Source organism: Medicago sativa, chromosome 7 (assembly GCF_051527215.1).
Source record: "Medicago sativa cultivar Bolivia chromosome 7, Bolivia_mono, whole genome shotgun sequence".
NCBI lineage: Eukaryota > Viridiplantae > Streptophyta > Magnoliopsida > Fabales > Fabaceae > Medicago > Medicago sativa.
Window position 1 is genome coordinate 102,678,438 of NC_140755.1, and position 103,954 is coordinate 102,782,391.

The following is a 103,954-nucleotide window of genomic DNA, read 5'->3' on the forward strand; positions in this document are numbered from 1 at the left end:
TAAAAAAAAAAAAAAAGGTTAAATATGTTTTTTGTCCCTATAAATATGTCAACTTTTCGTTTTAGTCCCTCTAACAAATTTCTTCATCTTTTAGTCCCTCAAAAATTAGGCAACTTCACTTTTGGTCCCTCCTTTAAAGTAAACTCATACGTAGAATTCATATTTTTGAATAAAATTTTGCAGAAAAATTCATAATATTACAAGAACATCTCCCAAAAAAAAATTAGAACTTTTTAACAAAACATGAATTTAATATGAATTTTTATATTTTTTACGGTTAAAAATTCATATTTAATTTGTGTTTGTTTAAAAATTTTAATTTTTTTTGAGAATTTTTTTTACAATATTCTACACATTTTTCCACAATTTCATTAAAAAATACAAAAAATAACTTAAAAATAGGGACTAAAAGTAGTGATTGAAAATTTTATAGGGACTAAAAGTTGAAAGAAAATTTTAAAGGGACGAAAACGAAAAGTTGGTATATCTATAGAGACCAAAAATATATTTAACAACAAAAATACATATCTTCTATTAATCATCTGCATAGAACTATGAGCAAATATCATTTCCTTAAGATTCACCGAAGTAAAAATAGTGTAGTCATTATTTTATGATCCAAATAATTTTTGGGTTACGCTAACAAGTGTTCTAAGGAAACTAAAAATAAAATATTTGCATTGAATTCAACAATATTTTAACTTTTAAAAACTTAAATTTATCATTTTTCACCATTTTTCCAATACAATATTTCTACATTTATCCTCTTAAGCAATGTTCAAAGGACACTCTTTAGCATTTTCCATAATTTTTTTATATTGTATGTGGCATTTACGGATCAGGTTTCTCTGCTGTAAAGTTTTAACACGGTTTCACGTTGTAATAAATAATATCCGCTGATTTGAGATCGTACGACTCATATTTCATCTCGGTTTCACACAATAAAATAATCTCGGCCATTAACTTGATCGGACGATTGCCATTTGAGTCGTATTCCAACATTTACATACATGTTTTTGACCAAACTGTCACATATTATTCGGGCTGGTGATAGATTAGAACTCCTCTGTTTTATTTATGAAAAATGTTAAAGAGTGTCTTTAGGGCATTGATTAAAGTAACAAAAATAAAAATATTGTAACGAAAAAATGGTAAAAAGTGGTCTTGTTAACTTTTCAAAAGTTTAAAAATTGTTAGGGATGGGAATTAGACCCAGGCCCGATGGATACCCGCAAAAAAATACCCACAATGGATAGGGTAAAACCTCGCTTTCATGGGTCCGGCTTGGGTCTGGTTACTACCCGCTAATTTAAATGGGTATGGGTACGGGTACTATACTGCCCAGCCCCGCAACCCGCATATACATATTTATATAATATGATAAATAATTTATTTATTTTTGGTGTATAATTAATTAATTATTTAGCTATTTAAGCCTAAGCCTAAACCTAAAAACTACTTAATATAATAACCGATTCCTCCTGTTGGTATATAATATTTGAAAGATATTTTGGATGCTTTTTATTTTGTTAAATACTACGATTCGTACTATTTTATGAGTTAATTTAAAAAAAATTGAACCATAATTTTATTTCAATTTTTATATTTTTATTGTCTTTTTATAGTTAAAGTGCGGGTAATGGGTACGGGTATGGGCATTAAAGTACCCATAGGGGTATGGGGAAGGGCACTAAAGTTGTTGCCCACGAGGGTATGAGCTCGGGTATGGGTATTTTTTCCAAATGCGGGTATAGGGAAAGGCATTGTAGTATCTTATTCTTACCCATAAGGTACCCATTGTCATCCCTAAAAATTGTTGTTTCCAATGCAAAGCTACTAATTTTAATTACCTTAACAAATGGTTCAATTAGTTTCAAAAGTTTAAAAATCTATTCACCATTTATATATTTTCCACAAATTTCTTAGCAATTAGTTTCATTAAAAAACAATGGTTCAATAAGTTATATAATATTACAAACGTTTTTTTCAACTACGATGACATCAAAAATTTGTCTCGTTAACATAACTAAGTTGACAGGGATAATATATTGTTATATACAGTGAATGAGGTTCGAACCTTAGATATTTCACTTATTAACTTTAAAATGTGAATTCTAACAACTAGGAGTGCAGGTATGCTCCATTTGCCATCAGCTCCATTTACCCCATTTAGGGTATTGAATGAGTGACACGTGGAAAAAATGGTTTCAATGGTTCAGATTAAAAATAACCAAAACATTATTATTTTTAATTAAAAAACAAAAGAAAGATGTAACAGAACTCATGCACTTTCTTTCAACTTCTCTCTAGTGAGAGAAACTCCAACTTATCTCTAAACTTTCTTTCTCATTCGTTCATTGAGGAGGGGTGGTTTTAGGTCATTTTTTGACCTAGAATCACTCCTCTACATCTCTTTCCCTTTTTCTTTCCATCTAAATAAGTGGTTTTCACATATATCAAGTTTTTCCTTTTGTGTTTTTGTGATTTCGTCGTTTAAGTGCGGCGTTGTGTTGTTCGTCGTCTTGTGTGGCGTTTGATTTCGCGTCTTGTCGCGGTGTTCGTTTATTTCCTATTGAAAGATCGACATCAGTCAATTACAAATTCAACCAATGTTTTGGGCATCAACGTTGCAGATCCGGAAGCATGAATATTTCGGTGAATTTGGTTTTATCATATTATTTGTAGGCATTTTGTCGTTGTATGCTATTAAATTGGGTGTTGTGAGTTTGTTCGCTGATTCACCCTTTACGTTTTTAGCGATGTTTGTATCTGATGTACTCTATCAATTTGAATGAATGAATATCGTTTTGTTTTTGTCAAAAAAAAAAAAAAAGATGTAACACGTGCTTCTCTCTTCTTCTCTTCCTCAATCCATAACCACTCTTTCTCAATCGCTCACCGCCATGCCTTCCGCTGTCGCCGCCGCAGCCATGCCTCCCGGCGATGCCGTCGATCAAACACAGCATCTCTTCTCTTCCTCTCACCTCTCCCTCTCACCTCTTCACCGACCATCAGATGGAGATTCAACAATTTGCATCCTGACTTTGTGAATAGATTTCAAAACGCAAAAATTGAGTTTGAGTCAATTTAGTGATTGGTTGGAGAATGTTCAAGGCATGAGATTTCACAGAGATAATTTTTTCATATAGTTTTGATGATTTAAATGATGATAAAATTCATCTCTTGATCATGATAAAATTCTGCTCTTGAAACAATTTAAATGACAAATCTTTGATTTAACCCCTGAGAATGCTTTACTAATACCTGCATTGTTTTTAAAATTGTAAGAAATGGTGATGTATCGATCAAACACAACAATAGTTCAGTGAAACCTTAGTCTCAGATCATGAACTTATTTATTTTGGAAAGACAAACTATTATTTTTTATGCCAAATATCATGAACTTTTAAAAGACTCATTGTAGCAGAAAACTCACAAAAGAAACATTGGTCTTAAAATAAGAACTACATCTTTAGTTGTAAAGTAACAAACAAATTGGTCTGATATTTAAATTTTTTGGTAAAATGATGCATTAAAAAATAAATAGGTTCGGTTGTCGCAGCAATTAGGATAAAAAAAAGAAAGTCTGCAGAGGAAGCAAATACTGCAGCGTTACAGAAGAAGGATCTCGGTGTTCGAAGCTGTAGTTGGATGCAAAAGATAGCTGATATGTGTTGTTGATACTTAGCTGAAGTGATATGGAGGAACAGACTCCAAATTCTCCAAGTCACAAGGACATCAGAAATTTCCGCAAGCACTTGTTTGATTGAGCATGCTTTAAATTTGGGTTTGAACCCGAGGTGGTTGGTAGCTATTAGCCAATAGCCATGGATTTTGATATATGGTATGGCCTATAACACTACACCAACTATTCTTCACTAACTTGGATTAGAAGATAGCAAAAGTCAGTTAATTCTTAGCAGATGAGGAAAGAGTATATTCAACCTAAACACTCATGCACCTAGACACTGCAGGCACCTAGACACTGCAGGCCCATAGCAGAAACACGCCACCAGCCACAAACAGAACTAGCATAACAGGTTCTGCATCTGATAATTCTTGATAACACATTGCAGACAAGATAAAAGTACTTGAACATAAGCCCAGATAATTCAAAACACATGCATTTTACCACATGTCACTGTCATAATTCAAAAAACCAGTATCAAATTGTTAAACCAGTATCTCACTGTCACTGTCATAACAGACAAATTTGTGATATTTTACATCAAAATTATTAACACACACATCAAAGTACTTGGACATTACAAGTCTCCTAACACACACATCAAAACTGTGAAATTACAATGAGTTAACTTGGCTTGACTGTGTTGCTTGGATTGTATATCTTGATGTTGAGTTCCATTGCTTACTTGGCTTGATTGTGTCGCTTGAATTGTGTTGCTTGATTGCTGCATAATACAAGAAAAGTTAACAACTCGTTGTGCATCCTGTTCTGGTTTCTGCTCTAGACTCCGTCGTCGGTTGACGTCTTTTGTCAACAACTCGCGTACCCTCTTTGAAGCATGTGAATCTTCTCGAAGTCAAAACTCCATCCATTCTGCTTTTATTTCCATATTCTCGACGAATACCAAATCCAATTCTTTTCCTGTAATCATTATAAAATTCATATGCCGCCGTCTCAGATTCAAACTTCATTCCCAAGTGAGGTCCACTATTGGCAATACCTTCTTTTTCGTGATGAACATTTTTGAATAATTCTCAGATTTAATAAAGAAATTGGGACTTATAACAGGACGTCTGAACTGTTTGTTTTCTTGATTTGGTGTATTTGCATGTGTTTCTGAAAATTACTCTTCTACCTTTCGAAATTATTCATTCCCTTAACTCAGCTAGAGTTAACTCCCGTAGAGAAAAGTATTTCATAGATCATAACACTGAATTGAAACCAAACTGTATAAAAGCTAGACTAAAAAAGTAAGCCAGACGTAAATGCTTAAAAGTTGAATAGCCCATATAAATTCATAATTACGGTGGGGATATATTGAACAAAAGAAAATTGAAGCAAAACAAGGAAATCATCTCAATTTGATTTTGTCATGAAACATGATAACGATTAACGAGGAACATTGCCACAGCAACAAAAAAAATTAGCAATATACTAAATTTTGATGAAGTGCAAACAATATAAATGCGTGGAATTACATTCATCACTGATCATCCCCTAAAGTTGCATCATAATGTTTTGATATAACAATCTTATTTTTCTATTAACCATAAAACATAATCTGATTACTGAAAGCCTTATGTGGGAGCAAAACAAGGATTAACCCTTGTACCAAAATATCTCATTCTATAGACCTAGCATGAGATGAAATAGGTATTAAAAAACTCTGAAAGCATAATAGTAATCATGAAACAAAAACAGGAAGTCTCAAAACTCATTTCTTTTTTCCAGCCTTAGCAGCATCAGAAGCCTTGGTCTGCAGAGACAGCACAAACAAAATTTTATGATTTAATAAAACAAGGATTGCATACGGTGTAAGCAATCATAAACCTACAACAATTACTAGCTGTAAAATTACCTTCTTTACACCACGAATCTTCTTAGCTCTATTCTTTCTCTCCTTCATTTGCTTCCTTGACTTCTCTATTTTCGTGTCAAGGCCATTCTGAAATAGATTTATATTTTGGTTCAGTCCACAAAACAATGTAATCACGGATATTAATACGAGGTTATTGAAGGGAAAAAATGTGTTTTAATTCACAAATATTAATATGACAAAAACACAAATGGTAAATGATGGTAAAAACAAGCTGAAACCAACAAGATACCAAAGAAACACATTATTTAAATAGACACAGCAATGACAGTGAAAATACACAACCGGTGCTAAATAAATTTAAGACCACACCTGACTCGAGAGTTGTATTGCCCTGCTTTCAGACAGTTTTATGTGTTTCCTCCCTTTATACTTTTGTGATTTAGATAGAACAACAGTAACATAGATGTAACCTTTGTGCACACTGACTTATATATAAGTGTAACCACGTTGATTTAGATGTAACATTTGTGCACACACCTAGACTAATGTTTCAAGACGACTTTGAGAGCATGTCTAATAACAAACATATTAAATATGCGGTTTGACAACTAGCAACTGTACTATTAGAGACAAGTTTGTTTAGAGGTAGACTATTGTACCCAAGCGGCTTTGGGGCGGATATTGGGGATCCATCCGCCCCCGATAGGAAATGAGACGGGGAGGCATCACCCTGCCTCATTGCATCAATTATGTCCAAAGGAAATGGTTGAAATCTAATCTTTTATATATTTAACAAATTAAGATAACTTGTCCTCCTATTTACTATATACTATTATAATAATATTTGCTACTATTTAAATTATATTAATATTTTCCAACAATAAGTTATTATAAAAGTTATTGGAAAGCATTGAAATATCTTCCTCTTTGATCAAACATCCTTCATTCATCTTTCGGCTGCAATGAAAGAAAAGCTCATGCCAAGACATAATAGCATCATCATCTTTGTTCATAATGACATCAACATCTTCTTTGTTCATCATAAGATCACCGTCACCTTCTTTGGTAAATGTGCACTCTGTTTAATTGGTAGTTTTAACCACTTTAGTCTTGTTAATCCAATTGTCAAGTTGATTTCTTGTTTTTATTTTAAACTATCAAATATATGATATTTTCTCTACAATCCTCCTATAAGTAGGTAATGTTTTGCTTAATTTTCAGTCATTTCGATATTTAAGTGAAAATAATAATAATATAAAAAGATTCCAATTTCATCTCAATAATAATAATTCTGTCAAAAAAAAATCTCAATAATTATAAAACTTCCCTAAATAAATTTTCTCTCTTCAAAAAACTTTTATATGATTAAGGTAGTACTGTTATCTCTTTCTTGGAGGTTACTCTTCTTGCCACCTTGCATCTGTGTAATCTTGGGGAAAAAAATATTTGTGTATGAAATGTAATCTTGAAAATTGATATAAGAAACTAATTTTTTTTTTTTGTTATATACAACTCATTGCCTAAAAAAGCTATCAACAGACTATGACAAATGAAATTACTAAAGAAAAAAATGACTTAATTGTTCCATTCCCTCACAAAAGTGATAATATAATCAAACATAATATGAGGCCTACTCAATTATGGAACACGGCATGCTTAACCAACTCTAGGATATTTCATATACCTCAAATTTCATAATCATTGTTTGTTACATTTTGTGACATAGCACGCTTAACCAACTCCTTGCTCATTGTATTGATCCAAATTCCTACACGGTTTTGGAAAGATTGTCCTGATTACCCGACCATCCACAAAAGCACACCGAATGATATGCTTGTTTTTGTAGGTTATCCCAACATTCATATCCTCAAAAGTCACATTTCTGACTGGAATCTCTTTACTACTTTGAATGCTTACAGGTACACGAACTCCCTTGCCACGAATATTGGTGAAGCTTATGTCTCTAAGAATTGGAAGCATTGTCGGGACATATATCTAGCGTTATGGTGTTCGTTCTAATCGGTTTTGATAACAATTCCAACAAAAACGTTGTTGAAATTTAGATTGCGGTAAGTTATTTGACGAACATATCCACCTCTTCCAGTTGCAGTCTTGATCCTGATGGCACGTCTATAATTCCATACAAGAATGTTTTCAATGGTGATTGCTTATGGAAAACCTTCTAAGAATATAGTAATCGGAAACCACGTCGTTCGTTCTGAGCTGAATTTCTAACTCAACTCAATGTACTTATTGAGTACCTTTGACCATTTTGTTCTTTACGTGATGTCAAAAAAATGTTAATAAGCATTAAGAAACATTTAAGATTATGAAACACGTAAAATGTTAGGCATTTGAATATTCTAAAGCTCAATGTTATTCTTGTGTGAAATGCAACAGTGCTAGCATCTCAATAGGAAGTGAGGTGTCAGGTGGGGTATCTAATATCACCCTCGAGAACATTCTTGTATGGAATTCTAGATGTGCCATCAGGATCAAGACCGCGCCCGGAAGAGGTGGATATGTTGGCCAAATAACTTATCGCAATCTAACTTTCAACAATGTTCGTGTTGGAATTGTTATCATAACCGATTACAACGAACACCCTGATGTTGGATATGTTCCTACAGCGCATTCCAACTCTCAGAGACATAAGCTTCACCAATATTTGCGACAAGGGAGTTCATGTACTTGTGAGCATTCAAGGTAGTAAAGAGATTCCGGTCAGAAATGTGACTTTCAAGGATATGAATGTTGGGATAACCTACAAAAACAAACGTATCTTTCGGTGTGCTTTTGTGGAGGTAATCGGGACAATATTTCCAAAACCGTGTAGGAATTTGGATCAATACAATGAACAAGGAGAATAGGTTAAGCGTGTTGTGTCACAGAATGTAACAGACAATGATTATGAAATTTGAGGTATATCAAATATCATAGAGTTGGTTAAGCATGATGTGTTCCATAATTAAGTAGGTATCAGTTTATGTCTGATTATTTTTGTGAGGAGATGGAACAATCAAGTCATTTATTCATCTTTTTGTTTAGTAATTTTATTTGTCATAGTCTATTGATAGCTTTAGGCGATGAGTTGTATATAACAAAAAAAAAAAAAATTAGTTGCCTATATAAATTTTCCAAGATTACATTTCAATCACATAACTTTAAGCAAGATTACACAAATGCTCAGGTTGCTTTACTGAGATTGTATTTTCCAAGATTTACAAGATTTACAAGATTTACACAAATGCACAGGTTGCCTGCTAAATTTTTGAGATTTATTGAAATTGTAATCTTAAATATCAAAATGATAGAAACTTAAACGAAAAATTACCTAATTATAAAAGGATATTAGAGAAAAGCTCATATTCGGTGGTTTAATTTATACACAAAAAATCAACTTAACAATTGGAATAACAAGACTAAAGTGGTTAAAACTACCAATCAAATAGAGTGCGCATTTACCAAAGAAAGAGATGGAAAATACATTATGAACAAAGAAGATGACGGTTATATCATTATGAACAAAGAAAAAGATGGTGATCTTATGAAGAACAAAGAAGATGGTGATGTCATTATGAACAAAGAAGACAGTGATGCTATTATATCTTGGCATGAACTTCTTTCATTGCAGCTGAGAAAGATGAGTGAAGGATGTTTGATCAAAGAGGAAGATGTTTCGATTGATGATGTTTGATCAAAGAGGAAGATGTTTCGAATGATGCTTTCCAATAAGTTCTATAAGGACTTATTGTATAAATTAAATAGAAGCAAATATTGCTATAATAATATATGATAACTCAGAGGACAAGTTATTTGTATTTCTTGAATATGAAAGATTGGATTGGATTTTAGATGGACTCATGTTCAACCATCAATTGTTTCCTTTTGAGTTTTACCTCTTCATAATTGATGCAATGAGGCAAGGCGGTGCCTCACACATCCCCATTTTGTTTCCTATCGGGGGTTCGGGAGTGGACGGAAAACTGCTTGGTAACAATATTCTAACAATGTTAACTAACATACCTAACTATAAAATAACTACCACTATCCCTTCTAAATAAGGAAAAGTGACAAAAGAAGGAACAAAGACAATGTAAGCACCGAGATTTTATAATGATATAAAAAAAAACATGAAACAACAACGATGTAAGCAATGAATACTAGAATGTATTATAATTGTATAGAAAATATAAGAGAATATTTCACAGCAAAAGATAGTCAACAACAATGATGCAAGGAGTAACTATCCACGAAGCACTAACATGGACATCTGGAAACCACACTACTTGACACCGGTGATAAATTGAAAAAGTGAATTATTTGAATGTAATCACATGTGTAGGTGTCGTGTTGGTGTCGGACAGTGCCATGTGCGGTGCTACAATGTAACTACAACAATGTATCGTAACTAACATAAGATACAGTAATTCAACTATGAAATGGTCTTATTTTTGACTCACCCTGATAAGTCTGTACTTGGGCTCGTACTTCTTTGCGCTGTCAACTGAATCATAAATCAAACCAAAACCAGTAGATTTGCCACCTCCAAAATTTGTTTGCAATCCAAAAACAAACACAGTGTTGTCCTTTGCTCCATACATTGTTGTCAGCTTTTCCTTAAGCTCAGACTTTATACCACACACAACAAAGCAATCAATAACTACTTAAAAATCTGAATATTCAGTTATACTGAAATCCTAAAATCCGTTAATATTATTTAAATTAAAAAACACTTTAAAAAGTACCTTGGAAACATTTGGTTTCCCTGGATGATTAGCCTCAACGACCTGCAATAACAATAATAATCGAAAAAAGGTTAAGCATCACGAAATAATATATTAAAGCGTCCTCGTGAGTTTAGCTCAGTTAGTTGGACAATGCATAAAAATATGCAAGGTCCGGGGTTCAAACCCCGGCCACTACCAAAAAAATAATATATTAAAGCGAGGAACCCAATTATTTTTTCTTTCTTTCTTTCAAACAGCATACATATATATATATATATATATACATATATATGTATATATATATATACAGATATATATGTATATATATATATACAGATATATATGTATATATATATATATACAGATGTATATGTATATATACATATACATATGTATATGTATATATACATATACATATAGATATGTATATATACATCTACATATAGATATACATATGTATATGTACATATACATATACATATCTATATGTACATATATATATGTATATAGATATATGTATACATATGTATATACATATATGTATATATATATATACATATGTATATGTGTATATATATATATACATATATATGTGTATATATATATATATATATCTATATATATGTATATATGTATATATATATATATATATATGTATATATGTATATGTATATTTCCACCAGATCATATAAGACGTATGATCGGGGAAAAAAGAACAAAAGCTACAAATAAATAATATATTAAAGCGAGGAACCCAATTATTTTTTTTCTTTCTTTCAAACATCATATATATACAGGGCCGTCCCTGAGGGGGTGCAAACAGCTCAAACGAGCTGGGCCTCCCTCAAGGATGGGCCTCAATTTTTTTTATACCCAGTAGTAATAGTATCCTCCAATAAAAAAATGAGTTTTGCTTTTTAGGCCCCCTTAATATCTCCATTCCAGCAACTTCCATTCCAATCATAGATGGCTGGAAAAGGACTTCTAGGCAACGGAACCTCTCAGTCCCAATTATGATAACTTGTCCATTAGGAAGTTCATAGTTTTTCTCAATTGAAGAACTTCTCTTTGCAGTCTCAAGCTCTTGTTCATAATCCAAGGCAACAAGAACAGAGGTGGTGAACAAGAAGCATTAGTGTTGCCACATTATCTACTCTAGATAATTATCACCAAATTGACCTCTTAATAATCTTACATGTCTAACCTCACCAAATATACAATACGAAGAGTTGATTGATGAATTTGCTTCAGTAAATACGCGTAGGAAGTCTCGTTTTGGTGCGAATGAAGACTCTTTTTTAAGGTATTCGCCTAAACTCGTTTTATATTATCTATTGCTCTTTTAAAAAAAAATACGTTTTGATTTTATCACTGGCCTCTTTTCATTCCCTGAGCCGAGCCTCCGAATTCTCAGGGACGGCCCTGTATATATATATATATATATATATATATATATATATATATATATATATATATATATATATATATATATTTCCACCAGATCATATAAGACGTATGATCGGGAAAAAAGAACAAAAGCTACAAGAGGCCCGGATATGATATGCAGTAACCCCACAACCAAATCAGAAACGCGTGACAGCAAAACAGAACCACCACTGCCCAAACCGGCAGACAGCAGAACAGCAGCTGAGGTACAGAAAAAAGTGTAACCTATTAACCTAATTCATTGCGCATCCCAGATTCATTGCACATTTGCATATCGAGAGGTTCTTATTAATAAATCGAAATCAGATAAAGTGAACCTATTAAACTAAAATTGATACAGAGGAAAAGGGATAGAAATTGAGAAACGCACGAATTGCTTTCGTGAAAGCAGGCGGTTGGTGAGGAACTTCCTGGTCCTGATTGTAACGGCTTTGTCCGCCATGGTTTCCAGTTTGAGTAATACGAGCGACGGTGGAGCAGGAGATGATCGAGTGAGAGAGACAGAGGCAGCTTCAAAATCGGTTATTGTGTTGTTTATATGTAATATACGACAAAGCCCTGCCGTTTTATAAAACTAGGGTTTTGGATAATTGGGTGGGCTAAAACCCCACTTAAACAAAATTTCCCTTAAACCCTCAAGTTGCACTTTTTGACAATTGCTTTTAAGTCCCTAAAATCGGGCCGTAATTTCCAATCAATTATTTGGGGTGCGTTTGTTTCAAGTTATATTCTTAGTTTCTTGGGAATAAAATGATAGGAATACACATGTTTGTTACAAGTTTATTAAATTTTATTCCCGGGTATAAAACATTTTTGGAATAGAAAAATTTTCCCAAAAAAAGGGTGGGAATAAAGTTCCCATATAGAGATGGGAATAAATTCATGAGTAATTTCCTATTATAATTCATATTTTTATGGTTCCTAAGAATATTATAATGTTAAGCAAACATCTTTTTTCTAAATACCTTGGAATAAAATTCTCATCTCTATGTTCTAAGGAATATTATTCCTAGGAATAAAATAGTTAAACTTGAAACAAACACACCCTTGTAGCAAGGTGAGGGGATATTGAGATGCCAAAAGAGCAATTGTATGTCCTTTTTGTTGAAATAAGTGTGGAAATTTAGTTAAAAGATTAAACACCAATTTTGACATTGGGTAGAATTAGTGTAGTGTGAACTAAAAAAATGAAAGTCTCATGTTTGATAGATTGCATACATTAATAGTGTTTATACAGTGAGGTGTACCTCTAAAGGGTGCATAAATATAATATATTTATATATTATATTTGAAAATGTTAAATTAAATCATTAAAAAGTGTTTTCTTAGTTTTAAGTTTTGCTAAAATACTCTTCAAAAAAAAGTTTTACTGAAATATTTTGGAATGCAATCTAATATATTTCAGAACGCAGTCTGAAATATTTTGATATGCAATCTAATATATTTTGGTACTTAATCTAAAATATATTAGTACATAATATAATATATTTTTGATATATTTTTGCATTCAATTTGAGATATTTTAGAACTAGATCTAACAAGTGATTTTTTTTTAGGAACATGTTAATTACTTATTTTCAAAATAATATGTGAATAGTTGTTCCCAAAATTCATGCATATTAGTTGCGAACTTTCTTTTATAAATAGAAAGATCACATAGTTTATTCTATACATCGAAAACTATTTTAAAATGCTCTAATCACCTTTTTTTTATGGAAAAATGCTTTAATCACCTTAATTTTGATATATGACCATGATATATAAATTTTATCATGTCAATAATAAAACCTAAGTTGGAAGAGATTCTTATAATATTATAAATTTTTCAACAAAATTTTATTCAAAAATATGAATTTTACATACGAGTTTACTTTAAAAGAGGAACCAAAAATGAAGATGAAAAACTTTTGAAGGACCAACAGTTGAAGAATTTTCTTAGAGAGAGTAAAACAAACAATTGATATATGGGAAATGTTAACCAGTGCCCCGGGGGCACTGGTTAAGGGAGCAAATATAGTAATATTTGCATTGAAAGTCGTGTAATCAATGCATTAAAAGTTTAAAAGTGTCTTTTTTGACTTACAATTTCTTCTTTTGTCTTCCTTAACCAGTTCCCCCGGGGCACGGGTTAACATGACCCTTAATATATTTATAGGAATCTAATCCTATTTTATTTGTGAATGTTTAACAAAAATACTCGTCTTACACTCTTGGAGTGGTGGCGGATTTTATTATTATTCCGGTAATTGTAAATGTTTTTGCCATCTCCGCATGTTTGGTTACGAGTAGAAGTTGAGAAGAGAGAAAAAAGTGAGAGAGATTTTGAGAAGAGAGAAGTTGAAAAATATAGGAAAGAGAAGTTTGTTTATTTTCTAATGGTAAAAAATACCCTTGAATTAAAGTACTAATAAATAATTGTATATAATATAATTTAATTAACCTGTAAATTAATTTAATTAACTACTTAAATATAATTTTTTTACCTACTTAAATATATAAATTAGTTTGGACGTTTTGTATTTTATGTTAAATTAATATTTTTTCTACAACATTTTATTAGTTTATTGAATTAAATATACTTTTTTTTAACAAACTAAAATGATACTTATATTAACAACAACATTGATTCACCCTGCACAAGACATGCAAAGAGTGAACCATCTTTCAAAAAAAAATGCAAAGAGTGAACCAACCAAGAATATTTACAAGATCAAGGTGCCGATGGAATAATAAGCACCCACCCTAAATCGAAGCAAATTACATGTGGACACCCATGCAAAGGAGAGGGTGTTGCCACCAACCATGATAACTATAGCTAAAATTCACCTATTTAGATTTCAGCCATAAGAAAGAATTCAGTTTAACTTTTTCAGCTAAAACAGACGGATCAGAAGCCGTATTTTGGAATATACAGTTGTTCATCTCTTTCCAAATAGCCCAAACAGTAGCAAACCAAATTGTTCTCAAATAGGAATAAGTAATTCTAGGCAAACCCACCATAGTAGTAAACCGATGGAAATGATGTCGAATGTCACCTGAGAAAACTGAAGAAATTCCCAGCTAATGCCACACATGATCCCAAAGAGAACCAATAGTGTCACATAACCACATCATCGTTTTAAAATTGGCAAATGTTAACTTGTGCCCTCAAAGGTACATGTTAAGGAATTCATTATAGAAATATATGCATCAAAAGTTATGCATTCATCGATATATGTTATTGTCTAGTTATTCTCATGGTCATCTTCTTCCTCAGTGCTTCATTTCTTTATTTCTTCTTTTTTATTTTTGTTGAAAGTTTTTTCTCTTTTATGTTGCAATAGGGGTACAATTTGTATATATCAACCGTACCCTCGTTGCAACATAAAATAGAAAGAACTGTAAATAAGACTTTCTTTGCTATTTCTTCGCACCTAAGCGGAGACTAAAAAAAGTATGGGCCCACACGTTTTAACTCTCTCTTGCCTATTTCTTTGATCTACCAAACTAGAGAAATGACCAACTTCTCTTCTATCTCTTGCCTCAACTTCTGTCTTCCCTAATTCTCTTCTACCAAACACAGAAGTGAGGATGAGGATTATGCAAAATGGATAGAGCCACGTGGCATAGCTGGAGAAAACTGACATGGCAATGAATGTGAAAATGAAAAGGACGGAGATTTGGAATTGAGATTATGAGATGAGGTTTCAAAACGATGGGCCGTCAAAGGCACACAGTATACGCACAAGTCTCCCATCAGGATTCATTTCTTCTTCACATATTCTTTTCCTCCAATTAATCAATATCCCCATTTTCAATTCAATTTAATTCCATTCCATTCCACCATATCTCCATCAATTCCATCATCATCATCGTCGCAACAAATATAATAATATCCAAAATTGAAAAACCATGACCATGTCCACCACTTTGTTACTAGAACCCTGTCTCTTCCATTTGAAATGGAACAACCAATCTTATTTTCCTCGCACTCACACCTTCACAACTTCAATATCAATACCCAACATAAAATCACATAATAACACCATCAAATTCAAATGTCACTTAAACCAAAATCACAAAACCCCCTCTTCAATAACTTCCAATTCCAATTCAAAATCCCTATTACAATCTCTCGCAACCACTATATGGAACACACTTCGAAAACCCGCGCTTGCCGCTATATTAATCGGAATTCTATTGACATACAATCCAAACACGTCCTTGGCAGCATCTGGAGGTAGAATGGGAGGAAGATCATCTTCGTCTTCATCTTCGTCGTCTAGGAGTTATTCAGTTCCATCACCGAGTCCTGGGTTTTCTTACTCTGCACCGTATTATGGGCCTTCTCCGTTTAGCGGCGGGGTTTACTTTGGACCTGCTGTTGGGGTTGGAGTTGGTGCTGGTTCCAGTTTATTTCTCATCTTAGCAGGTTTCGCTGCTTTTGTTTTGGTTTCTGGTTTTCTTTCTGATCGTGATGAGGGTAGTGTTCTTACTGCTGCTGGAAAAACCACTGTACTCAAGCTTCAGGTAATTTACTTATTATAACTGACTTAGATGAAAGAGAGAATAGTATCCATCATCATAATCATAAATGTAATGCAAATAATATTAATTAGATGATATATTATAACTAAGAAAAAGAAGTTAATATTATTGAAAATGGAAAATAGTTGGTCATTTTGGGACAATTTTTTTTTTTTTTTTTTTACAAATGAATTAGTTATTTTAGAACGGAGGGAGTAGTACACCAGTGTTTTCTTTATTCCTTGCTTCTTGTATTTGCCATGCTTCATGTTTTTGTGTTGGTATCGTTGCTTTTGCGTTTTGAAGTTTAAAGTATGCTTTTTCTTATTCTATTTTGTTTTTATGCAAGCAAAATCAAGGCATTTCATTAATTAAAATTTGGGTTATACAGACGGAAACATAATAAAAAAGTGTGAGGAGAATACGATAGGGATGCTTGCGCTAAGCATGAGCACTGCTATTTGTTGGTCACCTGGAAAAAACAACCCTATAGTTGTTATGGCATATACCATTAGACTATGTTTACTTTTCTGTCAATATTGCATACAACGATGGCTTAAATTTCTGACTAAAGGCTAATGCCCTAGGATTCTCTTTCTTAAGTGCTATATTATGTGACTTCTTCTTTTTGTGGGATTTACGTTGGTCCTGCTTTAGGGTTCAGTGAGGATTTAGACTCCAGTTTCTTTCTCACCTCAGTTGGCTTCGTCATATTTATTTAGGCTTCTAAGTTTCTTCCAGGTTGGTGTGAATAATGTACTCACTGCCATTGAGAGCCACCATGCATATGCTTTGCTTATGGTCTAGTTTTTCACATAAATAAACTATTCAAGACAATTATTTGCATTTGCATTTATAGTTAAGTGAAATGCTCAATCATGTGCTTTCAATAAATTGTGTTGGTATTTTTGCTTAGCCGAAGTTAAGGGTGGAAATAGTCTAGGTTGGCCGGGATTTGGTAGACCTGAGTTTGTTCAGGGTCGCAAACTTAATGCTTGAGTTTGGTGGTCTTGCCTAAATGCATATTTTGTAATAAGACAAATAAATAATTCATAAGGTAATCACTAAATATGTTTATAGCCTCAACTCCATATGTAGGCTAATATGCTTAAATCTTTCAAATAGATTATGTAGGCTAATATGCTTGCTTAAATCTTTCAAATAGATCAATAAGTATATGATTTCAACACTTTAAATAGTAACAACTAAATTAAATAGTAACAACTAAATGTTATATATTATTTACAACTAAATGTTATATATTATTTACATTTCTTAAATAGATTGTCCTGTTAATCCTGTAAGGATTTTTCTTAGAAATCGTGGTTGGGCCTAACATAAATCGTGGTTGGGCCTAACATAACCCCACAAAACCGGCTTGTGAGGTGAGGATTGCCCCCACTTTATAAACACGTTGTTAGACCATCACCTATAAATGTTATATATTATTTACATTTCTTAAATAGATTGTCCTGTTAATCCTGTAAGGATTTTTCTTAGAAATCGTGGTTGGGCCTAACATAAATCGTGGTTGGGCCTAACATAACCCCACAAAACCGGCTTGTGAGGTGAGGATTGCCCCCACTTTATAAACACGTTGTTAGACCATCACCTATCCGATGTGGGACTCTTTCCGATGTGGGACTCTTAACACACCCCCTCACGACCAGCACTATTGGGCTTGGTTCGTGGGCATAAATGGTGGGTGGCCCGATCCGATGTGGGACTCTTAACACACCCCCTCACGACCAGCACTATTGGGCTTGGTTCGTGGGCATAAATGGTGGGTGGCCCGATAACGGAAACCTGATAGCAGGTGGCCCAATGGATCATGGAGAGGCTCTGATACCATCTTAGAAATCGTGGTTGGGCCTAACATAACCCCACAAAACCGGCTTGTGAGGTGAGGATTGCCCCCACTTTATAAACACGTTGTCAGACCATAACCTATCCGATGTGGGACTCTTGACAATTTTGAATAACATAAAGTATGGTATGTTTTGCTAAATTGACTTTTTTAAAGGCTTACTCTAGTTTTTCTAGTAAATAAGTCTGGCTTAGCTTTGGTTTGAGGTAGACTAGGCTAAGGACCTTTGTTGGATTGCCTGACTTATTTCATCCTTACCTGAAATCATGTATTGCTACTTTTAATCTGACTAATGCATACATTGTTCATATAGATTTATGAATAAAAGGTTATTGGGTCCAAGATTTCTCAGCATCTTGTCAGCTACCACTGCACTACACATGACTGTCATTTCATTTTATTCACTATTTTGAATCTTTGGTGGAATTTCAAATTCTCAATGATAGTGTTGTTCTTGTAGGTTGGTTTGTTGGGGATGGGTCGTTCACTTCAAAGGGATCTCAATAGGATTGCAGAAGTTGCAGATACATCATCTCCAGAAGGTTTGAGTTACATATTGACAGGTGAAGTTCCTAAACATGTGATTTTTGGTCACTTGTCTTTAGTTGTTTCTTTTTTCCTAACCACATGATAATCATAATACTTTAAGGTTTACTGAAAATGTTTAGTGATTTTAGTATTTTGTGTAATGAAGGATTATTAATGAATAATGACATAAAATTAGTGCTTTGTGATGTTGTGTAAACTATTGTGGTTTTTATTGTCAATGTAGTGCAGATGCATGTAGAAAATGATGAGGGTCAAATCTGTTGTTAAAGAAATATGGAAAGTATTGAAAAGAAATAGTTGCGTTAAATATTAAATTACTTCTGAGTTGTATAAATTATAATGTAGTTGAAAGCAGCGTGGCTGTACGAACTACTTTCTGAATCTAATTTGACCTTCTGTTGCAGAGACCTCATTAGCTTTGCTTCGGCATCCGGATTACTGTATCTCGGGGTACTCTTCTGTAAGTGACTTTAATGCTTGTACCATTCCAATTGTATTGCTGGAATAGATGACGTCTTGTGGCACATCATCTCCACATAAATGTTCTAGATTTTTGCTCCAGATAAAAGAAAAAGTACTGAAGTGGCTATATAGAATTCAGTGCTGCTATATTTTTTGTGCCTTTTTGGTTTTGAGAAAATTCAAGTTTAATGTTATAAGAGTAGTATTTTGTGTCGTAAAAGATGATACTTCACTTTAATAACTCATTGTTGTAAGAGTTGTATTCTGTGTCCTAAATAATAATACTTAAAACTTCTATGTTTGCTGTTTATAAAGTTAACTGTATCTAATATCTACTATACAACATTATTTATTTATTAGAGGTCATCATTAGGGAATTTTTTTCTAAGCTCACTTGCAATTTAAATTATACTTACTTTATATTGTTGGCATAGAAATAAAGGAAACTGAGTTTATAGAAATTGGAAAGTTGAAAGCACTTATTTTCCAACATTTTTGTAGGTGGACATAAAACGGGGTATAGAAGAAGGGGAGAAACGTTTTAATCAACTTTCAATTGAAGAGCGAGGAAAATTTGATGAAGAGACGCTGGTCAACGTTAACAACATAAAGAGGCAAAGCACGAGAAGCCAGAGATCTAATGGGTTCAGCAATGAATACATAGTGGTATCATAACTATCTTGGCGTCTTTTCAACATGTTGTATTCCTTTATGCAATGTAGACTTAAAAGTTAAAAAAATAACTTTGGGATTAGAATGACATAAAAAAATCAGATATTAGCACAAGTTAACCTGTTCTAGGCATGAAACTAGACATACAATTAATCATTTTAGGCACCTCTTACCGTTCAACATCCAGGTTTATATCCCAATTGACATCAATATCTAAAGAAGAATGTTTTTCTATCCAAAAGAAAAATAATCTATAAAAGATATGGATAATGTTTGGTCTATGATGTCGTGATGTAAGCATTATGCTTCCAGCCTAATGCATTCCACTGAGAATGAACAGTTTTTTGGGTAGATTCCACCTTTCCACTAGCCACTTTTTCACATGCCATATAAGATCATTCATGTTAATGTTTTCAAAGACGATCCTTGTTGATATGCTTGATATATGTAAACAATGATTGTTCCATTGAGGAAGACAAAGTAGTACAAAGAAAACAAAGAAAAGGGAACAAGGAAGGAAAGCAATATGGAACCTCTCTCATCTGTGTTGCTCTTCAGAAAATTAGGATGCATTTGATTCATTAAAAAATGAAGGAATGAGTGACCCAAATATTTGTTTTGTGATTTATTTTAAAATAGTTGTAGTACGAAAAAAAGTTGATGCATAGAACAAAGTCAAATACTATATTACTCAGTCAACTATGAAACGACTTTTTGTTCCGCAACACAACATTCAAAAGTCAAAAAATAACCAACCATTTCTTTTTTGTCCTTGATAATCCTCTACCAAACAGAACAAAAAGTTGTTTCATTACTCAACTACTTAAATTGTGTTTTTCTGTTTGTGTTGTTACTTAACATGCATCAAATGTACCTCTGTAGTTCTATTTTACTGATTGATGGATCAGCTCAGTTGAGTCTGATTACATTTGTCTGGTTGAAGTCTTGAAGAAATAGACAGTTTGTTTTAATTTGTTCTTATATGGTAACAGATGCGTTCCGAGTGAATTTGCATTGTAACTTATTTTTGAATCTTTTTTTCCTTATTTTTCTCTCTTGATATTTGTCTGATGGTAATGATTTGTTTGCGTCGCCCCTAGTATTGGTGATTAACATAGTGGATTCCTGCCCGATTCATATCTATAGTGCGTCTTATTTTTTAATAACACAGGTCAACACCCATTAATCTGCATCTATGTCCAAACAGGCATATTACTAATCTTATAAATTCAATAGGCATGTAACTGAACTAAAACTACATGACCCTGTTTTTTGAATTTTTATTTGGCTTCAGAAATTTTGAATTTAAGCCCCGCAAATCTGTTTGCTGAAAATTGAATAGAGCATAGAATCGAGTATCGACAAACGATTTGGTTTAACTATTAAGATTTAGCTATTTTGACTTAAATATGTAATACAAGTATTCTTTAATTTCAACTTTGTTCCTAATCACTTGAAAAAGTGAAGTTCCATGAGGACGGTTCACCTTCTTCTAAACTTTGTTGTTCTTATATATCAGATAACAATCTTGGCTGCTGCCGAAGGAGAACATAAACTTCCTAGCATCAATGGAAGTGGAAACTTGAAGGAAGCTTTACAAAAACTTGGATCCATTCCTTCGAGCAAATTATTAGTAAGATCAATAATAGTTTGCAAGTCATTTTCGGATGTTGTTAGTACCTTTTTTTTTACACGATTTTTCTATAATTACTTGCAGGCAGTTGAGGTGTTATGGACCCCACAAAATGAAAATGATACTCTCTCGGAACGGGAGTTACTTGAAGATTACCCACTTTTGCGGCCTTTGTAAATTGTAATGGCATGCTTGTCTTCTGCTTCCAGTCTTCCACAGTTATTAGCTGAACTTGGGTTGTGATTGCGTAGTTGAGGATTATATACTAATGGTAATACTGAAACAATAACATTAAAACCATTGATATTATCCTGCTACTCAATCTGCAAGGTTATACAGCTGCGGCCAATATCAGTGTGACATTGTGTCACTATAAAGTTTCGAAATCATTGTTCGTATTAGTTGTACATATTACCCATTAGGATCTCATCTATAGAATATGTATCATGTTATAGACAATTATTTTATTGCCTTAATTTGACATAATTGTCCATTCTGTTTAAAAATTTATCTGCTGTTGAATCCGGTGGATTTTTAGAGTTTGGTGCATTATCGGTATACATTATATAAAAAAACCTTTTTTAAGTATTGGAAGTTGCACTTGCAAGATAAAATAGAATATCAGTGTTTTACATGTTTTGGTATGTGTTCATTGAAACCAATATCTAGCTGGTAGAATTAGCAGTTTGATTTCACTACCAGACTTAAGGTAAATTTCCTAGGGAAGTATTGACTAACGGAAAGTGAACCTTGTAAGTTGCTAACATACTCTTGTGCTGGAAAACTTTAGACCCACTGCTGTCGAAAGTCATTTCAAATGTCTGCTGTAGGGGTTGAGTAAATCACACTAGCAATAATGATTTTATTCTTGTGTGGCAAAAATGCTGTATGCTGGAAGTAGAGAAGCTGAAGAACGATAATCTAAAGGAGAGAGAGAGAGAGAGAGAGAGAGAGAGAGAGAGAGAGAGAGAGAGAGAACAAATCAAAACTTATGATGTCATGTTGAAAGTAGAGAATAGGAGATTAGGAGTTATAAAGTTTGTTTGATGGTTAGTGTGAGAGTAAAAGAGTGAAGTGATAGGGGGAGAGATAGTTAAAATACTCAATGCAAGGATTAAATATCGATCGGAAGAAAGAATTACAGAGTTAACTAGCTTAAAATTCTATGGAAAGAATCTGTACCAATGAAAAAAAAAACAACTTAGAATAGGATGAAGTAATTGTAATGATAGACCGTTTCAGCGTCTCTCTGTTTTCGTACCGTTCTACTAAAGCCACCCTAAGCGTTTTTTGACCATCAAATGAACCCTATATTGAGAGAAATTTTACTAGGAACTTAAAATATACTAATTAATATATCTTTTTTATGTCATCAAAGTTAGTTCAACCACTAATTTTTTCCAACATTATAAAAATTCAATCAGCTTACTTTTTTGTTATCGGTTATAATCTAACTTATCATTCATTTGTTATAAACTAATTTATCAATTATTTGTTATCTTTTTTACTATCAAATAGAACCGACGTGTACCTTTGAAGCGAATTAAATGTAAATATATTTATAAATGGTCTTTAACTTTAAGCATGAAGGTTTTCCTCATTTCCTGTTCGACTTAAACACCATCCTCTTACCTTAAATTTTTTATTAGAAAAAAAGTGTTTAGCCTATGTGGTTTTCCTAATAAGCACCGGGGCAAAAAAAAAAAAAAATCTAAAATATCAACGGAGGAAGGTCAGCTTGAATAATGTCACTAGACTAGAAGGCGGCAGGCAGAACGATTGATAATACTAGTGGTAATTAGGTATTTGTAGCACGTCTAGTTTTGCAAGCATAATCCATAAAGCACACATAGAAATTGAATACAATACCCTCTCACTGTCTTTTTTATGGGGTCCAATGAATTGATTACCTTTGAAAACAACACACATTCATTCATTCATCCATGATTGAGAAGGAATAATGCAATGAGAAAGCAAAAGAGTTCTCAAAGACCATCTCATTGACCAATGACCAGTCATAACTGACATACGTGAATGAACCATTGAACCAAACTAAAAAATAGGCAAATGTTAACTTGTGCCTTCAAAGACACATGTTAAGGAATTTAATATAGCAATATACGTATGAAAAGTCGTGCAATCAACTTCTTACAAGTTAATTAACTTGTGTTTTTCAATGCAAAATTGCTTATTTTGGGTTCCTTAACATATGCCCTTAGGGCAGAGGTTAACATGACAAAAAAAATAAGATACAATTTGATTGATTCATTGCTCTGTCATTTGTCAAAGATCCTTCAGCCACTTACTGATGCTTATAAAAAATCTAACACTTTTCTACCTATAAAGTGTAAACACTATTAAAATTTTAACAAATGAATATGAATATAATGCATCGAACCAGTGGAAAAAATACAATCAAACAAGTGGACTAGAGAATAAAAAATCTTATCCATGGACTGAAATTACATGTCTTTTTTTGGTAGAAGGAGAAAAAGAAAAGAAAAAGAAAAAGAAAAAAAAAACTAGGTTACAGCCTTAAGAACTGTACTCTAGAAGCATCAGCAAGAAGTAAATCTTCCAAGTTCGGGATGGGGTTCTCCAAGATGCACCAAGAAGAATCGTGAATGGCACCATGTTTAGCTAGAAAATCCGCACACGCATTAGCCTCTCGAAGGGTGTGAGTCAACTGCACATTCCAAGGGAGATTAAGGAGATCCTTAACATTTCTGATGATAGTGGCATAAACATGCCAAGCATTGAGGGGAGCTTGAATTAAGTTTATAGCGTGGAGGGAATCAGAATAACAAATCACATTTCGGTGCCCTTTCTCCCAAGTCAACTTCAAGCCGTGCATGATCGCAAGCAGTTCCACGTGCAAGTTATTCGAAATACCAAAAAAACCTGAGAATCCACAAAGCCAAGTCCCGTCCGAAGTACGAAGAACACCACCAAAGCCAGAACGGCCAGGGTTGCCGAAACTGCTTCCATCAACATTAAGAATTATAGCTTGCATACGGGAGGGGTGCCAAGAAGTCCAGCGTTGTTGCGATCGAGAAACAAGACCTTCACCCAAAGACGTTGAAAGAGAACTAAGATAGCTCCCAACATTGTGTCGCAATTGATGATAGCTAACATGTTCATTACCAAGACACATTGCATTCCGGGCTTTCCAAATACACCAGATGCCTGCCACAAAAATCAAAGGATCTGAGAGTCGGAGACCTTTTTTGAGCCACGCGTGAGTGTTTAACTCCTGGAAGAAAGCAATACCATTGTACCCCAAGGATCTCCAAATACAAGCAGAAAGAGGGCAATCCCTGAGGCAGTGTAAAACATCTTCAACATGATCATTACATCTATAACATATAGGAGACAAAACTATACCACGACGGTGCAAAAGTGATTTAGTGGGGAGTGAATCATGACTAGCGGTCCAAAAGAGAAGCTTGATCTTCTCCGGGGCTTTCATTTTCCAAATCCAATTCCAAGAAACATCTTCATCATGGTGGTCTTCAGAATGAGTATTTAGGAGCCAGGAGTATCCCGACCTAGCTGTATAAATACCATCCAGCCCAAGTGATGCGATCTGGAACATCATTATGCAAGCAGGGGGGCATGGATTTCACATGGTTTTGAATATTGTTGGGAAGAATAGTATACAACGGGTTAAAGTTCCAATTACCATCTATTATCAAGTCACGAATGCTCAAGGATATGTCATGAATATCAACCCACGGAACCATACTTGCAAAGTTCCCCAAGGTGGTCCTGGAGGAATACCAAAAGGAAGTGGTGCCGTTACCTAGCCGAAACACAAAGCCATCTCGCAAAACCGACCTCGCCTTCAAAATTGAGTTCCAAGTGGTGGAACCATTCTTCTTTGGAACATCGAGAACACTAGAATTTCCAAGATACTTGTTGGACAAGATGTGCACCCAAGATTTGTTAGCATTATTATGAATATCCCACACCAATTTTCCAAGTAAAGCGGTATTAGCATTGCGAGCCACACGAACACCAAGCCCCCCAAGAGATTTGGGTTGGGTGATTTTATCCCAACCCACCAAGTGAACTCCTTTACCATTAGTACCCTTCCAGATAAACTTCCTAGTCATTTTATCCAGTTGATTACAAATGCTTTGAGGGATCCAAGAGATTTGCATATAATAGGTAGGAATAGCATTAAGGACAGATTTGGCCAGAGTCAACCTGCCAGCTTTATTTAATAATTTATTTTTCCATGAAGCTAAACGGGATTGGACCTTGTCAATCAGAAACTCATAGTCGACCCTTTTCATTCTACCATGAAAAATGGGGAAACCTAAGTATTTATCAAGAGAAGAAGTGTTGCGAATCCCCCGTGACAGATACCATGGTATTGATTTTTGAGCGCGTGACAACACTTGAGAAAAAAGCCCTTGACTTAGAAATACTAACCTTCAACCCTGAAGCACCAGCAAATTTAGTAAAAATGTCTTCCATCACCCGAGCTTGGGAAACCGTTGCTTTGGAAAAAAGCAACACATCATCCGCGAAAAAGAGATGAGACAAGGGAGGACCATTTCTCGATAAGGTCACCGGTTTCCATCTAGAATCATCAACTGCTTCCAGAATCATATGAGACAATTTTTCCATGCACATCACAAAGAGGTAAGGTGAGAGAGGGTCGCCTTGGCGGAGACCTTTAGTAGGGATGAAAGATGGAAGTCGGTTCCCATTCCAAATTAGAGAAAGAGAAGACGAGGTCACACAGTGCATGATTAGATTAATAGTTAAAGTAGGAAATCCGAAGTCCTCCAAACAAGACTTGAGAAAATCCCAACTAACATTATCATAGGCTTTCTCCAGATCCAATTTATAAACAACATCTCCTTTCTTTCTTTTCGATTTTCGCATGGTGTGAACCACTTCTTGAAGGATAATGGCGTTGTCGCTAGTACTACGACCAGGGAGAAAACTACTTTGAAAGGGACCAATAATTTGATCTAGCATCGGTCTCAATCTATTAACAAGGACCTTAGTGATGAGCTTGTATATTGTATTACACAAGCTTATAGGGCGAAACTCTTTGAAATTAGATGGTTGCTCAACTTTAGGAATCAAGACAATTAGGGTGTGAGCAAGAGAGTAGGTCTCGATTCTGTCCCCAATTGGATACGCTTGCTAAAGAAACTCTTAGCCAAACTGTGACTTATGAGGAAATTACTGCTGCCTTGAATCATATGCACCCTTATAAAGCTCCGGGGCCAGATGGTTTTCAAGGTATTTTCTTCAAACAATATTGGCACCTGATTGGGAAAGATGTGTGTGATTTGATTACCCAAGCTTTTACATGTCTAGTTTTACTGTTTCTTTCTCATCTATTGAATAAATACCACATCATAATCATTTTTATAAAATAAATAAATAAATTTTCTGTTTTAAAACTTTAATTGAAAGAATATTATATTACCTTTATTTTTTTGAAAGAACGTAAATTTTTTTAGTGCCACATGGATGCAGAGTGTCACTTTCCAACTTATGCTCACACAATTAGTGTTTCGATTGTGAGATCGATTCGTAACAAAAGTGATTTAGTTTATAATTATTAGTTAAAATTTTGTTTTTTTTTTGTGGTGGCTGAGATTTGAACCTTAAAGGCTCAAACCTTATATATATTATGCATTGTCCATACCAACTGAGCTAAGCTCACGAAGACAATTAAAATTTTGTTCTAAACTTACATAAATCTCATTAAGTTGGGTTCCTTTGAGACTAGTACTTACAAAGTTACGAGTCTTGATGGCGACTTATTTAAATTTATCTAATAACATAAACATTTGTGAAAAATTATAAAAACAACTTATGAAATGTTCATAAATTGTTTTCAACTTAATTTCGTAAACTTTTTAGGATAACTTTTAAAAACAGCTTATAAGTTACATGCAAACAATTTTGACTTCACAGTAATAGTATATATGCTTGAGCACTTGTATGATAAACATTATCCTGTAAATGTTTAATTATTTTTTTTATCCGTATTGCACCGTAGCACTTGAATATGGTCGTTGTTTTGAAAGAATCACCAATGATATAATTGACTATAATAAAGAGACAGACACCCATATTATATGGTTGAATTGAATCTCCATGTGCATCAACTTGACCCAGTTGCCACTTGCTACAATTATTGTAGTGTTCTATTTGGATTTTTGGTAAGTAACAAACATATATGCAACTCCACAATCTACACACGACACGTTTTCTCATGCCTTGTTATTCCAAATTAGTCTGGGAAAATACTTTGCCAAATTTGCATAGAATTGCCCCATCATTATTATACACCATCATAGTACAAGCCTAATTCAAGATCCACAAAAAAGAATCTGATTTTTATCTAAATATAAACTGTACCATATATTCATACTCTTTCAGAAAATGATTTGGTTTCCTTGCAGGGAGAAATTTAAATTCCTAGAAGAAAGAAAAACCAAAAACAAAAGGTGGCATGCTGAATTTATATACACTCTAAGGGTGGTATGTATTGTATATACATATACATGATCTACAAAAGAATTCAATGAGTGCATCACATTGTATGTGTGTGTGTGTGTATATATATATTATACATCCACAGCATCAACAGGGAGGGAAACAGTCCTGTGTAGAGTGTCTGGAAGAAACAACCTTGTGTAAAAATTCTTTGCAGTAGCCATATCTTCTTCATTAGAACATATCACACCGCAATTTTGGGCCCTTCGGGTGTCAAGATTGGGATGGCTCTTCTGTTCTCGAGAACTATAACTGGAATCACAATCCTTGTAATTATGGAAATGAATCCCATTATCGAAACTGTTCACTGTTTCGGTTTCTGGTGGTGTTTTGTGCTCAATATGTGGAGATTTAGCTTCTACACCCAACTGTTTATCCTTAAGTTCCCACAACTCCATTTGATATTTTGCTTTCAGCCATCTCAACTCATGTTGGATCTCTTTCTCATAATCATTCTCAACTCCACAATATAGAGAACCAATAGTAGATAAAAAATGGTTTCCTGATAAATCTTTCAAGGAGTTTCCTGCGTTGGGTGCGAAACTGTTTTCCCGAATACCCTCTCTTTTATCTTCAATCAGCAATGATTTATCTAATAGTTCATATCGTTCATCAGAATGGCTTCGAGTAGACTCTACAGGACTCAGTTCACGGCTTTCGTGCTGATTCCATGATTCCTGATACTGCAAGAAATCTGATTTGCTTGATATGTTAGGTGCATCCTCGCTAACGTGGATGTCGTCATAGTCCTCAGATTGGAATGTAATCTCCTCAAACCGGCCGTGCATTGAAGCACATCCGTGCGTGCAGCATTGAAGAAGGTGCAAGTTTTTTGCACTTTGATTACGTAAAAGAGAATCTGTATTTGTAGTATGATTAGACACACAATTGTCACAGAAACTTTGATTTGAATAGTTGATGGTTTCATCAATTCCTGGTCCTGGCCTCCATTCAGGTACCAAAGAAGCAATTTCTCCATCTATCATACGGGCTATACTGGTAACATCCTGATCTGTAATGTCGAGTTCCGCAACCATTTCAGTTGCTACACTTAATGCCGTGTCCAAGTCTATGTCAAATGGGAAATAAATGTTTCGGATACGATCTGTGACATGAATAAGTCAAATTGTCAAGCTTAAATTCCATCTTAACATATACACAAATCATGAGAATAAAATAGCAAAATAATAGAGTTGCTGTTCTAACCTTCTTTGTCCGCAATTCTTAGTCTCAAAAAGATACTACCGTCGTCTTTCCTCTTGCCTTTGATGCTTATGTCAACATCTTTGGAGGGTTCATCGTCATGGCACTCAAAAAGTTCAATTCCATGTTCAATCTCGGTTGGCTGAGAATACCAATCTACTTCGTACCCAAAACCATTGGAGTATTCAGTACTTATGTTACTATAGCTGCGGTCAATTGAAAAGAATGACTGACTAACGAGAGGACCCAAGTCACCAAACTCTCCAACATCTACCGACCCCAAATCATATTCGTCATCATCAATTTGAAGAAAAGGATCATCTAGAAGCTCCCTTGCAGACAGCCTTAGAGACGCGGTTGCAAGGCATTTCTCAACGAACTCTCGCACTTCTGGATCCTTCACTTTATACAAAGCATCTGGTTTTTTCCCCTATAGATGTAAAATGTCAATGATATTTTGCCCCTCCAGAAAGAAACAACGCTTTAAATGGAAAGAGAAAGAAATTATTCTTACAGAAGAAACTTTCTTGTAGATCTGTGCTGGATGGCTGCATTCACTATAAGGATACTCAAATGTGACCATTTCTAATACGCACATACCAAAGGAATAAATGTCAACTAATTCATTATATTCCTCTTCATATACTTCTGGTGCCATGAATTCAGGCGTTCCTGCGGATATGTAAATAGCACAGATATAAAACTCTTAACTAAAATTACCGACCCTAGTTCAAATCAATCCTCTGACTCTAAGTGTCAAACCATTAACTAAGTGGACTAATTGCAATTGATGTTAAAGTATGCTAGAATTTTTCTTGTTTGGATAAATAACTTAATTAAGAGCTTATAGAATAAACATTTATCATGCAGGTACTTATGCATAAGTAATTTCTATAACAAAATGTAAAGTCAAACTGTTTTCATAACCTATCCTAGAGAGCTTATGGAAAATAAGGTGAAAACAGTTAATGGACACATCACAAGCTGTTTTCATAAGCTTTTTCAAAGAGTCTCGCAAGTGCTTATGCCAAATAAATAAGCTCAAATAAGCAAATCTAAACAAGCTCATATTATACATACTAACATGAAGAAAAAAAACATACCTACACAATGAGCAGCATGTGATTTCCGGAGAATCGCTGCCAAACCAAGATCCCCAATCTTCACCTCCCCTTGATTTCCATTAATGAAAATATTATCACATTTAAGATCTCTATGGATCACAGGTGGGTCGTGGCTATGAAGATATAGAAGTCCTTGCAGGATCTGTCTACACCAATGCTTCACTGCTCTAATATTAACCCTCTTGTGCTTTAGCCTATACCTATTTCATCAATTAAATCAAGTTAAATTTCATCCAACAGAAGATCTCAAAAGCACAAAAAAAAAAAAAAAATTAACGAATCTTATCATCATCATCATCATATAGTTAAAAACCATGAGAACTCACTGTCTAAGAGTGCCAGAAGTAAACAATTCAGTGACAAAGTTGATATTCCTATTTGCAGTATCAACCCAAGAAGTATAAAATTTCATAATGTTTTTGTGCTTCAACGTCTTGAGGAGATGAATTTCACAATAAAGCCTCTCGAGATCTTCGGGGTTTTGTAGGAAATCATGTAGTTTGATTTGATTCCAAGCAACTTCAATCCCTTGATACTCATCAAATGCTCTATATCTGCATCAATTCAAACCCAAAAATCAAAACCAAAACCTTCAAATGTTCATTTCTACAAACATAGAAAAACAAATAGTTGCTTCATAAAAGTAATCAGCTTGAAGAAACCCAAAACAAAACAAAAAACAGTCTTTTTGGAAAAATAAAAAATGGGTATGATGCAAAATTGAAAAAAAAAGATGGGTTTGTATTCATACACTGTTTTGGAAGCTCCTTTGCCAAGAATTTCATGGTACTGTAACAAACAAAACATGATTAAACAAAGTGAAAAACATGGTAAAATGGAAAAAAGACAAAACATGATTAATAACATACTCTGCCATATCTACCGGTTGGATCAACTTCAACAAAATCAGAGTCATCTGTTTCAAGCTGTGTCACACAATTCATGTTGTTCAACAAGAGAAGAAGAAGAAGAAGGAAATTATCTGTTTCTCCGTCGTGTATGAAATGTAAAATAAAATATTTATATATGGACTTCAACCATTCAAAGAGATATAAAGTATAATAAAATATTGCGAAATTATTGACGACAACCAGAACATGAGAGAGGGAGAAAAAGATATTAAAAAGTTTTTTTTTTTTGAAGGAATATTAAAAAATATTATTTATTGGATTAGTCCCTACTTAATTTTAATAGCATTTTTAGTCCCTAATTTTGTTTTTCTGCACTGAGTATTAGTCCCTACTCAATTCAAATTTGTTTAATTTATGCTTAAACTCTTAAATTTTTGAACAATTTTTTGCAGACATGTTTAGAACATTACTAAAAGTTCGTCCGCAAAAAATTATTGCAAAATTTGATTTCTACATCCAGATTTTATTACTTTTTATCTTTAACTTTTGTCGTTTTAAAAAATTCATATTTAATTCATTTCATGTCAGAAAATTCTAAATTTTAGTAAACGAACCTTTCATAGTGTTCTAATCTTGTCTCAAAAAAATCGTTCAAAAATTTAAGAGTTTAAGGATAATTAATCAAACTTTGTTTTAGCAGGGACTAAAATTATAAGTAAATTTTTTTTATAGGGACTAAAAATGCTATTAAAATTAAGTAGGGACTAAACTTACAAGGTCGCTATTTTATAGGGACTAGAAACATAATTAACCCTTTTTTCAATACCTACTTTTCTTTATAAATCAATGGTTGTTCCATAAGTTGTCATACAAATGGTTGTTCAAATAACATGTCTAAAAAAAATAGATATTGAACAAAAAATATATGTTTGAACAAAAATTTGCATGACAATTTATGAGACAATCATGGATTTATCAAAAAAAAAATAGATATTAACATGTAAATTCAAAACAATAGAGATAAAATGTAAAAACTTAACGTGGGTGTGAAATGGTGTGAAAGAGAAAGTTATCACAGAGTTGTCATAAAATGGTTGTACAAATATAAGTTATCTATCTATAATGGTATATAAAAGAAAAACAAGATTTTATTAGGCTGAATTTTTTCATTATTCCAGTTATACTCTTAGACAAATTTTCTTTTAAGGTTGATATACTATTGGTGTTTTTGAAAAAGATAAAAATATTATTTATATTGCTGGTAAAAGATAAATATAATCCTTAAGGGCACTTGTTATGGATTTTAAAATAAAAATAATTGGTAAATTTTATGTAGAGAAAATTACCTTTTCTAGTTTTAATATGTTGAATGCATCAATCCCAAAATAAAATTTCTTCTTTAAGCTTCTTAACAAGTGTTATAAGAACATTGTTAGCATTTCCCTAAAAGAAATAGTCACAAACATCTGCACATATAATTTTAATCAAAATTAAAATTTTATAAAAAATATTATTTATATTTACAGCAGCGTCAATGCAATATAAAAAACATAAATGCTAGTAATTAGATAGAACAACCGTCGATCTTTGTCAATTCAAAAGAAAAAAAAATTAAGATCCTATGATGACATATTAAGACATGCTAACATGAGCAATGAGTCATCAAAGGCTAGCAAGGAGCATGCCTCTTCATACTATTATTGTCACAGGTAAAGCAAATACCTAGGAAGCATCACAACTCCTTGTATCACTATCACCGATCAAAATTCATAAGGCAAGAAAGTATTTATTTTTTAAAAATGCTATCAAATGCCCTGAGTATATCAATTAAAGAAGAATGTTAATAAGTGTCTTTATTTTTTATAGTATTGGTTTAAGTATTAAAATAAGTTTACATCAAAAACAAAAAGTAGTGTGATTATGTTTAAGACTAAAGTAAAAACTTATATTTTAAAGACAAAATTTCTATTAAGAGATCATTAATCAATGATTTTAAGGCACTCATTATCAAAACCCTTGTTTAAAAATCAAAAGAAATAACTTTTAAAAAAAATGCAATTATGACTATAATCAATGTTTTACTTGTATTTTAAAATAAATTTTCTTTTTATGTATTCCTTAAACAATGCCCTTAAACACTTGTTAACGTGACCATTTATTCTTTTACAACTAAGTATTAATACTTAGAATTATATTATATCTTTTTAAAATATTTTCTTTTAAATTTTTTAACTAGTGTTTTTTTTTTGACAATTTAACTAGTGTTTTTAAAGGCATATAGTTTTTTTTTTTAATTGAAATAAAAGGCATATGGTTAAGACTCATATAACAAATACACGAGATAATGGCTCCATATGTTTACTAGTTATCTACAAATGTAAATTGGGCATGTGTCCCTGTTTGGAGGTTAGGGTGCATTGATTGCCAATTACAGCACACGTCCACATATAAAGTGGGCTCGTATGCAATTCTCAACCAAACTTCTCTGCATTGCTATGTCGATAATAATCGATGAACCAATAGTGTACAATAATAATATGGATTTCAATGGATGACTTTGCATTTAGATTTATAATAAAATAAATTTGATAACATGATATTTTACAACTGATAGATAGATAGTCAAGTTCAAGTTTAAATACGTAATCAGGATTTAATCCCGAACTATATATACACACACGTTTGAAAAGACATATATTGAAAAAAGACAAAATAGTTAAAATATCAGTCTTTGAACTCTACTTGTGCTACATTGGGTTTTTTAAAAAATTGAAACTAATAACTAGGTTGATTACTTATATTAAAAGTAATAGTTTTATTAAAATAATTACGATATATATTTATGCTTTAAAAACTAAAATATTATACATATACATGTGTGTGCACGTGCGTTCTATATGTTGCCTACACTACTCAAAGTTTCTATACATGTCGCTGTCCGACAATGTGTTTATAAGCGGGAGTAATCATCACCCTACAAATCCGTTTTTACGACGTTATGTCAAGTCTAAGCACGATTTCAAAGATCTACTGTTGGGGATAAAATGCATGATGATTGCTTTGATAAATGTATGAAAGATGTTTGTCCCTCCCTACATATTCGTCCTTGTTTATGAATCCTCCCACTTATATATACCGCATAAACTCAACTCATCCATCTAATGTAAGATATCAACCCACACTTAACATATCATAGCAAAACCATATGTAAATATGATGAACATGATCCGGTGTTTTAAACTCCCATTCATTGCCCAACACTTAGCTAGAGTTGAAAAAGCCACCACTTTTGGTCCGAACGCCATCGTTTTGGTTTTAAATATTTTACGTTTGGTATCATAATATTATATTTTCACGACGAAACAAGTAAAGTTCTGGTCAATGAATTCGTGCAAATTTGCAACATGCTACTAGTATATGATTAAGGATCATGTTAACTTGTGCCCTTAGGGCACATGTTAAGCATTAATTTCATTCCTTTAATGGTAAGAATTTATTGAAAAAAATTAATATTAAACATTTTGAGTAATAAATTAACACAATTTCCAATAAATAATTACTATTAGTAGAATACTTAACATGTGCCCTAAGGGCACAAGTTAACATTTTCCTATGATTAATTATAAAGTTGAAGAAAAAGCAGATGCAAATATTTATACTACGGAAAAGTGTAGATGATGATTTATACTACCTACCTCCGTTCCAATTTACAATTTTGTTTTTCACACATACTCCCTCCGTTTCAAAATGAGTGTCGTTTTAGGTGTTTACACACATATTAAGAAATGTAATGATTAAGAGAAAGAGAATGGTTATTTTACCAAATTATCCTTATTAACTATTAGTTAGTTTTAAAAGTAATATTTTGGAAGTAGTGTGCAGAGTATTAATTGGAGGGTACAATTGAAAAGAAAAAGTTATTATTGCATTGGAAACTGAAAGCGACACTCATTTTGAAACAAATTTTTTTGGCTAAAGCGACACTCATTTTGAAACGGAGGGAGTATTAAGAAAAATGTATAAATAAAGGGGAAAGTGGAATATATTGTATTGGGAATGATAAAAGTAGTATTATTTAGTGTTATATTGTATTGGAAATGATGAAAGTTGTATTGAAAATTGAAATGGGTTACTTATTTTGGGACACTTTTTTTTTAAAAATGGGTCAGTTGGGACGGAAAAAGTACAAAGCTTTACAAGTCAGGCAGACCCACCAGAGATGGCCTAAAAGGACAGTGATGAATGATAATTGGTATAATGATCCTACATGCATGCATGTTTATGTTTATCTATAATAACAAAACTTTATGGTACTCATCATGTAATGGTGCATCATCATCATCAACCACAATCACAAAGGCATGCATTAAAAACAATGTCTGCTTCTTCCCCTGCCGTGCACGCTGTACGTACGTCTTAATTGTTTGGGAAATGTTAACTTGTGCCCTTGATGCATAAGTTAAGGAACCAAATGTAGAAACTTTTTCTTAAAAGTTGTGCATTCAATGCTTTGAAAGTTTCAAAAGTTATCATTTAAATATAAAATTTATTTATTAATTCTATTTTAAGCTCCTTAACTTGTGCCCTTAGGGCACAAGTTAACAGGACCCTAATTGTTTTTATTTCTCCAATCCAAAAAGCAAACTCACCATTTCAAGTTTAAAGTTTGGTTCATGCTTAATTGTCTGTGCCCAATTGTCAATTCCCGTGTGGGGGACCTTATTAAATTATTTAGGGTGAACGCTTATATGACTTACATGTATATTTAGCTAAAACTACACTTAACATTTAATAGTTTCAATTTTTTTTTTTTAATACGGTGACTTTTACACACTCACCACTAATTCAAAGATACGCTGAAAGCATGTCCAATGCATTATTCTAAAAATTTGAAGAACAATTATGAACTCTCTCTATAGCTCTGACGTTGAGTGCATTGGCAAAAAATATATCACAGGAGTTCTCAATGTGCTATAGTTCTTAGATAAAAAAAAGTATAGTTAATTGTTGATCTTATATAAAGTAAGAACATTGTTGATCTTAGGGGTTCATAGTTGACTGGTATGTCTGCTTGCTTGTTTCAGTATTGCTTCTTTTGGTACGTCTTGTGCTGGAGATGCGACTTCATTGTTGTTAATATATATTCCATTTTTGTCTGTTAAAAAAAAACACAAATATAATCATCACATTGAAGTAAAAGGAGTGAGTATCAAGTGAATATTTTTTGTTCCTATGTGCCATCTCTTTAGACCCACCAAAGTAATGTTAAGAACCTAATTTTGGTTCTAGCATAGAAGACTCTAATTCCTAATTTAGATTAGAACTCATTCTCTCTCATATTTAACTTAAAAAATATAATATATACCTATATAAGGTGAATCCTATTTTTTTTATCTATATAATAAATAAAGATAATTAGTTTTGGTATTGGACTTTTTCTTCTAAGTATACCGTTTGGGTCATTTTACCACCGCTCCATGGAAAATTGAAGTCAACACTTTGATGTTACAATATTAAACTTTTATCACTGAATTAACAACTCAAGTGTTTTAAATTATACAATTTATTTAAACTGTTTTTTTAAGAGATTGTTTATTTAAACTATTGTAATTGCAATTTTACCTTTTTTTTTAATATTATTTAAATTGTTAATTGAAATAATAAGTTAAATCTCTTTACAATATAAACAATCTCAAATAGAAACAATATTGAACATCGTAAATAAAACTTATTTTGATTTTATTTACCGAATTTAATTGATTATATATATGTCAAAAAATTATAATCAATTATGATAAAATAGATATACAAGTAAGCGCAATGAAAAACAAATATAGTGTCTTTCGCCAGTATTATATGTTTTTTTTTGATTACAAAGCTAATGAAGAAAGAAAAACAAAACAGAAAAGAAGAAAAATCCTAAGCACTACTCCCTCCGTCCAGGAATAACTGACACATTTTCTAAAAAAAAGTGTCCCAAAATAACTGACCCATTTCAATTTTCAATACAACTTTTATCATTCCCAATACAATATAACACTAAATAATACTACTTTTATCATTCCCAATACAATATATTCCACTTTCCCCTTTATTTATACATTTTTCTTAATCTGTGTGAAACACCAAAGTAGGTCAATTATACCGGGACGGAGGTAGTATATCAAATAAGAACTTTACCAAATAGTTTGGGTATCCGGAATTGATTTAAGTTGAAGCACTATATCTTGACTTCTTCGTTTGAGAGAAATCGATTCTCTGACAAATCAATACTCCCTCCGGTCCTATTTATAAGAGAAAGTTGGGTCAATAAAAGTTGATGTATCTTGACTGAATTTTTAACCAGATACATCAACTTTTGTTGACCCAACTTTCTCTTATAAATAGGACCGGAGGGAGTATGCTTTATAAGCATTGTCCTTTCAAATAGTTATATACTCCAATTTTATATACACTTATTTTCGTAATTATACATCCAAAATCAATGTTAATCAATACTATTCAAACAACATAAACACATAAGAATCACTTTTACATTGATGTATCCTAACATAAATAAATTTACATTCAACTCTCTTGTAATTAAAATCAACTCTATTAAAATCAATTTTCTTTTGTACCAAAAAAAAATCAATTTTCTTAAACTCAATTCTCTCCACCACAAAATCAAACACATTATTGGTGGTCTATACCAGTTTCTTTTTAAATAATTAATATAATCACCATTTAGCAAGATAAGATGCGGATTTTCTCCCCGTGGATAGGACCGCACTTCAGTGACATAGCAAAACTAATGGTATGGTGACATTACCAATCATAAGCTGACACGTGGCATAGAGTTATTAAAATAAAACAAAAAACAAAAAAACCATTTTAAGTGAAAATGAACCAAACGTGTTATCAGCTTTTCTCCTTCTTTCTCCTCTCTTGCCTCTTCAACCCAAAAGACATTCTTCTTCTCACTGGATCCCTCCACGGTAGGTACCCAACATTCATTGCTTCCAAATTTTCATTCTTTTTTCAATCGGGTACTCATTTCTCTATTTATCTTTTGTTTTTGAATTAGGGATTAAGCTTGAGTTTCAAGAGAAGCTTTTGGGTGGTGCTGCACTTGATGCTACTGGTGTTCCTTTACCTGATGATACTCTTTCTGCTGCTAAACAATCTGATGTTGTTCTTCTTGGTGCTATTGGAGGGTACGTAACTTATTTTTCTTATCAATTTCAAAAAAAAAAATTTGTTTTTTTTATTTGGTTTGTGTAATTGTTTTGTTTAATATTTTTGCAGATATAAATGGGATAAAAATGAGAAACATTTGAAGCCAGAGACTGGATTGCTTCAGTTATGAGAAGGGCTTCAAGTTTTTGCTAATCTCAGACCAGCGACTGTGATGATACTGATATAAGTTAATTTATGCTTATACTCCAGACCTGTTTCGTCTTTGGCAGTGGTGGGATGAGTTGTCTAGGAATTAGAAGATTCGGAGGTGGGTGTTAAGTCGTTTGAACTTGCCGGTTTGTTTGTATTATGAATGGATGTGGAATCCGCAAGCGTGTTTGGTGCGGTAATGGTGTTTTTTGGGTCTGTTAGGTGGGCGACGAGGCTTTGGTATGCTGCTGCTTTGCTATTTTGGCTAGGAGTATATGATAGCCTCATTGTTGTTCTGTTTCTTTGCACCTGTTCGCTGCTGTCCTGCTGCTGGACTGCTTTCTGTGCCTGGTTTTTTCAGCTGCTAGGGGGTTTTTTGGTGCTGTTTTTTCCCTCCCTGCGTGGTGTGGCTGGGTGTTTTTCTGTTTTTAGCTGTGCTGTTATTGCGCTCCTTTTTGTATCTTTGTTTCACCCGCGAGTTTTTGTGTGTCTCGCACATTCTCGACGTGAATAAAATTTCGCTGTTTCAAAAAAAAAGAAGTTAATTTCTGCTTTCTCATGCTTTCTCATGGATCAGATTAATAAAACTGGATCAGATTAATTACTGTGATGATACTGATATACACATTCACTAAAATTGAAACATGCCTGATACACACATTCACTAAAATTGGAATCAATCAATGGTGCGATGGAAAACATAGCGAATATATTAATAAACACCAAAATCGTACAAGACGTACAAATGGTGCGATGGAAAACACAACGATACAACGAGCCCGCTATAACGGTAACCCAAAAAATCAGAAAAAACACACAGCCAAGCTGCTCCACTGTCAGCACCAGAAACATGAAAAATTGACTGCATAACCAGCAGCACTACTGACTGCATAACCAGAATTGCTGAAAGGCTTGAGCTGCTTCAATATTTGTTCATTGAATTCAATCAAACTTTTACCAAAAGCATTGTGGGTAAAATACAAAATCATTGTATATTCTATAGACATCAAATCTACTTGAGTTGATAATTACAAAAATTCATATCCAAAATATCAACATGAATATCCAAAATATCTACTTGAGTTGATAATTACAAAAATTCATATCCAAAATGTCAACATGAATATCCAAAATAATCAGCTCCATTTCTTTTGATTTAGATCAAAAGTCAATCAAAGTAATGCCTGAATATTTGTAACATCATCAAGAGGTGCCTACATTAATAATAAGAAATAATTAGTATCATGACTGTGTGATAAAAATAATAATTAATATCCAGGACAGTTCCTCATGAAAATGATATGAAATTACCATCATCATAGTTGTGTAACTAACAAACATGTCCTCACGTGCTAGCGGGGGCTCATAAGTTGGAGGCACGGAACAAGATACTCCATCAACCATTTGAGTTGTTAATTTTATAACCTAAAATGATTATGTAAAACTAAAATAAGTGCAAGTACATGTAAAACTAAAACAAGTAATCTACATAATGACTTATATACCTGTGAATTTCTTTGAGGTGGGGCGCGACTAGTTTGAGCATGTTTACTTGGAGGAGCACTTCTTTTCTTAGGCTGACGCCCAAGGAAACTTTTATGTCGCTTAGTTCCCTTTGGAGGAGCATGTTTCTTGAATCCCTTTGGTTGTATAGCATCAGAACTCACAAATGACGGATGATCACCATCATTTTCTATAGCTTGTGTGCGACATTCCATTGCTTTCTTGAACATTTCGTCTACACTATTATCAAGAAGCATGAGGCAATCTTCACTATACGATGCTACAGTTGCCGCTCTAATGAACTTAGAAACAACTTGCCTGAACATTCGATTTCTAGACAACTTAGGATCTTGTTCAACCTCCTTTCCCCTAAAATCTTGCACAATGCCATAACGGGCTTCTCTTGTCCACCTTCTTAAAATATACTTCTCAGGAATTGCCTTAACATCATTCAATTCAAACACTTTTAATGCATGTGAACAAAGTATGCCAAATGTATCATACATCTTACAACTACAAGTAATGGACGTTGAAACACGATTAAATGATACTCTCCAAGATCCTTCATGATTTTCCTTAGTGATGACATATTCACAAAGAGAGTCAGATTCATGTCTAGTTGGTACATATAAAGTTAAGAATAACTGAAACTCATATTGAAACAACTCAAATACAGTGTGTGTGTGTATACCTTTCCCATTTGGATTAGTATTGGTGAAGTTTCATACATTAACCTTGCAAGCTTATGTGAGGACTCATAATCACAACTCAATTCTTTTTCTCTCTTCTCTTCAACAATTCTTTCAAAATGTTTGAAGAATTGTAGGATACCCAAATTCGGTTTCAGACAAACTTTGAAGTGAGCATTCAAACTTTCACTAACTTGTGTACTTTGCATGCCAAGTGTCAATGCTTCCTTCATATAACATGCAGCCCATTTTTTTTTAATGGCATAAACTGACTTGATCCAATTATTATTGTGAAGATTATATTCATTTACCAAGTCAAACCAAGCTTTCTCAAAATCTGCTTCAATGTCAATATCATACATGCACTTACTGAAACCTCTTAGCAAAGAACCTCCTTTATTCATTCCATTTCCAAGATGTTTAATTCCATTCTGCAACAAGTGCCATGTGCATAAACCATGGTGAGTCTCAGGCATCACTTCTTCAATTGCCCTAGACATTGCTTGACTTTGGTCAGTGAAGATCGTCTTTGGTTTTTTGTTGTTGTTGTGTGCTTGTAAGAATGTTTCAAACAACCATTTAAATGATGGAATTGTCTCATCATACATTAGAGCTGCACCAAAAATGATCGTACCTCTATAATGGTTGAAACCAGAAAAAAAAGCAAGTGGTCTATTGGCATCGTTGGTACAATATGTGGTGTCCAATGAAACAACATCACCAAAATACCCGTAATCCAAAATCATTTTTGCATCACACCAGAACACGTTTGTAATTTGTTCATCTATATCCATCTGATATGCATGAAAGAAGGACGGATTCTCCAACAATTGCTGTTGGAAATACTGTGAAAGATATCCAGCGTCGCCATACACCATGCTTCTTTGTCTTTTTGTAGTGATGTAGTTTCTTACATCCACTTCTGTATATCCAACATTAGCTCTATGCCCTGCATGTGTGCTCATAAGTTGATAAGTTGCCTTCTGCCCTAATCCAGAGTCATCAGCCATATCAATCTCATTTGCTTGTACTTCAGTTATCTTTCTATGTGATCGAAGCATGTGGGTTGTCTCTCGTTTTAGTAGATCATGGTTATGTTTTCCTTCAAACTCATGGATGACCAGCTTTCCATTTTGACGTGAAAGTGTAATTCTTGCTAAGCAATCCGTTCTAGACTCGGCTCTCCGGATTTTTCCTTCATATGCATATTTTTTCTCTTTCTTCCGTAGTCCTTCCTTACAACAAACAAACCTACATGACGATACATCGCCGTGTTTGTTCTTGTTTGTAAAACGTATTCTAACTCCGAAGCCCTCACGAAAACCGTAAGCAAGCCAAAATTGTTCAGCCTCTTCCATAGTATCAAATTTCATTCCAAGTCTTGGCTTCCAATCAACATTTGAAGATGTCATGTTTGATTAAACTACCCAAATGAAGGAACCTAACAAGTAAATAAAAGAGGTAAGACATAAAAAAAACAGAAATTTATATCTCTTATAATCCTAATGTATTGCTATTAAACAGAGCATATGTATAAACACAGAGCATTGGTTCAAAAGATTAAACTACTTCAATCCTAAAATAAAACCCTAAATCTCCTAAAACCTAATCCTAATGAATTGAAAGTGGTTCAAAAGATTTGTTTTCTTTCCCTAATCAAGTGTAGTCATTCCCTATTTTAATCTTGATTTTGATTTTGATTTTGGTTTGTTCTCATTACCATAACCATTACAAAAGATGAAAAAAAAGATAAGAAAAAACAAACAAACCTTAAGAAGGCAGATTATGAGGTGACGGCATGGCGGAGGTGGTCATTGGTGGTGATCGGCGGCGTACAACGGCGAAAATTAGTGGTGGTTTTGCTTTGAAGTGGAAAGGGAGAAAGCAGAAGCGCGGTAACGTGTTTGTGTTTTGTGAGTCATGTTTGGTTCATTTTCACTTAAAATGGCCATTTTGTTTTTTTGTTTTATTTTAAGACTCTATGCCACATGTCAGCTTATTATTGGTAATGTCACCATACCATTAGTTTTGCTATGTCACTGAAGTGCCGTCCCCGTGGATATATCTTTTTGACTACATAGTGGCTTGATTTTTTTTATTTATTTTTTGGGTGAATCACATAGTGGCTTGATTCCACGTCATAAAAAGCACTCCCTTTTTGTTATATATATGGATATGGATTTAATCGATTCAAAGCCTTCAAAGGAAGTACTGCCATTAACAGTGTGTATATCATGGCTGCGAAGAAAGAAAGTTATTTAGTCTGTTGATTGATTTTAAAACCAATATTCTGATTAAGAAAAAATATATTTTCCTCCAATTAGTTGAGTCCTTGCACCCAGGGGCGGATCTCTTCAGAGACCCCCAGGTGCCACTGCACCCCTCAGTTTTTATATAAATTTGATATTATGCATGATATTTTGCTAATTCACTGTCGTTGCAGCGGTTAAGCGGTCCCCCCACTCTGTTAAAGGTCGTGCGTTCGATCCCTGACACACTTTTTTTTGCTTTTTAGTTTTTTCTAAGCGAGAATTTTTCTTATTTTATTCAAAAAAAACTGTCCAGGTGGGATTCGAACCAACCCCCCAATGCATAATTCAAAAAAACTGTCCAGGTGGGATTCGAACCAACCCCCCATGCATGAATCATGGCAATATTACCACCACACCAATTCACAATCATGTTAACTTTTTGAAACTCTTTAATATATACTCCATCCGTTTCAAAATATAAGCAAAATTCACTTTTTAGGTTCATTCATTTAATGATGTATGTGGTTCATAATATGGACCACATACATCATTAAATGAATTAACCTAAAAAGTAAATTTTGCTTATTTTTTGAAATGGAGGGAGTATTCTTCAAATATTTGGCACCCTCGGGAAAAAAATTCAAGATCCGCCACTGCTTGCACCGAAGTGAGGTGTGTGGAATACCATATATATAGGGGGAGGAAAAACAAAATGGACACACGGCTATTTTCATGTATATCGTATGCATCATTTTTCCTAAAAAAAAAAAGTATATCGTATGCATTTGAATTGCAAAAAAAAAAAAAATTAAAATTAAAATCAGAGAGAATATATCAGTTTTTTTTTTTGTGAGGAGGGGAGAATACACCAGTCTTTGATATTTTTGACAAAGTCATTTTTTTTAAGTTTATAAAATCATTATATTTCTCTTCTATTTCTATTATATACTACCTAACAACAACAACAATTTTTGTAAGTTTATTCTTAAGAAAAAAAACATTTTGTAAGTTTATAAAATCATTATATTTCTATTATACCACAATGAATCAAATCTACTCTATTTATTATATCTTTCTATCTTCCAAACCCAACATAACTTCTCTAAATAGAGTAGGAGCAGCGACGAAGCTAGAGAATTTTTTACGAGGGGGCCAAATACATATAATTTGTTTAGGCAAAGAAAACTTATATATTTTAAAATATTATATTAAATTTAAATGTTAAATATGTTTAATCTCTATAAAACTGAGCTTCGAGAAGTCAAATATTTCTTGTTCAACGTATCGTTAAAAAAAATATTCTTTTTCAACCTAGACAAATAAGTTATTTGCATTAAACCATTGTCTATTATGTTTGACTATTGATAATTTTTATTGCTAAAAATATTTTCTCTATAGTTGTTGTAGAGACCGAAATGTCAAAATAAGACAAATAAATTTATTAATCAAGTAATAATTTTTTAACCTTTTAATTTATGCTAATTTTTTACAAATGAATTTATTTGAGGTAGCTAAAAAAATATTATTGGGGTAGCTCACCATATTAATATACCTAATGATTCAATAAAAATAAAAATTTTGGGGTAGCCAAAGCTCACCCATCCTTTCAAAGGGATTCGCTCCCGAATAGGAGCACATTTGCAGACCAATTTTATTTGAGTTTAACTGAATTTGTTGTTCCAACCCATCAAGAGTATCCATATTGATCATGAATTTACATATTTTTTTTTGGATAAAATCCAAATTCCAAATCGAACCAAACAACATATTGTTTGAGCCGGATTGATCAGGTAAACTAAAATTCAAATGTTACCAAAATATTTGAAGGTTTGTCAAATATAAAAAATCCAAAACTTAAAACACTTAATATTAATGTCTCGCAGTTATTTAAAACAATGAGTGTGCACAGGGACGAAGCCAAAAATTTAGCTTAGGGAACCAAGTTTAAGAATATTACATAGTAAAAATAAACAATCTTTTATATGCATATATAATGTACGCAAGAAATTTAAGAAATTATGCAATATATCTAAAGTTAATATGCATCCAAAATCATAAGAAATTTCAAAGATACAAAAAAGATGAGTTCCTTGAGTATGACTGGACTACAATAGATTTCTTAATAGTTGAGAAAGAAAATAAGAAACAACAAGAATGGAAAGGAAGGAGGATAAATTTAAGATAATATCACGAGCAGTGAATCGTTTGGTAGTGATTGAGAGTGTGCAAACAACACTGCATGCAATAAGTAAAATTTTTGAGTGAAATTGCAACAAACACTCATAAATTGATGTTCTAGTTAAGTTTCTTGTGTAAATTGCAGAAAAAATTTGACTTTATTTTTCAATGCTATGTATTCTAATTAAGGATTCGTGCCATTACAATTTGAAAGTTATGTGTATAAGGCTAGATATATTTGAGCAAAAAAAAGTTTATTATACAAGAGTATAAGATTATATAAAGTTCACAGAAAATAACTATTGACATAAAAATATAATAGCATACTAGTATGAAATTTTTATAAAAATCTAGAGGGAGGGGGTGGACCGTGGCCTCTGTTGGTCCCCCTTCTAAATCCATCCCTGAATGTGCAAGTTTCACTTCCGTGAAAATCTTTGATAAAGTATCAAATATGGCTAAACATCATGTCGCTTGTACACTCACGAATTCAAGTGCATCAACCTGACCATGAAGCAATACAGTCATGACCGTTCCTAACTTTTTACGAGACTTAGGCATAGTATGAGAAATGACCCCTTACATAATACATCATGAACTTTTTTAGCTACTTGTTATGATTTTATTAGCTCTTGATTTCATTTTTTCGCTTTTCACTACTAGATAAATATTTTTTAGGCAACATCTTAAAATAAATCAAATACTCAATAGAAAGCAAAACAAAACGAAACAAAAACTCGTAGAAGTAGAGAACAATAGCACATGCAAAGTAGACTGAAATTTTAGCACCTAGAAAATAGAGACTGAGATTGTAGCACCAGAGAATAATATCACCAAAAAAATAAAAGAATATCAACACTTAATTAAATTTTAACCTTTTGGATGCAATATTCTCCTATATTAAACCCATAACAACAATAACAATACTTGATACAAAACAAACTTTAGACTTTTTAGATGAATCATAGATACATGCGCCCCCCCCCCCCCCCCCCCCCCCCCCCCCCCCCATCATCATTATCAACGCCAGTCTCTCTCAAGTAGGTTCCACTTAATTGATCTACCATGAAAGCATTGCAATCTCATTGAATTCTTACGATTTGTAAAAAAATAACACGGAAGAATTCTTACTAATTGCAGATTAAAAAAGAAAAAAGAACCTTTCAGATTATCTAGGATTAATTAATAACCTTTGTATATTTGTTCAACCAAAAACATAGAATTCTTACCATTTCTATTCATTGATAAGCTTTGTAGGTTTGGACAAGTAAACAATAAATAAGATTGGGAATTTCCTTTTAAAAAAAGATTGGGAATTCTCACGTAAAATCAGTGTCTGTTTGGTTACCCGGTGAAAGTCATCAAACGCGCTTCCAACATCATAAAACGTGATTTAGACATGTTTGGCTCTCCACCCAAACTCTACAGCTGCCGTGCTTTTCATCTCCAGAATCAATTCCTCCTGAAGCTGCTCTTTTTAGCTTTTTGAAATCAATTCTCCTACCGTGAAAATACATAACATCCATTTGTCCCGTTTGCCCTTGAATCCCATCCATTCCTTTCACAAACCTTTTTATATTTGAAAAATACCTTCACCAATCTGAGAAATTAGTTACTCTATGTTTATGTTGATTGACGCCTGTATATTTTTTTGTTGCTGTGATTTTTTTTTTGTATGTTGCAGAAATCCAAGGTTGAAGAAGACGAAAGCTGTTGTGGAAAGAAATTTTTTTCTTCTTGGCTTTCTCTATACAGGCCCCTCATAAAGCCTTTCTTACTAACCATGTCCCTGCCTGAGCCCATTAATTTTCATGTTTTATAAAATAATAATATGAATTTTTTTTGAAGGAATGATAATATGAATTTTTGTTACCAATCGTTTCTTTTTAATTTAGTAAAACAATATGTTTTTTTTAATGATCCGTATACAATTGTATTAAATTTAATATTGCAACATAAAATGATATGATTAAAAATGGGAATTAAATTTGTAGCAAAAAAAAAAAATTCTAGTTTAAAATCCACATAAGAAAACCCATTTTGGTCATTTACACATCCAAAAGCAATTTCAACACAAAATATCCAAACAAGATTTTTCATACAAATCACTTCTATTGTAAAGGTATCCAAACATAAATCACTTTACATTCAACTCACTTTTAACTAAATCAATTCTGTAAAATCAATTCAACCAAAATCAATTTTCTTCACCGCACAACCAAACACACACTCAATCTCTATGAACCAAAAATAATTATTAATTAATAAATTTGAATCCCAAGAATTTATTTCAATCAATTAGAACATGGTGGTTTATTGATAGATTCAATCTAGTCAACATACAATTTTGCAGAATATGGTGAATCAGAGAAAGATGAAAAGGTTTATGAGAATTGATATAATAAGGTGAGGTATATGTGTGACTTTTTAATCTCAACCATATATTTTTGATCTAATGGTTGATGATCATTCTCATATAAGTTAGTTATTCTCATAGTAAACACCCTCTAGAGATAGATATAGATAGTCTAGCAACATCGTTTGCTATGGATATTGCTATCAACTTGGTTGACGAGACATACATTTTTTAATAAATACATATAAAAACCAAGTTAAAATTCCTAATAGAGTTACAACAAGGAAAACAGCAAATACAATCAAATATAAGGGGGTATTGTTCATATCTTCATATGGAGAAAATATTTGGTCATGGTCCATTTCCTGCAGTAAAACAATAAGAGCATCCACAATGGAGACACCCATTTTTAGGTTCTTAAATGAGTCCCACGTGTACACATCATTCATTTATAATTTTTTAATAGTAGTACCTAATAAGCACTCAATCACTCTAACCCAGATCTCACAGAAAGTTCTTAAATGGGACCCACTAATCAACTATCAATAACTTTATATCATTGTATTTCAATTTTTTAATATTAAAAAAATGCGGGTCCCGCTTAAAAGTGGGGGTCTGAAGTAAGACCCGGGTCTTATAAGACCCTGAAAAAGATTATCCCCATTGGGGGTACCTAATAGGTACCGAGTTTTAAATAGTTAAGACCCTTCCAATGGAGATGGTTTAAGGGTTTTGTCAGTCCTATTTATGGTAAATTATAATTTTAATTTTTTATTTTATAGGGAAAATTACATTAACCTCCCTTAAAGTTTATGTAAATGTAATGCACACCCCCTCTATTTTATAACTCAACAAAGACCTCCCTTATTTATTTGATAAATGGCTCCTAAGACCATTTGACTGACGTCCATTTAACTTGGGCAAACGTCTGGTTTTTGACTGCTCATCTCTCAGTTCCCACGTATGCTGAGACAAGAGAGATTGAACAATTTCAAAAGGCAAAAAGAGTTTTTATTTCGTAAACCATAAATGGTACAAGAGGTGCCAATAAAGTGTTACAAATGATTGTCAAATACCAGGATAATCCGTGAGTTTAATGGTTTTACACCCATGATCTATTTTGTATGTTTGCGTGGCCAGTGTATCATTCATTCACACCAGGATAATTCACCACATCCATCCATCTAATAGATATCGTATCGGCACCATTTCATGTAATTTATTTGATTTCAATATCAGTTTTATGTTGTTTCAGCAACAAGCTTTTGACCCCTTATTTCAGAATCACCATACACATATTTACATGGAGAGATTGAACAAAATTAATCAAATTGACATGGAAAAACGACATGAGAATATTTCAGGTGGGTCCAAATTTGGCTTTGAATGAGGATTCAAAAGTTTTAATATAGATGGATCACTCAACATGTTTGCTTTTTCCTTAGGATGGTTAAGTATTCCTTCAATTTTCCAAGAGGTGAGGCGGCAGAATGCAATGATGGAGTTACAGAGGGTCTAATCGTTTGACACTAAGGAAAATGGGTGTTTAGTTGCTTATATCTAAGACCGACAAATTTTTCTCCTTTTATTTTTTACATTTTGCTGGCAATGTGATGGGAAACTAATTGTGGAGTGCGTGATTCCTGGACATTGATATATACGTTTTTTGTTGGAGCTTGATGCGTGTGATGGAAAAAGAGTAGGTTTTAGAAATAGATCACGGAAGTGGATGGAGTTTATAACGGCAGGGGTTGTTGTTATCAATTATTAAAATAGAGGGGGTGTTGCTTACATTTACACGAACCTCAGGGGAGGTTAGTTTAATTTTCCCTATTTTATATTGTTTCTTACAGACAAAACCAAAATTTCATACACAACCCATTTAATCCAAAATATCTTCAAACCAAAATAATAGCCATCAATACATTGCTAAAAAAACATAGAGAAACTATGATAAGCATTTATGTTTCTTCTCTAAAACAAGAATTTTTTGAAAATAAATACGAGGCACCTGTCTCATCTCTTTTAGACCATCGACAATGGTTTTTGAAGGTGAGAAAAACACAAGAAGGGGGGGTTGAATTGTGTTTTAAAAAAAATTCTTCGTTTCTCCTAAAAACTGAACACACTGATCAGAAGCTAAGTGAGACAGCTTCTGAAGTGATAATCAGAATCTAAATGCAGCGGAATAAAACAGAGAGAGAGAGAAGAAGAACGACACAAAGCAATTATACTGGTTCCTTCCACAATTCGGAAGTAGTCCAGTCCCCCTTGCACTTCCAAGGAGATTTCACTAAGAGTAATATCTGATTACAATTGCTCAAGCACACAAGCAAGAGACTTCCTTTACTCAAGCACACAAGCTAGAGACTTCCTTTGCTCAAGAACACAAGCTAGAGACTTCCTTTGCTCAAGAACACAATCAAGAGACTTCCTAACTAAACAAAATTACAGAGAAAATTGTTTAAGGTTGAACACTTGATATACAATCAGAGGTGCTCACAATACAAATCAGATACAGACTCAATGGACTTAAGAATTTCTAAGAAATGACTTTGAGACACATAAATTCTAAGTGAATGCAGAACAATTTCAGCAGAGGTTTGACACTTGTAAAAATATTGAGAGTCTGTCGTTCAGCATTACCAAATCTCTAGGTCTTCACTCCTTTATATAGAGGTGTGAAAGAGACGTTGTGAAATTGCCAGCACACCAAAGAGTCGTTGTTGAAGCTTGATCTTTCACCTTTGATCTTTTGCCTGATTTGGTTGTTGTCCTACGAAGAACTAATTTGAAATTCATTCCTTATCCAAAGGAACATCTATGCAGGCGAAGCCGTATTCTGGAGCTGTTTTCTTGTCTTGTAGCGTGGACACAAAACAGAGTAGTGGAGAACGTGGTTGTACAATTCGTACAAATGTCAACGCTTTCGTCCAAATTGCAAGCACATGCCTTCAAACACCTTTGAAATGACCGTTGCAAAATTCCACTAATCCTTTGTTGCATTTTCGAATCCAATAGACAGCTTTTGCAGTGATAATTCTTCAATTCTTGAATCTTTGCAAATCCAGTTGATATTCAACTTCTGGTGAAATGGCTTCTGATGAGGCAGCTTCTGATGATACAGCTTCTGATGATATGACTTCTGGACCTCTTGTCTTCAGGAGCACTATTCTTACTTCAGAAGCGACTTAACTTCAGGAGCGCTTTTTCTCTTCAGTAGCAAGTTGCCTTCAGGAGCGTCCAAGCTTCAAATTTTGTTGTTTTCCTTTGCTCTTTATTTGCTCATTCAGAACCAATGATGATGTAACTTTTTAATTATGGTCCTGTATACTTGAACAAATATTAGCTAGTCCAATTTACAATTTTTAATACCTTGTTATCATCAAAACTCTTTAAGGTTCATTGTTAAACACATTTTGTTCCAACAGTTTTTTCTTTCAACACCATTTAACACTCACTTTTTCAATTTCCAACACTCCACATCATTTTCTCTCTCTTATTCAACACTCATTCAACTTTTACCCTCTCCAATGGTTTTTCATTCAACACTCTACCCCACCACTTTTTATTTCTTATTCTTAATTAATTATATATTTTTGTTTTAATAATTACATAAAATTATAATTATTGATTATAATTAAATTAAAATAATACAATTAACAATTTATTTTTTTAGTTTTTTTGGAAAAACAAAATTTTGGGTGTTGAAATGGTTATTATTGGGATCCATTTCACTAAAAATAAGATTAAAACTTCACTTAGTTTGCTAATCAAATGAACCAAGTCTCTATTTATAGAGAAAAAAAATAATGAATTTTGGTAAAAAAAAAAATTAATTTCGAGTGAAATAATTGAGTTGAAATTATTAAAATGATAAAAATCCAGACAGCCAATCAGAATCAGCCACGTGTCACCCATTATCCACAAAGCATATTCTCTCTCCGCCTCTCCTGCAGCAACACTCGCGCCTGTCGGCGCATGTTGCGCGTGGCGCATGTTGCACACGCGCCATGCTTGCCCAACAAAATCGCGCCACGCGTACCTCTACTTGCAGGTTCAACATTGTTGAATGGTTTCAACACTTCTCTCCTCCACATCATCTCGCAACACCATTCAACACCCCATTAGAGCAAAACCACATGTTGAAAGTTCCATTCAACACTACCATTGGACATGGTCTTACTTCAAATCACTATACAGAATCCTTGCTCACATCAAATCATGGAGAGGGCTTCTTCAAGTGCAAGGCCATAGCATAAAAGAAGAACTTATGAGAAAACTGGAGATGCGACAACTATAAATGATCTTAAAGAGTATGAAATTTCATCCAACGAAATAACCATAGCATAAAAGAAGAACTTATGAGAAAAATGGAGATGCGACAACTATAAATGATCTTAAAGAGTATGAAATTTCATCCAATGAAATAAAAGTAGATCATAAGTCAATCGGAATAGGTATGAATCCCACCTTCATCATCATTTTCAAAAACAATTAGATTTGTGTTGGAGAGAGATGGCGGTTGGGAGGGAGAACGGAGAGAGCGTGAGTGAGGATTTGAGTAGGTATAAAAGTAAGGTACAAAATAAGAATTGAAAAAAAGAAGAAGAAATGATTAATTGGTGGTACTAGGTCTAAAAGTGAATGATAGGTTTCTTCATTACGGTCAACCTAGAAACTTTGAGTAGTGTAAGCAGTATATAGAACACACACGTACACGCGCATATATATATATATATATATATATATATATATATATATATATATATATATATATCCTTTCAAAATCTTGTCAAAAAAAAATCCTTTCAAAATATATATATATATCGTAATTTTTTTTGATAGGATATATATATCGTAATTGTTTTAATAAAAATATTACTTTCAATATAAATAATGAAACAATCATTTAATCATTCATTTTTTTTACGATTTCGTGTGTGATTTTTAATAATCTATAACAATATATAAATGGAAAACATAATTTTTTTGGAGGAATTTTCATTATTACAGGTATACTCTTAAACAAATTTGTTTTTGATAATGTTATATTGTTGGTGTTGTTGAAAAAGATATGAATTTTTTATTAAATTTGTTATATTATTGGTAAAAGATACATGTTGTTCAGAGATGCTTTTGCTTCAGCCACAAATTTTGGAGCTTGCATTTTCTCTTTATTATGCAGGTTGTCAAATAATGTTTGCCATGCCATTGTGATGATGTTGTGGTGCTTGTGGAGATGACGAAATGACAAAGTCTGGAGTGGAGGAGAACTGAATGAAGTTAATGTTGTTGTCCAGCTAACGCACGAGGCCCTTTTCCTATGGAATCATGTTCGTACGAATGATGTTCGAGGTGCACAACAAGTGCAGCAGCCGAATCCAGTTTGGCAGCCACCAGCGGAAGACTATGTTAAAGGTAATGTGGATGCAACTTTGTTTGGTGATCAATGGTGCTTTAGTATTGGTATGTGTATTCAAAATTCTCGTGTCCATTTTGTAAAAGCTTCAACAAAATGGTACGACAACTTTCCTTCTCCGTTAGAAGCAGAGGCAATGGGCTTGTCCGATGCCATCTCATGGTTTGATCAATTGAGATTATCGAAGGTGTAAGTTGAGCTAGATTGTAAGCTAGTGGTTGATAGCATAGTTGATAGGTCCAATAATTTGTCGGAATTTGGTAATATTATGTCTCCATGTAGATCACTTTGGTGTCATTTTCCAAACTAAGATAAGTTTTGTTCGAAGACAAACAAATTGTGTCGCTCATAGCCTAGTAAGTGTGCCAAAATTGTATGCTCATCACAAAGTCTTTGATTTGATTCCATCTTGCATTTCTTCTATTTTGATGAATGAAATTAAATGAGTTTTGTTAGCAAAAAAATTGTGATTTCCCTTAACTAGGTAATTAAGTTCCTAACTTTTTTTTGAAGAAAAAATGCTTATAACATTTCATTAAAGACCACATTGTTAATACAACGCAGGGTATTCAAATAAATAACGGGACTAGCTAATAATGTGGCTTTTCATGCAAGCAAGTGAGCAACCACATTTACTTGTCGCCTAATAAATTCAACCCGTGAGTTTGTGAAGTGATTGGTGAAGAGAGATTGACAAGCCGAAATGATATGTCCGAATTCGGAGACGTCATCTTTATGAGAATGGAAAGCATCACAAGTAGTTTTACAATCTGTCTCAAAGTCAACATTATCGAATTGCATATCACTTAACCATTCCAAAGCATGGTACAAACCCAAAGCTTCGCCAACATGAACCGAATGAACAACATCAAAGCTTATAGTTTTGGCGAGCACAAAAGCACCGTCGTCATCTCTCACACATATGCTTATGCTGGTTCTGTTCGTAGCTACCGAAAAACCTGCATCCACGTTGCATTTGAGACGTCCTCGAGGACGACGCAGCCAGTGCACAGGAGCCACTGAAGCCATAGAGGAAGACTGCAATTGCGCACCAGTCTGCTGCGAAATACTACCCGGTAGCTGCACATGCGTGCCTTGCTGGTTGGGATCAGTTCGGGTAACATTTACGTGTTGCGATTCTTCAATCATAACGCACGCTCTATCAACAGTCATGGCACACGGCTCATTCTTGTTCTCCCCCAAACCTTTAAGTTCCTGTGTTTCCATAAGCTCCAAAGGGTGGCTGCAAATATTTGACTGTGTTCCATAGTGAGACAGCGCAGCGGGTGAAAAACTCCAGCAGCAGCTGTATTTTCATGGCTGGTCTCACTAAGTTAGAAACTTAGTGAGACCATAACTTAAGTTTGTTCTCTTCTATTATGTTATGGTACTGCTGCTTCAACCATTCTATTATAATCAACAAAAATTTATTATTACAATTACATGTCTCTCTCCTTAATAATCTTGTTCTTTCACAAGATTTTTGATGCAGACCAATTTTTTGCTCTAACTAACCCTATTAATCTTAGTTTTCCCGCAGCACTTGTATGAGAAGTGTGTATTTGAATTTAGCTTAGTTTGAATTGTGTGTATTTGAACAGAACAACACTCTACACATAAGACACCACAATTAGAGGTATTGACATGACAATTTAGAACCCGAAGAATCAACCATTTGTTGTCATTGTAAACAACAGAGGAGGAGGTAATATCCCAAGCAATCACCGATACTCTGAGGGTTAGAACAACGTTATATTTCATTTTGCTCTTGAATCATTTAGTTATATGACCCCTAATCAAAGCATTACAACTTACCTTAAGGGAAAATATCATAACGCAACCATGGATCATCATAATGCTCTAAATTCACAACAAGATGAAAACTACAACTACTAGTCATCCCCAATGATTATCTGTTGGAGAAAGTAAAAAATATGGTCCATTGCCAAATAAAACCAAGAACAAATTCAAAACCTCTCTAGTAACTAAAGAATCAATTATACGCAAGTAACGTAACAAAATTTTAATGTGAACACAATGTCTGGTACTACCAAGAGCTCGTTCACACATAATTTATTAAACAAATAGTCATTCAAAGAAGAAAAGGTATAATAGTTATAAATTTTGGGTCTTGTTAACCAGTGCCCCGGGGCACTGGTTAAGGAACCCAAAAAAAGAAAGTTTCAAATTAAAAGTAATATTTTTGGCTAAAGTGCAACTTTGGCCCCCTATCTTTCAAAAAGTTGCGATTTTGGCCCCCTAAGTTTGAAAACTACAATTTTGGTCCCCTATGTTTTAGCCCCTTTGCATATTTGGTCCTTTTGGTCAATTTTGACCGGTCAACGCCCATGTGGCATGCCACATGGGTAATTATTAAATTAAAAATAAATAAAAAATCATTTTTTAATTAAATAAATGAAAAATCTAATTAAAAACATTAAAAAAATCAGGAAAATTGAAATATTAATAAAAAAATTGAAAAAAATTCTGAAAATATTAAAATATTCTGGAAAAATGAAAAATTAATAAAAAAATTGAAAAAAATTCTGGAAAATTGAAAATTAATAAAAATGAAAAAATATGGAAAAAATTTAAAAATTCTAGAAAAATAAAAAAATCTGAAAAAATTTAAAAATTCTCGAAAAATTAATAAAAATAAAAAATGATTAAAAAATAAAATAATCTAATAAAATGAAAAATAATGAAAAATTCTGAAAAAATAAAAAAGATTAAAAAATTTAAAGAAATGAAAAATTAATAAAAAAATTGAAAAAAATATTAAAAAATTTCAAAATTTTCGAAAAAATTAAAAAGATTAATCATGTGTATTTATAAACCAAGCTTAGGTTTTTTCAGTGTATTTATTTCCAAAAAAAATTCAGTGTATTTTTGTGTATTTATAAACTGAGAATAAGGGAAAAAATATGTGAATTTATAAACCGCGCTTAGGTTTTTTGTGTATTTTTTGAAATTTCGAAATTTTCTTTAGTAATTTTTCCGGGAATTTTTGTGTATTTATAAACCGGGAATTTTTGTGTATTTATACACTGAAAAAACCTAAGCTCGGCATATATACTAATGAAAATTTTGAAATTTCGAAAAATACTAATGAAAAATTTTAATTAGAATTTTAATTTGAATTTCGGCACGTTTCTAATTTTAATTAGAATTTCAAAATTTCCATTAAAATTTTAATTAGAATTTTCATTAGTATTTTTCGAAATTTCGAAATTTTCATTAGTATATATGTCGAGCTTAGGTTTTTTCAGTGTATAAATACACAAAAATTCCTGGTTTATAAATACACAAAAATTCCAGGAAAAAATACTAATGAAAATTTTGAAATTTCGAAAAATAAACAAAAAACCTAAGCTCGGTTTATAAATACACATATTTTTTCCCTTATTCTCGGTTTATAAATACACAAAAATACACTGAAATTTTTTTGGAAATAAATACACTGAAAAAACCTAAGCTCGGTTTATAAATACACATGATTAATCTTTTTAATTTTTTTGAAAATTTTGAAATTTTTTTATTAATTTTTCATTTTTCCAAAATTTTTTAATCTTTTTTATTTTTTTCAGAATTTTTCATTATTTTTCATTGTATTAGATTATTTTATTTTTTAATCATTTTTTATTTTTATTAATTTTCTAGAATTTTTAAATTTTTTTCGTATTTTTTCAGATTTTTTTATTTTTCTAGAATTTTTAAATTTTTTCCATATTTTTTCATTTTTATTAATTTTCAATTTTCCAGAATTTTTTTTATACATTTCTTAATTTTTCATTTTTCCAGAATTTTTTAATATTTTCAGAATTTTTTTCAATTTTTTTATTAATTTTTCAATTTTCCTGATTTTTTAAATGTTTTTAATTAGATTTTTCATTTATTTAATTAAAAAATGATTTTTTATTTATTTTTAATTTAATAATTACCCATGTGGCATGCCACATGGGCGTTGACCGGTCAAAATTGACCAAAAGGACCAAATATGCAAAGGGGCTAAAACATAGGGGACCAAAATTGTAGTTTTCAAATTTAGGGGGCCAAAATCACAACTTTTTGAAAGACAGGGGGCCAAAGTTGCACTTTAGCCAATATTTTTTAAACTTTTAATTAGTTGATTGCACAAGTTCCAACGCGATGTTACTATATTTGTTTTCTTAACCCCGTGCCCCGGGGGCACCGGTTAACATTTCCCAAATAAAATAAATGATATGTACATGTAGGACCAACTTAAGTCCCAAAAGGGTAAATCCATTGTGAATGCTCTAATAGAAGGGTCCATTAGATGCTCTTTTAAAATGAAAACAAAGTGAGTCTCTTTCTTTCATGCTCCTGAAGACCCACACATTGAAAAGAAAAAGTTCATCATGCAGTATATCTTGATATATATATATATATATATATATATATATATATATATATATGCACATTGTAGTAACTAAAAACTAACTAAAGTTCAACATTCTTGGGTGTCAGATGCTACACTAAAGAATGTTTGTTGATTTCAAAGCAACCCCATATGATATTACTGACATCATCACTATGCTTTTTTCAAAGCACCTAGGTCTCATAACTATTATTCTTTTTCTTTTTAAAAGAGTTTATGGAAATTCCATATGATGGATAGGATAGGTAATCAATTTTGGATGTTGGATCTCACTCAATCTACATCACATGCATCATTTTTTAAATTCTTTGAACTGTGTGCACTATTAAAATTACTGGTAAGAGTAAAGTTCTCATAACGTGCATGTTTTTGGTCTTTGCAATGACTACTTGTGCCTATAAGTAGCTATTATTTCTATGGCAAGTTCAGCAAATTGTTCTTCCTTTTTCAGACAAGTCTAACGTTTAAGTTTGCACCTAACCATTACTTAAATCAGTTAAATGTCTATTTGCAAACCAAATTGTGAGTTGAAACCTTCTATTTTTTTCACATAAATATATTTGTAATTTACGCAGAAAAAGAGAGGATTCCAATGAGCAATTTTTCAGATAACAGAAACTGAAGTTAGTCTGTGTGATATTCCTAAATGGCCAAGAAGGGTTGGTTTAGGATGGTAAAGAGGCTCTTTACAAGGGAAAATCATTCCACTCAAGAGAAGGTAAGTGTTATGTACTTATGTTTCTTTGACTTCGTGTTTGTTTTGGCTGTGAGTTTGGCAGAAATGCAGTGTGTCACAGTGATTTTGTCAAAAGCTACACTGCGATTCCAAACATGCACTATTTTGTTAAGTTAGATTGTGGTGTTGACGAGACGATAACATGTTTTCAGAAGGAGAAAAGAAAGAAGTGTTTATTTGGGAGGCTAAAGAACAAGAGATTTCCTTCAATTGAAGCACCGCCACCATTAAAAGAAACAAGATTATGTGAACCTGAGGAACACAACAAGCATGCTTTAACAGTTGCTATTGCCTCAGCTGCAGCTGCTGAAGCTGCTTTTACTGCTGCTCAGGTTGCAGTTGAAGTTGTTAGGTTCCAATCTGCTTATCAATGTAAAGGAAAACCAGAAGAAGTTAAGCTTGTTCAAACTAAGCATAATGCTTCTCAATTAACACACAACTACAAGTTAGAGATTGAAGAATCTTCAGCTATCAAAATTCAAACAACATTTAGAGGCTACATAGTGAGTTTTGTATTCACTTTCACATTTTTCCTCTTCTTCTGCTAAATGCTCAGTTATTTTTGTGACAAACACAAATTGAAGGCGAACTTAGAAACACATACTAGAATTTATATGCAAATTTCACAAAATTAATACAAAAAAGAAAAGAAATATGGAAGATTGGGAGAAAATATACGAGAAACTTAAGGTAATAAATAGTTGATCAAGTCCTCTTATTCAATGATCGGTGAGATATTTCAGGCAAGGAAAGCTTTGAAGGCATTGAAGGGAATAGTGAAGCTTCAAGCTATCATTCGTGGCAGAGGTGTAAGACGGCAAGCTATGAGTACTCTTAAGTGTTTGCAGTCCATTGTGAGTATCCAGTCACAGGTCATTTCAAGGAAACTCCAAATGGTTGAAAGAAAGTTGAATTGTGGTGAGCATGAAAAGATACAAGGTTCAAGAGACAAGATCATAAGGGTGGGCCTAACAACTTTCAGTAGATCATTAGTTTTCACTACAGTCAGTGTTGTTAATCGCAAATCATGGAAATTAGTGGTTTTCAAATTTCAGTACGCTGTGGCGCTGCAATAGCATTTATTTGACAATACTTTGTACTAAAATGTAACATAGTTTTCATATTTTTCAGATGGACTCAAACAGTGAAAGAAAGCAGGATAACAACATTTTATTGAAGACAGAGGTAGATTCCTCTAGTATAAGCAAGAAAGAAGCTATTATTAGGAAAGAAAGAGTAAAAGAATACCCGTATAACCATAGGGTACGAAGCTCGTAAGCCTAGTTTTACTCTTCGCAATTTTCACTTATTCAGGTTCTCACTTATTTAGGAAAGAGAGTAGAATTATACTCCTATAACCAAAGGAAGAGAAGCTCTTAAGCCTAGTTTTACTCTTTCTAATTTTCATACTAACTGAGAAATCCTTTCAGAAATCAGCTGAATCGAAAAGACACAATGGAAGATGGAAGTACAGGATGGAGCAGTGGACACATAATTCTAAGAGTAAAGAACTTGAAGATTTAGACTCAGTTGTCAGTTCACACTGTAGAGAAGCGGAAGATTGTGGAAGAAGACAGCTAAAACTTAGACAAATTCAGAGACAAAATGAAGTTGAAGGATTCGATTCTCCAATATTATCAACAAGAAAATATTTACACCATGGTAGCAAAAATTTAGAGGGAGAAGTCCATTCATTTCAAAGCTCTCCCACAATTCCAACATACATGGTTGCAACAAAATCAACACAAGCAAAAGTAAGATCAACAAGCACACCAAAAACAAGGATAGGAAAGAATTGGGACATGAGCTCTGATTGCTATTCACCAAGCAAAAGAATGATCAATAATAATCAACAAGGATCTCCTAGCTTAAAAGGCCACTCAAGGCCCTGGTCTTATGAAAATAACTAGTAAAGTATTTGTCCTCTTATTATCATTGATAATGAGAAAAGGAGTACTTTATCTAAATTTTGGAGTAAACTACAAACAAAGTAACTGATTTATTTATCTGTACCATTCGATAAGTAAAAAAAGTCTCTGCCTTGTATTATTATATTTTTCCTAAGTAAATGTTTAAGTATTCTGTGACGCCTAAGATGTAACAGAACCTACAAATGCAGGGGGAGATCAAAGCTTACATTTAGTGATGATATAATAAATGATTCATGAGCTTCTGAAACAGTTCAATGAATGTTTGGTGACAAAGCCACCCACCTATATAACAAGTCGCGTCATAGCATTCATGTGTTAAATCAAGGCCAACACCATATATGTACTTGATCTTGCATCCAGTATTAGAAAAAGGAAGTACAAAACTCCTAAGAATGTCCAATTTCAAGAAATATTTCTTGGCTTACGTAAAAATTAAACTTCATGTTTCAAGCATTCATAGAATCAATATATCATAGATGTCATACACCAAAATACTTCTCCAACCCACCAAAAATTAAGCACTTTCATGTTTCAAGCAATCAACTAAAACTCGATATATCATACTTGTACATTTTACCAGCATTCATAGAATCAATCACCGAATTACACACCATACATGCAATAGAATAAAAAGGAAAACTTCCATTACAAGTATTGGTCCATTTAGACTGAGCAAAGGTTTATGATATAACTCCCAAACCAATTCTTTCATGAAAAACCACTACACACTTCAAATAACATAAATTAATTATCATCATTAATCAAATACAAGTTTACAATTTGGAGAGCCCCTTGTGCATGAAGATAATGCTCTCAAGAACTTTTGGTTCTTTGCAAGGAAGGAAGTCTTAATTGTCATGGTCTCTAGTACTTTTGAATGCTGCACAATATATTTTGCAAATCTGAAGTACCATTGTGTGTCTCTATAACCTCTTATGTAGCATGTTTTGAGCTGGGATGAAAGACATTCTGGAACAGTGGTGGGTGGATGATCTATCCAACATTTACAAAAAAGTGTTGCAGTCGCACAATCCTATCAATAGTTTCACATAATTTTCTGTTATTGAGAATTAAAGAACGTGAAATTAGAGTTAAAAAAAGGAAAAATATAGTATATTTCTAAACATCAACCAAACCTGAATTTTAAAATGTTGAAGTTTAGGGAAATGTGCGAGCATTCCCAGCAAAGAACTGCACTCCCAACCCCATGATCTTGTATGAATGCTAAGTTTCATGTGGGTCAAATTGTGAAACATAGGAAGCCTTGTGTGAGAGGTCAACAACATCTGCATGAGATGCATGAGATACAAGATTAGATATGTATAATCCCTTCGTTTCGTATCTAATAGATTTTATCTTGTAAAGTAAGAAATTATATATATATTTGAACCAAAATATTCAATGCAAAGAGCATAAATAGTATGAGGATATAGTTAGAAAAACAAAGGTCAATTATATCTGAATTTCTAAAACAATGATTATTTTGTAACAAAAATAAATACAAAAAAACTAGCAAGGATTTGAAATGGAGGGAATAGCGTGGTCCCATAATTTCTCTAAACAATGATTCAGGAGGATGGATGATATTCATACCTCTTCTTCATGCAAAATATGTGCATTAGAATCAGAAATCGTTTTGAGCAAACTAGGTAAACCCAATTCTGTTTGCAAATCTTCTAGAATAGGGCAACCTAATAGAAATTTCACAATATTTTCAGGAGATTTGAAAAAAACATCATTCAATTGAAGAATTTTGAGACGAGGAAAATTCACTTGATCAAAATCTCTCATTTGTGTGTTTGACAACTTAAGAACTTCAAGTGTTTTGTTATAACCGAGAAAGCATATAGGTAATTTGATTTGAAGCTTTTTATCAGACATGTCGAAGTTAAGAATCTTGACTTCTCCGCATTTGAGGGTAAAGGAATGGATTGAATTCTTTTTGTCTCGCAACTTGATGGTTAAGCAGACAAATTTGCAAAAGCTTTCAAAGTTGTTGAAGGTTTCCTGGTCAAAGTCAAGAACAAGAACTGCGAGCCACACATGTTTCCATCTCTTTGAGAGAACGCTCGTGGTTGCAGCAAGTTTGGTTGGGTGAAAGGAGAGAATATGACAAAGTATCGAATCCGGCAAGTCACTGATTCTATCTACCGTGGGAATGGATCGCCCGGAAGAAGAATTCATCTTCCCAATGGTGAATGCTACAAGCAAGGGTTTGGGTTCAATAAGCGTATAACAATTCACCACAGTCTATTAGGGTTTTTTTGGTAGAAGTCTATTGGGGTTTTAATAATGAGTTTTGCTAGAAGACAAAGGTGTCTTTTAGTAAGTTATTCTATGAGCATTTGTTAAAAGACACCAACTAATTTTTATGAAGGTGTGTCTTTTAGCAAAGTTATAACTAAAAAGTGGAAATCACACCTTGAGGTGTGGGTTGCTAAAAGACACATTCATGAGTGGCTTCTAGCAAAAGCCTTTAATAATATATCTACTTTTTTTTTTTTTAATTTTAATAACATACTAGTTACAAACCCGTGCTTCGCACGGGTTCAATAACGTATTCGATAAAAAAATTCTTCGAAAGAAGAGATGTTAAAACGACGGAACATTGTGATTCATCATAAAATATGTATGGGCTGATTAAGAGAGCATAAAATATGTATGGGATTAGGAATTGACATAATATTTAGGATGAAAACAATTGGAATCAATAAAGGAACCAATGATGTGTGAATTTACATAGTATCCAAAATTATAAAAAAGAGTTTTGTTGTTATAGAGTTACCAAAAAATGATTGATACCCATATTTACATCAAATGAAATCAGGCAAAGAAGTAGCATCGGTGAGTGAAGATAATCTAGTCTAGGATTAGAGTTAAGGTGATATGTTGAAAGTGCGGATCATGAACACCAAATCTTTATTTGGAAACGACTTGAACGTGCATATTTTTAGGTGGCTTCTCTAGATCAAAAATTAACTTATCACCTACCTCTAACATATGTTCTTGGGAAAATTTGAACCATTGGCCGCCCAAGTATTTTTTGTAACTTGCTCTATTTGCCGTTATCAAGCGACACTTATACCTTTTTTGAGCTTGTTTGTCGATGAGTGTGATTGTTTTTCGTGTTCCTTTTAGAAATGTCATTGATATCTCATTTGAGAAGTGCTATGTACAAAACAAATTGCAGTGTTAATTAGGAGTTATATATATGTACATTTCTAAAACATTTACCAAAGCATTATAAAGATTTACTGTAGGAAAAGAGCATGTTTTATTTTGTTCAAGAGATTAGGAAAACAACATTACAATTAACATGATACTAATTGGAACCAATGAAGGAACCAACAATGTGCAGATTAACGTTACATAATAGTTAGGTATATAAAAGGGATTGCAAGTTTCATAGACTAACCAAAAATGGATTTTTGTCAATATTTACATCAGACAAAATGAAAAGAACAAATGACATCTCAAAGTCAAGATAGTTTACGACTACTGTCCAAAGCCATACGTCAAAATAGTAGAAGTTCAAATAGTTCAACAACAAAGATCTACTTTGGAACAACTCGAATTTGCAAGTTCTTCTATGACTTTTTGAGATCAAAGATGAGCTTACCACCTTATTTCATCACTCGTTATCTGCAAAAATTGAACCACTGCCCACCCAAGTAATTTTCATAGCTTGCTCTATCGGCGGTAATGAGGTGACAGTTATATTGTCTCTGTGTCTGGTCATCAATGAGAGTGATTGTTTTGCGCTTTCCTTTCAGAATGAAAAGAATAAATGACATCCCAAAGTCAATATAGTTTACGACTACAGCCCATAGCGATACATCAAAATAGTAGAAGTTTAAATAGTTCAACAACAAAGATCTACTTTGGAACAACTCGAATTTGCAAGTTCTTCTGTGACTTTTCGAGATCAAAGATGAGCTTACCACCTTCTTCCATCACTCGTTATCTGCAGAAATTGAACCACTGTCCACCCAAGTAATTTTCATAGTTTGCTCTATCGGCGGTAATGAGGTGACAGTTATACTGTCTCTGTGTCTGGTCATCAATGAGAGTGATTGTTTTGCGCTTTCCTTTCAGAATTGTTCTTGACACCTCGTTTGGGAAATGCTAAACAGGAAAATAACTGCAATATTAGTCTAATGCATATTTACATGGATAAGATGTACGCTAATATAATTACATATAATTTGAATAAGAAAAAGATATGCATAGTTTGTTACGATATAAAGGTTCCCAACATGAATTGAAGAGAGATGATTGTGAAATAAATTGTCGAGAAGTAGTTTTTTGAAGTAGCATTCAACAACTTTTGGCTAAAGCTCATTCCATTCAATTTTATGCATTAAAAAAAGTACCTTTTATAGCAAGTACTTAATTGATATTGTACTTGGCATAACTTCTCCTTAAAAATGTAGAGAAGTTGAAGAAAAAAAAAACGGGTCAAACGGTATCTTAATCTCCCACAACGGCAGTGTAGAAGCAATTGAATTTGGGAGAAAAAAAATTAGAAAATAGTTAAAAATAAAAAAAAAATTGGAAAATAGTCAAAAGTTTTTAAAAATACGAAAATTGGAAAATAGTTAAAAAAAATCGGTGAGGTAGCACTCAACCAAGCAATACTAAAAAAAGTTATATGCATTAGCGTAACAAAAAACAGACAAACGGACATAAAATATTACTTTAAACGTTAATGTGTGTGTATATTCGCGAGGTTTAAAAAAGGAAATAGAAATATTTGGTATCATTAAATGACAGCGTGAATAAAAATATTTGTGAGGTTGTGATGATTAAACAATATTGAAATTAAATATATAAGTGATAAAAAGATAATAAAATTCTTTTGAAAAAAAGATAATAAAATTAAATGGAACGGTTCAAAAAAATAAAATAAAATAAAGTTAAATGAAAAGAAAACATATTGAAATATAATATTAAAAAATAAAAGAAAAGGTTCCCAGCGTGAGTTGAAAAGAGGTGCTTGTGAAATATATTATCGAGAAGTAGTTTTTTAAAGTAACATTCAACAACTTTTGGCCAAAGATCATTCCATTCAATTTTATGCATTAAAAAAAGTTTCCTTTCTAGTAAGTACTTAATTGATATTGTATTTAACCTAACTTCTCCTTAAAAATGTAGAGAAGTAAAAAAAAAACCGGGTCAAACGATATCTTAATCTCCCATAACAGCAGTGTAGAAACAACTGAATTTGGGAGAAAAAATTGGAAAATAGTTAAAAATAAAAAAATTGGAAAATAGTTAAAAGTTTTTAAAAATATAAAAATTGGAAAATAGTTAAAAAAAATCGGTGAGGTAGCACTCAACCAAGCTACACTAAAAAAAATTATATGCATCAGCGTAACAAAAACACAGACAGACAGACATAAAATATTACTCTAAACGTTATTGTGTGTGTGTAAATATTTGCGAGGTTGAAGAAAGGAAATAAAAGTATTTGATATCATTAAATGACAGTGTGAATAAAAATATTTGCGAGGTTGTGATGATTAAACAATATTGAAATTAAAATAATTGATAGTATGTTTGACCTAACTTCTCCTTAAAAATGTAGAGAAGTTGGAAAAAAGTTGGGTCAAACGATACCTTAATCTCCCACAACGGCAATGTAGAAGCAACTGAATTTGGATGAAAAAATTGAAAAATAGTTAAAAAAATAAAAATTAGAAAATAGTTAAAAGTTATTAAAAATATAAAAATTATAAAAGTTATTAAAAATATAAAAATTATAAAATAATTAAAAAAAATGGTGAGGGGCAAAATGGGAAATGCACCCTAAAAATGATGAGGTGGCACTAAACCACACCCCATCAATAGGAAATTACAAAATGCCCCTCTTAAGGGCAAAATGGTAAAATCATAGGGATTTATCTTTATAATATAGTAAGTAGATATATTTAGGGTGATGTGATTCACCATATGCTTCCCATATCACCATCAATAATTCAAAAAATAAAAAATCCATATCACCATCAATAATTAAAAAAATCAATATATAAAATATTGATTTTTTTCCCTAAAAAAAAAAATCAATAATTAAAAAAATACATATCTTAATTTTTTAAAGGAATGTCTCAAATTATTTATATTGAAATACTTTTTTTAAGGAATGCCTTAATGCTCTGATTCCTATAAGAATATGATGTTTTTTTTTTTGAGGAATAAGAATATGATGTATTTAAATTCAATCTAATTTTTTTAAAAAAATTGTTGTTTTAACCCTTGGGTTCTTATAAGAATGAGTCTAAAGGTATGTAACGTGATCAAGAATTGTTCAATCCAAAAATCAAATTTGATCTTCTTCCTAATAATTCATCTTTTAATGAAGCTCATTAACCATTCGAGTCCAATATCTAATTTAAGTTTTGATCATATATTAAGAATATCAATATAATTTTTTATACTTTTTGGTTCGATTTTAAAAAATTTATTTGTATACACTGTAAAGTTGTATAATATCAACAAATCACAATCAATAATGAAATTAATATTTTTAAAAGTAGTTATGAAAAAAAGGAGAGACAAATACTCCCTCCGTCCCAAAATATAAGCAAAAATTGGTCAACAAAAGTTAATGTATTTGGTTAAAAATTCGTACCAAATACATTAACTTTCGTTGACAAATTTTTGCTTATATTTTGGGACGGAGGGAGTAACTATTAAGGTAATGCTTATACTGTTTATATTGCTTTGACTGTTTGACACTTTGACAGTAATTTGCTCTTTACCATTATATACTGAGATTTTTCTCCTATTCTTCTACCTCTTTTCATTTTAGCATCATGCATCCAACAACTATTAAGCATATATGCACCAGCATTTTCATTCAATAGGTAATAATCTAAAAACCATGAGTTCTATATCACTAGGCTCCCCTAAAATGAAACAATGAATACTATTCAGATTTGATTTTGGGAAGAAAAAAAAAACACACACATCAAAAGAGAGAATGTGTCACTTGACAATTGCACCAAACTACACTCATGATCTATCATTGTTAGGATCTGACATATAAGTAATGTTCAGGGGGGAACTTGTGAGAAAGAGAAGAAACACAGTTATTTTTGGCGACAGTCTTGCAAATGTTGAGGAAGTAGCGGCGGAGTGATGCACAGGTTGGAGAAGGGCAATGTTGTTTATGGTGAGTTAAGATACATGCAAATTTTTTAGTGTTTGTCTTGTTTCCGTTAAGAATATTAACGTGCCAAATTTGTAAGATGCCAAAACAATGAGTGGATAATAGAAAAACGAGCAGACACGAAATCGATGACACAAACCCTTATTGTATTATTATTATTATTATTATTGTTTTGTTGGTACAACTTTATTGCAATATTTTAACGACCAACAAATGTGAAAGAGAGCAGATTTTGCAACTGTCAATAAAATCATTTGGCTAAGCCTGATTCCTTATCAATTGCAAGTTTGGCAGAGTCATGATCCTCATCAAAAACCATATCCAAATTATCATCCCACTTGATAGAGAAGCTTTTCTTCCCTATTTTTGGCATGTCGACAAGTGATCTGTCTAGAAGGTTCTCAACCTCCTGTGGCCATGGTTTGTTGTCGCTTGCAAGACAAGGAGACTTGAACGGCGTGTTCAGCCATGCATTGACAATCTCAATCCCTGTTTCAGGTGAAGTGAACTTGCCAGAAAGGGCAAGGACGTTTGAATTGTTGATGGATCGGGTGTTAACAGCTTCCCAAGGATGAAGACAAGTGGAAGCATACACGCCAGGGAATTTGTTGGCGAAGATGGCGACGCCGATACCGGTACCGCATGCAACAAGGCCGATGATCTCTGGGGAGGAAGATGATGAAGATTGAGAGACTATGCGACCAACCTCGGCGCCTGCAGCATAGTAAGATGAGAAGGTTCCAAGATATTCAAATTCAATGTTGAGGGAATGGAGGTGGGTGAGTAGAGCAGGTATGATAGGAGAGCCGAATTTATCAGCTCCGACCATGATTTTGATATGCTTGCTAGAGTATGACATGAATGGTTGACGAAATATAGATTCAGGTACTACAAGGTGGGAGTGATGAGGTTGAAGTAGAGTAGACTCGATGATTTATATATAAAAAATAGAGTGGACTTGTTCACTAAGGAACAAACCATTTTTTCAATGAATCATAACTGAATACATTAAATTGATTTGTCTCATTCTATTATGGATAGAGATGAAAGAAAAACACCTTCAATACTTACTTTTTAACGAGAAATACTAACAAGTGTTTTAGGACATTGTTTAAGTATCTTAAAATAGTAATTTGTAGATTGAAAATTGTGTAGTTATGATTTTTACGATGTTCATGCCGGAATATTAGAGTGTCTTTCACTCTTTTACGACCATTGATGAATTCTATAACATAGATGATACAATGTGGACAACTAATTTAACAGCACTGCAATATCAAGCAAAATTTTTTTTCTTGAAATTTCACGAAGATGGTTTTTATGTTATAAAAAAAAGTTTAATTGCAGTTTTAGCCCATTAACTTTTCTAAAGTTGTGATTTTGGCCCTCTAAGAAAAAAAACTACAAAACCGCCCCCTAAGTTTTGCAACTGTAGCAGTTTTGGCCCCCCAAAGCAAAAAAAATGACACGTGGCACCTCACTTAGGGTGCCACGTCAGCGTAGACCGAGTCAAAATTGGCCTTGGGGGCCAAAACTGCCACAGTTGCAAAACATAGGGGGCGGTTTTGTAGTTTTTTTCTTAGGGGGCCAAAATCGCAACTTTGGGAAAGTTAGAGGGCTAAAACTACAATTAAGCCATAAAAAAATGGAAAAACAGTTGAGTCGCTTTAATCCGGAATTAGTGAGAAGAAAAAAAAGGAGCATGTTGTGGTGTTCAGTCGGGAAGGATTCGCAAGACATTTTTCTCATGATATTTAGCATTATTCCTATTTTAATTACCGAAGAAAATTTAAACAATGAGTAAAAAAAATTAAAAAGGAATTAGGTGTTGATTAGTCAATAAACCCTCACCACGTCATCATAAACAATATCTTCTTTTTACCATTTTTATCAAGAGAAATGATATTTGAACATCCAATTTTCAACAACTTTTGTGACAACCCTCTCTCTCATACTCTCATTGTACTTTTATTTTCTCTTCTTTTTTCTCTCTCTATTGTTATTGTCCAATAAAAAAAGAGGAAAAATGTTGTCACTAAAAGTTGTTAGAAATTAGATGTCAAAATATCATTCCTCTTTTATCAAACAACAATAGTCAAGGGAACACATCCATACAAATGTTATTTTAATATTTTTTTTGTCCCATCATCCATACAAATGTTATTTTAATATTTTTTTTGTCCCATTCTACTTGGAATTCAGCATCCATACAAATGTTATTTTAATATTTTTTTTGTCTCATTCTACTTGGAATTCAGCAGTAGAGATCAAATCTAAACAACAAGTCAATACTTTATTTTCATAATAATATATAAATTGAACACTATTTTGGGGTTGATTTGACTAGGTGTCAATGGGCCAATCAACCCTTGCCACATAATCATAATTTTTTTCCTACTCTTTTTTCCATTTTTATAAAGAAAAATAGTGATGACAAAATACATGCATACAAATATTATTTTAAATTGTTTTTATCTCACTTTATTAGGGATGTAGTTGTTAGGGTTGTAGACGATGGACGATTATGCTCAAAAATCTGGCTCAAATCCTCAAGCAGAACAAGCTGACGGCTCAACATCACAGACCCATTTCTAGCTAATTCATGACTCGGTTTAGTCGGATTCGGTTTAATCGGATTTGTCGGAAACACAGGTGGGTTGAATCGTGTTACCTAGTACCCTTTAGTTAAGATTTCGGATTTCAAAAAGGTTGGGATTTCAAAGCTTCAAGACAAAGGCGACATATAGTGGCGGAGCCAAGACCCTGGATTAGGGGGTTCAAACTTTTGAATTTTAATATATATATATATATATATATATATATATATATATATAATATTAAAAAAATTACATATAAGAAAAATGTCTCAAGTGTTACAAATAAATAAAATAAATGACTCTTGAAATGATTTTGTATATTATTTAATTATCCTCTATGTGATTTCATGTTATGAAATTGTTGATAACCAATTCATTATCAAAATTTGTTGATCACTTATCTTTTAATATAAGTCATGAGACAACTATTCATCCATTCATATTCTATTTGATTACTCAATTTGGTCTTTACGATCTAAATAACAAAAAAGGATCATTCAACGTGTAACACCCATACTAGACGTATCTAGAAAGTCTAGCATGTGAGTTAGTTTAGTGCTGGATACATTAATATTTACAACAATAAAACTTCGAATGAAAATTATTTACAACAACATGCGTTCGTACAATGATAATACTACTCATCTTTTCTAAAGTATAATAAATACATCCTTGAAATCCACAACCTCCTGCTGCGGGTACGAACGATCACTTGTTGAAACATCCATTCGGCTACTAGCTTGTCGTCCAACCTGTTTATCTGAAACAAATAAGGATTGGGATGAGACATAATGTCTCAGTGAGTTCCCCTAAATCCTAGGCTATAGGTAACCTCAGGGGAAACCTACGGTCACCATGTGTCTACAATACGACATGGCGGTTGATTATACGTGTGTGGTCATGATTCCTATACGGTAATGCATGCTAGACCCGTCATAGGCTTATCTCACTTGTTATAGGCTTCACATGTCATGGCGGCCGAGGGGGAATCTAGGACCGCATTGCCAAGAATACGCTCTACGTATCGAGGCCTAACATATCATATCATGACACGAATCTAAACCGGATGATTACGGGAAACCTAAGATTGTCACCGGTATCATATTCATTACTTGTTCTATTCATGACTTGTACTTGTCTAATAGCATCTAATGCTCTTGTTCTTGAACATAATCGTGCATGGAATCATTCTCATATAATCATGAACATAATATACATAACATGCATGGTCGTACACAAGTTCATTCATTAAGTTAGCGTTGAACAAACAATCATTATCTTGATTCATTTTACGGAAATCCCCGGGTGGAGTAACCCCAAGAACAATCCCATCATGACTGATGTACGTACATCGGACTCCCTCGGTGTCGTGCGGGTCCCTTACAGCTTGAACCGTTCCCCTTGAGTCGAGAACCTCCCGTATCCCCCTGATGTGGATAACAAGAGACACGAACACCTACGTCTTGTTACTCGGTGACATGCGGGTCCCTTACGGCTTGAAACGTTCTCATTATGAGAACCCCTTGATCCTGGCATGGATAGCAAGAGACATGTCACCTACATTATATTAATCATGGTCTTGTTGTTCATGTAGGATAAACCTATTCATGCTTACATGTTTACCTCGGAACCTTGATCGATCTGATTAGTGGTAAATACATACTTGTTCATGCTTGTAAATTCTTAATCATGGTGGAGAGATTAACTAATCTAACCACGACTTAACATGCTTGCTATCTTATTCTTGTTCATGTGCGAAGAGATTATACTTCGTGTCTTATCATTCTAGGGATTCTTGCTAACATGCTAGTTCTCGACTACTATGTTGATGTAACGCCCTCCTTTTTATTTAATTATTTTAATTAGTTTTAGAATATATTTATATGATGTATATGAGGGATATATGATTTGTTGAGATTAGATGTCTTTTTATAATTTAGTTAATATATTTTGTTGAGTGATATTTTGTTATGTTATATGTTGGTATTTACTAGCATAATATATTTGTTAATTGTTATAGATATATATTTGTTATTTGGTGTATTATTATATATTTAGTAGAGAAATATTATTTATTAGAATATGAGGATTATTAGTGGGAGTGGATTTGGGGGTTAGAATAGAAAGAAGAATAAGTTGTTGGGCGTAAATAGATTTGGGAAGAATATTTTAGTATTATAAATAGAGAAGCTTAGGTTGGAAAGAGTTTACCTTAAACCGCTTTTTGGAGAAGAGGAGAACAAGAGAGAAGAGAAGAGAAAAGTCAAGAGAAGAAGAGAAGAAGAGAATACCTTAGGAAAGAAGAACGCTGCTGCTGATTCAGGAATTAATCTAAGGTGAGGGTGAGACTATCTTGCATTAATATTAAGTTGTTAAATCATTAGATTACATCTAACAAGTTGGGGAGAGTTTGTGAGGATTGAGGAATTAGGGTTTTAAGTGAAGAATTGAGGATTAACCGATGAAAAGTGGTTAGATTGATGTAGAAATTGTGTACAGACCTTAGATAATCCATAGGATGATTATTGGATATAGTTTTGAGGTTAGAACCATGGAATTGGATGAGATGTCGGTGAGTTTAAGAATTAGGGTTTAAGAATTGTAATAGGTTGTTAATAGATTTGAGAACTCTTTGAATTTGCATACAGTAGGTTGATGAATAATTAATGTTCTAATGATAGGGTAATCATAGGGTAATGATTAGGGTCAAGTTTGGAGAGTATTGGATCGAAAACGGAGTCGAAAAGATTTCCCCAAGGCGAAATCGTAGCTGAACTGGGATTTTACTGTCAGTGTGCAAAAACGTGTTTTTATTGTCTCAGTTTGACAAGTTTAAGTTCCGAACTGGGTTTAGGTGTAAACACGAAAGTTGTAGGTATGGATGTTAGCTTTCTAATTCCGTTGGTCTCACGTCAAAACGATTTATAGAACTTGAGTTATGGTCAAATTACTGCACGTAGGTCACAGTGAATTTTTATGGACTTTCAGCACAACTTTTCCGAATTTAAAATAAAAACTGGTATTGATCGGTACAGAATTGGTCTTAGTCGTAAACATGAAAGTTTTAGATAATTTTGTTAGCTTTCTAGTGGCATTGGTTTGACGTGAAAATGATGTTTGGTCTTTGAGTTATGATGAAAATACTACAGGGAGGTCTTAGCGAAATTGTATGCTGACAGCATTCTCTGTTTCATGATTTTGCGTTTTGTTCATATGTTTCTGTTTTGAATTGATCTTTGTTGTAAACATGAAAGTTGTTGATATTTGTGATATCTTTCCAGTAGATTTGGTTTGACATGAAAATATGTTGTGGATAATTTATTATGTTTTTACAAAGATACATAGTGAATTATTGTTGATGTTTAAATACGATGTTATATGATGTTGTTGATGATTGATGAATAATGATATTATCATGCGAAGATGTTGTTGTCGTCAATGAAGTCGAAGTTGTTTAAGTTGTCAGTTGTTATGAAGTCGAATTTGTTTAAGTTGTCAGTTGTTATGAAGCCGAAGTTGTTAAGTTGTAAGTTGTTACGAAGTTGAAGTTGTTAAGTTGTTGAGTCCATTGCATACTCATATAAGTTGGTTGGGGGCTTGATGCCCTGGAATGCTTAGTCATTCACATGATGGGTGAGGGCTTGATGCCCTGGAGCTTTTGCTCACTATGTTGGGGGCTTGATGCCCTGAAGAGCCTATTTACGCTCATATAAGTTGGTTGGGAGCTTGATGCTCTGTATTGGTACCAAATGCATTTGCAAGATGTCTAAGATGATTTAAGATGTTAAGATGTCAAGTTGTCAAGTTGTTAAGATGTCAAGTTGTCAAGTTGTTAAGATGTCAAGTTGATAAGTTATTAATGAAGTGTTATGATGAATGAAGACGAATGATTATGACATTTATGTTGATGAGTGATTATGATGTCATGTGATTTATGATAAGATGTTACGTGAACTATGATATGAATTATAAGTGATGTTTTATGAATATATTTATTATGATGCTTATGATTATATTTGATATTAGGTGTTGATGCTTATAAATAATGTTTGATGAAATGTGGTGACGTTTGTGATTAAATGCTATGTGATGATTGTTGGAGACTATTATTTGATGTTATATGATGAAGTTAAGATTAATAATTGATAATATATGAAGATGTTTATGATTAGTATTAAGATAGTTTTATGACTAATGTAGGAAGAATAATGACACTAGTTAAGGAAGTTTAAGTTGTTGGATATGATTAATGAATTATAAGTTGTTTAAGTTGTTGAATGTATTTTATATGATTTATATGTTTAATATTTTTGTTTTGAGAATCTCACCCCTCTGCTTGGAAATGTTGCCTTTCGTATGGGTAACTTGCAGGTAATCAAGGTTAGCTGCAGTCGTGGGTGGCTATCTCTCACAGTGTCTTTAGGTGCTCTGATACGTAACGGGATGGGACTTGACTTTACTTCTATTCCTTACGTATTGTTTATGAACTTTTATGAATAAATATTGAACTAAGACTTATGAGATTTTCTGATGAAGCCTGCGTGCCAAAGACTTTTTATGTTGAATGAACTAATTCCGTTAGGAAGTTTTGAATTACTTATGTTAAATGATTTTGAAGAATAAATTGTTATTTATTCAGTTTATGAATTTTTAAGAAGTGTAGCATTCCGTTTAAAGTTGTTAAACTCTGATTTTTATTAAGAAATTTTTATGTTGGCAGGTGAGTTGGAGGCGAGTAATAGCTCGTTGTGGCGAGTTATGACAGTCCAGAACATGTAAAAATGGTATTTTTAAGCCCAAAAACCTCAAACCAAGTGTCTCTAAGTGTTTTGGAACATATTTGATCATAGGATACTTATAAAACACTCATATGGCAAGTATTAACACATTTAGTAAGCATGGCAAGATAAAGGGGCAACTATCATCTTACATAAACCCTAGACTTTTCATAGTTTTTATATTAATCATACATGGCATAGACATAATCCCAAGGGTAGGATATCTATCTATGGAACTCACCTATCAATAATCTTGTGACAGCTCCAAGCTCAAGCTCAATCAAGCCAAAACCCTAGCTCTTGATCTACATGCTTCCTTTGATCATACCATATCAATCTTGTTGTTTTCTTGCAATCTAAGGCTTCATAATCCTTGCTTCCTCATCCATCTTTAAGTACCTATCCCAATTCAAAGCTTCCACCACCCAAACCCTAGCTTCAAGATTCATTCCTTGTGATGATGGAGTTGGAAAACAAACTCAACCCAAGTCCAATATTACTTCTTTGATCTTGAAGGAACTTTATCATGTTCATGCTCTAACATGCTCAAAACCAAACCTTAACTCCATGAACTTCTCTTGATGAGGAGGAGTAGAGAATCAAACCAAAACTAAGCTTTCACATGCTTTAGAGACCATGAAGGAACATAGTTTGAAAGCTTACCATGAGGGAATAAAGTTTGAGGAAAGTTTGGTGGAGAGGTGAAGAAAGGATGGCGTGAGAGAAGAGAAGAGAGAAGGAGAAGAAACCCTGCCAACAAGAGAGAGAAAGGATGAGATCAAAATGAGATATTTTGGGCCAACCACAATTAAATATCCTTTCCCATGCAATTACCAAATTGCCCTTGTCTTAAACGTGTTTAATACGACACTGATACTTTATCCGTATTAAGCTGGCATAACATAATAGATATTTCTATTAACTTACTTTTCCATGAATTTAATTCCTCTGCCACGATCACGGGTAATATACTGATGCTGACAGGCGGGATATTACACAACGGTTGTTGTAGCAACTGACAAAATCATTACTAATATACAAATAATGTCTTTTAGTTTCAACATCGCTAAAAACGTAAAAGGTGAATCTGGGAACAAATCCACAACACACAAGTCAATAGCATACAATGACAAAATGTTTACACATAATAAGATAAAATCTAAGTCACCAAAATATCAATGCTTCCGGATCTACAATGTTGACGCCTAAATCATTGATTGAATTTGTAATTAACATATGTCAATCTTTCAATAGGAACTAAACAAACACCGCGACAAGGTATGCTATATTTTAGATTTCAAGGTATGCAAGTGCATCCCCTCAACTCAATGTGGCTCCGCCACTGGCGACATACAAACATGAAAGAAACTGGGATTTTAGAGCTTTGATAAGGTTGGTGAATGAGAAATTGAAGCATTGAGAGGGAAATTGATCTGAAGTGGTGTGTTGATGTATGAAGGTGGGATGTAAGAATAATTCAGAACATGAGATAGAAGCAAAGAAAGAGAGAAACTAAGAAACGACGGAGAGAATGTGATGGTTGTTCTCCATAAACAAAACCAAACCCTAGTTTTGCTTTACATTGTTGGGCCATTAATCATATATGTTGGTTTGAATATGGTGCTCATAAATAATTTTATCTAATTAATCATATAATTGTTATATATATATATATATATATATATATATATATATATATATATATATATATATATATATATATATATATATATCAGACGGGTTCGGTTTCCGATGGACTCAGACCACCCACCTGGAACCGACCGTGCCTAACCAATATATTATGGTTTTATGCAACCCGCTTGACCCGAAGCCCTGAATAAACTTAACTGCTTGCTTTCGAGTGTTCTGCTCCGGACGGTTTAGGCCAGTTACAATTTTTTTGTCCAGCCCTAGCAACCGTAAAGATTCAATAAAAACATCATCTTCAATACTTTATATTTTTAATTCACAAGCAAACACCAAAGATAGGTCGAGTATTTGGTCTTCCCAAGTCATGTTCTCAAAGATATGGATTAGAACATCATATATCAACGTTAATTTCTCTATCATAACAAACGTCTTGGATAGAAGCTTCTCCTCAAGAAATTTCCTCAACAGTGAACAATACCAATTCAAAGAAAACAACTCATCGTTCGAAGGCACCCTCGTAGACTCGAATTCTTTCACTAACAAGGAAACATAAAATAATCCATCCTACTCGACAAATCACTGCATGTCATAACAAGCACCTCGACAACAAAATGTTCGTTGAGGATGATTTTTGTTCTTGTCCCTTGATTCAAACTTGAAACATTTTAGTCAAAGCAAATGATTATTCATCTCTAAATTACCCATATTAATGGTGCATTCAGAGACCCTTGAAAGAATCTTCTTCGTATTACCAATAAAACATGATTGTACATTAAGCTCAACACACTCTTCTTGTATAGCATCATACAAATTCATCACTCCTGGCTACGGATTGACGACTTGAGGGCAATTGTTTTGAACTAACCCAAGGTCCTAAATATTCATTACATAAGGCTCAACTCAACTAGATTCTTCTCATCTTTGGATCCTCATCATTTTGTAAGGCCTCAATGACTAGTAACAGTCGATGAAGCCTAACATTGATGAGCGTCGTTCGAAACAAATCCTTTTATCACTCTCCAACAACTTTTTTTGTGTGCTTGTAAAAAGCATCATTTACCACGATGCAAGGTACATAATTTCTGTCAACTTAATGCCTCCCACTTCTTAGTCTCATACTAACTTAAGCGTCAGAGTGCTTGCATGTATCACCTCCAACATCATTATCATTCTCAACGGCAGTTGTTCAACTTCAACCAACTCATCTAGATCACCCAAGATCAGCAGTGATTAAGTAATTTTTTATTATTATTTTTTCATATCTTATTCCCAACAAAATGAAAATATTAAACTAATATTAAATACAATATGGATGCCATCAGAGCACAAGTTAAGATCTAAAAAAAGAATTAAAACATAAGTTTTGTATTGAAAAAATAACTTTTTAATCTTTCAAGACATTGAATGTACAATTTCCAAAAATAAGTTTCTACATTCGGATTCTAAATTTGTGCCTTAAGAGCACAAATTATGAAGGGAATAATTTTAAATCAAAAATATTAAACCCAAAGGCTTGACAAGATTCTCAATTATGAAGGGAATAACGAGTTCATAGGGCAGCTAACTCGAGTTGAATCTTCAGATCTTGAAGAAACTAGATCGTCTACCCGTGCTGTCGCATAGGTCATATACAGTTAAAAACATAACTTGAATAGATGTAAAATACCCACAAATTCTTTGGCAAAACAATACAATTAAGTTAATGTGAGTTTGAAAAATTACGCTGACTCCGCCACGGGATTGGATACACAGTTTTTTTAATAGGTTACGTTAGGGAAATATATTAACTCAATACGACACTTAGTATTACTAAACATATGCCTTTCACAGTGAAGCATAACATAATGCATTTACAATGTCATTAGATAGACTTCCAATACATATATCTTAAAACAGCAATGGCATCAAAATCTGCTCACCTCCCAATTCACCTGCCAACATTCAAAAAAATAAACAATTTGAGAAGCATGAATGTTTATATTAACAGATATAAGTAAACATCGTGTTCTCTGTGATTCGGCGAGGGAGACGGAATCACATTTGTTTTTGCATTGCGGTGTGGTGGGGAAAATTTGGGCCGATCTTTTGCATTGGTTAGAGGGGAACTTCATTATGCCGCCGAGTGCCTTCATTCATTGGGCTTGTTGGGATGGGATGGCGTCAAATAAAAAGGTTAAAAAGGGATTGCTGCTTATTTTGCATACCACAATTTGGGTCATTTGGATGGCTAGAAACAATTGTATTTTTAATAACAATGTTATAAGGGGGCCGGAATTAGTGGAGGAAATAAAGGTTTTGTTGTGGCGGTGGAGCTTGACGAGTCTCAAAATACCGGCTTGTCTTTACCATGAAATGGTGTTGGAACCCAAAGGATTGTTTGAGGAGGAAATAGTGTTTTTTCTGTTTCTTAGTGGTGCTGTGGTGGTGTGTTGGCATAGGAGGTTTTTAGGTTGTTATCAGTGCCTAGTTGCTCCTAAAACCACTGCTCTGGCCGTGTGGTGCTGTTCTGCTGTTCGAACCAGTTCAGCTAGGCCTTCAGTTGTTTTAGCAGCAGTTTTTGTGCTGGTTTTTGGTGCTGTTGTGCAGCAGTGTTGTGCTGTTTTTTTGGAGGTCCTGTGGAGCTTCGGCTAAATTGTATTTTCGTTCTCTTTTGCGTTCTATGGTGCTTCTTACACCTAGTTCTGCCTAATAATATTTGATGTTTAAAAAAAAAGAGGATATAAGTAAACATTTAAATGTTTCAACTTGAAATATGCCTATTAAACTCGAACATACCAATAAACATTATGCCTTTCAAGTCAACAAATGGATTGAGCAGCATGTATCGCTCATCAGTGGGTCTGAATTGTCACCTGGTTTCATCTGTATGAAGCGTAAGACAAACCAAGGGGGAAGAAGAATCACCATAGCAGCTATGTAAAAAACAAACTGATGCAGAGAGATATATCCATTAGCTACCCCTATATTTCCTATCCAAAGAGTAGTAGAACTATTGCTATATTTGAACATCAATATAGTTTTACTTGCAAAAAATCATATCATAGTAAGATAGATTTAAAAAGACTGTAGAAATTGAGGTAGAAATAAGCATACCTAGTAAAAGTTTAAAACTATATACACTTGTTTGATAGCTATGTTGAGTTTACTAATTTGTAGTTCCATATGAAGTCCTCTGCACAACGCACATTGCCCAAAATGTTAATTGATTTTGCAATATTTTATAGTCATCATTCATACAAACTATTAAAATAAGAAACAAATAAAATAACTAAATTTCTTACCTGCAAAGGGCAATACATGGTTGAAAATGAAGGCAAATACTTTTGACCTTAAAATCACAAATTGACAATTGAAAATGTACTCATAATATCTATAGTTTTCTGCATATAGCAATAGAAAAATAGTAAAATACAATTCCTTGGAGATTAATTTAGTTACTATAATTGAACTTACAAAGACTCAGTTAGTTAATATGATAGAATTGAATTTATAGAAAAACATTATCCTGTATATATTCATCTTTCTGATTAGGCCCGACAGTCGTATTGCACGCGCGCACACACATCAAAATGAGAAAGTTTACAAACTTACAGGCATGATTCCACTAAAACAGTCAAAATGCTCCCTGTCAATGATGCACAAAGTTCACTGCAATAAATATGGTTTACTTTAATTGGACTATATGAGCCTTAATCAAGATATTACAAAAAAAAATATAGATAACAAATAAAAAAATCATTCATTTTGATTCTAAAGAGCAATTATTCAAAAGCCATAAATTCTATAGACACTAAGCATTATGTCTAATTCTTAAATGTAGTGTGGTCAATACTTACGGTTCATTTTCATGACACTTATTCCAAAAATATAGTTTCCTTAGAAATTGAGAAACAAACTTTTTCTTCTTCAAAATGAGCCAAAAAGTACTTATAGCCTAAATTAGCCAATTTCTTTCTCTTCGTTAGTTCACTGCCTTTAATTACTTGAACAAAAGATTAAAACAGATTTAAATGTGCACCTGCACTTGAAAGTGGAGAATGACATCTATGTTCGGTTGGAGTAGATGATATGGGCTAAACCTTAAAACAATTCAATCCAATTCAAGTCCTCACCTGAAACTCTATTTCCACCAATCAATTCACCAGAAGTCGAATTCGACGAAAATCCATTTCAAAATTCAGAGTCATCAAGTTTGTTGATTTGTATGACAACATAAAGGTATTGAAAAAAATTTATATTGTTAGTCAAAAATCAAGAATCAACACATAACTTCAAACGCTCATAAGACTAAATTTGAAATATCTCAAAAAGTCACATTTCATGCATTTGAAGGCACAAAATTTTATTGAAAATGAGTGCATGAAACAACCCATTGCATATACCAAGTCTTGCAAAAGAAACCAAACAAAATAATGTGCAGGCCCCCGTTCTTCCTATTGAAACACAATTTCAATGAAGTTTAAAGATGAAAAAATCAATTAATAAAGCCACATATGTTCTTGAATATGAGGCATGTTCTTGAGGGCTTCGTCCGGGAACAGAGATGTATGTTCAATTCAAGTCCAGACCTGACATTCTCTATTTCCACCAATCAATTCACCGGTAGTCGAATTCGATGAAATCCCAACATAAATTTTCCTGCACAAAGCCTTCAAAATCCTCGTCCTAAACCTCCATGAACTCGAACGAAATGAAAATTCAGCAACAATCTGTACATCAAACGAAACAGAACCTTTTGATCTATCACCATTAATAGCGTTAACCACACGCGAATCAGGATACACGTTAACGGGAAATACTTCCATGACATAGTTTTGGTGCCATTGGTGCCATTGGGGAAATCCTGGCCATTGATGTGTGTGGATGTGTGTGGGGATGTGTGTGTGATGTGTGTGTGTGGTGGAGATGCAAGCTATGGCACCAATGGCACCAAAGCTATGGCACCAAAGTGCTACTCCACGTTAACAGTAGAAAAAGTTGTGTTAAGATTCGCTTCTAATTTCGTGTCCATTTTAAATGGAGCAAATTCGATTCCGCGATGTAGTTTGAATGATAGAAGATTGCAAGTAGTGCAAATTCAGAGTCACATATTCTATTTTAGCCAAAAATCAAAACTTTTCACTTAAAAACCAATAAGGATGATTCAACATATTGGACTATGATATAAGTAGTGCAAATTCCAAATGGTTTTTTTAAAACATTGCTTGAAAAACCAAGTTATGGGCCAAAGTTCATATAAGCAAACAATCAAACAGCTTGGTGCTGCAAAAGTAAAAAGAAATAAAAAATTGATTTGAGAGTATGTTGTCTATTATGCAAAACTCAGACATATGACACAATAAGCAACACACAGTTGTGTTATGAATTCAACCTACCATAGAAAAGAAGTAATAACCATTGTGATGAAAGTCTCCAACTCGAAAATATAAATTACAATCAAACATCAAACATACATACATTGGCACAAAATCAAGACATTTAATCCCAAAATATACAAATCAAGATCAGTGGGTATATAAAATCAAACTCGAAATCAAATCTTCCCTGAACGATCAATAAATCATAATTATACCCTCAAATACCCTACAAGATAAAATTTGAGTGATACCATGTAGCGTGCGTTCTTGATGATATTGGAAATCAATGAAAGGAAAGAGTAGAGGAATTAAGATGATGAGATCGATCGCAAAGCTCAACACAACAGTTAACACATCGATCGCAGGAAGAATGAGTTGCAATGGCTTCTTTCTCTGTTGCTGGAGATGCTCGTCACAGTGAGAGAGGAGGGTAGAAGGAGAGGGAAAAAAAAGTGTCAAATGTTTGGTCTGGAAAAAAGAGACGTGTATTGAGTGGTGTGTGCATTGGAAACTGATTTTTTTTTTTTTTTACCAAAACAAAGTATTATTTTTCAAAGAACAAATTTCAAAGGTCTATCAGCCGTTGATTTCAATTGACATTGAATCAACGGTTCAAATGTTTTGACGCCCAAATGAATTAGGTTTAGGGTTTTCAAAGAGGCTGCAGTGTTAACAAAGATTAGATATAAAGATACAAGAGGATTTCAAATCCCTTGGAGAAAAGAGGAATCCAATTATACAGAGAAAACTAAAGGTTTCCAAGAAGAACCAACACAACTCACAAGATAAAAGAATAAGAAAGCTACCTGGTTACCTTAAACTCTTCTAGTAAGTCCCCTATCATATCTCTCTCGTTATGTCGGTTATAACTTTTCGGCAAAGCATAGGGCTTCTCTTGCAGCAAATACATCTAATATTGAGCCCAAGAATTACGTGCAAGCTGCACAATAACAAGAGTGGCTTGCAGCTATGGAGCAAGAGATTCAAGTTCTAGAAGAAAATAACACATCGACCCTTGAACCATTGCGAGAAGGAAAGAAATGGGTTGATTGTAGGCTGGTCTATAAGATTATTCATAAGGCTAATGGAGAGATAGAGAAGAATAAAGCTCAATTGGTCGCAAAAGATTTTGTGCAAGTTGAAGGAGAAGATTTTTGAGACCTTTGCTCGAGTAACAAAGATGACAACTGCCGCTGCTTATTGACTATTGCAGCTGCTAAAGGTTGGCAATTACACCAAATGGATGTGAGCCTTCCATGGTCAACCGCCACACCTCAAAGCTTCCTGTACGACACCAATTTGCTGCAGCTATGAATTGTCCCTACCAATCCCTAATAATGCACCCAAATTCAGGAAATACCAAAATAGACAAGTGATCATTATACAATTTGGAAGGCTTGCAATTAGGGTCAAACTAATTTCAATTTCAACTAAATAAATGACATAGCAATCAAATTAACATTTGAGCCTAACGCTAAATATTAAGAGAAAGTCCTCAAAGATGAGAGTGAAAAGGTAGACAATCCATATTCATCCCAATGCCAGAAACATACAGTCAGTGTGATGCTATAGCAAATTCAAATCCAATCTTGGGTGAGGATGCAGATAAAGACTCCGTAAATGCATCTACTTTATTGTCTTTAATCTAATTCTATGAACATTTACGTTTCTTACTTCCTTAATGTCCCCAATGGAAATGGATTCTCTCATGTGTAATTTACAAGTATGATCTCTCATCATTCGTCAAAAGATGGAAACACGTGAGAAATTTAGATCAAGTGAACGTAAATGGTGGTGGATCACACTTTACTCTCTCATGTGTAAACTACACATGAGAGGTTCCATTCCTGTCCCCAGTCCATAATTAAAGTGGTTAAGCCGAGCTTTAGACATTTGAAAAGAGTTTGAGAAGTAGATACATTGTTCAAATTCAAACCCTAACTAGCAAATTTGAAAACAAATTAAGCATATGAGTAGGACTCAGATTTCACATTGATACAACTATGGCACATTTGATGTTATTATTCCACAAAAACCCACAACACAAATAGGAAACTACCAGCATACAGAACAGAACAGAACAGAACAGTGAGAACACACAATATGATTCAAAATAGAACAGAGTAAAATCACTTGTCTAAGCCTAATTCCTTATCAATTGCAATTTTTCCAGTTTCAAGATCCTCATCAAAAAACATATCCCAATGACCATCCCATTTGATGAAAAACTCAGTATCCTCATGATATTTCACTCTATGCACATCACCAGCAGGTGTAAACAAGTAATCCCCAACCGTTAGATCATATCTCTCCTCTTTTGTCAAATTCCAAACACTCTTCTTCCCTTCCATCACCACCAAATCATGCCCAAACGTATGATGATGCGCCGGCTCGACGCTCCCGGCTTTAAATCTCACGAACGCGGACGTCGGAGTTTCTCTAATAATCTTCATTGATCCGCCAGGAATCAAATCAATCGGGTTCAGTTCCCGGTTCTTCACCAAACAACAAACCGCACACGAGTCAACCGGTTCCGGTTCGCTTTTTCCAATCTCCGGCATTTCAACTAGTGATTTATCTAGAAAATTCTCGATCTCTTGCGGCCATGGTTTGTTATCGTTTGCAGGACACGGAGACTTGAACGGCGTGTTCAGCCACGTGTTCACGATCTCGATTGCGGTTTCCGGTGAAGTATACTTGCCGGAGACAGCAAGGACGTTTGAGTTGTTGATTGATCGGGCGTTAACGGCGTCAGAGGGAGTAAGACAGGTGGCGGCGAACACGCCGGGGAATTTGTTAGCGAAGATGGAGACGCCGGCTCCGGTGCCGCAGGAGACGAGCCCGCGAACTTCCTGGGAGGAAGAGGAGATGGATTGAGAGACGCGGCGGCCTACATCGGCACCGGCGGAGTAGTAAGAAGAGGTTCCGAGATCTTCGACTTGGATGTTGAGGGAACGGAGGTGAGAGACTAATGCGTCTTTGAGAGGTGTGCCGAAGTCATCGGCTCCGGCGATGATTTTGATATGTTTGTTGGATTCTGCCATGAATGAATGATTAATCGAATGCAAATATGGTGAAGTAGAGTAGAGTAGACTCGGTGGAGAGTGGGAGTTCTAGTAATAGGATTATCGATTCAATGAATCTAGACAAATTATAATTTGATCAATATGGTGAATCAGATTATATTTTTTAATTATCAAAAATATTTTTAAACAAATGTATCCTTAATATTTTTGAGGGAAAATGCATCCTTAATATTAGAAAATTATATTAAACTCTTATTATATATATATGTACTCTATCTATTTTTCCCCAAAAAAAAATGTACTCTATCTATATGTACTCTATCTAGATAAGATTTTGACTTTATCTATAAAAAATTGTTAAGTTAGAAACTAGATATGTTGTATTATACTCCCTCCGGTCCTTAATATAAGGAAATTTTCAAAAAAAGTTTTGGTCCTATTTATAAGAAAATATCACAAATTTCAAGGTGTAGTTATTGTTTAAAATACTTTTTTATTCCTCATTTAATGATTGTCTTTTTAATATATTAGTAGATGTAATTAATGTTTCACAACATTCAATAAGGGTGTATTTGTAAAATTGTTTAAAAAGTTACAACAATTAATGATAGCATTGGTTTTGATGTTCTTTGGTTTTTCTTCTTATAATAAGGACCGGTGGGAGTATCTATCATTGAAAAATATAATTGTTTTCTTACAATTTAAAATTCATAATATATAAACATCTATATGTATACTCATTTCCAGGGGCCGGATATTGGGGTGTGTAAGGAGTTCAATGAAACCGGGCCTCCCAAGGTATGAGCCTCAAAAAAAAAATTATAGCCCAGTAGTACTACTAAGTACTACCCCATTAAAAAAATTCCTTATTATCTTTCTCTCTGATACCACGCGTTCCATCACCATCACTCCATCAGACTTTCATTTTCTTCTTCCTTGATTTGATTTCCTTTTCCTCTTCTGTTGTGTTGTTTTAGGATTATTAGAATTGAGTCATCTTGCTTTTGGTGTTAGGTGGGTGTTTTTCTGGGAGGGTGGTTTGAGGTTCCTATATACGGTAATGATTTTCACCTTTGGGTGTATCGCATGTATACGGCACCTTGTATTTATCTTTTAAAAATTTTAAATAGAACATTGTTCTTTTAAAAAAAAAATACGTTTTTATTTTATTACGGACCTCTTTTCACTTACAGAACCGAGCCTCCGAATTCGTAGAACAGCCCTGCTCATTTCAAGTCTTCTATGCTTGAATCAGTGATGTAGAGTTGCGAAGGAGTTTCTTCGTAAGCAGAATGGTGGTTTACATGGGGTTTCATTTTTGAGTTATGAAGTGTAGGGAGTGGTATTGGTGATTCTATCGTCGATGGACTTTTTAGAATTGTGATGTTATCCACGATTTGGGATCTAGTTAATGTGGTGGTTTTGGTACCTTTTACAACCATTGTTTATGAGGTGAATAAAAAAGGATTGGGTCGCATATGACTCACTAATCATGCTACGATAGAAGATGACAACCGGTGTAGGTGTGATGTGGAGGAATGTTGTTGAACATAGTGCAATGTGGTATTTTTTTTCGTTAGAATGGATGGTGTACGTGTAAAGACTTTTCAACGCCCAATTTAGTGATATTGAGTTTTTAGAATTTTCTCATAATGAGAGTGCATACCTTCTTGTTGTAGTGTGTTTATCCTTTTATCGGTTGTTAAGGGTACCATGTAGTCATAGAGCGATTAGAAGGTTTCTCCCTTTGTGGGCGGATGTTTGATCATAATTGTAGGATCCCGATTGACATTGGATGTTTTTCTCATGATTTATGGCTTTGCACCAGTGTAGATAGTCCTTACTTCGACTAGGCGCTGCATTAGGCCCTCTACCTTTAGGTATTATAGTTTTTTATAGAACTCATAATTTAGAGAAAAATATAAAAAAGCAAAATGGAAAATAATTTGATTGTGAGAGAATTGTTACATCAAGTAGTACATTTAGGTTTATATAGTCAATTAGGTCAAGTAACTCCTAACTAATCTAACTAATTTGTAATTATCTTTTATATCTCTAAATAGTCTTGTGCAAGTTGAGAGTTGTTTACAACACTTCCAACTTAGGAAATACAAAAGGTAAATACCAAAGAATATCGACACATAAAATATGAAATGTCTAAATACATGGGGAAAAAATGGGTAATCATCCTTTTTTTAGGGTGGTTACCTAAAACCTTGAAAATACATGATGGATCTTGAACAACTTCATAAGTTGTAGCCTCGTTCTAAATCTCTAAAGAAAGAAAATGAACTTGTTTATAATCTTCTCTTGGATCTTCTCCTTCAATTTGGAACGGTTGCTTTGTATGTTGTAAAGCTTCTTGGATGAAAATTCCTTGAATCCTGTTCTTGGAAGGGCTTATCATAAACCCACTTCTTGGAGAAAGTTAATTAAACAAAATATAAGATTAGCACCAAATTTGCAAGCTTTTTTTTTGTCTTGAATATTGTATCTTGCATGTTTCCACGTTCTTCTTGAAGTTTTAGTGCTCACCCTCATTGGCTTGCATTTCTTGTTATCATGTAGAACTTGCAAGGACTCGCATGCTAACAATTTGAGTTACACAAGGTGACAGGTTCATGTATGGAAGACATCAACCCAGACAAGGGAACAAGCATTAACAAGCATTCTTCAAAATTGCACCTCTTCAAAACAAGCATTAACTTAAGCATTAGATTTTTCTTTCAAATATCATGTTAGGGAAATATAACATGGCTTACCAGATAATGAGCATCTACCGGGTTTCATATTTTGCATCATCAATTTATTAGTACCTTTCATAGAATTGTGAATTCAATCAAACGGACACTTCTATTATTAATTTATAATTAGTTGCTTTCATACAAAATTTAAGAGGAAATTCCTTATATGTATTTTGGATTGTGTTATCATTTAATATTTCTCACTCTTTGATGCAATCATTGATATTACCATCATGCTATGAAGCACAAATACAAATACGGACATCAGACACGACACGGACACCAACACAGATGATAATTTGAGAAAATGACATAATTCATGTAATTATAGATGTTGTGTTGGTATCGGACACCGACGTGTGTCCGACATTGAAACACGCTAATTCAAAAAGTGTTCGAGCTTCATAGCTATCATGTGATTTTAGACTTCACAAATGTGGATGGTGGAATCAAACCTCTTGCAAATGTAATAAAGGACGATTTACAGTATATAAAATATGGGTATGACAATTAAGTTATCTTAACCTTGTTGGGATTGTTGCAGCATTATAAAGTATGTTTTAGAAAGTTCTCATTCTCAAAGCTTTCAACCAACTTGGGTATATCACATGCTGGGTTGCTTTCTAGATATTATTGTAAGTTACAATCAATAATATATGTAATAAACTATATAATTCAAGCATATAATTTCACTTTGTATTAAATCTATCTAAGCGTCTAATCAAATTAGGATAGGTGATATTAGTCTATTTTCCCAAATTCAATGTATGTTGTTTTTTGCCACTGCTTTCAACTATACGTAGATCATTCAAATTATCCATGGTTTCCACCATGAATTGCTTTGTCCCATATGTGCATATTGATTGCTATTTTCCTTTTCATCATGTATTTATACGAATTATTGAACTAATTTGGTGGATCTCTTTCTTGATGGTGCATGCTAAAGCTGGAAATCTTTCTTCATTCTATCCTCTTGTTGTACTCCTTGGAGTTATAAATTTTTTTGTTGATAAGCCTTGACGTTATAATTGAGTCCTGTATATGTGAGGTGGAAATCAATTCGCGCGAGAATGAAAATTTTGCATGCTCCATGTTTTGTTTCCTTTTGTATGCATTTTTTTATGAGCAATGCTATATCTCTAGAAAAATAACATCAAGAATTCTTCAAGAATAAAGAATAGCCAATCACAATGCACTATTTGCCACAATTCAAGGAGGTGTGGCTGAAAAATAGGAAGTGGACAAATAAATCATCCAATTAAAATTTGCCAACTATTTCTTGAAAAATTCTTGAAGCTATTTTTCTTAAAAAGTAGCATTTTCCTTTTTTTATGGATGCTCATATCTTTCTGAATTTAACTTATCATTTGAGATTTTAGTTACGGTATTATGAAGGGACAATATTGAAAGGGATAGCATGGGGAGAGTAGATAGGACGAGGTATGTGAGGGTCTACGTGCCAAATCCCAAACAAAGCATGTGTGGGGGTGGTGCTTGAGAAAATCTTGTGTGGACCAAGACCAAGAATTTTGGTTTGGTCACACACAAAAAGAGAAGCGAAGAGAGAGAAGAAGAAAAACTTGTGTGTGTGACCAAACCAAAATTCTTAGTCATGGTTCACACAAGTGTTTCTCGTGGTGTTTTGCCTTTGCACGAGGTTGTGGGATCCACGTCCTAGGAACCAATCGTTTCTTAGTCCTAAAGATTCTTTTTCATGTTACAAACAAGAGTCCTAAACATGGAGTTTTTTTTTTTTAACAAGCATAATACATTAAAAATGAACAATTTTATGATACTATTAATTCTATAATTTCATGTGTTTGTATATTTAGGGACAGACAATGCTACTGTATTTTCAGGGGAGGATCCTTAAGATGTTGCGGCATCCTTCAAATAAATAGATATTCTTTAATAATTAAAGTATTGTTATGGAATGATATTTTGCATGTAAAAGTAATTTTAAATTTAAGTTCATTTTAAAATAACTAAATATAAAAAATTACATGTTATTTAATGATGGGTTAATATGTATTTACCCCCTGTAATTTGAGCGAGTTCCGGTTTACCCCCTGTAAAAAAGATTCTTTAGTTTCCAACCCTATAATATGAAGATTCTCCACAAAACACCCATGTAATATGAAGATTCTCCACAAAACACTCATGTCCACATCCAGACGCTAACGTGGCACGCCACTGTGTAATTATTTTAATTTTAATTTTTTTAAAACCTGACATGTGTGTAGTGAACGCTGACGTGGCACGCCACTGTGTAATTATTTTATTTTTTATTTTTTTAAAACCTGACATGTGTGTAATTGTTTAAAAAATTAATTTTAAAAAGATAAAAAATAAAAAAAATGAAAATTAATTTTCAAAAATTTAAAAATAAGAAGAAAAAATCAATTTTTTAAAAAAAACGAAAAAATTTAATTTTCGTTTATATTATTTTTTTTAAAAACGAAAAAAAATTGATTTTTTTAAAAAACGAAATAATTTAATTTTTTTCAAAAAATAAAAAAATTCAGAAAAAAATTAATATTTTTTACCAAAACATTAAAAAATAAGCTTATATTATTTTTTTGAATATTTTTAAAATTTAAATTTAATTTGTATTTTTTAAAAATTAGCTTATATATATAAAAAAAACAACCCTTTTCAGCTCTTTTGGACTGGTTGTTTCTTTTCAAAAATGTCCTTAATTTTCAATACAAATAAAACATGTAACACATTGTAAATATTAAAAAAAATTCCAGATTTTTTTATCCTCGATTTTTAAATATTAGAAAATATTCTCAAATTTGTAACACATCGTAAAAAAAAATTGAAAAAAAATCTGAATTTTCCTAAATTTTTAAATAAATTTGTACACATATTTTTAAAAATAAATATATTTTCCAGATTTTTTTCTTTTTGTTGAGAAAATTAAAAAAATTTCTTTTTCGAAAAAAAATCTGTTTTAAATTTCGAAAAATATATATTTCTAAATTTTTAAAAATAATTTGAAAAATAAATACCAACTTTTTCCAGATTATTTTTTTATTTTTGGGATTTTATTTGTTAAATTTTCTAGACTTTTTAATTTTTTTTGAGGGATAGACTTTTTCATTTTACCAGATTTTTTAATTTTTCCAGATTTTTTTTATTAAATTTTCTATATTTTTTCATTACTTTTCAGTTTACCAGAATTTTATTAATTTTTCATAATTGTTTTCATTTTTTTAAATATTTTAATCATTTTTTTCATTTTAATTAAATTTTTCAATTATTTTTTATTTTTCCAGAATTTATTTAATTTTTTATGATTTTTTTTAAAAAAAATACAAATGCCACATGTACCCTTTAAAAAAAAGAAAAAAGAAAAAATATACAGTCAGCATGCCACATAATCACATATGCATAGTCAGCATGCCACATCAGCTCGCCACGCCATCAATTCTGACCAGTCACATGGGTCAGGGGCTAAAATCAAAGAATCTTATTTTATAGGGTTGGAATCTAAAGAATCTTTTTTACAGGGGGTAAAGACATAATAACCCTTTAATGATTAGATGTTGGATGCATATCCAACAACACTATAGGATATCATTTTTTCTTTAATATACCAGGAAAAGAAATCACTTGAGCGAGTCAATTTCTTTCTTTTTTATTGTTAGTTCGCCCACCATTTGAGGTGAGTTCTTCGTTTCACACCTCATTCTCAAATGAGTAGCAACGAAGATGAACAGGAATGTGTTACATGTGTGCGTACACACACCAATGTTTATTGGGATTTTTGTATGAGAATATGCAGCTATATTATGCGAGGAGTCATTTGATTTTTCTTTCCATTCTCTCTTAAGTAAGAATTAGATAATCCATAAGTCCTAGCTCAACTGACAAAAATGCCGAAATTGTTAGGCCGGATGCCATGACCGGGGTTCAAACCCCGATACCTCCACTTATATGTGTGAGTTTATAATGGCTTTGCCATTTCGTCTATCTACCAAAAAAAAAAAAGAATTAGATAGAACATCACAATATAGAATAGTATATCACAAGGCATAATAACATATGACAAACTTTTATGGAATTCGTCATTTTTTTTGTTTTATACGATTTTTTTATAAACAAAAGACTATTTTAGTATTTTAGACAACTTGTATTTATGACAAAAAGTTATGTTGTTATTTAGTGAGTCGCAATAATTTCAATTTGTGTCTTGTCCCTTACCCCCAATTCATCGTGTCATAGTAACAGTTTTACAATCAGACACTCTACGATGTCCTGTTATATCCTACATTTTGCAGCAGATCAAATGCTTTCAGGATATATCAGAGTAAGATATTAACCATACCTATATCAGTTTGATTCCTAAAGTATTCAAACCTGAAGTCCCCTATGATTTCCGTCCTATTAGCCTCTGCAATGTCATCCTTAAAATTGTTACTAAAACTCTAGCCACTAGAATTAAAACTGTTCTTCCTTAAATTATTAATGACCAACAAAGTGCCTTCCTTCAGGGCAGGCTTATTACTGATAATTCTCTTATAGTTTTTGAAACCTTTCATTACATTAAAAAACCTAGAAGGAAGAATAATGGCTTTGTTGGCATTAAATTAGACATTGCAAAGGCCTATGATAGTCTGGAATGGAACTTCATTGAGAATACTCTTAGCAGTATGGGTTTTCCCTCTAAAACTATTATGATCATCATGAAGTGCATCAGATCAGTTACTTTCTCTATTCTTATAAATGGCCAACCAACTGATTCCTTTTCCCCCCCAAAGAGGAATTAGACAGGGGGACCCCCTTTCCCCTTATATTTTTATCATATGTGCTGAAGTCTTGTCTGGTCTCCTAACTAAAAGCCAAATTGAAGGACACATTCATGGCATTTCTATAGCTACAAATGCCCCTCCTGTGTCTCATTTACTTTATGCCGATGATTGTATTTTGTTTTGTAAGGCTAATCCAGAAGAGGGGAAGGCTATAAAAACCATCTTGGATCAGTATCAGGAGGCTTTAGGTCAAAGAGTCAACCTTGACAAATCTGATATGTTTTTTAGTCCAAACATCAGTCTGGAAGCTAAAAAGTTGTTTCAAGATCAACTCCCAGTTAATATCAGTGACTGTATTAATAAATATCTTGGAATGCCCACTCACTTTGGGCGTTCTAAGGAGCAAGATTTTAGTTTTCTTATGGAAAAAATTTGGTCAAAGTTAAAGGGTTGGAAAGAAAAACGCCTCTCATTTGAAGGTAGAAGTGTTCTTATCAAGGTTGTTGCCTAGGCTATCCCTACTTATATAATGAGTTGCTTTCTCATTCCTAATGGGGTTTGTGAGAAGATAGAAAGTGCCATCTGCAATTTTTGGTGGGGAAATTCTAGTAATAGCAGGAAAATTCATTGGATTAAGAAGGATAGACTATTTAAACCTAAATATGAAGGTGGACAGGGATTCAAGACTCTCAGAGACTTTAACTTAGCCATGTTAGCTAAGCAGGTATGGAGAATGCAGACTAATCCTGACTCCCTTTTGGCTAGATGTTTTAAAGCCAAGTATTTTCCAAACTCCAGTATCCTCAAGGCATCTATAGGCTGCAACCCAAGCTTTGCTTGGAGGAGCATTCACACCTCTATTATGGTTATCACTAAAGGAAGCTGTTGGAGGATTGGAAATGGGAAATCCATCAACATATGGAATGACAACTGGCTCCCCTTTCAATCCAATTTTAAACCTTACACTAAAGCCCCTGCTCAAACTACCCTCTCCCATGTTAATGACTTGATTGATAGCAATACAAATGACTGGAATCAAGCCATTATAGAGAGTACATTCTACCCTATAGACCAAATTCATATACCCCAACTCCCTATCATCAACAGCTCTGAAGAAGATGAGATTATTTGGATGCATGAACATTCATGGCAGTATTCAGTTAAATCAGGCTATAAAGCCCTTCAGATTTGGAAACAGGAATCAATTGATCAGCCTTCAACTAGTAATGAGGAAAATCCCCTATGGGACACTATCTAGAAACTACACACTATCCCAAGACACAAAATGATGTTATGGAGAGTTCTCAACAACACTCTTCCAGTTAGATCAGAACTCACTAACAGAGGGATCCATATATCTCCACTTTGCCCCAGATGCAATACAAAAGTGGAAACCTCAACCCACATTTTCATGACATGCCCCCTTATTACTCACACTTGGTTTGGTTCTAGTCTATCTATTCGGATTCTAGACCAGCCTATTACTGATTTTAGAGATTGGCTGCAACACATGATTTCTACAAATGATGCAGCAACTACAATCCAAATAGCAGCGCTTATTTACCATATTTGGTTCGCTAGAAACATTAAGGTTTTTGAAGACAGACACATACCTGAAAGTGAAATCATCCGGCAAGCTGAGATGAGCATCCAAGAATTCCTCACTGCGAACACTCTTGACCCTGACACCACTTCTCACGCCGCAACTGGTATCTCTCACTGCATGCAAACCCAGTTCCACTCCAACCATACCCTTCGCAGATCCTCAGCTACTCATCGCTGGTTGAAACCAGATCCTCCTTTCCTAAAGGCTAACAGTGACGCAAGCCTAAGCGAATCCGGATTCTGGGGGCTAGGAGCTATTATCAGAAATGAAGATGGGTTAGTCATGGCTGCTGCTACTTGGAAGAGACAAGGGTTTGAAGACGTCGACACAGCAGAAGCCTATGGCATCCTCTTAACGATGAAGTTGGCTATTGATTGTGGTTTCAGATCGATGATCTTTGAGTCCGACAGTGAAAAAGTGAGTAAGTTGTTAGAGAGAGAAGAGAGGAAACATAGGTCTTATGTTGGTAAACTTATCAATGAGATGTTAGATCAAAAGACCCTCTTTGATAGGTGTCGTTTTAGTTTCTGGGCCAGAAGTGGCAATCAGGTTGCTCACAAGTTAGCCCAATTAGCCCACTCTAGGCCCAACATAGTTTGGATAGAAGAGATCCCACATCAAATTGCTTCATTGTACCACCATGATATTATGATTTAATAAAAATCTTGCTTATTTCAAAAAAAAAAAAAAGTAAGCGTAAGCAAGTCATAATAATTATATATAAACCCCTAAAAATCATAATTAAAAAGAAAAGTTCGTAATATTAGTAATAATGTGGTCATAATATTATTAATAATGTAAATAAATAAAAATTCACATCGATCACTATTATAGATAGATATATTTTTCTCAAATTTATAGAATAAATTATGTATTTTCCATAAGTCTTAGTTTAACCGATAAAAATGTCAAAATCGTTAAATCGAACGTCCTGATCGGGATTAAATATTGTCCTTTGTTTGTATGCGTATTAAATTTGACTTTTTATATTTCAAGACAAGTTAGTAGTATTAATTAGGGGTATGTTTATGAAGGAAAAAAATAAATGCATTTAGTAATTTGAAAATGACGTTACATTTAGGGACAAAAATAAAGTCAAATAAGTGCTTAGATATAGGAACGAATGGAGTATATAAAAGAACAAATAATATATATGATATATATTGTGGTTCATATTATAAAATGAATAAAATGAGCAATGTTATTTGAACAATCATTAGTTGATAACTTATGGGACAACTATATATTCACAAAGAAAATGTAGGTATTGACACACAAATCAAAGTAATAAAGAGATCAAAGTTAAAGTATGAGATAAAAAGTTATAGTTGTTACAAAATGGTTGTATAAATATCATTTCTTTTATAAAATAAATATATTAATTAGTAACTAAAGTCACTAAATCTAAAAATAATAATTTTTGTTATACTACTGTGATAGTAGTAGTGGTGTACTGACACTAATACCTTTTTCCCTCCCCCTCACCTCACTCACTCCTGCATCAGTGGCGAGTAGTTGTAAGACTAGTAACCTCCCTTCACTTTTATTTATTTTTACTCATTTTCGTTCGTTTCCGTTTTCTTTTTCACTCTCTCTCTCTCTCTCTCTCTCTCTCTCTCTCTCTCTCTCTCTCTCCCTTGTTCGGATCGTGTCACCATCGCCATCTTCTTCTTGAGGTTCGTTCGTTCTTTCGTTTTCCTTTTTTTCCGTTTTAATTTCTTTTTTATATATTCATCTATCTATAATCTATTCTACTATTATTATTATTATTATTATTAGTATTCTGCTTTTTCTTTTTTGCTTTTGAGTTTTCAGAGAACAAACATTGACAGTGAAACTAGTTTGCTACTTTTTCCTTTTTGTTTAATTTGACACTGAAACAAAACATTATAAAAATTTGTCCTTTTTTGTTGTTGTTCTTGTTCATCCAATTCATAACCATTTTTTCAATCCTACGGTGTCTGACACAGATTTTGCAATTAAGGTAACATTCACTGTTCTGGGTGCTTTGGTGGGTCTCCATCTGTTTGTTGAAAAACCTAAACCAACAAAATGAAGGATTTTCCTTCTTGTTTTGGTGAAAATGGTGTTCAAGTTGCAGATTCTTCGTCATCGTCTTCAAGTGCTGCTAGAAATGCTCAGAATAACATGGTTACTTGTGTTTACCAATGCCGAATACGCGGTAGGTCGTGTCCGATTACTGTCAATTGGAGTAAGAATTTGGTGGGTCAACTTCTCACTGTTGGGATCCATGATTGTCTTTGTAAGGTGGATGTTAAACCTTGGGTTTTTTCTAAGAAGAAAGGTTGCAAGAGCCTCGAGGCTTTTTCTGCTAAAATTGATGTCTTTTGGGATCTATCTTCCGCTAAATTTGGTTCTGGGCCGGAACCGTTGGGAGGGTTTTATGTTGCAGTTGTTGTGGATCGACAAATGGTTCTTCTTCTCGGGGATTTGAGGAAAGAAGCTTTCAAGAAAACAAATGCTGTACCGTTGCCGTGCAGTTCCAATGCAGCTGTTTTAGTTGCCAAGAAAGAACATGTTTTTGGTAAGAAGTTGTATGCTACAAAGGCTGTGTTTTGTGATAATGGTCAAATTCATGATCTTGTGATTGAATGTGATACTGCAAGTGGTGTTACTGATCCGAGCCTTATAATTCGTCTAGACAGCAAAATTGTGATGGAAGTGAAGCGGTTGAGATGGAAGTTCAGAGGGAATCATACTATCCTTGTTGATGGCCTTGCAGTGGATGTTTTCTGGGATGTCCATAATTGGCTCTTTGGTGCTTCTCTTGCGGATGCTGTCTTTATGTTCAGGACGTGCCTCTCCGGGGACAAGTTGTGGACTACACAAGCACAACCCCTTTCTTCTGATAATGATAGTCTGCTGCAGTGGTCTTTTTCCGAGAGGTTTTCTGAGACTAGATTTCCGGATCTTGGTTTCTCGCTTATTTTGTACGCCTGGAAGAACTTGTAAAGATGCAGAAATCCACCATATATTTAATACTAACAGACATCTTAGTGAGTTTTCTATTTATCAACCATGTCACTGAAATACAGTCGACAGAAAGTGAGTCCTTTAGGTTTGTTTCTTTCGATCCACCTGTTAAATTCACATCTTCGATTTAGCTAATTAGCTGAGCTATTTGAACAGATCAGTTTTTGTTTTGGAAATCCAAAAGGCTGTATATTTGTCTTGAGGTGTTAATTTAAGGTCTATTTGATTTAAAGTTTGCTTCTTGTGCTTTTTAGCTTATTACATGTCCATTCTTTTGATTAGTATGTACATACATATTAATTAATAATTATACACATTTCCGAGCTGTCGAATGTTTTAACTTCTAGTGTTGAGAAATGAGAATTTATTTGATCAAATATGTAATGTGGATACTCCAAACTGATAATGCATCATTATTACAAAATTTCTGCAATTGTAAGCTAAGGGGAGCTGAGGTTGAAGGTCGACTAATTACAATGTTACTGCTCTTTCTTTTTTACGACTATTGGAGGCTTTCTTCTATGCTGAGGCAACTGAGATGATGAAGTTATCATCAGTCTCTAGATCATTAATACTTGACTTGTTTTGTACACTACACGTGAGACATGATTGTGAATATTTTGCGCAAATTGGGTATCAGATTCTGACCAATTATATATTAATATGCTGTTAGAGGCCAAATATCATTTTAGTTTACTCTATCTAGACACTCCATTCTCCCATTGTTTGTGAATCATTGTTGTTTTTACATGCTGAAACTGAAACATTCACCCGCTCATTGTGACCTCTTAAAGCCATATTAATATTCATCTATTTTTCTGCCATGTAGCTTGTCTGTTGTATGATTCTTTGCTGCAGGAGTAGACATGCTAAACCTCGTGCAGATGAAATCTATTTTCATCTAATTAAAAAGAATGATAATTTCTTAAGATTGTTAGGTTACATTCCAGCTGCGAACCTCGTGCAGATGAAATCTTCTAACTACGCATGATATATAGAAAGCTCCTGCTTATTGATATTTTCATTATCATACTCCAACACAGGCTAGAACTTCACACTCCTGTGTATCCCTTTGATTAAAAAAAAAAAAAAAACTGTAGCACTGCAGAATCTCTTTTACGCTCTTGTTAATCCTAACATGTAGATATTTTGTTATCCTTCTTTATCCCTTAAACCATGAATAAATAAACTAGACCTCCTTAAAAACATATACACATGTTTATGTACTCATGCTCCTAAGGGCTGTCATCCACATCTACATGATTTGATCGTTTGGGACCATTACCAAATCTTGTACCCTTTAAAGCCTTCTAAATAATTGTTGTCAGCAGAGAACCGGATATTGTGGTTTTCAATCATCTAGCCAGTCATTTTCTGCTGATTCCTTTATCAGACTGTTCTACTTCTACATGGTTTAGTTCTTTGCAACTTGGGACGTAATTTTCATTTGTTGATATATGGCTGAAGTCAGATGTATATCATCATTTCTAAGAACATCTGTTACGCTGCAAGAGAATAACAGAGGATAGCAATCCAAATTCAGTGTATCAATCTCCTATATTGCAACCCCCTTCTTCTTTCTTACCTGCATATTTGTTATTTAAGGTGCCCTCTAATTTAGACGAGATCTGCCAACAATTTTCATAGTCTGGTACATTTTCACACTTGGTTAGAAAATGTTTTTCGCTATCGGCATTAGCTCCAAAGTCAAATTGCTAGTACTGCAGTTTGCTGCATCTTCATTTGTAACTGTCTGCCAAGAATGGTGGTTAGTATTTGCCCTGTCTTACAAATGTTATAGGAGCTATGCCCTTTTTCCTTCCCAAAGAAAAAACAATGTATTATACAGACGAGTCAATAATGTGACCTCTATGCCACTGCTAGTAGCCAACAAGTGCTTCTAAGAGCATCTTTTTTTTAGGTAGTTGAAATTCTCAAATTAATAATCAAAGTTATAGACACACACACAATGCATATTAGACATGAATAATGGAAGTTAAAATTATATGAACTTTTAAAGTCTTTTAAATTGTTCCATTACGTACTAACTCAATTTTATGACACTTGATTTTCACTCTAACTTAATTTTACGGCACCAAGTTGTTTAATTTGTAAATATCACTTGTTTCTCTTCAATATCACATACTCTCCTGGCTTTACACTCAAATGAAAAAAGGCCAATATTTAAATGCTAGGAAACTCTCAATGCTCCTTAACAAGTACTACATTTAATAATAACACAGTAAAAAAAGTATACAAAAATGTAATAGAAATGAAAATAGTAAAATGTTATTGGAATTATTAGGCAGATGCCCTGAAATTGGAATAGACAAGACATTACTCAAAGAGTACCGGTTGACCAAAAGTAATGGCAAATTTTAAGGTTAAAAAAAGGGGACGGTAAGAAAACAGCGACTGATACGGATGCATGCCTTGCGGGATTGAGATGGTAGTGAGGTGGAGACCATAAATAAACCCATAAAAAGCTGATGTGTGCACCTCAAAAGCACTCTAGAAATAGAAAGAGACCCGCAATGAATGTCGTGTGTGGACAGGGAAAGAAAATAACAACTGTACTAACTAGACTGAACATCTCTGAATTGATCAAAAAAAGACGGAACATCTTTCATAGTTATTTTTTTTAGTCAACTTTGAGTTCGTACATTACTTCCAAGTGATCCTTATAAGGTCATTTTATACTTATTCAACTCAGTACACACTTTGCTCATATGGTAATAAGACAACCCTCAATCAATCTAATCTTTTTTGTCAAAAAAGGTAACCCGTTGCATGAAACAAATTTTTTATTTCAGTCATTCAATGCTACCGGGTCTGTATTTAACAAATTCAACAAAATCTATGCAGTACACTTTGCCGCTAGATGTTCCTCCAATGGTAGAAATATAAGGAACAGCTTCATTGTTCTGAAACCCTTTGGATGCTATAACAATATTTTTCTCTCAATTAAAAAAAAAACACTTATACCAGAGTATAAAAGCACTTCCATGGAAAACACAATGTCAAAAGTAAATTATACACTGACAACATGCATTAGGTAAGTTTTATCACTATTTTAGAGCTGCAATGCCAACAAAAGCTTCACATGTCTTTAGACAAATATTTATTACCGAAGGTAATAAAATACAGAACAAAATGAATTCTCATTTTAATATTGAAGAGAAAATAAATGAGGAATTCTAAATATGTTGATTCAAGCTATAGTATTGATCTAATAAAGTGTGCCAAAAAGTTTGTTAAATAACAACAATATTTAAGAAATGCTGCATCATGACGACAATGTTAAACTCTTCAAGGCAGTTGTAAGTTGAGGAAGCTTGTCAGGAGCTCTCTGCTTGTAATCCTTCTCCAACGCTTTGGCTGCTAGAGATTGTAACTGTGATCCTTCTTTATCTTCCTTGTTCTTCCCTTTTGTAAGTTGTGCAATAGCAGAAGTGCACTGGAGAATAGAAGCAAAACTCAATTTCAAGCATATATGTGAACAATATATGAAGGAAAATATGATATCTACTAACCAAAGCAGGACTATATTCAAATAACAGAATCGTGAACTTGTAAATGGTATAGAACCACAGAAAATAAACACTCACCAAGCATATACCGAAGAGAGCTCTGGTATTCTTGCCTCCAGTTAAGTCAATAGTGGATGCATAGTATTTCTTGGCAGTTTGGACATTTTCTAATCCACCAAGCGTATAAAGTACCTGGCAACACCATTTAAGTTAAAATAATGTTTTATAACTCTTTGCTAGGTAAACCCATACATCTCTAGGACGCAATATTCGGTGACTTGCTGTTATTAGAGTGAAGAAACCCGGGAGACGGGGAAGAATTTGATTTGACTATGATAAATTAATCCTAACTCATAGAGTAGATACTTACATCAGCATATGCTAAGTGATAAAGTGGTACAGTTGGTTGAGCTAATATCACTTCCTCGTAGCAAAATGCTGCTTGTTTATACCTAACAGGAAGACAAATAAAAAAAAAACACAAAGGCAGCTGAATAATTAGCAACAGAAATAAATCACTACGGAAAGAGAAACGGAAGAATAAAAATCATACATTTGCAGGGATGAGTATATTTCAGCTAGTTCTCTCCATGCATCGTGATCTGCCATGAATCTGTGAAAATGAGGAGAAAAAAAGTTCATATATATTTGGTCTGATGTTAGTTATAAGCAATATTTTCCTTTAAACGGTCTTCAATTTCAGATGGGAAAAAATTAACAGCTGTCTTACATTTCTAGATATTTATTAAGCCATTCAATAGCCCCAGAAATATTGCCTTGTGCCTTTGCCATAGCCACCCTCCTTTTATGGATGATCTGTACAATAACAAAGCCAAAAAAGAAAATTTGGTTATTGTTACTCAAGAAAGCCTAGGCGCAACAGTTGGAGTTGCTTCCGTGTGACGGGAGATAACAGGTTCAAGTCAGTCACAGAATCCGCCTCTTGAAAATGCAAAGTAAGACTACCATATTAAATATGCAATCGGTACAACCCTCCCCTAAATCCCACTATAGTGAGGCTCTATAGTATTAGGTTGCCCTTTTTGGTTTCATTACTCAACCAGCCTGGACTATTAGAAGGTTAAAGTGAAAGTATGTTATACATTAAGTCAAATTGACAAAACATCCAAAAATTAGTCATTGTTATAAGATTTATGCTTCATCACCGGGAGTAACTGATCAACTAACTGAATGTCCCCCCTCCCCTTTTTTCCCCGATAGTAAGGTTAAGTGAGTTTACTTGATCAAGAGGATTGTCCTCCAAAAGGCTTGAGTACGCTTTTTCTGCCTTTTCCCAGGAACCTTTTGCTTCAAGCAACATTGCCTCCAGCCTTCCTGTAATAATTAGTTACCAAAAATCAATTAAAGATACTTATTTGGAAATTTTCTAGTGGGAGCAAAAACAAGCATATGTCAAACAAACTTATTTGGATTTCAAACTGTATATGTATTTGCATTATATGATGTAGCATCCCTCTTGAAAGAATGGAAATCATCAATGTTAGTCACCCACCAATCCAAAAATTTGCTAAAAGAAACTAGAACTGGACATCAATAATCAGGGAACGGTGTGCAGTTGCTTGTGTTTTGGAACGACTAAACATTACACTTTGAGTATACTTGGAAAATTATCATACAGTTGTAGAAGTTTGAAATGTAAAGGATCAAGACCCAAAACAAAGATGCCAAAGGTTAATCATTGCAATTTCAAAATAGATTTTACCTAAACAACAGTTACATTTGCTACCTAGACAGCTGTTACATTTGCAGGGCTCTATCTAAGATCAGGCGCTTCCGCTTGTAATTTTAAATTTTTTTTTCCGTTAAGCTTATATTGACTCAAGCAGACAGTAGCAACTGTTAGGTTGATGGTGCTATTCTTTCAAGCAACTTAAATCCACAGCACGGTAAAGACGTAGAATAAGAAAGTATCAACTTACCAACTCTTTTGCTCTCCGGGAACCTCTTCCGAAGAGCCTTTGTGCAGTCCTGATAAAAAAGTAAAATATTATCAACTTCAAGCCATAAATTCTAAAACTAGAGACTTTTAATCAGGCATGAAGGAGACAAATGTAGCAAATCCTCAATTCAGGCAACATAAAAAACATGATGGACCACATAAAGGTATAAAGGTTTAGCAGCATGTTACTATCCACTATCCAAATTCAGAAATTACAAGAGCAAACAAGATTTCTATATAGAACCAGTACCATCTAACACATGGATCTCTCAGTATCTCCATATCATAAAAGAGTCAAGTGACAAGAGACAGGGAAGAGTCTGTTTGGATTATAAATAACTTATACATAAGCACTTATATGATAAGTCTTATGCTTTAATTAAGTTGTTTATCCAAACAGAGCCTAAGTTAATGAATAGAAAAACTAGAACCAGCTATGCATAAGATTCCCTAAATAGCATAGAATTACAAGTGAATTTCACGGCAACAAACATATATCCACAAAATTGAGTTACAAATGAGATTCAAAACATCAAAAACAATAATTAAATTAAGATCAAAACCTGAGCAACATCAAGACATTGACAATCCATAGCAGCAACTGCAACCTGCTCATACAAAGTCCATTCTGAATCAACAAAAAAACAAAAACAATCAATCATCAGAAAAACATTAAACCACAATTGGAAGTAGTTGACTTGCATAATCTTATTCACAATTAAACGAAATTTAGGTTTAAATTGATACCATCGGCGCCGAGTTTGGATCGGAGTTTGGAATCATTCAAGATGGACAATCCATGCTTGAGGACTTTATCAGAACGACGGACCTTGAGTTTTCTGACGAGGGAAAGATACTCCCAAGCTCCTCCGCCACCATTATCGACCTGAATTTCTAGATTCTTCAATTCAGATTCCTCTGTTTTCGTTACCATCTTTGCTGAATTCACAGATCCAAACAACAACAAATCGATTATCGCAGGCCGCACGGGTTTTAGATCGATTTGTTGTTATTGTTAATTGGAAATATCACTGTTTTTGCCAGCACCGCACACACTATCACTCACTCCTATACGCTACTACTAGTATATAATAATACTATACTTTTTTGCGATGGAGTATTCACTTTAGAATAGTATACGATCCGTATATCTACCTTTATTATGCCTTTTTTAAAAAAAAAAAAAATATATGTCTTTATTCTAGTATTATCTTCTAATTACATCGTTCGTTTAAAATATTATAATTGCAATTTTATATTTTCTAAAATAAAATATTATTTAAAACTTTTGTTAAATCTTATTATAACAACTTGCGTTTAAACAGATGTGTTCTTCTGTCTAGCTTTCTTATTATTATTATTATTTTACATGAGAAAAGAGAAAAGGAAGGGAAAAAAAACGGAAATAAACTGAGTCCTTGAAAAGGACAAGCTTAAGGCATTATCTAATAAAGTTGATGGTATACAATGAAGAGGTTCATTGAAAGTAATAAGATGGTCTAAACTGTTAGCTCTCATCTTAGCAGGATTGTCGACACAAAAATTCCTCTCTCAAAGGATATGATGAATCGAAATAGACCAATCTTTAACAAGATACATTCGAATGAGTTCTAAGAGATATGCATAATGGTGGAACCTAGTAGTTTCCTTCATTAACAATTTCACTACCTGAAGAGAGTTGGAGTAGCATGTGAGCTTTCTATATCCCGCATCCCAACACAACTTTACACTAGTCAATAGAGCTTGAATTTCAGCATGTAGGATATTTGAGATCCCTATACTATCAGAGAAACCAAGTTCAAAACTTCCGTCGTGCTTACGAATTAGACCACCATAACCTGCCTTTCCTGGATTTGTCAACGCGTTTTC

General features: G+C 33.4%; 10 protein-coding genes, 1 long non-coding RNA gene and 2 pseudogenes across 13 annotated transcripts; 5 read left to right on the forward strand and 8 right to left on the reverse strand.

Moving 5' to 3' along the window:
- Positions 1 to 5,127: 5,127 nt before the first annotated feature.
- Positions 5,128 to 12,320, reverse strand: LOC146911496 (small ribosomal subunit protein eS24z-like). Its single transcript, XM_085725368.1, has 5 exons — positions 12,054 to 12,320; positions 10,256 to 10,297; positions 9,971 to 10,138; positions 5,547 to 5,633; positions 5,128 to 5,444 (listed from the first exon to the last, which is right to left on the reverse strand). Exons 1-5 carry the CDS (start codon positions 12,123 to 12,125, stop codon positions 5,403 to 5,405), a joined length of 411 nt encoding a protein of 136 aa, XP_085581494.1. The 5' UTR covers positions 12,126 to 12,320; the 3' UTR covers positions 5,128 to 5,402.
- Positions 12,321 to 15,371: 3,051 nt separating this feature from the next.
- Positions 15,372 to 21,911, forward strand: LOC146911497 (myelin-associated oligodendrocyte basic protein). The gene is made up of 6 exons (XM_085725367.1): positions 15,372 to 16,192; positions 18,517 to 18,619; positions 19,010 to 19,065; positions 19,569 to 19,733; positions 21,259 to 21,372; positions 21,457 to 21,911. Exons 1-6 carry the CDS (start codon positions 15,575 to 15,577, stop codon positions 21,547 to 21,549), a joined length of 1,149 nt encoding a protein of 382 aa, XP_085581493.1. The 5' UTR covers positions 15,372 to 15,574; the 3' UTR covers positions 21,550 to 21,911.
- A 5,830-nt stretch (positions 21,912 to 27,741) lies between these two features.
- LOC146911498 (putative serine/threonine-protein kinase WNK9) lies at positions 27,742 to 31,227 on the reverse strand. Its single transcript, XM_085725369.1, has 7 exons — positions 31,100 to 31,227; positions 30,982 to 31,019; positions 30,557 to 30,784; positions 30,210 to 30,430; positions 29,621 to 29,778; positions 29,110 to 29,536; positions 27,742 to 29,008 (listed from the first exon to the last, which is right to left on the reverse strand). Exons 1-7 carry the CDS (start codon positions 31,172 to 31,174, stop codon positions 27,975 to 27,977), a joined length of 2,181 nt encoding a protein of 726 aa, XP_085581495.1. The 5' UTR covers positions 31,175 to 31,227; the 3' UTR covers positions 27,742 to 27,974.
- Positions 31,228 to 37,860: 6,633 nt separating this feature from the next.
- LOC146911499 (3-isopropylmalate dehydrogenase, chloroplastic-like) lies at positions 37,861 to 38,986 on the forward strand. The gene is made up of 3 exons (XM_085725371.1): positions 37,861 to 38,058; positions 38,148 to 38,277; positions 38,369 to 38,986. The coding sequence occupies exons 1-3, from the start codon at positions 37,965 to 37,967 to the stop codon at positions 38,427 to 38,429; spliced, it is 285 nt and encodes a 94-aa protein (XP_085581497.1). The 5' UTR covers positions 37,861 to 37,964; the 3' UTR covers positions 38,430 to 38,986.
- Positions 38,987 to 40,830: 1,844 nt separating this feature from the next.
- On the reverse strand, positions 40,831 to 42,544 carry LOC146911500 (protein FAR1-RELATED SEQUENCE 5-like; annotated as a pseudogene). Its single transcript, XR_015018817.1, has 2 exons — positions 42,411 to 42,544; positions 40,831 to 42,082 (listed from the first exon to the last, which is right to left on the reverse strand). The product of XR_015018817.1 is annotated as a protein FAR1-RELATED SEQUENCE 5-like (transcript).
- Positions 42,545 to 57,509: 14,965 nt separating this feature from the next.
- On the forward strand, positions 57,510 to 60,071 carry LOC146911501 (protein IQ-DOMAIN 11-like). The gene is made up of 5 exons (XM_085726956.1): positions 57,510 to 57,966; positions 58,137 to 58,487; positions 58,728 to 58,946; positions 59,116 to 59,247; positions 59,415 to 60,071. Exons 1-5 carry the CDS (start codon positions 57,895 to 57,897, stop codon positions 59,892 to 59,894), a joined length of 1,254 nt encoding a protein of 417 aa, XP_085583082.1. The 5' UTR covers positions 57,510 to 57,894; the 3' UTR covers positions 59,895 to 60,071.
- A 468-nt stretch (positions 60,072 to 60,539) lies between these two features.
- On the reverse strand, positions 60,540 to 62,099 carry LOC146911502 (putative FBD-associated F-box protein At5g56820). Its single transcript, XM_085726957.1, has 3 exons — positions 61,509 to 62,099; positions 61,052 to 61,201; positions 60,540 to 60,948 (listed from the first exon to the last, which is right to left on the reverse strand). The coding sequence occupies exons 1-3, from the start codon at positions 62,097 to 62,099 to the stop codon at positions 60,673 to 60,675; spliced, it is 1,017 nt and encodes a 338-aa protein (XP_085583083.1). The 3' UTR covers positions 60,540 to 60,672.
- A 5,116-nt stretch (positions 62,100 to 67,215) lies between these two features.
- Positions 67,216 to 68,000, reverse strand: LOC146911503 (DNA damage-repair/toleration protein DRT102 pseudogene; annotated as a pseudogene).
- A 9,740-nt stretch (positions 68,001 to 77,740) lies between these two features.
- On the reverse strand, positions 77,741 to 81,156 carry LOC146911504 (uncharacterized). The gene is made up of 2 exons (XR_015018469.1): positions 78,887 to 81,156; positions 77,741 to 78,042 (listed from the first exon to the last, which is right to left on the reverse strand). It is a non-coding gene; the product is annotated as an uncharacterized LOC146911504 (long non-coding RNA).
- A 2,282-nt stretch (positions 81,157 to 83,438) lies between these two features.
- On the reverse strand, positions 83,439 to 84,645 carry DRT102 (DNA-damage-repair/toleration protein DRT102). The gene has a single exon (XM_085725372.1). It carries the CDS (start codon positions 84,510 to 84,512, stop codon positions 83,598 to 83,600), a length of 915 nt encoding a protein of 304 aa, XP_085581498.1. The 5' UTR covers positions 84,513 to 84,645; the 3' UTR covers positions 83,439 to 83,597.
- An 8,635-nt stretch (positions 84,646 to 93,280) lies between these two features.
- LOC146911506 (uncharacterized) lies at positions 93,281 to 94,258 on the forward strand. Its single transcript, XM_085729523.1, has one exon. It carries the CDS (start codon positions 93,281 to 93,283, stop codon positions 94,256 to 94,258), a length of 978 nt encoding a protein of 325 aa, XP_085585649.1.
- A 758-nt stretch (positions 94,259 to 95,016) lies between these two features.
- On the forward strand, positions 95,017 to 96,827 carry LOC146911507 (uncharacterized). 2 transcript variants are annotated; one of them, XM_085726344.1, is made up of 2 exons: positions 95,017 to 95,277; positions 95,572 to 96,827. In XM_085726344.1, exon 2 carries the CDS (start codon positions 95,654 to 95,656, stop codon positions 96,572 to 96,574), a length of 921 nt encoding a protein of 306 aa, XP_085582470.1. In that variant the 5' UTR covers positions 95,017 to 95,277; positions 95,572 to 95,653; the 3' UTR covers positions 96,575 to 96,827. The 2 variants fall into 2 exon arrangements, with proteins under 2 accessions (XP_085582470.1, XP_085582471.1); XM_085726345.1 differs by having other exon boundaries at positions 95,054 to 95,277; positions 95,586 to 96,827.
- A 2,819-nt stretch (positions 96,828 to 99,646) lies between these two features.
- Positions 99,647 to 103,145, reverse strand: LOC146911508 (Protein prenylyltransferase superfamily protein). Its single transcript, XM_085725396.1, has 9 exons — positions 102,833 to 103,145; positions 102,649 to 102,713; positions 102,066 to 102,114; positions 101,366 to 101,460; positions 100,856 to 100,941; positions 100,679 to 100,738; positions 100,496 to 100,577; positions 100,204 to 100,317; positions 99,647 to 100,052 (listed from the first exon to the last, which is right to left on the reverse strand). The coding sequence occupies exons 1-9, from the start codon at positions 103,017 to 103,019 to the stop codon at positions 99,882 to 99,884; spliced, it is 909 nt and encodes a 302-aa protein (XP_085581522.1). The 5' UTR covers positions 103,020 to 103,145; the 3' UTR covers positions 99,647 to 99,881.
- Positions 103,146 to 103,954: the final 809 nt, after the last annotated feature.

Bases quoted from the DNA above. Each gene is read 5' to 3' on its own strand.
- LOC146911496 (XM_085725368.1), bottom strand. From the start codon at position 12,125: ATGGCGGACAAAGCCGTTACAATCAGGACCAGGAAGTTCCTCACCAAC. The intron at 10,298-12,053 runs GTGCGTTTCTCA...TTGTTATTGCAG, and splicing joins TGCTTTCACGAAAGCAATTC to GTCGTTGAGGCTAATCATCC. The intron at 10,139-10,255 runs GTACTTTTTAAA...TGTGGTATAAAG, and splicing joins GGAAACCAAATGTTTCCAAG to TCTGAGCTTAAGGAAAAGCT.
- LOC146911497 (XM_085725367.1), top strand. From the start codon at position 15,575: ATGACCATGTCCACCACTTTGTTACTAGAACCCTGTCTCTTCCATTTG. The intron at 19,734-21,258 runs GTATCATAACTA...CTTATATATCAG, and splicing joins TCAGCAATGAATACATAGTG to ATAACAATCTTGGCTGCTGC. The intron at 21,373-21,456 runs GTAAGATCAATA...AATTACTTGCAG, and splicing joins TTCCTTCGAGCAAATTATTA to GCAGTTGAGGTGTTATGGAC.
- LOC146911498 (XM_085725369.1), bottom strand. From the start codon at position 31,174: ATGAATTGTGTGACACAGCTTGAAACAGATGACTCTGATTTTGTTGAA. The intron at 30,785-30,981 runs GTATGAATACAA...GAATTGATGCAG, and splicing joins AAAGGAGCTTCCAAAACAGT to ATATAGAGCATTTGATGAGT. The intron at 29,779-30,209 runs GTATGTTTTTTT...ACATATCCGCAG, and splicing joins ACATGCTGCTCATTGTGTAG to GAACGCCTGAATTCATGGCA.
- LOC146911499 (XM_085725371.1), top strand. From the start codon at position 37,965: ATGAACCAAACGTGTTATCAGCTTTTCTCCTTCTTTCTCCTCTCTTGC. The intron at 38,059-38,147 runs GTAGGTACCCAA...TTTTTGAATTAG, and splicing joins TCTCACTGGATCCCTCCACG to GGATTAAGCTTGAGTTTCAA. The intron at 38,278-38,368 runs GTACGTAACTTA...ATATTTTTGCAG, and splicing joins CTTCTTGGTGCTATTGGAGG to ATATAAATGGGATAAAAATG.
- LOC146911501 (XM_085726956.1), top strand. From the start codon at position 57,895: ATGGCCAAGAAGGGTTGGTTTAGGATGGTAAAGAGGCTCTTTACAAGG. The intron at 57,967-58,136 runs GTAAGTGTTATG...ACATGTTTTCAG, and splicing joins ATCATTCCACTCAAGAGAAG to AAGGAGAAAAGAAAGAAGTG. The intron at 58,947-59,115 runs GTGGGCCTAACA...CATATTTTTCAG, and splicing joins CAAGAGACAAGATCATAAGG to ATGGACTCAAACAGTGAAAG.
- LOC146911502 (XM_085726957.1), bottom strand. From the start codon at position 62,099: ATGAATTCTTCTTCCGGGCGATCCATTCCCACGGTAGATAGAATCAGT. The intron at 61,202-61,508 runs GTATGAATATCA...CATCTCATGCAG, and splicing joins ATATTTTGCATGAAGAAGAG to ATGTTGTTGACCTCTCACAC. The intron at 60,949-61,051 runs GTTTGGTTGATG...AACTATTGATAG, and splicing joins TTCAACATTTTAAAATTCAG to GATTGTGCGACTGCAACACT.
- DRT102 (XM_085725372.1), bottom strand. From the start codon at position 84,512: ATGGCAGAATCCAACAAACATATCAAAATCATCGCCGGAGCCGATGAC.
- LOC146911506 (XM_085729523.1), top strand. From the start codon at position 93,281: ATGATGTTATGGAGAGTTCTCAACAACACTCTTCCAGTTAGATCAGAA.
- LOC146911507 (XM_085726344.1), top strand. From the start codon at position 95,654: ATGAAGGATTTTCCTTCTTGTTTTGGTGAAAATGGTGTTCAAGTTGCA.
- LOC146911508 (XM_085725396.1), bottom strand. From the start codon at position 103,019: ATGGTAACGAAAACAGAGGAATCTGAATTGAAGAATCTAGAAATTCAG. The intron at 101,461-102,065 runs GTAAGTTGATAC...TAATTATTACAG, and splicing joins CCCGGAGAGCAAAAGAGTTG to GAAGGCTGGAGGCAATGTTG. The intron at 100,578-100,678 runs GTATGATTTTTA...TCTTCCTGTTAG, and splicing joins ATATACTCATCCCTGCAAAT to GTATAAACAAGCAGCATTTT.